The following is a 110376-nucleotide window of genomic DNA, read 5'->3' on the forward strand; positions in this document are numbered from 1 at the left end:
TGCCTAATGTTGACCTGGGACCTCGTCATCCCCAGCTCAGCATTGTTTTTGTGGGGGGTTGGTTGTGGTTTCCCAGGCAGGCGAGGTCAGGTTGTCTGCTCCCTGGGGGGACAGTGTCAGACTTGACACCTGAGCAGCTGAGAATCAGAAGGTTCTCGCTCCAAAGAAATTCTTCAAAACAAGAAACTGTGCAGATTCCATTCAATGGTGAATATAACAAGCGGAGGTCTGTTGATTTCTAAACGTACAGAGTCCGGTTAGTGCCTCAGTGATGACTGGAGCGGCAGCTGCTGGAGTCTGTGCTGCAGGACTCTGGTAATTGGAGTTTCAGACGCTGCAGCTGCTGCTCGGTTTCTCTGGGAAAAGAACGTGTCTGAAACTCACACACAGTTTGAGGTTAGACTGGAGGCTGGACCGCTCGGTCAGTGCAGTCCGTCTGTGTGCAGGGCACAGTTCGGTCAATAGTGTAGTTAGCCTAGCTTAGCACAAAGACTGGAAGGGGAGGGAAACTGTTAGCCTGATCAAACATTTACAGCCTGAACAGGTTCTGGCCACAGCCCTGGTCTGACCTAACTGCAGATAATCCCTCAGTACATTTTTGCTCAGACGACTGTGGGTTCTGTGTGAAAGTGTGTTAGGAACAGATCTGGCAACCTGAGCCAGTTTCAGTGCTGATATGGGCACCAGGCTGTTTTTACACACAACAGCTGTGAGTTTGTCCTTAAGGTCCAGCTGCAGCACTGACACCAGGACAGTGTGACGACACAAACCCAGAGTGTCGCTTCACACACCTGAAGTGACTGACAAGGTGTGTAGCAGGTCAGTGTGTGTGTGTTGAGGTGTGAAGCTGCAGGAGGACAGTGTGAGAACGTCAAGCCAGTCCTGCTCCTCATCAGTGGGGGAGTCAGAAGTCACACAGCCTCGTTTTCATTTGTCACCTTCTTTAATCAACGCACACACACACATTATATCTGCAGGCTGCATACACACACACACACACACACACACACACAGAGCAGTTTAGAGCAGATGCAGCTTCAGGCTGAGCTCATGTTGAACAAGAAGACACTGATTCCTGGACCCTGATGTTTTATCTCCAGGGTGTAAAGTCCACAGCAGCTGGTTCTTAATGTGGATGTGGGTCCAGACTGTTCCCGCTGCTGCTGCTGCCGGGGCCTCGGTCAAGCTGCTGCACTTGCCTCCTGCTGTGACATCCTGCAGAGCCCTGACCCCCAACTCCCACCAGCAGCATCAGGCTTCCTCCTGCTCCACACTCTGGGATGGTGCTCTGCAGGGCAGAGGTCAAGTTGTTGACCAGACAGTCTTGATGATGCATGTTCGACTTGATTTCTTGAACAAACCTCAGAAACCAACAGTTTTATCTGAACTCGAATTCTTCACATTGTCCTTGTAGTCACATGGAGAAAACCAGCTGGTTGCTTTTCTCCATGTTGTTGGTCTTGAATCTCAGGGTCCACATTAGGCCCGTTCACTTTGAAAACACATATTTGTGTTTCAGCTGCTGTCCAGAAAAAAGTTAAGCTGCAGTTCAATGCACCACACAGAAAATATTTAGTTTGTGGCATAGCAGAGTGTGCAACACATTTGGTTAATGCCTGAGATAACAGCCTGATATGAGTCCAGGACAAACAGACTCAGGAATGATCCAAACACTGAGCAGAGAGGGCAGGAATCTGTTTTTCTGATGAACTTCAGGGGAAACTGAAATTCCCCTCAGACGTCTGCAGGCTGAATTCATTTCCTGACAGTCAGAACCGCTCCCTCGCTTCGCCATCCACACTGACTCCAGCCCTCCCCTCCCTGTTGATTCCTCCTGGGCGGTGGTGTGATTCCCGCTCACAGAGCAGGAAAACTTCCTCCACAACAGGGTCAGGACAGAAGAGGACGAGAGGGGGTCAAAGTCCTGAAAAAATGATAAAGGAGGGAGGGAAAACATATTTTTGGTTTTTCCACAGACCCTTTTTTAAGTGCAAACAGAAATTGTGCATAAAAACATGTAGGAGTTCCAGATGAGCTGAGAGCAACAAGAAGAAAGAGGAGAAGAAGCGAGGAAGAAGAGGAGGCTCAGTTTGAGCAGGTACCACATTCCTGACATATTCAGGATTCCACGTCCCTCAGGCCCATCCCTCGCACTTCACCTGAGAATCCTGCAGCTCAGGCTTCACTCCTATAACAAACAAAACTGGAACCTCTGCATGGACAGTTAGACTCCTCCTCCTCTGTGCCTGCTCACACCTGAACAACAGCCAGTTTTACCTGTGTGCTCCCAGACCTGCTGCAGATCTGACCCACAGAATCAAGAATTTCCCTCATGGTTAGACTTTAAATAAAGGTCGAAGTCCTGAAACCTGCTGTGACTTGAATCTGGATCTGAATCTGGATCTCTCAGAAACAGGACTCATGGCCTCAGCTCAACTGACCTGATTTGCATATTGAGATCCAGGGAACCTGTCCAGGTGAAGGTGAATGCCAGGTTCAAATCTTGATTGTGTCACAGTTCATGACTCTTTACTGCACCGCTCACCTGATTTTCCAGATCCACCTGCTCACCTGTTCTTCGTTCCTGGTCACGCACCTTCCCCACATACCTGCCCTTTCCACTAGTTCCTCCGTGTACGGTGGCACTGAGCTCTGTTCGCTGTCTGTTCATTGAGGTCTCTTGCAGCTGGAGCAGCTTCCAGTCGTTCCTTCCCACAGGTGGGGTTGCGTCTGTGGAGCAAAGCTACATTCCTGTCTGACGGCTCGTCTGCTGGCTGCAGCCCTGCAGACGCTTCAGAGCCAGAAGGATCTGTAGAAAACCACAGACTGGCTCCTGAGCTTCTGTGTCTGAGCAGAGACTCGTATGGTTGAGCTGCACAGGCGCTGCCCAGAAACAGCTCAAAGTCTGCAGACACTTTTTTCTGCTGAAATTTAATGCTGCTCAGCAACACACACTGTGTGTAATTCCAGCCTGACCAACCAGCATTGTCTAAAAGCTTCTCAACCTATTTTCGTTTTACTTAAAGGAAGTGGGCATTAGCAGTAAGATGTATTTGAAGAACACCTCCCTGACACCTGTCACAGTCCCAGTCCTGGTCCGGCCTCGCCTCTGTGTTTCCCACCAGTCACTGGGATCTACCTGTAGTTAAATATGCCCCACAGTATGTTTCAGCTCTAACAGCCACCTGGCAGCCAATCATAGAGCAGGATTTCGGTCCAAGTGGGTGGCCCTGAGCCGGCCAAGCAGGGAGACTGAACTGTCTCTCCAGCCGGTCACTCCAACGACCCCCCACACCGACTCCATGGTGTCTATCCAAACACAGCAGAGACAAAGCCCCTTTCCAGGCCTATGAGCAGCAGCTTCGAGTCCTTACATGGACACACTGAGGACCTGGATCCACATCAGGACGAAAACATCACATCTGGATCACCTGACAAGTTTTAGTGCAGATGTGTCATAACAAGCCTGTAAATGAAAGTCACAGTCCAACATGACTGTAGTTTAGTTTTTTGACCATAAAAGTTGTGATGACCTACAAACAAAGGGCTGATCATCCTTCATGCACTCAGACCAGCACTGATGTGAGATCTGTCTGATGGCACTCAGAGGATTCTGGCTGCAGGACCTCAGACCTCCTCGCTCAGATCTATTTTTAGCTCCTGGCTTGTTAGAAATGTAAGGAATTTCCTTGAGTTGTGAGGGAGGGTCAGCTGCATCCATCTTTCCTGTTCTCTGCTTCACGTGCATTTGTTTTCTGAACTGAGATGAAACGTGCACGACAAACAAGCACCAGGTTTGGAGAGACAAACAACTGGGCTCAAAAACAAAAGCCAAAACAGGCAACATTATATTTTGTATTTCAAAACAAACATGCGACTTTGAGCGTTATGATTTGTCTTCTGCTCTCTGCTTCCTAACTTTAACTTTATTACTTTATCGATCCACAGAAGAAAACAATGTGTTTTTTACATAAAAACAAAGTGTAAATTAAAACAATCATTTCTTTTTGATATAATTCATCTGCCATGTTCACTTTCAAGCAGGATCTTGTGTCAAAGCTACGACATTTCAACTGGAGAAAACAGGTAATTACTGACATGCATCACATTCCTTTGTGGCATTTCTTCTGCCGGTGGACTGTGCCCAGTTTCCTGTTCAGGTTTACAGCAGGTTTTAAAGGGTGAAGCCTTTGTTTGTGTGTGATGTGTTGATGAGCAGCTCTTCCCACACAAACATCAACATGCTGACTAAACGCTGCAGTAATCTGAGCTGCTAAAAGCTGCAGCCACAGATCAGACTCAGTAAATCAGAGGAATGGAGGGGGCTGCTGAGAGAAGGACTGCAGGACCACAGATTCATGCCTGAGCTGGTCCAGTCGTACAACTCCCTGAATTTATTTCATACCAGTATAAAGGAAAAACCGACGGCTGAGCCAGTCAGTAATTCAGTCCCCCTGTTGGTGGTGGCAGGTTCATGTCTGCAGTACATGTCACTGCAGACTCTGCGTCCTATTAGCTGGAAACATGCAGGTGTGTAAGGAGTCCATAAGGCTGTGCTGTGTGAAGGCCCAGTGCCATCAGCACAACAAACAGATGTTTAAGGTGTTCACGACACACACCCACATAGAAAAACCCTAGTTCATCACATGAAGTGGGGCGTTGTCTCAACCACAGTATAAAACACAGCCAGAGGGTCATGTTTTTCTCCCATGATGCACTACAACACCACCACCATTGTCATCATCATCGCCATCATTATTCTCCTCATCATCTTCACCCTTCCCTCCTCGGGCTGCTGACTCAGTTTGCTGTCACTCTGCACAGGTCACACTCACGCTGTGTGTGTGGAGGCTTCACACCGCACACGCCTCGTTTACTCACACACACCGCACATCGATTCACACACTCAGAGGAGGAGTGTGTGGGAGTAGCAGCGTTTCAGCAGAGAGGAGGAGGAGGATCCGCCGAGAGCACGACAACATGGTGATGGTCCCTCGTTACTGTCTCATGGGGGCCTTGTGGTCTGACTCCAGCAGAGTCTGATCGTGGTGACACTGATCAAAACTGTGGACAAGCACTAACCCAATCAAACCAGACAAATTAAAATGACCTGAATGTGTCAAACTCACATCCGGTTCTGTGTCTTTTATCTGAATCCAAGAAATACAGGCCCAAAGTACTGACGTGTCCACATATTTATGGCCATGAGTGATGTTAGAAGCAGCTGCACCAACACGGTTAAAACGCTCACATCAGTTGTGAAGTGTCAGGACGTCATGGAGTCGAAGCGACGCAGCTGAAGGTTCCTCTGACTTCAAGTTCCCACAGACGCAGAAGCAGCAGGCGGGTTTCCCCTCTGAAGGCGGGGTGAGACCTGCCGCTGCTGCTGGTTTTCTGGTTTTAACCACAGTTCACACACTGAAAAGTCTGGAGTCTTTAGTTGTCACCCCACAGAGAACGTCTCAGCCCTTCGTCCTGCGCGCTCTCACAGAGCTGGTTTCATGAGAAACCAGCTGTTCCCAGAGTTTTCTCTGTGCTGGAGGTTACGTCTGGAAGAGGAGAGTCCGCAGCTCGTTAACAGCATGTGTGGTTCTGCCACAGCAGCAGGTGAACACTGGTCAAAAAACTGTTTGAAAACTGTTTCAATCCCAACATTTCAATGTGAAGTCCAGTCACAACGAGCTCCTGGTGCTCTTTCACTCCAGTCCAGAGCCACAGACCTGGATTTCAAAGTGGATCTCAGAGACTGGAAACATGGCACCAACATATCAGCCTGTGTGAGAATCAGCATGAGAACAGAAACATTAAAGCCATCGGGGGAGACAGACCCTGGATGCACCAGGATATTCAGCAGAAATTGGATGTTTGGGTGATCTCTTCTTTCTGTGAACTAGTTCCTGGACATTGTTCTGGATTGTCCCTGGACTCTGTCCCCAGACTTTGTCACCAGACTCCACTTCTTGGATCAGTACAGACAGTATACGACATGCTTTTCCCTTATGTCTTTGTCAAATCGTCCTGTGAGCCCCCACAGCCATGTGGATTAACGGACCTGCTTTCTCTGATTCTCCAGATTTTCTTTATTTCTTTGTGTTTTTGCCTCTTATTTTATTACTGACTTTGTGTCACCGACATCTGGACTCTGGCTCTGGTTTTCCCCTGTTCATCTTTGTCTGACTTTCCTTCTTTGACCTAACCTGCCAGCCTCTCTGCACAGGACAGGGGTCACCAGCTCATGTTCCTGGATGGCCAACTATCCCTGCCCTGCCCACAGCTGATTACCTGGATCAGGTGTGTTCAGCCAACCAGAAGCTGATACCAATTGACTCCCCCACTCCACTCCCCAGGAAATGGGAGTCTCACATCAACATGTGTCTGATGGTGGTGAGTAATGTTCACAGTTAGCAGGTAAACTGACAAACCAGTTGCAGAAAGAAACTTTGCAACAGTATCAGTCAGAATCGATTCAACCCTTTGTTTTGACTGAACAGCCTCACAAATAAGGCTAATAAGGCAAATTAGTCCAATAAGAGAAAATCCTTTCTATTGTTAAAACACATTTTCCCTGCTGCTGGAAAACCTCCCTGGCAAGTTCCATTCAGCAGGAACTTCCTGTGGCAGATTCTAAATTTAGACCCTGGTTCTTGTAACTGAAACACAGGTCAGGCTCAGTGAGTTCCTGAAAAGGTTCCTGGAAACTTCCTGCAGCTCAGTCACCTGGATTCCTGCAACCACTGCATTTAGCACATGAGTCGTTGTTGTTGTTGTTGTTGTTTTTGCTGTTGTTGTTGCTGCTGCTTCTGTTGTTGCTGTTGCTTCTATTTTTGCTGTTGTTGCTGTTGCTGCTTCTGTTGTTGCTGTTGCGGCTGTTCTTTCTGTTGTTGTTGTTGTTGCTGCTGCTTCTGTTGTTGCTGTTGCTGCTTTTGTTGTTGCTGTTGCTGCTTCGGTTGTTGCTGTTGTTGCTGTTGCTGCTGTTGCTGCTTCTGTTGTTGCTGTTGCTTCTATTTTTGCTGCTGTTCTTGCTGTTGTTGTTGTTGCTGTTGCTGTTGCTGCTTTTGTTGTTGCTGTTGCTGCTTCTGTTGTTGCTGTTGCTTCTATTTTTGTTGTTGCTGTTGCTTCCATTTTTGCTGTTTTTGCTGCTGTTGCTTCTATTTTTGCTGCTGTTCTTGCTGTTGTTGTTGTTGCTGTTGCTATTGCTGTTGCTGCTTTTGTTGTTGCTGTTGCTGCTTCTGTTGTTGCTGTTGCTTCCATTTTCGCTGTTGTTGTTGCTGTTGCTGCTTCTGTTGTTGCTGTTGCTTCTGTTTTTGCTGTTGTTGTTGCTGTTGCTGCTTCTGTTGTTGCTGTTGCTTCTATTTTACTGTTGTTGTTGCTGTTGCGGCTGTTTTTGCTGCTGTTGCTTCTATTTTTGCTGCTGTTCTTGCTATTGCGGCTGTTGTTGAGTTGTAGAGAACGTGCTGTTCTCTCCTCTGTGCAGAGCAGGAACTAGAGCAGCACCAGTGTTTACCTGTCATGATAAAACTGGACTCTGATCAGATCTGAGATCAGTCCAACGATCCCTAACGAGAAACAGCAGCAGAGAAAAACAGACAAAGCTGTTGCAACAACAAATGTGAGAGCTCACAGGAACTTTGCTGCCATGCAGGAATGTGTTGGCTGTAAAAACTCACCATGTGTATTTATAAAAACCTTAGAGCACAAGTTCTCTTGTTCAAACAAGTCAGATTAATATCTAGTACAACCTGGTCTGATAGTTCCCTCATGGGCACACGATTTGATCATTATTAGCTTTAAATCTTGTTCACACAAGCTAAGATCCTGGTCACCCAGTTATCTTGCTCACAGACGTAAAGTGTTTTTACAAGTTCTTTTGTTCCTCAGTATGTTAAATTATTATTATTATTATTCATGAGACATTATCTTGTTAATGTTGTCATTTGAACATTTTTCTGTTGCTATGTGATTTTTCCAGCAGATTTTTGTTGAGCATTGGGAATTTTGTGCTGATGGTAGCACTCGCGTTCAGCAGGAGATCCATCCTCTGGAACCATGAATACATGTCCTGTAGATCTGTGCAGCAATCTGACACAGAGGAACAGACCCCACCGTCCTGCCTGCTGCCAACAGGCAGAAAGCAGCTGGTAAAATAATGATTTCATAAATAATGAGTGTGCAGAAACAGCAGCAGCAGAATGTGCTGAGATGAAGAAACAAGTGGAAGAAGAAGAGATGACAAGATGCAAAAAGCAGAAAATGTGATAGAAGTTGATCATAACAGACTGATTCCAGTAAGAAAAAGCCAACGAAGGAGAGAGCAGGTCAACAACATGAGTCAGACGAACACGGTCACGTTGGAGCACAGGAGAAAACTGATGCTCTTCACTTTTGTGCAATAGGGACAATAGAGCAGAGCCTGTAAATCAGGCAGTAAGGCCAGTCTGCACACAGCCCCTGCTTTCGGTAGTAACACTTTACAGACTGATAACAATCAATAATCAATAATCAATAATCAGAACATTAGAATATCAGATGAGGGAAATAAAAACTATACTTTGAAAACAATTTGAAATCAGCCCCAGTTTAGATGAAACATCAGGAGTCGTGTTTCTGTCTGTTACTCACTGTTTCTTTCTGACTTACTGTCTGTTTCAGGTTGTTTATGACTGTCTCTGGCTGCCTGTGACTCATGTTGCCGCCTGGTTTCTTCATAACAAGCAGCAGGTAATGAATCAGCTGATCTGCGATGTCACGGCGCCCCCTGGTGTTCATGTGACACTGCAGCAGGTTTGAATGAAGGAAGTGTTTATTACATGGTTGTTTATGGATGTAAATAAATATGTAAATATAGTTCAGGGTCACAGTTACAGACAGAAACCTGGAAACAGCCTGTAAAACTGTCACACACTGATCAATTCCTACAGACGAGGCGGAGACGAGGCCTCACAACACAAACTTAGAGCAAAGCCTTTTGTGAAATAATTTATCTCAGCTCTTCTTCGTCTGTTTCTGATTCATAGTTTAAAAAACATCCATTAAATCCAAAAACAGGCAGAAAACTGGATTTACAGTAAACTGCAACCTGCAGGGTGAACAGGTGACTCAGCACCTGAGAGAGAAAGATGAGTCAGGAAGCTGCAGGAACACACACACACACACACACACACTCAAACACACACACAGACACACACACATACACACACACACACACACACTCAAACTCACACACAGAGACACGCACATAATCACTACACACACTCAAACTCACACTCAGACACACACATAATCACCCACACACACACACACACACACACACATACAGACATACACTTCCCGGAAACAGCAGCTGGGGGGGGGGGGGATGAAGAGGAGGTGATGCTTGTCTCCTCCCGGCTCTTCCCGGCAGTCGGTCAGACCCCTCATGAGATGCAGCACGCCACCACCTCAGAGCGAGCTGATTGGCTGCTGTAGAGTCGGCCTAGGGGCCAATCAGAGAGCAGCAATGTCGGCCACTGGGATGCAGGGAAAGGCCAGAGGGAGAATTCCCGTCATCGATGTGAGGGAGGAGGACGGAGCGTGCCCTGCCGAGGTGTGTGTGCTCAGATCAAACACAAACACAACTCATGACCCTTTTAGCTGCACAATAATAAACATCCATTTTGAAACAAATCAGATGGGAACAGAACATTTTTCCACACATCATAATGTTTTTATCTGTCTTTCCAAACTGGTTCAGTTTGTTTACACTGTAAACTGTTTGCAGTTTGGCAGAAAAAAGAATGTGTGTGTTTTTATACATACACACATAATTCGTTTGAAATAACAATGCAAAACGTCAGAAAGAAGACAGAGACTGAAATTTAACTTATAACTACTGATTATATGAAATCTAAATTTTATGGTTGCATGTGTGTGTGTGTGTGTGTGTGTCTGCTCATCAGTCTGGACAGCAGAAGATCAAACAGCTCTTATCACACAAACACACACACACATTCAGATGTTGCCTGGTTCAAAAACACAAACAGCTGTTTGCTAAATCTAAATCTAAGCTAAGCTAAAGCTAAAGCTAACCTTAACCTTGACCTGACCTTGGGACAATCATGGCCTAATGGATAGGGAGTTGGACTTGTAACCTGAAAGTTGTGGCTTTGAGACTGGCAGGAATTGTCGGTGGGTTGGAGTGAATAGCCAGTGCTCTGTCCACTTTCACTAAACCAAGTCTGCTCTCTACAGGTTCACACTAGTCAAGTCCCCATAACATGAGGACACACACTAAACAAACAATGTTTTTAGGGTCTGAACCCAGGTGGACCCGGGGTCTTTCTGTGTGGAGTCTGCATGTTGTCCCTGTGTCTGTGTGGGTTTTCTCCTCCCACAGTCCAAACTCATGCAGGTCAGGATTAGGGTCTGAACCCAGGTGGACCCGGGGTCTTTCTGTGTGGAGTCTGCATGTTGTCCCTGTGTCTGTGTGGGTTTTCTCCTCCCACAGTCCAAACTCATGCAGGTCAGGATTAGGGTCTGAACCCAGGTGGACCCGGGGCCTTTCTGTCTGGAGTCTGCATGTTGTCCCTGTGTCTGTGTGGGTTTTCTCCTCCCACAGTCCAAACACATGCAGGTCAGGATTAGGGTCTGAACCCAGGTGGACCCGGGGCCTTTCTGTCTGGAGTCTGCATGTTGTCCCTGTGTCTGTGTGGGTTTTCTCCTCCCACAGTCCAAACTCATGCAGGTCAGGATTAGGGTCTGAACCCAGGTGGACCCGGGGCCTTTCTGTGTGGAGTCTGCATGTTGTCCCTGTGTCTGTGTGGGTTTTCTCCTCCCACAGTCCAAACACATGCAGGTCAGGATTAGGGTCTGAGCCCAGGTGGACCCGGGGCCTTTCTGTGTGGAGTCTGCATGTTGTCCCTGTGTCTGTGTGGGTTTTCTCCTCCCACAGTCCAAACACATGCAGGTCAGGATTAGGGTCTGAACCCAGGTGGACCCGGGGCCTTTCTGTGTGGAGTCTGCATGTTGTCCCTGTGTGGGTTTTCTCCTCCCACAGTCCAAACACATGCAGGTCAGGATTAGGGTCTGAACCCAGGTGGACCCGGGGCCTTTCTGTGTGGAGTCTGCATGTTGTCCCTGTGTCTGTGTGGGTTTTCTCCTCCCACAGTCCAAACACATGCAGGTCAGGATTAGGGTCTGAACCCAGGTGGACCCGGGGCCTTTCTGTCTGGAGTCTGCATGTTGTCCCTGTGTCTGTGTGGGTTTTCTCCTCCCACAGTCCAAACTCATGCAGGTCAGGATTAGGGTCTGAACCCAGGTGGACCCGGGGCCTTTCTGTGTGGAGTCTGCATGTTGTCCCTGTGTCTGTGTGGGTTTTCTCCTCCCACAGTCCAAACACATGCAGGTCAGGATTAGGGTCTGAACCCAGGTGGACCTGGGGCCTTTCTGTGTGGAGTCTGCATGTTGTCCCTGTGTCTGTGTGGGTTTTCTCCTCCCACAGTCCAAACTCATGCAGGTCAGGATTAGGGTCTGAACCCAGGTGGACCAGGGGCCTTTCTGTGTGGAGTCTGCATGTTGTCCCTGTGTGTGTGTGGGTTTTCTCCTCCCACAGTCCAAACACATGCAGGTTAGGATTAGGGTCTGAACCCAGGTGGACCCGGGGCCTTTCTGTGTGGAGTCTGCATGTTGTCCCTGTGTCTGTGTGGGTTTTCTCCTCCCACAGTCCAAACTCATGCAGGTCAGGATTAGGGTCTGAACCCAGGTGGACCCGGGGCCTTTCTGTGTGGAGTCTGCATGTTGTCCCTGTGTCTGTGTGGGTTTTCTCCTCCCACAGTCCAAACACATGCAGGTTCGGTTGGTTGGTGACTGTAACTGGCAGAAACAGGAGGTACAGGTGACAGATGGAAATGTGATCACTAATAAACCATGTCACAGTAAAGTCTTTGTGTTTATTGTCATTTATTGTTCTCCAACCAGGACAGCAGAAACCCTGAGTGATGTTTGGCCTCATCCGTGTTTGAGCTGCTGTCACTCTGAACTCAAACAAACTCAAACAAACTCAGACAAACAAAGAAAAGCACTGAGTTACGCCACAGTTGTTGTCTGTGGTGAAAGTCAGGACAGTCTGCTGTCAGTGATCTGCACAGATGTTGTCACCTCTGCAGAACATCATCACCGTCGGCTGTTTGGATGAAGGCTTTTCCAGTTAGAGGTGCAGGTGATGGAGGAACAGGGTGACATTGACCCTGAGTTTTAGACTTTTATTCTGAAACTCACACCACATGCTCAGCGACCGTTCAAACATGATCTTCATTAGCTGACAGAAACAGAAACACAAAATATGACTAAAGTGTTATTATTCACAGAGTGAGGATGCAAACAAATGAACATTAAATAGAAGCAATAACAAGATTTCAGACACTGGTTTTGGGAGAACAGGAGCAAAGTCCCTTATTCATCACAAAATAATAAACTCACAAACTAAAAAACGTGTCCGGATGAAAAGCAGCAGCAGTAACTATACAGACTGAAAACGGGTTCAGATAAATGCAGAACTTGTTGGTGTGGGAATGGAGCTGCAAAGGAAACATCTCATATCCAGAACCTAAGAACCAGGTGCTGATATTACAGGTGACAACGTGGTCCTTCAACTTTGGTTTGTAGTCTGCTCCTAAAATCAACAAAGAAGAACTTTTTAAAATTTTCTGTAGTGCGTCCAGTTACCTGTTCACCTGTTCACCTGTCTGTGTGGGATTTACCTGTGCTTGGACTCCACCTTCTCTCCTGGTCGGGCTTCCTGCTCAGGTGAGTTCTTATACCTGCCTGTTGGTTTTTGTTGTGTTTAGGACTCGTACCTGGATCTGTTCTGGACAGACCCAGGAAATAAATAGTCTGAATATTTGTGGATCATCTGGTTCAACGAACAGCAGCAGGACAAGCTCAGAAACCACTGGCCCTTCCGTGTCGTTGGCTGAGCTGACAGGAACCAAAGTGTGACGTGCAGAAAGTGAAGGAGTCTGTGTCCCTGCAGGTGGAACTGACTGAGCTGATGAGCAGTGAAGTAACTGTCAGTGTGTTTGAGACGAGGACACACGGGGGACTGAACTGGGGAGAGTGAGTCATTTAGAGACACAGCTGCTGTTTGAACACTGAACCTTGTTGTTGGAAAGGTTTTGGGTTGTGGAGAGGAAACTCTGGAGAGGGAGTGTGATCGTTTCCAGCTGTGGAAGAAGCTGCTCACACTTTTGTTCCTGGTGCTGATTCTTCATGCAGCGATGGCAGCAACACTAAACGTGACAGCAGAGGTTTCCTGCACATCCTGAATGTTTGGGTGGTGGAAACACTGTAGTGAAGCTGGACTCTCAGCGGGTTCACATGAGTCCTGCCTTTCAGGGCAGCTTCAGTTCATGTCCCACTCCAACACAGCTTTGAGTGTGTCACGTTCAGGCACCTGGACGTTGGCTGGACCAGGTGTCTCACTTACATGGAGGAAACTCAGAGGGTAAAACCAGCCGGACGTTACACAGGGAGGCGTCTGGTGTTTTAAAGAAGCAGGAGGTGATGAAGAAACACAACTACAGCAGGAAACCTGAGGGGTTTTCACACTAAATATCTGCTGCTCAGCTGAAACACGTCGTGTGCTGACTGTGCTCAGTGTGGCTCACTGCTGTTTTTACAGGATCTGGACAAAAGAGCTGAAACGCCTGTGTTTTGTTTTCTTGTGCAAACTTTCCACCTGTAAAAGCTCCATCCCCACAACACGAGTGACACCAGCACACACACGTTTCTCAAATCTCAGCGGAGCAGCTGTTTGGAAACTGCTGGGCTGCACGTGGCCTGACGGAGCGGAGGTTTCCAGTCCCGTTGCAGATTGATCAGAGGAAACTCAGCAGTTTGGAGATTTCCAGCTCTCACACTGACTCATCTTCCACAACTCAGCCGTCGCCATGGAGCAGCTCGGAAAAGACAGAAACTGCTGTTTCTGACTGTCGCTGGTTCCTGCTCAGATACTGGACCCTTTCTGACCCTGCACAGGTCACAGCCCCATTGTGGGGGGGCCCTCAGAAGCCTGGATGACAAGTTCATTTTTATTTTTATTTTTTTAAAAAGGTTTTAACTTCCTACATGTTTAGAAAGAAGCAGAAGTCCTCTGGATTTTTGGATCAGTGTAAATCTGATGGGTCAGAACTGGTCGGATTTTTTAGCATGTCTGGTGCACATGTTCTTGAATGTTCTATGATGCACCAGAAACTTGTTGTTTGAGAACGACAGCAGCTGTTGTGTTTGGCAGTAGTTTCTTTAGAGTCCTTTGTGTTGGTGCAGGGCTCCACCAGCAGGAGGCAGCACAGCCGTTTCCTTCAGTCTCTCCAGCTTCAACCGGATTCAGAGAAGGTTTAGGAGTAAAGAACCAGGAGCAGAGTCCAGACCAGACTTCAGGCTGAAAATGATGTTTTTAGTTTGTGAATTTACATATGAATGACGTCATGTTTGTTTGTTTTCTGGCATTTTTCTGTTTTTGAAGCTCTTGGCCTCCTGAGCTGCGGGGACTTAGTTTTAGTTGAAGGACTGCAGCTTCCTGAAAATGTGTTGAATTCAAGACTGTTTTACAGAATCATGCGTTTTATCACAAAGGTTTTTTAATGCTAATTAGTCAAATTAGTTCTAGAGAGGATTTTTAAAAAATGACATTAAGATTTTTAATCACATTAACATTATCTGTCACTGTTGTAGGCAGTTAATCCTGCCTGTCTCTGAATATGGTCCAATCAGCGTCAAGGCTTGTTCCGTGGATGCTGCTCCCGCCCCATTTGGGCCGATTTCAGTCCGGGTGAAAATCGCCCAGATAATTCTCATAAGACTCATATTAATTTGTTTTCCAACGTTAGACGCTGCAATGTATTCTGTATGGATTCCGGAAGGGCTTGCACTAACGTGCTTTCGTCATACGTAACCCGGTGTTACAATTCGCGGGAGTAGCAAGCTAGCGGGATTCACGGTCAACATAGCTAACATTACCTCATCTCAGAGCAACACGATCAAATCGTTAAGAGAAATACCATTCAGTCGTTGTAGTAATCGGGATAAATTGGCAACTAAAGAATCTGGACCACCCGACCAAATTTAAACCCAAAACAAGTATCTATAAAGGGGGGAAATGTATAATCGGGGTTTTTCGCGGAGCTGGTATGAGCGGAAAACATGGCGGGCTGTGAAGTAGCTAACGCTTTGTTTTGTTACCCCTGCATTCTGCTCCATCCCGATGGAGGCACCGGCACGGACACCACATGGACAACGACAGGTGTGTGTTGTTTTTACATCCAAACATGTCTCTGAGGGTGAACCAATAAATGGCAACCCACTGCAGATGATCACTGGTATGTTCATTCATTGTAGAGCCGAATTATTATTCAACACATCGACAATGAACTCCAGGATGTAGCTGTCCACAAAATACTGTAGACTGTGTAGCTGATGGAGAAAATTTGGGGTTGATTCCATCTGGCGGTTATTCTGGTTGTATTCATATATGCAGGGATCAGAAAAAACAAATTGTTCAGTGCAGTGTGTCAATGTGTAGCTTGCTAGCTGTTCATTTACCCATTTAATGGGTCACCCTAGCCATCATGGCAACCTGAGAGATTTGTCAGGAGCCGCCACTGTCACTTGGTGTTTTTGCAGAACTTGTCAGGAATCAGAGGTTTGTTGTTGAGCTGCTCTTTCCTGTACATCAGCACCGCTTTCATTCTGTTTCTCCACATGAGAAAAGTTTCCAGCCTGTTTAAAACCACGTGAAGAATAAAAAGCTTCCATTAAATATTCAAATGTTAAATGTTCTAAATGTTTTCCTGGATTTGTTTTAAAGCTAATTAACTAAGAAATAATTAGTATTCTCCCATTCAATTTATTTTTTAAAAATGATTTCTGCCCTTTTCAGTCACCTGACCTGCTCCCCCCTGCACACCTGTCACCTGTCATTAGGACTCAACAGTTTAGAAACCAGCTCAGAAAGGTTCTGTCCCATCCCAGGTCCTGCTGTTCCCATCAGACCTGCTGTTTGACTCATGTGTGTCAGGGACATGGACCAGGTGTGAACACCCTGAGCTCCTAAACTGCCACCATGCACAGACTGAACTGAAACATCATTTGTGCACAGTTTCCTCCAAAGCTGCTGGTTTTGATATGAAGCACTGAAACATCAGTGTGTGTGTGTGTGGAGCTCTTTCAGCCAGCTCTAATTCTTCTCTAGTGTTTTAATGAGTGGAGACAATTCAAGTCACATTGGTCTGACATATAAGTGTGTGACCCTCCTGCAGCCCCAGTGCTCCTCACATAGAAAGTCCAGCTGTGGTGACGTTTCAGAGACAAAACATGTTTCAAAGCTTTTTACAGTGAAGTAAAACCCAAAAGTGCATTAATGTGATGGACGAGTTTGAGGATCATCATGTGCTTATCAGATCTCTGCCTTTAGTGTTTGTGCTTCCAAAGTTTTAAGCTCACTTGTGTTCACATAATATACAAAACTGTCCAGTCCAGTGGTAGGAAAGTTCACATACACAACTGCTCAGCAATGCACAGACCTCTGTCCTGCTCGTTAAAGGGACAGTCCAACTTTGGTGGATCCTTCTGCTCCAGATGTTTGAGATGAATCTCAGTGCAGAGGTGCAGCCCAGAACTCTTTAGCCGAGCTCAGCATTCTGGTATGTTTCGCCTCATGTATGACCATAAACTGGCTCTGTGCTAACTCCACGCTCCCGACATCTGACGTCCACAAAACAACATGAGGTGGGTTGTTTGATTCTTAGAATAACCCTTTAAACAGAAGTGAAGACCAAAAGCAGCCACCTGTCTAATGTTTAAAGCCCTAAGTGGCCTGGACCCCCCTTACCTGAGGTCCTCCAACCAGTTTTTATTAGAAATTCCCAGGTTGAGATATGAATTGTGGCTTTCACCACAGTCGCCCCAAAGCTCTGGATGATCCTCTGTGATCAGAACTACAACAGAACTGTGTTTTTAAAAGCCGCCCTAAAACATATTTATTTCCATGAGCATGTAAAACATTACGATGTCTGTTTTGGATTTTAATGACTCAATGATGATTAAGTTTGATTGATAAAATTGATCATACACATGAAACTCATAATATTTTCACTTGTTTTCAATTAAGGTAAAAACTCCATAGAACTACAACAGCAGTTGCCACTAATCCTACTGTTCTAATGTTAATGCAGCTCAACGCTGCTTCACTGACCCAACAAGTGGATTTGTTGTTTGAATGTACGCTAACAGTTTCTCCCTGCTGCCAGTCTTTGTGCTAAGCTAGGCTAAACCTCTCTGAGATCAAACCCATATCCACCTGCAGCATCTGGCTCTGGAGGCTAACCAGAGGATTTCCACTACGTTGGCCTGCTCCTGTAAATGATCCACAGTCCCCACAGTTGCATGTTGATGCTAACAGATGTTTTATCCAGCGAGTCTGAGAGATGGGGAGAGGCCGACTTGTGCTTGTGGAGATCATGGAAGCCTTCTAAAGGTTCCTGAGATGTTGACATGAGAACGTCTGCTGTTTCCACTGCAGCTCATCAGGCGTAGGCGTTTGCCTCATGACTCTGAAAAGGTCTGACTCTGATTAATGTCATGACCAGCAGTCAGGAAAATGTTTAGTGTCTGGATAAAGGAATACTTGACTGATTTCCAGCCTTTTCTGTTGGTTGGTGGTTGCATTTATGCAGTGGCACAGGTTGGGTTTGCAAGTATGAAGAACATCAGCCCCTAGAGGGCAGCAGCCACAGGGGGCTGTGGTGGAGCTAAAGTGCTTCATAGGTGTCATGTTCATAACGTGCTGCGTTTGTGGTGATTTCTGTCTCCTCCGGTCTTTGCTCCTTCGTGTTTGTACTCATGTCCTGGCTCACTGGACCTACACTGAGCCCATGTGCTCACATGGAGCTGCAGGGATGTATAAACAGATTATATACACACAGCTGGGAGTCAGGTTTTTAATCACTTTTCCAAACTCTTAAATTATAAAATACAGACTGAGCAGTGGGTTTATCTGCTAATGTTGTTTGTCATGTGTGGCTAACTAGCTAACTACCCATCCATCCATCATCTGTACCCCCTTAGTCCTAACCAGGGTCTCAGGGATCTGCTGGAGCCTATCCCAGCTCTCTTTGGGTGAAAGGCAGGGGTCCACCCTGGACAGGTCCCCAGTCCATCACAGGGCCACATAGAGACCAACAACCTCACACACTCACACTCACTCCTATGGGCAATTTAGAGTCACCAATCAACCTGACATACATGTTTTTGGACTGTGGGAGGAAACCAGAGTACCTGGAGAAAACCCACACAAGCACAGGGAGAACATGCAGACTCCACACAGAAAGGCCCCTGATGGGTTTCAGACCAGGAACCTTCTTGATGTGAGGCAACAGTGCTAACCACTAACCCACTGTACTGCCCTACTAGCTAACTATATAGTGTTAATTCCAATGCCAAGAGTTAGCATGTCATGTCAGGACCGGACTGGACTGCTGCTCCTGCGGTTGAATAAATTCACACTAAACACTAACGAAGGTCGTCATCTCTGCCAGCAACAATCCCTAGAAATTAGAACCCAATGTTTGAAAAACATCTTCTGTTGCACCTGTTCCCCAGCAGAACCTGAAAGATCCTGAGTTTTTATTGTATGTGACGTATTCAGGTTTGGGTATTCTGTAATTGTTATGAACCCACTGCTGTATCTCAGCCCTGTGAGCTAAAAGTCGATGAAATAAAGTAAAACTATAGTTTTCAGCTGGAGGCTGGAACTGGAATTTGCCAGTACGAGTCAGGTGGGGTCTTAAAAATGCAGGTGTGGGGAAAATTGTGTGTAGCTGATGTGTGAGTAAAGGTTAGATTCAGTGAAGCATTCCTTTATGTTCTGTCGGTGTGAATGTTAATGGTGGCAGAAGTTATCTGGGTGAATTTGTCTTTTGTGGCCACAGACTCATCAGGACCACAAGGATCAGTTTCCATTATCAGTTGCATTATTTTGTTCCTCTGGGCTTCAGTGTTCACACAGACGGAGGAGGGGTGCCACTAAGGAAGAAGTCCAGTCCTCTGTGGTTGAGAGTCAGGCTGAGTCTCTGTGGGAGTCAATAGCAGACTCTCCGCCCCTCCTCCTCCTGTGTCTCCACATCCTACAGTGAGTCCTCTCCCGCCGCTCGCCCTACATGACGCTGCACTTCCCCTTCAGCTTGTCGGCTCGTTTCTGTTTTCCCGATCGTTTGCCGTCGATGCTCAGGCTCATGTCCCGCTTCTTCTCCAGCGCCAGCAGCTCCTGGAACAGCTCCTTCACGTTGGTGTTCGTTTTGGCCGACGTCTCCATGAAGGCACACTTCCAGGCCGCGGCCTGAGCCTCGCCCTCCTTCGTCTCCACCTCACGCTGGGCCGTCTCATCGCTCTTGTTGCCCACGAGCATGATGGGAATGGACTCTACACTTCCTTTGATGGCCAGAACCTGGAGGGACACGTGTCGGTCAGTCAGGACTGTAGTTGTTCTGTGTGTTACTATTTTACTCCACTAAAGACCTTTCTAAGATCCAGTGTGTCACATGTGCCTGTTCTACAACAGAACCCTGACAGGACCAGCAGCTTATTGTTGCGACCCTTTTGACTTTCAGTAACTTAGTGTCTTGTGTTTTGTTTTAAAGTGTAAACGTGTAAAACATTATCAAAGCTGTTCCTGTGAACCACCTCCCCTGCTCTGTGCTTTATAAACCTTTGAGCTGCAGTACTTAGGGCAGACTGAAGTCAGACCTGTTGGTAGATGGGTTTGAGCTCCTCCAGTGACTGGCGGCTGGTGATGGAGAAGACCAGGATGAAGGCGTGGCCTTTGGAAATGGACAGTCGCTGCATGGCGGGAAACTGGTGACTACCTGTTGTGTCTGTGATCTGCAGCGTGCAGACGCTCTTATCGCAGCTGATCACCTGCAGGAAACAGAACACAACCAAACAATTCAGTCCCAGAGTTTTAAAGAGATTCAAATGTTCAGATGAGCTGAGAAGGTGAAAGAGCAGAGAGTCTTTAACCAAACAATAAGGGACTTGAGAGGGTCAGGTTCCCTCAATCTACAGAAGGTCTGATGACCCAAACCAACTCCCATAGCTGAGAGCCACCTGGCTCTGGTTACCTGCAGGGACCACAATGGGTGCAACACCTGAGTTCATGCAGCTTTAACCCACTGAGCCTACCTGTCTGTAGGTGTCCTCCACAGTGGGGATGTAGGTGTCTCTGAAAGTGCCTTTAACGAATCGAAGGACCAACGAGCTCTTCCCCACTCCGCCGGCTCCAAACACCACCACCCGGTAGTCGTTACTCTGCTCAGGCATCCTGGGAGTTGGAGTCCACTGTTACTCTGAATAAATGACCTGTACACTGAAGAAAAGACAGAAGAGGAAAAAACTAAGTGGAGAAAGAAATGTGTAAATGTAAAATTCAGTTATTGTTCTACATTATTTCAAAACAATAAAATACATTTGGTATCAAAAGAACTTTACAAAACTTAAAAAACGCGGTCTGAGAACGTCTGGTTTGGTCTGTTCACACTGAGGGAACATCAGGTCTTGGAGGGAAAACAGCAGCTGTGATGACGACGGAGCCGGACTCTGTGGACTCCACACCTGTCGCCCAGAACTGCACAGACATTTCTGACATGAGGTGACACGTCCTGAGCTGCTTTAGATGTTTCCCATGATGATACAGAAACACTGAATGCCTGTGTAACCACAGATCGGCTGCTCAGGACCCAACGTCTCCGTCAGAGCAGCTTCTCCTGCCGTCACTGCTCCATTTCTCAACCACAGAATTAGACCAGTGACTAATCAGCAGCTCGTTAATCAATCTGTACAACACACACACACACACACCTGGCTCCTGATAGCATCCATTTCACGTTACCATGGAAACACCTGAATGTACAACGTGTGTGGGTTGTCATGTTGCCGTAGCAACAGAGACAGACAGCAGGCATTTATACACTCGCAGAGAGGGTGCAAACATGTCATCATCGGTAGGGCCGTTGTCAAGGTTACCAGCCCACCCACATCACCTGACATCACTTCCTGTGCGGAGGCAGGCAGCAGGGAAAACACCAGACACAGCAGCAGGAATAAAGCTGCTCCCATCACAGACACACAGCAACATCCAGGTCATAGAGACCCTTCTGTTGTTGTTGTCGTTGTTAATGTGGCAGCACAGACCATGTAAGATTAAGACAATTTTTAGTTTTGCCTCAATTTCCAAGTAACAGACTTTTCAGCCCAAGTAGTTTTTCTGTGTCTGTGCCGCACTCAGCTTTGCTCTTTCTTTCCTACAAACAGCAGCTGTTCCTGTCTATACTACTGAACGATTATGGACTGGGCTCGGCTCTGTTCCCACTGCTCCGCCACCTTCTCTCTGCTCACAGCAACGTCTGGAGTCTGTACGAGAAACAGAAAATCACTGGCCTGATGCTTTACGTTTGTGCAGACCCAGTGAAAGCCATGATGCAGGCAGCAGTCCAGTGTTTTGGTCTGGTAAAGACTAAAGCCCAGTGGAGCTGCAGCCTCCCAGCAGAGTCGTTTATTCCAACAACAGCTCACTGCACTTTCACACCTTCACACTTCAGCTCTTCACATTATTGTCACTCACACTTTCTGCTTTTCTCTTCACTTTAATTTTCTCCTCTTCCTCTTCTGAGTTTCTTTACCCTCTCAGGGATTTCTGCATGTTCCACATTACACCATCACACACAGACGTGTTTAACTGGCTGCTGTTTTAAAACCATTAACTGGCAGAATTTTAATTGATTATTTATGTTATTCATGTTTTAATATGGCAACATGGCAGCATGGCGGCGTGGTTGATTGGTGACTCTAAATTGCCCATAGGAGTGAGTGTGAGTGTGTGAGGTTGTTTGTCTCTATGTGGCCCTGTGATGGACTGGGGACCTGTCCAGGGTGGACCCCTGCCTTTCACCCAGAGAGAGCTGGGATAGGCTCCAGCAGGTCCCTGGGACCCTGGTTAGGACTAAGGGGGTCTAGATGATGGATGGATGTTTTGATTGATTAAGTTTTCAAATGAGTCTGTTTTGAAAATCTTAAGTCATGGTTGTGTCAGTGCTCCTGGTATACGCTGTATCCCGTACTACTGTACTACTGGTTGTAGTAGGAGTCGTAGTAAACTTACAGTGACAGCAGCAGGAATTATAATAATTAGTGGACTCAGACCTGGAATCAGTCAGAGAGCTGCAGTCTGTTGTTTAAAGGTCTAATGAGTCCAGACAAACTAATGTGACCCAAAGCATTAACGTTACCCAAAGCTCCAGTTCCTCCCAAATTCACATCAGATCCATTCAATCCAAAGGTCCAGTCAGGACCACGCTAGGTGGCTAATGCAACCAGAACCAACAGGTTAGCTTTAGATGCTAACACATCCAGAAGGAAGAAGGCCCCATGTGGATCCAATGTGAGTCCTTTGGCTGCTTTGAATGCTCTCCATGTGAAAAAGCCAAAGCCATGTTAACCCTGGTTGTTGGTCTTTCTTTGTCCCACTCTCTCTGTGCTAAAGAACGCCGCCTCTTGGCTCTGGCAGCCACTGGTTCCCACTTTGAGCTGCAGAGACTCCTCCATGGCTGCTGTTGGAAACCACTACTGGCTTCTTCTGACCTTGGCCAGGTGGCAGGGGGGGCTTGTTGACGGAGCGGACTTTGACAACACAGGGTGGAGAAGCTGGAATAACAACAGAAGGGCTGTAGGTAGCAGAGAGTCCTGGGGGGTAGTATAGCTGAGAGACACCAGGGCCTGGATCTGGGTACCTGCAGGTACCAGACTGTGAGGAACACAGAAACCACCAGTCCTCCCTCAAAACATTAAAATCGTGTCAGAATTCACCAAAATAAAAGTTTATCTAAGAAAAGACAGAAATACTGTGGAAAACTGAGACTGTGCTAAGTAACTTCAGAGTATTTTTTATATTTTACTGCAGTATTACTATGATCTCATTGTGATATATCTGGTTTATTTTACTGCAGTATTACTATGATCTCATTGTGATATTTCTGGTTTATTTTACTGCAGTATTACTATGATCTCATTGTGATATTTCTGGTTTATTTTACTGCAGTATTACTATGATCTCATTGTGATATTTCTGGTTTATTTTACTGCAGTATTACTATGATATCATTGTGATATTTCTGGTTTATTTTACTGCAGTATTACTATGATCTCATTGTGATATTTCTGGTTTATTTTACTCCAGTATTACTATGATCTCTGTGATATTTCTAGTTTATTTTACTGCAGTATTACTATGATCTGTGATATTTCTGGTTTATTTTACTGCAGTATTACTATGATCTCTGTGATATTTCTAGTTTATTTTACTGCAGTATTACTATGATCCCTGTGATATTTCTAGTTTATTTTACTGCAGTATTACTATGATCTCTATGATATTTCTGGTTTATTTTACTGCAGTATTACTATGATCTCTGTGATATTTCTGGTTTATTTTACTGCAGTATTACTATGATCTCTGTGATATTTCTAGTTTATTTTACTGCAGTATTACTATGATCTGTGATATTTCTGGTTTATTTTACTGCAGTATTACTATGATCTCTGTGATATTTCTAGTTTATTTTACTGCAGTATTACTATGATCCCTGTGATATTTCTAGTTTATTTTACTGCAGTATTACTATGATCTCTATGATATTTCTGGTTTATTTTACTGCAGTATTACTATGATCTCTGTGATATTTCTGGTTTATTTTACTGCAGTATTACTATGATCTCTGTGATATTTCTAGTTTATTTTACTGCAGTTATTAATTTTCTCATAATATTGACTCATGTACTTTAATACGAAGTAGAATTAACTGAATTATTCTAATTATTCTCTTATCCTCTGACGTTTTAACACTGTCGTGCACGTTCGTGTCACGACACAATCCTCAGCTCTACAACACGCGCACGGGCACGCGCACGCCACCGACCCGCCGCTTTGTTCTGTGCTGCAGCTTCAGGCTCGTTACCTCCTCGCATCATGTTAAGCAACAGCCTGGACGCGCGCTCACGGGCACGCGCGCCTCAATAGCATGAATGAACATGTACAATCACACGCACGCGGTGACGAGACCAAGAGCCGGTCGGTGAAACCGGACCGAGTGTGGAGCTCTGCCGCCGGGCTGCTGCTGGCGCGGCCCCCGCTCCCGGTGTGCGATTGTCGGGGAGAGTGTCGTGATGGAGTCGGTGTGAAGCGTGCGGGACTCACCGTGTCTCCGTGGATCCTCGGGCTGTGTGCGGGGTTCGTCTACTCCGGAGCGGCTGTGAGCATCCCGGACCCTCCGCTCTCTGACTCACATCATCATCACCATCATCATCATCACCACCATCATCATCATCACCACCATCATCATCACCATCAGACCTGCTGCTGATCAGCGCACATCAGCCCTCCCCCTTCTCCCCCTCCCATCGCCACCCCTCCTTCCTCCGCTCCGGAAACAAGAACCAACACTTCCGCGTTTTTGAGTTTCACAATAAAAGGTTCACTTTTATAAACCTACAGAACTCCATCCATCACCTAGACCCCCTTATCCCTAATCAGGATCCCAGGGATCTGCTGGAGCCTATCCCAGCTCTCTTTGGGTGAAAGGCAGGGGTCCACCCTGGACAGGTCCCCAGTCCATCACAGGGCCACATAGAGACCAACAACCTCACACACTCACACTCACTCCTATGGGCAATTTAGAGTCACTAATCAACCTGACATACATGTTTTTGGACTGTGGGAGGAAACCAGAGTACCTGGAGAAAACCCACACAAGCACAGGGAGAACATGCAGACTCTACACAGAAAGGCCCCTGCTGGGTTTCAGACCAGGAACCTTCTTGATGTGAGGCAACAGTGCTAACCACTAAACGACCATGCTGCTCTTTACATACCGTAATAATTCTCCGCAAAAAATAAACAGTGTAAAAAGTCTCCACTGATAATCAAAAATAAGACAAATGTAGAATAAAAGCCCAAATTCAAGACACTGCACTAAAATAGATTTTTAAAAGATTTTATTTTAAAGGCTAAGCGGAAGTGTTATTCTCAGCCTCCTCCTCCAACGTAAGAATACATGTTCCCTCCTCACCTTCACATCCATCAGCGTCACTCAGGTGCGTCACCAGCAGGAAAAAGAGAACAAGGTGTAAACATATGATAATATATAAACATATAATAACATCTAATCATATATAACCTAGAAACATATGATGATATAACATGATATAATATATATTTGTAACACTGCCTACACTTTAGAAGAGGCTGTTCTTTGTTCTATTCTGGGTTAAAACTTTTTCTGAAGGATGTCTGGCCGATATAAAACAGGTTTGACTGTCGCCACATTAATGGTCAGAGTCAACTCTGACATTAGCATCACGCTCCATTTCCTCTCTTCTCACAACAAACCTGACATGTTGGTGAAATATCTGCAAAAAACACTTGTTAAATTTAAATTTCCATGCTCAGTGTCTCAAGTACTTTCCCCTGAAACATTAGACTGGGACCAGTAACGAGACTAAATAAGCAGGTAAACATCCAAGTGCCCAATAGAAAAGTCTGCAGAGCACATACTGTGTTTGAGAGGCATTCTCAGTCATGGAGCAGGGACTAACAACAGCTTAGTAATGTTCCTGTGAGAGTCAAAATAAGTTAATATCATTATTATTATTAGTGTTTGGTTTGGTTTTGTCTTGTGAGAGTGGTTTAGGGGGACATCGATTACTCTGGGAGAAGGAGGAGAAGATAAAGAAGAGAAAGAATATGCAGGGTTTAATGTGGACCATGTCTGTGCTGTAGAAAACGAGGGATAACATATATCAAAATCACAAAAAATTCACTCCAAGCTCCTTCTGAGGCTCAGATGAAGCTCCGTCTGTCCCACTGAGCTAATTGGATTCAGTATCTATCATGGTTACGATCTGTTTAAGGCACATTTCCCTGATTTTGTCTCCCAGGGTGGTAGCTCCATGCTGAGCTGTGGCAGAGGGCCCATTAGCCTGGGCCAAAGCTGATCAGATAAAATTAGTTTTTGTTTTTTTCTGGTTTGTCTAAAAGCAGCAGGAAACAAGCTAAATCTCGTGGCTCCCTCTGGTGGAGAGGTGGAGTATGACATCGAGGAAACACCCTAAAAGAGCAAAAATGGCCTGGAGATCTTTTTTTTTTCATTTTTTAAATACATTTTTAACTAATGCACATTAGATGGTTTAAGGAATCACACAGGAGGACATTAGTCTATATCTCAGACTGCAGATTCACTGGAGGGGATGCAGTGTGATGTAAGATGACAGCTGGTTTTTGGAAAAAGACGGTCCTCCCCTTGTTGGTGAGGAAGAACCATGTGAGCCCAGTAGCCCATTCCTGCCCCAGTAGATGCTGAGAATGCACCAGTAAACACTGATCAGTGTGGTGGATTGTGGGTTCAGACCCACAACCTGCTGCTGGGAGGAGACAGTGCGACTCCACTGTTGTGATTCAGTGACGTGATATGATTTCCATACTGGGCCCTATTCCACGTATGTGGGCTCAGGCATTTTGCCATGAGGTGACCTCTAGTGGCCGTGGTAATTATGACATAAGGAAGGAGGAAGTCAGGTGACACTTTATATAGGGCACAGTTTTTTATCCATAAAAAATGGCCTAAACCTGGTTTTATTGTTTAAACCGTGGCGCTGAAGGTCTGATCCGTAAAGGAAGTAGTCTTTTTAACCCAAACCACAATCTTTTCCTAAACCAAACCAAGTACATGTTTATTATTGTAACAACAACCACAGGCATGATAACAGCCCGTTGAGCCGCAGGTGTGATCCTGATCAGATGTGATAACAAGCCACTGAATGGAATGACAACAACTGAACCAGGTGCAGACGTTCTGTGGCGGCTCATCCACATAAACCAGCAGAGCCTGGTAATGGTGTTTATTCCCGTTCGGCACCAGTCCAATGTGGACACACCTCAGTCTCCAGCTGTTCAAATCAAAGCAGAAACAAACCTGTGCAGGTGAAAACTGTCCAGGTCTCAGTAAATGTGATGTGAATGTTGGATCCTCCAGCAGCCTCACACCCTGTGGCTGAATCCAACATTGTTGGGACAGGCAGCTCTGTTGTTGTTGCACCTGTGGGTGTCTTTGCCTCTTCACCTGGACAGTCTGGAGACTGAGCTGCTACACTCACTTTCTGCTTTTCCCTCTGACACTTCACCACTTTGCTCTGGACCAGTTCAGCTTCAGGCCTGGACCAGAGCTCTTGATTCCAGACTTTTGAGTGGCAGCTTGTAATGTTTTCAGTGTCAGTGTTAAGTATAAAGTCAAACTCATATCACCGACACGATATTTGTTTGTACATTGTCTATGACGCTGCGTTTCAGCGCGCACTTTAATGATCCATATGACCTGATGAATGACAGTGAATCAGGTTTGTGCCTTTGCTGTGGCAGTTTTCAGCCCTAATCCATCCACAGTGGGTGAACCCTGGTGCTGCTGCAACAGTAGAGAGAGTGTGTGTGTGTGTGTGTGTGTGTGTGTGTGTGTGTTTGCTGCAGCAGGTAAATGTCTTATTGGATGTGCAGCGATTACGCGCCTCACCGCCTCAGTTATGAGTCATACGAAGACCACGACTGCCGCTGCGCGTCTGCAGATCTGCGTGTGATAGGGCGGAGGAGCAAACAGCCTGGAGAAAAAATAAAAGCTGTTCATTCACAGAAGCTGCTGGGCGCTATTTTTAGGCAGAGGAGGCGACAGGCTGCAGACGCCTTTGCAAATATTCCCATCGCTTCGCTCCACCTTGAATTAACGCAGGATGTCAGCGTAAAGCCGTGCGTGAAGAGGCTGCGTGCGGAACCGCCGGGACGTTTTACAGGCAGTTTGCTCTCATTCCTGGAGGAACATTTCCAGTCTGCTCGCTGCAAACGACGCAGCCGTGTTCCTGGTTCCTGACCAAACGGCCGCCGGACCCGAGCAGAAGCGTTATCGCTGCTGTTGAAGACTAATTGGGGGTTTCATATTTTTCAGGAGCTGACTCCATCAGGTGCAGAGCAGGGAGAGCGCATCAGATCCGCCCAGCAGAGGTAAGACAGACAGACAGACGGTGACAACATGAACACGTACACACCTTGTCTCATATGGATCCAGAACCGTCGATCACACCTGAGCCGGTGCGACAGCGGTGCAGGCTACATATATATATATATACATATACATATATTTATATATAGGCTATATATATATATATATTCATATGTGCCACATAATATTCCAGCTGCAGTATTGATCCTGATCTACAGGCCAAATGATTGGTTGTCCGTTTTCACCGCCACATTCTCTCTTGACACATTTGTCATATTCAGATTTTTGCTTCCTGCCTGGTATTTTGATCCTAAAAGCCAATAAATGAAATAATGCTCCAATAATATCCCATAATAATTCCACAGATGCAGCCTGTCTGTGGCCTCATGATTCATTTCAGTCCCTGCAGGAATGTGTAGTGTTCCCATGGTGCAGGCTGTTGCAGCATTTGTGTCTGTAATTATGAAACCCAGTGAATCTTAGAGGGTCAAAGAGTCTTTGACACATGATGCTTTAGGTCATTAATACCTGCAGCTTTGTACAGTCACCTTCATCATGTGTCCCTGTGGTGTCTGAGGTGTGTCAGTACACCAGTGAAATATTCAGGCCTCCCCGGTGCTGTGGACTGTCACACTGTGTATCTGTCCTTATTTCAGCTTTTAGGCCTGCTCAGGTTTTCCTGTTTTTCTGTCATATCTCAGTAGCTGCGTGCAGGAGTTTAAAGCTTTTTAGTGTTGGTGATTATTCAAGATCATTTAAAGCTAAAACCTGAATAATAAGACTCAGTTTCTCTGGATAATAAGATTTAAATTCTCTGCACATTCAGTTTCTGTGCAAAATAAAGATTGTGAGCAGCGCTAATTAAAGAATGCTGACATTAGGCTAAATGCTAACATTAGCATGCTAAGATTAATTGCTAACTTGGTTAGCAGGAAGGTATAATTAACCATTTTCAGCATCTTAGTGTTAGCGTGCTAACGTTTGCTAATTAGCACTAATCAGCTGAGGATGATGGGAATGCTGTTAGCTTATCTGTTGTGCAACAAACTTTGGGAAGTTGTGTTTTTCCCTCTAAGGTCACATTTGTTTTGTGTTTATCAGTTTTTATTCTGCACAGTGAGCTAACTCTGAGCTCAGCTGTGCAAACCTCACATTTGCACTACAGTCTGACTTTCTATCCCTAATTACTAATTCATTCTGTCCTTAGCCAAAGGTGTGTCTGCCTGCTGTTTGATGATGAATAAAAAACTTTGACATTGCACAGTGTCGTTTCTGTAAAACTTTAATTTACTGTCAGTTTTTCACTCAAAGTGATTTTGTTCAGTGAGCTGTCCTTTTCTCTGTTGTTCCTCATCGTGAACGCTGTACAAAATCCACACATGGACGAGATTAGTGCAGAGGCTGTCTGTCTCATAAACAATAGATGACATGACATGTCTTGAATAGAAAGCAGTGACAGCTCTGCAGCACAGACCGACTGCACCGAATCTGTAGCAAACATCTCCAACATCACACTTGACATGCAGCAGAAAGTCTGTTATTTTCCACCAGCTGGTCTGCAGTGAGTCACGTTTAACGGCACATTAGAACCAGAGATTAGCAGTGTCAGTGCGTCGCTCCCACAGCCAGGATGACCAGGTCTGATGAATCGTGTAGTTGTTTCTGCCTCCCCCACCCCTGACAGCGCAGATGAGTCTCCACTGACACGGATCGTTCAGCTGTGACTCATCTGCTGCTCACATTCATTCAGCCCTCACACCTGCACCTGCCTGCACCACAGGTGTCTGTGAAGAGTCTCAGTTGTCCAGGTGAAGTTACCTGGATCCTAACGAGCCTCACCTGAGCTCACATCTGTTGTTTACCTGTTTATGAGCCTATGGGACGAGGTGTGAAGTGAAACCAACCTGAAGGATAAATGTGAGTTTCCATAACAGCTTCTCTCAGACTGATGAAGCTAATTGGATGAGTAGTGAAACGTTTTGACCTAAAACTAAAAGCCCAGTTGCCAAAACTCAACCTCTAGATTTGTGCTGAATCGTTGCAGCCCAGTAAAAACTTTAAAAACGTCGGCTCTCCAGGAAAACACAGGAGCAGGTTTTGTTTGGAATGTTTTCTCTGAAGAACATCCTAAATAAAACCTGTTAAACTGTGAAATGCCTTTGACAGGAAAGTCCCTAAAAACCCACGTTTGAGTTCAAAGCAAAGCTTCTATCAGTCAGTTTATTTTAACAGCTGAAAAATATTTTCTCTGCTGTCACCTGTCGGAAAGTGTGTGTATGAAAATACAGGGTTTTTTATCATTTAATTATTTACTTCATGTGCAAGGAGACAAATGTCATTGTTTTCTGTTAAATGGGAAACAGGAGTAAAGAGCCAGGAATGTTCTCTTTTGTAGTCAGTGTGTGTAGTTGTTCTCTTCAGAGTCCAGACCCAAAGCCAAAGAAGTACTAGAGCAGCTCAACCTGTGGGCACATAGTAGGAGCTGAAGGGAACCTAGATCTGACCTAGAGATTAGTCACCTCTGAATTATTTCACCGCTGAAATGGTTTATTGCCAAATTCATGTTCCCCAGAGGATTGACCCTAATGACACTTAGGATCATCTGTTTTTTTTTTATCTACTGCAACCAGCAGGTTGGCGTTAGCTGCTTTTACAGAAACAACTATTGGCTGATTGTGATGAAATGTTCTGTACTGACTTTTCGTCCAGGCTGGCTTTGTATTTATCCAGTACTTGGATTTATGACCAACATCTGCAAAAACTACTGACTTTCCCATCAGCCTCAGCTGTACTTTGATCTTAGCATTAATTAGCAACCGTTAGCATGTTAACGTGGCTAAAAGCATTTAGCTGTGTCCGAGTTCAGCCTCTCTGTGTCAGAGGACACAGTTAAAAAAGTGACGACTCAAATCTCATATGGTAACGCTGATGGTTGCTCTTCTTCATCAAACCAAACTTTCAGATGGCGAAGGCAGACCAGCGTTTTGGCCAACGGGACGGCTCCGACCAGAACTTTGACTACATGTTCAAGCTGCTGATCATCGGCAACAGCAGCGTCGGGAAAACCTCCTTCCTGTTCCGCTACGCTGACGACTCCTTCAGCAACTCCTTTGTCAGCACCGTGGGCATCGACTTCAAGGTGAAGACGGTCTATCGCAACGATAAGAGGATCAAGCTGCAGATCTGGGTGAGGATGGTGGAGTTCTGATTGTCTCATTGTAATAATAATAGTAGAAATAATACTTTATAAAAGCCTCCAAATTCCAGTTGCTCGTCACTACAGAGAGTGTTTATAATTTCAGAGAGACAATTTGTGGTGTTAGCAAACAGCTAATGGAAACCAACCATTGATAGTACGACTGGTGCAGTATACTGGGTCCCAGTGGCTGCCGGGGGCCCATGTGGTAGCAGCAGACTGTTGGATTAGCGTAGATAAAACTGCTGGTGAGGCGGTGTCACTGGTGTCAGTCCGAAATAGGAATAGGAAATGCATGGTGAGACCCTTCCTGGTCTCATAGCTATTGTTTGTTTGTGCTTGTCTGGTGTGTGTGTGTGTGTGTGTGTGTGTGTGTGTGTTTGCTACACTGTGTGGACTGAAACCTGTTTATACAGTAATTTGGGGACTCGGCTTCCTCGTGGGGACCAAATCCAGATCCAGGTCACAATATAAATCAGGACTTTAAAGAGATGGCTTGGTTTAAAGTTTGGGTTATGGTTAAGGTTGGGGTAAATGAATATAAGTCAATGTAATGTCCCCATAAGGAATGGAAACAAAAACAAAGCATATTTGTACTGTACACACATACATACATACAAAAATATATAATTATTACAAAAAGATATTTCCCTCTATATATATACATATAAATATATATTTTTGTATGTGTATATATATATATATGTATACACATATATACTGTATGTACATATATATGTATTATATCTAAAATATAATATCTATCGTATTGTGACATGTAGTAACATTGTCTGTAGTGTAGTATAAGGTCACACATGGCAGCATATTATTCCATAAGACATTAACACACATCTCCATAATGTGTACAGTAACATGTGAGTGTGATGCAGCATAACATGATGTTCCACTCTCCATCTGCTACACACACACACACACACACACACACACACACTTCAGCTTGGTTCATCAGTGATGTTGTTGCCATGGCAGCAGCTCTTAACGCACACTCACTCTCTCGCCGACACACATGCACACACACTAACAAGCCTGCCTTCAGTGGCAATTAGAGACCTCCTAAGGTGAAGGGGTTGATACCTGGCAGAGGAGATGGGGGGGGTTGTGTGTGTGTGTGTGTGTGTGTGTGTGTGTGTGGGGGGGGGGGGCACAGTGATCGGTAAAAATAGAAACAACACACAGACGTAAACACTGACAGTGTGTAACAGCAGATTAAAACAGGCTCTGTGTTTTCTAAGCTAAATGCAAATGTTAGCCTTTAGCTTAGCCATAGGCCTGTTGGGAGTTGTAGTTGCTGAAACCTATGTTTCAGCTTTTTAACAGGCTGTTAGAGCAGCACACTATTGAACCGGTTCAGCTGTCCACATACATTTGGCCATGTTGCTGTAGAAATCAAACCTATTTCTCTCTGTTTTCAACTAAACAGAAAGGAAGTGGTTTCTCACCATGTGATGCTTTTCTCTGTGTCACACACACACAAACATAGAATCATGCTGCTCATCAAATCAGATTAAATGTGAACAGGCTTTTATCTTCCCAGATAAAGGCGAGAGAAAAGCGGGGATTGTTGAATGTGTGCAGAGGAAGCAAAGCAGGGATGTGCTAAATTTAGAAGAATGACCAGACCAGCTGTAGGGGCTTGAGGATGAAAGGGTGCGGGCTGGCGGCCGAGCGATGTGGGGGGTCGTGAAAGTCACATTGAGGCTCAGCTGGTTTGTTGCAGTCAGGTGGTGATCTGCTCTGGTGGCTGCAGATCGATAGGAGCTCAGATAAGACGGATCAGAGTCTTAAGCGGAGATGAGGCTGGAACGACTGTTTGGCCCCTGTGACATTAAACAGGGAGATATGATGTCAGCAGAAGTTCATCCCATCGGCCTTTTCTTTCTGAGCGTCGCTCAGCGGCAACACAGTCCAGCTGATCTGAGTCTTCACGACCAGTGCTGTGTTTGATAGAAACCTGGATCTTACTGGAAACATGGAATGTCTGTGTCTGTTTTTGGTGATGTCTGGACTGTGAGTGTGGCAGAAGGTGCACGGTGTGTCAGGCACATGTGATGTATATGATGTGTGTGTGTGTGTGTGTGTGTGTGTGATATCTGACACACACTCTGAGCAACATGTTTTGTTCCTGATCAAACAAAGAAATACATTTTTTGTTGAGGTTCAGTATTTTTCATCTCCCAGGATACAGCTGGTCAGGAGCGTTACCGCACCATCACCACGGCCTACTACCGCGGCGCCATGGGCTTCATCCTCATGTATGACATCACCAATGAGGAGTCCTTCAACGCCGTCCAGGACTGGTATGTGATTGGCTGGGAGCTTGTGTTTAACCTGCTGGTGGAAACAGAATATTCATATAATATTCATCTGATGATTGATGTTGCTGTGTGTGTGTGTGTGTGTGTGTGTGTGTGTGTGTATTTTAGGGCCACTCAGATTAAGACGTACTCATGGGATAACGCCCAGGTGATCATGGTGGGCAACAAGTGCGACATGGACGAGGAGAGAGTCGTACCTCCAGAGAAAGGAAAGCACCTCGCCGACCAGTTAGGTAGGACGGATTCCCTCGGCTTCAGGTGGCAAATGTTACAGAAAGGCTTTTAGGTGGCGAGTGCCGTAAATCTGTACTTGGTGGTGATGGTGTCAGACTGTCTGGTCCATATTCAGCTGCACTATGAGAAAAAACAGCTGAACTCAAACGGCTTCGGCTCCGGGGGAAAGTGACTTCACTGCTGGCTGCCTGAACCGAGGACCAGCCAAGTACTAAGTGTGTTGCCTTTTGCCCCCGGCCGGTGTTTTAATTCTGAACACACAGTGCTGGTTTTAGTGGCACTGCTGGGAGCTGTTTATTCACCGCTACAACAATGTACACGCTGCAGGATCCACCGAGTTTGTTCTGGCAGGAATTCTTCCACCGTTCAGGGAGACCAGTTTGTTTCATGAGGAGACGTCTTATTGTTGACAAAGTGAGTGAAGTATTGCCAGATTCTGGCATCATCATCCAGCCTGGGACACTGTTGTACACACTCTCTCACCCCATAGTCAAACATGGGCTCTTGCATGAGGAGTCTGTCCAAGGCTTTAGATGTTTGTGAAGTGGGAGGAAGACTCTGGAGACAGCAAACACACCTTGAGATGCTGAAATAAATGAAACCACACCTGTAAGTCAAGAAGCAGTTAGTGACAGCCTGAAGACGGAGCTGGGAAAGTGTTTTCTCTTTACACACAGAAACATCTGTGGTTTTTTACTGCTGAGTTAATGGGTCAGAAAATGAACTAAAAACATGAAAGTTTTAAATTAAGGGACCATGACTGTAAATGTTGGGCCTGTATGTGACACAAGGTGCCACAGAATCTCCTGTAGCCATTTTGTAGTTTGGACTAAGGTCCATTATGATACAGTGATGTAGCTGGGACCTCATTCACACTTAAATGATAAGGCCCCTCATTTTCTGTGTGTGTGTCCCTGAGTCCAGATCCCATCCAGAGACTGACAGCACCAATGAATGTGGTGTCCTCAGCGTAACTGTGTGAATCCAGAACCTGGTTCAGCTTATCGGTCTGTGCTGTAGACCTCCACTGATGTGCTGTTAAAAACACAGCAGCTGCTGGAGCTGGTTTTTGGAAACAGATGGAGACTATTTTCTGCTTTTGGCAGTTTCTGAGTCCAGATGGACCCCGGTCTCAGGGGCACATAGACATTTCTGATGTTTAGCTTTAATAGTGCAGTGATGTAGAGTTTGAGATACAGCCATGACTTTTTTAACTAGTGAAATAAATTAGTTACTAGAATTAAAATCCAGCCTTTGTTTTGACTCAGTGTTCACAAAGATCCTCGTACTGTTGCTTCCCTCAGGCTTCGAGTACTACGAGGCGAGCGCCAAGGAGAACATCAACGTGCGGCAGGTCTTCGAGCGCCTGGTGGACATCATCTGTGTGAAGATGTCGGAGCGCGTGGACGTCGAGGTGCCGGCGGCTCCTGGCGCCAAGACCACCAGACTGACCGATAAGCCCGCCCAGCTACCTCAGAAGTGCTGCTGATCATCCATCTCCCGCCACCCGTCTTCTGTCGACTCGTCCACTTCCCCCACGCTCCTGAGAAAAAGAAAAAACAGATTCACTATTGTGACATTCCTCCACACTCCATCTGCTTCCGTCCATGTTTGTGAGCAGTCAATAGTCACCGCGTTACTGCCGTTTCTGCTAACTAACATTTGTATAGCCAGTTCCATCCCCTTCCTGCCCCCAAGGGTCTGAGGTGAGGAGTTGGGGCAGCAGTGTGCTCCGAACAAAACTGACTTTGGTGTGTTTGAAATACAGAGCTGAGAAATGGAAGCACCATTATCCCTTAGTCCTATTAGGGGTCACAGAGATCTGCTGAAACTACAGGCCACCTTACTCAGTGATGGCCATGTTGGTTAGACGAGCTTATGAGAAGGAGGTGGGGCAGGGAAACGGGTTTAATCACGCCTGAAACCAGTAAGGACAATCCAGGATGCTAGAATAGGAGGACATAGATCAGATGCAGGATGATTAGCAAACCGCCACAGCTAAAGAATAAACCTCCAACATACTAAATCTAAAACCTGAGCACTAGTCGGTGCAGTTCCCTGATCTGCTGGTTTGAGAAAGGCCAAATTTAAAGTTTTGGAGCAGTTTGTATTCGGGCAGAGGAGGGTTGTAAAATCCAGCATTAACATCCACGTTGCCGTTATGGGAAAATTACATTTTTGCTCTAATATAAGTATGAAAGTCCATGTGAAAGTTTTTAAAGTAATTTTACATTTAACATACATTTCATCATTTTTAATGCTCACAGTCAGATGTGCAGTAACTCCTGCAGTGATAAGTAGAACTGACAGCTGCCAGTAACATCATCACCTGTTACATGGACTGAAAAGTGCACGAAAGGCTCTAGATCCTTGTTCTGCCTGGAAACGTGTGGAAACGTGTGGTACAGGAGATTCTGAATTCATTTGGTTTACCTTTGGGACAAATTCATGTGTCAGTGTTCAACAGCTCTACATGACAAATTTTATGATTTTACGTTTAATCCATGATTTCAGTGCGACCAGGCCTTAAAGCTTCTGTGGGGACATGCACAGTAAATGACTAAGTGGATAAGGGTCTCGTGGTCCGGTGCAGCAAACAGGTTACCTGATTCAAGTCAGCACAGACAGAATTAGACAAAGTGTAAAAGAAAGCAGCCACAGGACGGTGTGAATGCTTCAGTGCCACACACATCAGAGGGACAATGAGGCGTCGTCTCATTTGACCTCCAACACACGTATCGGATGTGAAAGTTGCACAGATAACAAAAAAGCCATAATGCAATGAACCAATAGAAAGGATTATGTCATGGAGATTTATCGTGACATCTTCCACAAAGAAAAACAAGAAATAATCAGTAACATTACAAATCTGAATTCATCTGTGAAGCAAAAACTCATCAATGAGCTGACGAGCCTGGTGCTTCAGCTGCATCTGCACGTTGCAGGTGGATAAAACCAAACGGTACATCAGTCAGTCTGGCTTCAGGTGCATAGCCTTTGTTTATCAAACACACCAAAAGGAGGATTTGTTGGAGCGTACTGCCACCGGAGGCTGGAAGCAGGGTCCACAGCAAAGCACAGCACTGCCTCTCCTCGAAGTGTAGCACAAGAAACTTGCACCACCACAGCTGCTCATGTCCACAGGTTTACAAGTCGCAGTCGTTCGCCGAGTCACCTGCCAAACACCAGATAGGCTGCTTCTCAGATAGCTAGTAATAGTTGGGTCCACCCTAATACAATATGCCTATATCTCATTAACTGTTACTGGCCTTACTTAGTGCTGTTTTTGGCTTGAAAGACGCTTTAGGGCTACACCACCAACGCACAACTCCCAGGCAGGGCTGCAGCCGAAATCATCTGAGTCAAAGACTGACCAGGACCAGGTTGAGTCCAAAAACCAGTCCCACACCTAAATCTAAAGCTGGTCCTATGTGTGAAGTGAAACCGAGAGTGCCTCGCGGCGTTTTAACAGGGTCCATTTGGAATATCAACAATAACTGCACGTGTTGCACTGACATGATGCTGAGACCTGGGCCTCCAGGGGGCTTTGACCCAATCAGTTACAGCTGCGTAAATTAATGAGTTTTAATGCACATGAACCACAAAAGTCCACATGAGTGTATGAGTGTGCTGCAGTCACCAAAGGAAAAAAGAGGTTTTCTAGTAGTGATTTGTGCATTTGCAGACTCAGTACTTTACGAGAGTACGAGAAAACTTTTTCATAGTTAGTCATATTTCAGAATTACAGGATCAACTTCAGTTGATTTGGAGACATAATGAGATATGGAGCTCATAAAGATGAGTTGTCATAATTAGGCAAAAATGCCTCCTTGTTTATCAGTGTAATGCACATCATGTAAATCAGACTGGCAGAAAATAGTTTTAATCCACGAGGCATGCTCTGTCCTGGCCAAACCTCATCGTGGGTGTTGAGAAAGAAAAGACTCAGTGAAGTCTGAGGTTCCCACATCAGGAATCTTCCTAATGACAAACCAAGTCTGCAGAATCCTTGTTTCCTGGGGCCTGTGTTCAGATCAGATTCTCACACTTTCCTCCATCATTTCTATCACATTCTGTGTTTTGAGGAGCAGGTTCTGATCTGTAACTGGCAGATGAGCTCATCTGCTTCCCTGCTCACATGTAAATTACGCAGGACAGGCTGCGTGAGGTTATGCAGACGGAAGGAGCTTATGTGATGCTGCTTAACTTTTAGCTCCTGTTGTACGATCAGTTGTTCGGCTTCCAGACGCAGCTTCTTGCTGTTTCAGCTTATGCTTCAGTGCTTTTACCTGAGAGGAAGCACCAAATTATCTGCTGTTTACCAGCTGCTGGGAGTATTTCCCATCATATTTGTTTCTGTATTGTGGGTTTGGAGCAGAGCAGAGATAAGCAGCACTTCCCCAGGCAGGTTCATGTAAATGTGCAGTGAGAAAAACAAGGACTGACCTTTGTCGAAAGACTCTGAGCAAAGAGAATCTCTTCTTTGCTGTGGGAACAATGTGCTGGGAGATAATGACCTTTATGTACCATTAACGTTTGATACCGAGCCCCAGGACAAAGCCCTGAGGCCTTTTATGACACTGAGGCTTCAGGGTCCCTGTGTAAAAACTAGGTAGTGGACCTTAATTATATAAGCTGATACTATCAGCCATGGTGAATATTCATACATATTGTAGAACTCAGCTGGAGTTACTTTATCTCCACTGGGTTTGGCAACTTGTTTAAGTCATCTCTCTGGCCCTGGGTCAAAGTCATTTTAAGGCATTTGCTTATATTGTCTTCATGTGGAGCATATTTGTAAATAAAGTTGTGTTTAATTAAATTACCATAAACAAACATACAAAATGTTGTCTGAGCACAGGAGGCATATTTGCACACGACTTAGTGGGAATTTAAAAGCTAAAATTAGTTTTTTGCCATTAATAAACATATAAAGTTCCATATAAGGTTTTCTGGCACTTTTCAAGAGTAAAAGACCAACATCTGAAAAACTGGACCTAAAACAAAAATAATCAAATAATCAGGTCCAAGTCCCAGATCAGAGTCTGCAGACTGCCAGAGACCTGAGCCCAGACTGCCGCTGAGCGCTGCAGCCCTGCTTCATGGTGGCTTATAGCTTTTGCACTGGCTGACACAATCCGACGCCATACTGAAGGTGTTTTATACTCACACATGTGAGCAGAGTATGTGGTTCTGTCCTCCCCCTTTAGCAGGTGTAGTCATGTAGCCGTCACGTTCGCAGTGTTTCCTACATGAATGTCTGTGTGTGAGTGAGATGTTACAGCCAACATGATCTATCGTTGCATATGGTTATCATGATATTTATTGCGTGTTCAGCTGTAAGGGTTTTTGTGTTTGTGTACAGTATCTTTGACGGAAGTGTGATATTTTGATAATGTCATGTCAGCTGAGATACAAGTATGTGTGTATAAGAACGACTTTAAGAAAAGGGAAGATGTGGAGAAAAACATTTGTGCATTTATTATTAAATATTATGAAGATAGATACAATAATATCCTGCCAAATTGTTATATAGCTACCACAGCGCACGTTTTTGTGTGTGACTCCCCTCCATTTGTCTTCATATTGATAAAAACATAGAATGATATTGCCATTGTCTTCATATGATTATTTTCTAAGTGAATTTGTAAATGATAGAATTAGAAATTATAATGGTGTTAAGTATGAATTTATTTTTATGCTGTGTATACCATGGACAAATTCTATAGAGAGTTTATGTAAACTTGTTGTCTTACAGTTCACTCCTATACAGGGGAGAAGCACAAAGTGATTGTACAAATTATTGTGAATGTTTGTATATTATAGATGCAATTTAGTACAATAAAAATCACAATCTTTAATCAAAACAACTGATTTAAAAAATGTTATTGACCCAGGATAGAATATAGCAGACAAGAGACACATTAAACATTAAAATAAATTACCACACAAGCCAGTAACAGTAAGTGAACAAAAAATTTAATTTCACGATAAACAAATACACAATATTATAATATTTAATATTATAAAACTAAAATAAATTAATAAATAAATTATACATATATCATTTAATTATAATACATACCTAATAAATATAATATATAAATTAAAAACACGTTTGTATAAAATACTCACAAACATCCGGAGCTGCAGCACAAAGTGAACAAGTCAACCAAACTATACGTCATAGTCACAGACTCGGCCAATCAGATGGCCCGTTAGCTTTTGATTGATTTGGCTTTCAGCGAATCACAGGCTTTGTTTTGGCTAACGACGCATGCTAAACTGCTCCGCTAACGTCACGCTACCAGAGACGGAGGTGAGCGTCTTCCTCGCACAAATATTATTATTAAATTATAACAAGCTGCTCTTTCACTGTCAGACTCGACGTTTAGCTTAATAATAAGTCAAACTTATTAGAAAGAAATAAAACGAGTCGTATTTTAGCCATTGGTGCTGACAATTAGCTGCTTAATTTGACCACCGGGATGAGTGGAAGCTAATTAACGTACAGCTAACTAACCTAGCTGCTAGCTAGTTAACTAACTCACCAGACGGTTAAACGGTGTAACCTAAGATAACCTCATGTCTTTATTTATGTCTTTATGTGGAGGAGCATTCTTTGTTGTTAGCCTACCGCGTTAGCTTGTGGCAGCTACGTTAACTGTTAAATTGACTGAATATCAGCGGAGGTTCCGTTCGGGGAACTTTCGCACTAACGTCCTTTGTATTTCTCGCACGACGAGACCGTGTCACCAAACTATATTCAAAAAATGTGCAGTTTTCATTTTTCCATCTCTAATGAGTAAAATCATCCGCGATAAATACGAGTCCATGTTGCGTCTAAATCAGTAGATGAATTCGTTGTAACGGGCCGAATCTTAGTCTGTTGTGTTTTTGTCCTCTCTATTTACAGACATAAGGGGTCAAAATATTAGGAACACATCAGAATTTAGCACAGTCCAGTACAACACCACTTTTTACCTGTGCCCTCAACACTAAACCTATACATAGTTACATAGTACAGTTCAGACAATTTCACCAAAGGCCGTAACATCATGACCTGCATAAAGACAAATGTTGATTAAAGCTGCATTCAGTTCTAAAGAGTTCCTAATAATGAAATTTATTCATGCATCTGTTTCTTTGGTGCTGCTACTCCACAGGACTCTGTCAGGATGCCTCAGACCAACAAGTCGGGGAGCAGTGGCTGTGTGCCGGGACAGGTGTCTGCTCCAGACCAGGGTGAGCCTCCACCGGCCTCAGGTGATGTTAAGGCTCAGGTGGCAGCTGGAGACGAAGGTGGAGCAGTGACAGCAGAAGACAAGGGGGACTCAGAGATCATCAAATCACCCAGTGACCCAAAAAAATACAGGTGGGAGACAAAAGTTTCAGTGTCAGTCACACATCAGGGCCGTGAAAGATGATCATTTTATTCACAGTTAATCTAGAATCTAATTTTAATGAACTGGAAATTGTTTCAGGTCAGAGAACAGACCTAAATGACTTGCTTTTTCCAACCAACTATCCAAAATCACAAAATCCTTATCTTCTAACCAGAGACGAGCAGCAAATCCTGACACGTGGAAACCTGGAACCACAGAGTTTTTAGCGTGTTCATGTGATGAATTGATAATCACAGTTGTGAGTTTGAGTCTCCCGGAGGTAAAGGGATAATATCGATCACGGTCGTCTGTTCTCTCTGCAGATACATCGAGCTGATGAACGGCCTCCGTGCACTAATCATCTCTGACTTCAGCGGGATGGACGGGAAGTTAGGCAGCGAGAACGGAGAGGACAATGGGGAGACAGAGGACGGAGCAGCAGAGGAGGAAGGAGAGGAAGACGGGGATTCTGGAGAGGGGTCAGAGGAGGAGGTGGAGGAAGAAGAGGAGGAAGATCAGGACAGCGACTTTGACGAACTGGACGAGGATGGAGCGGGGAAGAAGAAGAGTCGATGCTCTGAGAAGCAGGTGCACAATTTCTTTACAGAAGCATTTTTAAATGTGTTTTTTGTGCCAGATGAAAAAAAGTATTTTCTTATCAGGAAGAGTCACGTGCCAAAGCTCTTTGACAGCTTCAAGCCTCTGAAACTTCTTACCTTCTTCTTTTAGTCTGTTTGAATCTGTTTTGCTTTACTTACACTGGATGATTTCAGACTATGGGTTTTCTGTCTGTAATGCTCAGCGCTTTGGTCAACATTTGTTGTGGGAACCTGCTTTATAAGTAACCTTTGCTTGGTCGCTCGCTCGCTCTGAACAGCGTCACGGCCTGATTCGTCCTCCACCCTGTCCAGAAACTGTAAAACCCTACATCCTGTTGCCACGAACACACACTACAGACCAAACGTGGATTCATCTGCTGCTGAAAATAGTCCCCAACAAATGCCTCCTGTTTGCGTGATAGAAACTCCAGTGGGCACATCACGCTTTAGTGCGATGCTTTAAGAGGCTAATACCCCATGAATATGTTTCCTATGAATAACTGCAGTTATTGAAATATTCCTGTAATAATGACCTGTGAAGGTGTGTGTGTGCCCATGTGTGTGTCCAGGCAGCAGCAGCTCTGTGCATCAGTGTGGGCAGCTTCAGTGACCCGGACGACCTTCCCGGCCTCGCCCACTTCCTGGAACACAGTGAGTTAAGCCTGAAAAGAATCTGAACGTCTTCATCCTCAGGCCCTACAGCTGTGTCAGAGCAGAGTTTATGGGGTTACCACAGAGTGAGACATCTTCTCTCTAGAGGATCTCTCCACTTCACATTCTCCAGTTAAACTGTCGTTCACCTCAGATCAATCATTTCAGTTGATCATGTTATCTGACTAAGAAGAGTCGTGCAGTGGCTCAAGCAGCTCGTGGTAAACACACTGTGTCATATGAACTACAGCTGTGATTTCACTGTCACATACACAGTGACCAAAGTAATATTTAGTCAAGAAGTACTGTACTTAGTCCTGTTCAGAGGTATTAGTACTTTACCTGAGTATTTCCATGTTGTGCTACTTCATCCCTGGACTTCACTACATGTCAGAGCCAAACCTTGTACTTTTTACTGCAGTAACATTGGAATGCAGGACTTTTACTTGGCACTGAGGATTTTTATACTGTGGTGTTTCTATTGCTACTGCAGTAAATGCCCTAGGTACTTCTTCCAGTACTTCATCTGCACCGTTTCTGATGTAGAACTAAGTCAACACAGAAGCAGATACAGGCAGTAAAGAACATGTCCCAGTCAGTGCAGCTCCTCTGTGCTGGAACACACAGTTAAAGCTCCAGTTGCTGATGTCAGGACGTAAAAACGAGAAGTTCTTTCTTTCTACCTTCCAATCGCCTCCTCCCATTTCTTCATCTTATTTCCCCTCCTCGATGTTCAGTGGTGTTTATGGGCAGTGAGAAGTATCCGGCAGAGAACGGTTTCGATGCCTTCCTAAAGAAGCATGGTGGAAGCGACAACGCCTCTACTGACTGTGAAAGAACCATCTTCCAGTTTGACGTGCAGAGGAAGTATTTCAGAGAGGCGCTGGACAGGTGAGGCGGTTTCAGATCCAGAAGCCATAAAACTCCTTTCAAAAGCCTGTAAATAATGTGGGGAAGGGACAAAAGACACACACACAGAGTTGGAAAGGGCTGAGCAGTTTTAACATGATCAAGAAGTAAACATCACTGTACCTGTGTGTGTGATTCAGGTGGGCTCAGTTCTTCATTTGTCCTCTGATGATTGAGGACGCCATCGACAGAGAGGTGGAGGCTGTGGACAGCGGTGAGTCGACCCACACGCCTTCCCCTTTAAACATTGTTTCCTGCTCAGCTGTGGTCACTTCCTGTCTTTGCCTGCATTTTGTTGCTCTCTTGTCATATCCTGTCTCTGGATGCTCAGAGTACCAGCTGGCGAGGCCGTCTGACTCGCACCGTAAGGAGATGCTGTTTGGGAGCCTGGCCAAACCTGGACACCCGATGGGCAAGTTCTGCTGGGGTAAGACCACCGAGCCATGTTTTCATTTACTGAGGACTCATCATGGCACCGCTGTTATTATGTATTTCACGCATTCCTGTTTAGACAGAAAATATGGGAACAGGGAGTGGAGATCTGAACAGGTGAACACCTGTGGACAGATTATCTGTGATATTTATTAGATGTGTTGTCGTTCCCTTCAGGTAACGCTCAGACATTAAAACACGAGCCCAGAGAGAAAAAGATCAACACGTACCAGCGGCTCAGAGACTTCTGGAAGAGATATTACTCTGCTCATTACATGACGCTCACCGTTCAGTCCAAAGGTACAAACTCACCAGGGTGAATCACAGGGTGTCTCTTACCCACGTTCTGCTCTGGAGCTCGGATGGTGTTAATGTGACGCTGAAACAGTCTGAGGTCGTAATGCTGATTTACACTCTGAACAAAAAACCTTCGGATACTGGAAAAACAGTTTCTTGCATCTTAAAAGAAAAGATCTGTGAGTTTATGTCCCAAACACAGGAAATCTCTCTACTCAGAAACTAGTTTGTCCTGTTACCTAAATGAGCCCACTCACTGAAGTGTTTCTCAGCCGTACAGTACAGCTCTGATTTTATCACAGAAAATGAACCTGCAGCATTTGGAGTAAATGTTTGATTCCAGCATCTCAGATTTGAGCTGTTGAAGAATGTAAACAAACAGCTGACTGTGTTTTATTGTGCAGAGAGTCTGGACACTCTGGAGCAGTGGGTGAGAGAGATCTTCATCAAAGTTCCCAACAAGTGAGACAGTCAAACACACACACACACAGATGTTTACACGCTGTGTCAGTGTGATCATGGTGGATCTGATTGTGTTTACAGTCTAGAAAACAGTGAAGACAACTGGCTGCTCAGTGTTTGCTGTTTCACTTTGTTTTATTGATGTTTGTTTATAGTGTGGTGTAGTGTGTGTGTGTGTGTGTGTGTATATAACACTTTATAATGGGAACCTGTGTATTCTGTATCATTGTGAAGTTGTTGAGATATTGCACAAAATCAATAACTAAAATCAACTGACTATCAGGCATTGTCCTCTTGTTTATCTTGTTTTATTGTTCCTTGTTTTAAGTGATTGTGCAGCGACCGAGTGCTGAGACCTATCTTAGCTAGACAAACAAAGTCCAGACAAATAAAATGTATATTTATTATTATTATTGTGTCTCAGTGGGGAACCTCGGCCCGACTTCTCTCACCTCCAGCAGCCGTTTGACACCCCAGCCTTCAACAAGCTCTACAGAGGTCAGACTGTCCTTACTGCCTCCATCTTTTCTGTCTATAGTTACCATGGTTACAGCTCCATCCTTGGTGTTACCATAGTCACAGCCGTCTTTGCTGTGCACAGTGGCCACTGACATTTCCTAAAATAAAATAGTCATGAAGTTTATGTTGGTTCCTAGTGATATCTGGTCATTTACACCAGTGTAACCCCTGCCTGCACTAAATATGTGTGTGTGTGTGTGTGTGTGTGTGTGTAGTGGTTCCTGTGAGGAAGGTTCATGCTCTGACCATCAGCTGGGCCTTACCCCCCCAGGGAAGATACTACAGGTGAGGCACAGTCGGTTCATTTTCTATTGTGACACATGGCAAGAAACTGAATCTTGTCGACCCAGTTGTTGTAAATAAACTTGTTGAAAATATTAATATGTGATTTTTGTCTTTTTCCCAGACTTTGTTCTCCAGTGTTATTTTTATTTATTTTTTTGTATGTATCACCGTGTTGATTCGTGTTTGTATTTTCTGTCAGAGTGAAGCCTCTTCACTACATCTCCTGGCTGATTGGACACGAAGGAACCGGCAGCATCTTGTCCCTGCTCAGGAAGAAGTAAGAGCCAGAAATTACAGGGTGGCAGGAACCAAGTGCAGGGACCCCTGGTGTAAACTGTGTGTGTGTGTGTGTGTGTGTGTGTGTAGGTGCTGGGCTCTGGCTCTGTTCGGAGGAAACAGTGAGACAGGTTTCGACCAGAACACCACCTACTCCATCTTCTCCATCTCCATCACCCTCACTGACCAGGGCTACCAGAACTTCTACCAGGTTAACACACACACACACACACACACCACAGACAGTTGTTTCTCACTATAGTTGTGAGTTCACTCAGTGATAGAAGGTTTCGGTTAAACCTTAACCTGAACTAATTCTAACCCTTGTCCATGAAAATCCTAATCTAACTCAAAAAAAAAAAAACATTTGAAGTATGAGCACCAGCCAAAACGTCCTCACAAGAATAGCATCGGAGTAAAATGTGTCCACGAGCCATAGAAAGACATGCACAGACACACACACACACACACACATTTTCCAGCGGTAACGTTTATGTTAAAATGTATTATGGTAGAAATTTGTCTCTTGTATCCTGGGAATGAGTTTCGGTAACTGTTTAACTGTTTATGAGGTCGCTCCTCAGACTTCTGTAATATTGTGACTTTAATTCCTAGAGGTGGAAGTAAAACTGGCAGAGCACTGGTGGATTATAGTTTCTGTTTTTCTGGTATTTACCAAAGGATCATTTCTGTTTGGACTCACTAAAAGAAGCAGCACGTGCAGGAGAAGAATCAGCCGAGTGGTTTGAAATATCACAGCATCTTATCCAGATGGTCTAAGCCATTTTATTCCAAGTTAAAACGCAGTGAGACGCAATAAACGAGGCTGCTCAGTAAACAGGAAGTCAGAGTTTTCTGCTTAGGCTCCTCTGTCACAGCAAAAGTTCAGTGTCTCTAATCTGACTCAGGACTTTCCTCTGCAGGTGGTTCACCTTGTGTTCCAGTACCTGAAGATGCTACAGAGTATGGGCCCCCAGCAAAGGTCAGTCTCTACCCCGACACATCTGTCCAGTTGTTCTGCAGCACATGCAGATGTTTTACAAAAAGAAATCTGTCTCTTTATAAACGAAACATTAATTTTTAGTGGAAGTTTAAATGTGTTGGACTTAATTAGTCTGATCAATATGGGTTTATGTGTTAATGTCAGCAGCAGGGTCCTGTTGTCTCACTGCAGCTGGTTTGTCCAATGTCAGTTTCTCAGTGTCCTGGTTGATGGACATGTTTCCTCCTCCCAACAAACAGACCAATACGTTTTATCCTTTAAATATAATCATCACAAAACAGTCACCGTACGACGTGTGTGTGAACGCTCCCTGTCTGAATCCTGTTCCTCTGTAAAACCTTCTGGTTCAGCAAACTTCTTCTTTTTCAGGGTCTATGAGGAAATTCAGAAGATAGAAGCCAACGAGTTCCACTATCAGGAGCAGGTCATTATACAATAATGTCAACCTGATTATCTGTTTAATCCGCTTTAATCATCTTTATTCTTCTTATTGATTATTGGCTCCAGCCTCAGCAGCTTATTTGTCCTCGTGCACGGCTCTCCACCATAAAGAGCAAACAGTTAAACCATAAACAGATAAGACTGAGAACCAGGCACTGTAAAGGGAATGTGAGGGAATCAAACCTGTGACCCTGGCACTGTTAGGACCTTGTTCCGCCTGTAACATGTTTTCTTCCGGCAGACCGACCCCATCGAGTTTGTAGAGAACATCTGTGAGAACATGCAGCTGTTTCCCAAAGAGGACTTCCTGACCGGAGACCAGCTGATGTTTGAGTATGAGCCACAGGTAAGATCTGATCCAGGAGCAGCCTAAGAGCACACTGTGTCCACATTAGAATGAGATAAATTAGATCAACTTTTAAATCCCCACAGAGGAGTAGAGTCTTTGGAAGTAAACCAGACCCACCGGTTATTTGCTGTTTAACGTCAGTTTATGTGAGAAATGAATTAGCTTCATCTGACGATTACGTTCGTAGCCTCGCTGCTCGTCAACAGATTCCAGCACTTTATGTCGGTACCTTTCACGGGTAGTGACTGATTTTTAACCTTGGGCCCAGTCGTCTGTAAACATCTGGCTTTTCCCTGAAACCTCAGTGTTTCCTCAATCAGGCCACAACTTCTCCACAGCAGGTCGTCTGTGTTTCCGATGAAGTTTTACCTCGTCTAACGTGAAAGGGAACTTGGAGAATACTCATCTAGTCGTATGTGTAATTAGTTATCAGTGATTGAGCCTTCGTATAAAAAGTTCAGCCAGGTTTTTCTGAGGAGCTGTGAGTTTGGTCCCACCCAGACATGAGCACAGACATGGCCCAAAGGTTTGTACTGTGTGTGTGTGTGTGTGTGTGTGTCCAGGTGATTAACGCTGCTCTGGCCCTGCTGACGCCCGACAGAGCGAACCTGCTGCTGCTGTCTCCAGAAAACGAGGGCGGCTGTCCGCTCAGAGAGAAGTGGTTCGGTACCTGCCACAGCGTGGAGGGTACGGAACACAGGGAGGAGAACCGTTTCATTTATACATGTTCTCCTCATTCTGCTGGTCCTAACAGTCTTTAACTTGATCAAAGCTTTTCTGAGAACAGACAATAGGTGACTGCTGGTAAAGTTGGGCGTGTTTGTTTTGTGTCTGCAGACATCCCAGAGGAGTGGGCTCAGCGCTGGGCAGCAGACTTTGAACTTAACCCAGACCTCCACCTTCCTGCTGAGAACAAGTTCATCGGTCAGTGCTGCTCAGTGTCTGCAGGGCTGTACCAGCAGAACAGACGCACCGACACTTTACGCTCAGTGTTTGCAGACGTGTTGAATGACGAACCTTTTGTTTGTCTTCAGCCACGGACTTCGCCCTGAAAACGTCCGACTGTCCGGACACAGAGTTTCCAGTGAGGATCGTGAACCACGAGCGAGGCTGTCTCTGGTACAAGAAGGACAACAAGTTCAAGATCCCCAAAGGTGAGTGCAGGTTACCTGCCCACAGTCGCTGCCTGAGCATCAAATATTGATAATGTGACTTTTATGAACTAATGTCAGGTCTTTTTCTGTCTCACAGCTTATATCCGTTTTAACCTGATCTCCCCGCTGATTCAGAAGAGTCCAGAGAAGTAAGAGACACATGAGCCTGACTTTATTAGGAACATATACACAGGAAGTCCATTGCACTGATGCTACACGTCCAAATGAAGCTCGAATTTGTTTCAACAGCATAAACCATGACTGAACTGTCTGTGCAGTGTAAAACAACAGCAGGTGACAGAGCCAACTGTCGAGTGAGTCCCTGCAAAAATCTGACCTTCTTGTTTCAGTCTCGTTCTGTTCGACCTCTTCGTCAACATCCTGGCTCACAACCTGGCGGAGCCGGCGTACGAGGCCGACGTGGCTCAGCTGGAGTACAAACTGGTGGCTGGAGAACATGGACTGGTGATCCGGCTCAAGGGCTTCAACCACAAGCTGCCGGTGAGGACACACACACATGAATATACACAGACACAGTGGAAGCATCCTGAGCCCTTTGCTGAAACCACAGTGACCTGCTTCCCTCTTCCAGCTGCTGCTGAAGCTGATCGTGGATCACCTGGCCGACTTCAGCGCTGAGCTGGGCGTCTTCGCCATGTTCTCAGAGCAGCTGAAGAAATCCTACTTCAACATCCTCATCAAACCCGACAGGCTGGGAAAGTACGGCCGCACAGACTCTGATTAACTGTCACTGAAATCGGGTTTAAACTGCTGCTCTACCAACAAAATCCTCTCTCGCTCTTCAGGGACGTGCGTCTGCTGGTCCTGGAGCACTGCCGCTGGTCGGTCATTCAGAAGTACCAGGCCGTCATGAAGGGTCTGAGCGTGGACGACCTCATGACCTTTGTTGCTGGGCTGAAGGCGGAGCTGTACGCCGAGGGGCTGGTGCAGGGAAACTTCAGCAGCACGGTGAGACCCTGAAACAAACACCAGATTCTTACTCTCCTCAGTTTGTGAGCTGATGCTGAAATAATGTCATTTTAGTTCATGCACATTGTTTTCTCCCCGACAGGAGTCCAAGGACTTTCTGCAGTACTTCGTTGAGTGAGTATCCTGCTCCTGAGTGAAATTTACCCAGTAAAAACAAAGACAGAGATTTTAGAGAACTTTTTCCACCTGTTTTTAATGTGCAGTGAAAGACTGTCAAGAGCTACAGGCCCAGAAACCTGAGCTGTCCTCAACCACACTGGTTTCCAGTTCAGACTGGTCAGTAAATGTGATAACCAGTCCGTTGTCTGTGCAGGAAGCTGCAGTTCCAGCCTCTGTCTGCAGAGGTCCCCGTGTTGTTCCGGGTGGTGGAGCTGCCCCTGAAACACCACCTGTGTAAAGTCAAGTCTCTGAACAAGGGAGACGCCAACTCAGAGGTCACGGTCTACTACCAGGTGGGGAGAACGTCACACATTGTCCACATGCAGGCGGGGACACGCTGGACTGAGCTGAGCCGACTGATCAGACCCAGCGTCCAGATGTTGAGGTGGTCTGAGTGCAGCCTGTCCAGTCCCTGTAGGGCTCAGCTGGTCAACGAGTCCCCGCCTGTATGAGGGTTCTCAGGATTGTAGCCGCAGTGAGGGCTCAGCTCCTGTTTCAGCTGTTGTGTTGTGTGTGTTGCAGTCGGGGCTGAAGAACCTCAGAGAGCACGCCCTGATGGAGCTGATGGTGGTGAGTGTTGACCTGTTTACTACACTGAACTAGTTCTGCTCCAACTCTATTGGCTACCAGTATAAACTAAACCAGGAGTGTGTGGTTATTCTGCACAAATCCCAGTGTGTTGTACTCAGCCTGATGTGTTCAAAGACGGGCCTCCCCTTGTTGGAGAGGAAGAACCATGTGAGCCAGGTCAGCGGTGTGGCTCCCTGCTGGGTTTTAATAGTTTTTGGACAACAATGGAGGTCTACGGCTCAGACCCATAAGATGAACCAGGTTCTAGACTCACACACATTAGGCTGTGGACACCACATTCATTGGTACCATCAGTCTCTGGATGGGATCTGGACTGAAGATCCATCCAGTCACACAGTGTCTGTTGTAAATATGTGAAGTGATTTACAGGATGATTCTTAACGTGTCAGATCATAGTAAAGAAAATGCTGCTGTAGCTTTTATACAGGATTTAAGACAGTGAGGGCAGGAGATCTGACATGAGTCCATTTAATATTTTAAAAACAGGAACATCTTAGTTTGTGTTCGTACTGTATCTGAAACTAGATCCATGTTGTCACGTCTGTGTGCTGCTGCCTGAAACACTGATGTTCTGTCTTCACAGATGCACATGGAGGAGCCCTGCTTCGACTTCCTCAGGACCAAGGAGACGCTGGGGTGAGTTATGAGACACGCAGGCCTGAGCAGGTGTGGCCTTCGACCACCAGGAAGACGCACAACAAGAGTTTGTTTCCCCCAGTGAAGTCTCAGAGCTGTGGTCACAAACACTGGATGTAACATTCCTGTCTCTGACCTCCAGGTACCAGGTGTACCCCACCTGCAGGAACACCTCAGGCGTGCTGGGCTTCTCCGTCACCGTGGAAACACAGGCCACCAAGTTCAGGTGAGAGCTGGACCTGGTGAATGTGTGCGTCGTGCAGACGGCCGAGCTTTTGAACACGCCTTCTTTCCCTCGCAGCACGGATTTCGTGGAGGCGAAGATCGAGGAGTTCCTGGTCAGTTTCGGCGAGCGCCTGTCGGGCCTGAGCGAGGACGCCTTTAGGACGCAGGTGACGGCGCTCATCAAGCTGAAGGAGTGCGAGGACGCTCATCTGGGGGAGGAAGTGGACCGCAACTGGTTCGAGGTCGTCACGCAGCAGTACGTGTTCGACCGCCTCAACAAGGAGGTGAGACGCTGTCAAAGCCTTTGACTCCATCTGGTCTGAACTCTGTTTAATCGGTATAATTCAAACCATCATGGACCCATCAGCTGGTCAGGGATCAGGTACCAGGGTCAGGCCTCTCAAAAGTCACCACAGCTGTGGGTTTAAATACAGATGGATTCAGATCAGTGGGCCCCAGAGGCCACGGACGTGTCGGGCGATCGACTAATCAGATCAATTGATTTTCTGTGTACGTCTTTAAAATGGTTCTACTCACCTGCCATGTTCTCACTGTCATGAGGGAAAGGTTCCACTTTCCAAACATCTTTATCAAACTGTGACTGAATCCAGGTTCTGCACAACAGAGGGACAGACAAACACTTGTAACCACGGTAACCGTACACAACAAACAAGGTGACAGCTGTAACCAATGAAAAAATTCAAAAATGTGTTGAGTTTGTTAAAGTGACAGGAATCAATGAGCTGCTGACACTCACAGGTACTGGGGCGACTTACAGACCAGCTGCTCTGACCCGGACATGGTAAAACTGGGACGTACTAAGCGAGTGTCCACCGAGATCCTCTGCAGACACTGTTGCATTATGGGTAGTCACTTGTTAGCCTGTAGTCAGGATGGGACGTGTTAGCCCAGTTTACCCTGCAGGAGGGTCTGAGGGCTCAGAGCGTCTCCAGCACCTTCACCACTTCAGTCTGTCTACACGCCTTAAAAACAAACTGACTCACTGTAAACACTCAGCAGCCCAGTGACAACCCACAATGCAACACTTCAAACACTTACACTCATAAGGGCGACGTGTATGAACCAGCAGCTGATCCTCAAATAGGCAGACCTGGTCCTGGGCCACATCCCTCACATCTTTTCCTGGTGGTCCTGGTCCGTAACCCACTGTGGTCTGTGTTGCAGATCGAGGCCCTGAAGCGTTTCAGCCGGGAGGAGCTGGTCTGCTGGTTCCTGCAGCACAGAGACAGCAGCAACAGGAAGCTGAGTGTACATGTAAGTCCGGCTCCAGGTGTAACCACATTGTGTTGATCATGTTTTGTACTTACGGCTCTGAGCTACGGCCAGAACTGTCCAGGAGACACACCTGTAACACCTGTGATGTGTTTTCTTCGTGTCGCTCAGGTGGTCGGCTTCGGGGTGGAGGAGAACGACCCAGCAGATCAGAGCACCGTCTGCAGCCCGGACAGCCCCGAAACCCCCCCCTCCTCCGCCTACGGTGAGGTCAGTGAGCTGAACTTCCTGTCGGCCTCGGCGCCGTCGCTCCAGGACGCCACGCTCATCACCGACATCAGAGCGCTCACCTCCTCCCTTCCCCTTCATCCCTACCACAAGATCCTCAGCTAGTCTCCATTGCTCTTCCTGTAATAAAGTAACCATGGCAACAGTGAGGACCCATATCTGATCAGTGTGGACACAAACTGACTTTTACTGTGTTTGTAATAAAGCTGCATTCACTTCCCGTGGGAAAACGGCAAACGTGAGCTTTGAACTAGTGAACAGCTCAGGTTGGAGGTGGAACATGGGAATTAGAGTTTGTGACAAAGTGAGAAATAAAATAGTGAGAGAGAAATAATCCGCTCACAGACCTGAAGACAGGTTGAGTTTCCTCTACAAATCTGATCAGGAGCAATAATCTACACAAAACCACATTCATGGTGTCCACGTGGGTTTAAAGGACTTTGTCCTCTTTGCTTTAACTGTGAAAATGCGATAATTCCAAGGTGAAGTGAATGCAGCAGAAACTCAGGGCTCTGGTTTCACATTAAAAGCGTTTTAGGAACGAAGACAAAAACTGCGGCTGTGGTTCAGTCCGTCTTCATACTGCAAGAGTCTGTGAACGGATGATGTTTATGCAGGAACAACCTGCAGTTAACTGGCACTGAGTGATAAAAAACTGAATGTACAATTACATTTTTAATTAGTACAATTAAAATAATCATTTGTCTCTAAACAATAAAACATTTAAAACGGTTTGTAGCGTCTCCTGTTTCACTGTTTTTAGTTTTGTCCACATTTTACAGCCCAATAAACAGGGAGGGGACTCGAGACCCTGTTCCAGTTCAGAACCGGTTTCACATTGTGTGACTCATGACTGAACCACATGCAGGGAAACGTAGTTCAGTCATGGATCATATCGACAGGTGAAGAATTTTAATTTTATCTTTAAAAAAGTCTGAAGAGTCAAATGAAGCTCATGGAATCAGCTGATGGAAATGATTGATCAATTACCAAAACAATTGATCAGCTCTGGCCTTATTATCCCTTCAGAATTCAGCAGCTGGTAGTTGGACAGTTTTCCTTTGAGAACCTTCACAGACATTTCAGCACATTTTGGGAGGAAAACCCTAGAGCTGGTGCAGGAGCATGAAAGGACAGAAACCACGTCAACCTCAGACCCAAACAGCATCACCCACACTAGTCTACACCTGAGGTCCACAATCAAGACCCACAGAGCCAACAAGATCCTGCAGAAGCCACCACAGCAGCCTTTGAATGAACGGGTACGACAGATTCGCTTTAACACAAACCACCTTCAACAAGAACTTTCCTCGACTCTGCCCAGACCTGTTTGTGATGCATCTGTCCAGCAGACCTTTGGCTCAACACCACAAAGACAGAGAGAGCAAGAAGTCTGACGTCCCCCTCTTCCACAGGGACACAGGAAATGAAGTCACTGGGCAGACAAATGAAACTGTAACGGCCACAGAGGTCACACAGGACAAATGGGCTAAGAACCTTTCAGACAGTTCTAGCCAAAGGACTTTACAGTCACGCCCAAACACGTTCCTGTTGTGGACTTTATTACAGCACAGCAATGGTCTATCTAATACAGAAGGACCCTCCGGCTAAAAGTCACTGCGGCTCTCTCTGGTTCTAAACCACCACTATCCAACCTCACCGGCCAGGAGAGCAGGGCCCTGTCCCCCCTGTCCAAGGACCAGACTATCACCATCCTGCCTGCAGACAAAGGGAGATGCACATTGGTCCTAAACACAGCAGACTACCATGGAAAGTAACCTGTCTCTTGGAAGACCAACAGACCTACAAAAAGCTAAGAAGGGACCTCACCAGCACCTACAAGAAAAAGGTGATGGGTGTTTAAAACACCTGGAAAAGGACAAAGCCATTGACAGGACCACCTACTACAGACTGTATCCAGGGGAGACCACCCCCTGTCTGTATGGGCTCCCTAAGATCCACAAAGAAGGAGCCCCCATCAGGTCAGCAGCATAAACGCAGTGACATAACCTTGCCACCATCTTAGCTCCACTGGTAGGTCACATAGACCACCACATCTGGAATTCAGAGGAATCTGCCTCCAGAGTCCGACATCTGAACCCGGATAGAGATGAAACTATGGTGTCCTCTGATGTGACATCCCCACCACCGAGGCTTTAACATCTGTTAGGAGGAGACTAAAAGAGTCCACCACCCTCTCTACCAGGAGCAGCCTCAACCCAGACCAAATCTGCTACTGGACCTGTGTCTGAACATCCTTCTCATACAGAGCTGACTTTTACAGACAGAAACAGGGGTGTGCCATGGTCTCCCCTGTGTCACCCATCGTGGCCGACCTGTACATGGAGGAAGTGGAGAAGAAAGCTCTCAACTCCTTCACAGGAACAGCACCGACCCACTGGTTCAGATATGTGGACGACACCTGGGTCAAACTCAAGACCCAGGAAGTCCAAGCCTTCACAGATCACATCAATGCTGTAGACGCAAACATCAAATTCACCAGAGAGGACACCAAAGAGAACAGACTGTACTTTTTGGACTGTGAGGTCGTCATCGGGTCTGATGGGAACCTAGAGATAGAAGTCTACAGGAAACCCACACACACAGACCAGTACCTTATTTTTGACTCCCATCAGCTGCTGCATCACAAACTGGGAGTCATCAGCACTTTACGCCACAGAGCAAACAACATCCCTACATCCATGGAGGCCAAGAGAAAGGAGGACACACGTCTAAAGACAGCCCTCAAACCTGTGGCTGCCCTGTGTGGACCTTCAACAAGGAAACATCCACATCAGGCAGAAAAACAAGAGACACAGCTGAGCCTCAAGATCCACAGAGGAAGAACCTGGTCATTCCCTGTGTTTCAGAGGCTTAAATGGATGTTTGGGAAACATCAGATACCAGTCCACTTCAAACCCACCAACACACTGAGACAGAGACTGGTTCACCCTAAAGACATGACACCAAAACAAAAGAGGACATGACCTTTTCCAATCTGCCCTCTCACCTGTTCCCAGGAAGTTAAGGAACACATCAAATGTCTTCCAGGACACACCCTGCAGTGGTGGTGATTCTGAGGGGTCACATGAGTCCACCATTAGATCCTAACGACTGTTAACGTTTCCTGCTCTTGGGCAGCTGTGGCTTTTACTGTCAACACTCCAGACAGTCCAAGTTCCACTGCCGCCTTAAGTGGTCCGGCACGGGCAGGCATGAGCAGCTCTGGCAACAACCCGCACGGTGGCGCACTGGTCCCACATCCTGCTCCTGTGACAGGACCTCACCGGAGCCACCTGTTGTTCACCTAACGAGCCTACTCAGCCCAGGTGTGAAGTGAAACCAACCGGAAAGGTAAATGTGCGTTTCAGGCTGAAGAAACTATTCGGATTAGTGGTGAAACGTTTCGCCCTAAAAACCACAATTCCAGTGTCCCTGACTCAACCTCTGCACTTTGGTTCCAGCTGAGAAACACGCAAACACAAAGAGCTGCTGCGGACTCACCTGTCCTCTCCTCCGCAGGTGTGCAGCTCCGTGACGTCCCGCCCGGACCACCTGTGCGCGATGTAATCCCGAGCGTCTCTGCCGAACCTTCAGCCGCGAACCCCCGGGTCCAAAGTTTGGTTCCAGAACGAAAACGTGTCCACCAGTCGCGCAGCCACGCACAACTTCCTTCTCCTTTACCTGCGGCTCACAGAGCAGAAACAGCACAGGGCGCCCCCTGCTGTGCCGGAGCGCGCACAACACGGACTGGAAATAAAACCTGCACAAAGTCTAGAGAAAATACCGACAGACCCAGCCAGTTTGTGTCAAACACCAATTTATGAAATAAAAACCATCCGGATGTAAATGAAGAAGCGCGTCTGTCTTGTTTACTATCATTGTTGTTGTTTACCGCGAGTGACGTCATCGCCGCGTGGTTCTGATGCTTCGCAGCAAAGGAAGTTTCCCCCGAACCGAACAGTGGCCGGATGTTGGACCCGCTTCTACCTGGGAGAGGCAGAAGTTGGTGCATCCAAAGAGGAATCTCTCAAACCAAAACCCTGTTTTAAAGAAACAAACATGTTGCAGCTTCACTTTTCATATCACGTTTTATCACCAAAGTCTCAGCCCGGAAACAAGCACAGGCACAGACCAGTTTCTGGACGGAAACAATCCCAATGAGGGACAAACACACGGTCTGAATTATCAAGAGACGAAACCCGTGTTGATTTGATCCTGGACCCAGACCGTCCCAGACTTCGACCAGCAGGGGTCTGTCTCCAAATGAGGCCTCGGGGAAAAACGAACCAATTGGCTTCATGAAGCTTCATCTTGCCATCACTAACTAAAGGGTCTGAGTCCGACCCCGGACCCTCTGGTCTTTCTAGTGGTGTTTTCTGATTAGATGGGACTCCGGGGTGCGTTTGGTTGTAAAACTGGCGTCATAGGAAGTGATGCGGGCGGGGCTTGTCGGGACATAAAGTGCGGGGCAGATTTCCGTGAACAGATGAGAGGACTGTGTAGTCCAGCTCCTGTTTGGAGGACCATCAGCCTGTTCCAGGGGTCCAGCAGCTGCAGACCCGGACCGAGGTGAGAAATTCGCAGTGAGTTTTCAGCAAAAGGCGCAGCTGCGGAAAGTAAAAGTGTTTGCGGAAAATCAGTGGGGGGTCCAGAGAAGAGAGTTTCGGTTCTTCGGCCTCGTCGGTGTTTACGCAGGAAAACGGGGCCGCTCGGTTTCGTTTCCACAGAAAAATATATATATATATATAGTCCATATATTAATATATATATATAAATACAAATATAATATAAATATATATTAATATATATTGTATGATATATATCAATATATATTTATATAATATATATATTAATATTTATTATACAATATATATTATATTATATAAATATATATTGTAAAATATATATTATATATATTTATATGATATATATTGTATAATATATATTATATATATTTATATAATATATATTGTATAATATATACATATATTGTCAGTTGTCTTAAAGAGACACCATTGAGGACGCGATGACACACACGAGTCACCTGAGTCTCACCTGTTCGGGCTGCGGCTCCACCCACGAAACTGTTTCCCTGCAGCAAACATTCCACATCTGCAGGTCTCAGTATTTGTTTATGCAAAGCTGGTGTTTGGTGTCTGGGACAACTTTCCAATGTGTGTAATAAACCATAACATCAACTCAGCCACGTTATCAGGTGTTTTGGACCCTTTACAATGTGGGTCACTTCTGATACCGGCTGGAATAAGAGTCTTGTCTTTGGCAGGTAACCAAACCTGAGCTTTAGGATCAGACTGAGACAGACAGACTCATTTTCACTGCACAAGCCCAGAACCAGCTTTAAATCCACTCAGTCTGCAGAACGTCATGTCTGCTGCGTCAAAAACGTCAAAAAACCGCCTCCCCCAACAAAACTGACTAGTGTTACAGGTGACGTATAAGAACAAAGGCCGTCTGCTGAAGGAACCTGTGATCTGACCTCAGATCAATATTTTTTGAAACTGTCACATCGTCTCTGAGACCAAACACTTTCTCACTGATCTTCGTCTGATCCTTTACGTCTGTTTCGTTTGCAGTTGATCCAAAATGAGGCGCTCGGCGACAAAGCCGCCGCCTCAGATCGACACATGGACCATGGAAGACGTGCGGCGGTGGCTGGTGACAGAGCTCAAAGTTCACGAGACTTGTGCAGACACTTTCTTTGAAGCAGAAGTGTCGGGAGACATTTTGCTTCTTTTTGACAAGAAAGAAATACTGGACCTGGGAATAAAACATGGTCCCACCATCAAAATCACGGCTCACCTGGAGAGTCTGAAGAAAGGGTCCCAACATGAGTCCCCATGCCCAGCATACGTGGAGAACTGGTCCAAGGAGCAGGTGAACCAGTGGTTAGTGCAGCATGTGAAGGTTTACTGCAAATACGCAGAGCGGCTCCAAGAGGAAGACGTGTCAGGGGACTGTCTTGTTTGCTGCAACAAGCAGGATTTATTGGATTTGGGAGTGAAAAGCGGCCCTGCCGTAAAGATTCTGGCAGCGCTGCGTGAGTTGAACAACAAACCAGAACCAACGTTGCAACCCATCCTTCCCAACAGCACACAACACACAGAAACTCCACAGTCCAGTCAACCTGACCTGGGTCTGGCCCAGGCCCAAACCCCCACACAAGCAGAACATCGTAAAACTGGCTCAAAGACCCATGAGGTGGAAGAAAGTGAATCTGGAAAGGCTCAAGTGGCATCAAGGAAAGCTTCAGAACCGAATCAGCCAAAAGCCCAGAACATGGGGGCGAGGAAAGAAACCGTTGTGGTAAAGTTTTCAGTCGTCTATAAAATACAGTATTGTGTGCATGTTGTTCGATACTGTGGTTACAGTCACACTAAATCTTGACTTCTGTTTCTTCCTGCAGACCACAGTCCCACCACACACATCTAAGAACACTGTGGAGATCCAGAAAACTCTAGATGACCTTAAAAAAGATGATTTTAAACTTTTTCAGTTCCACTTACATGAATACAAAGAATCCAAACATAAACCGATTCCCCGAGGAAAACTGGAGGACAAGGACACGATGGACACGGCCGTGCTGCTGACCAACCACTATGGGAACGACAAGGCTTTACAGGTCACGATCTACGTTCTAAAAGAAATCAACCAGAGGGAACTTGCCTGTCAGCTGGAAAAGAACATGGGTAAGACTATTAATGATCAGGTCAGTTGTACCTAAACAAAATGTTCTACGCTACATTGTGAAGTCGTATAAATGACAGCACTTATTTAAAGTAACTACACAAAGTGTGACGACAATATTTTTATTATTGTCAACAAGTTAAAAACCAAAACCACAGAGAAGAGAATGACTAACGAGCACGGTCTGTATCTTTAACACACTAGTTTATTGACTCACACCTACAAACACCATCCTGATGCCACTAATACACGCTACAGACCAAACGTGGATCCATCCACCACTGACAGTAGTCCCCCAAAAACACAAGATGTAAAATTTACTTAAAACTGCAGTGACTGAGCCTTTTTTAGAAAAAAGGGGATTTGAGAAAGTTCTGAGACAAACACACTGTTGGTTTGAGGCGTTTACGTCGGGGAAGGAAAAACCAGATCACCTGCCTTAAAGCTCAACAACAAGGGGTCGTGTTTGTTAACTGTGCACTTATTTTCTGTTCACACAGGTCGACTGAAGCAGCTGTGTCTTTCTGAAGACGGTTTGAGGAGAGAAGTTAACCAGGGTGACAAACTGAAGAATTTGTTAACCTGTGGTGGGAACTCGCTGGACAACTATGCTAGGTTTATTGTTGTTGTAAACAAGAGCAGTCCAGACCAGGCGCAGTACCTCCAGTTTCTCAATAAGCTGAAACTCTTCTGTGTGTTGGACTTTGACCCCGACTCTGCAGCCCCTGGTGGAGTGTGTCATTCATACAGAGAGTCAAGAGTAGCCAATCTGCATGTCCCATCACAATATCAGGGACCGACGGACTCCGTCATAAAGAACCTTAACCTCTACAAACAGACCAGCTGGGTCTTCTGCAATGGGAGACACGACCTCGACAGTGGCTCAAACAAGCAGTTAGATTATAAGATGTGGCTCAGGAAGTCATGCAGAGATGTAGAGCAGTTGCTTTCGTTCATTTGCAACCCTGAAGTTCTTCTCCACGGTAGAAGTCTCATCGTATTCCTGCTGCTTTCACCTGTGGAGTCCGAAAAAGATCCAGTCTTTGACACCTACAGGTCTTTCTTGAAACACATGGAGGAAGAAAACATCATTACTATTTGTGAATCTCAGAGCACATATAAGAAGTGGAGGAAGCTCATCCAAGAGAAGTGTGACTTTGACATTGACCCCCTATCTATATACATGCTGACCCTCAGCGAGGTCAATGGAACCGTCATGGCGCTGGGACCATTCAGTCAGTCACGTGACAGGCTGCTTCCCTCGTCCGACTCTAGTTCTGTTGTGTTAAAGCAGAAGGATGAAGACCTGCTGACGGCTCTGGACATCCTGTGTCTGAATCAGTGTGAAAACACTTTTGATGAAAACAGTCCAGATTTCCAAGACTTCAGGGTCAAAATTGAGGAGAACTTCTATAGAGGAGGCAAAGTCACATGGTGGAGCTTCTACTTCTGTGACAAAGACAAAGCGAAGCCATTCATTAAGAGAGACAAGTATGAAGAAGTGAAGAGGATAATTAAAACAGAATTAAGGAAATCATCCAAAAATCCATGTGTCCTGATCAACCTCTTCCACCACCCAGGCTGCGGAGGTACCACCTTGGCCATGCACGTGATGTGGGACCTTCGTAAAACCTTCAGATGTGCCGTACTCAAAGACAACACGCTGCCTAAAGATGAAATTGCCATTCAAGTTATAAAACTCATGAAGCTTGAAAGTGACAAACCATCTCCAGTTTTGCTGTTAGTCGACGACTCAAAGGAGACACAGAATCCTTATAATGTCGTCAACTGCATCCATCAAGCTGTAGAGAATTTCTCCAACGCAAATGTGGATGATCCACAAAACTGCAAAGTCCTCATCCTGAACTGTGTTCGTTCCCATAGTCCAAAAGAACAATACAAGCAGCACAACCAAGAACCCTGTCAATACATTACTGCTTCACTGAGTAAAGAAGAGCAGAATAACTTTAAGAAAAAACTTGAAGAGCTTAAAGAAACTCATGAAGAGCCTGAAAACTTTTACAGCTTCATGATCATGAAGAGTAACTTTGAGAAAAAATATGTTGAAGATCTTGCTTCTAACACACTGAAGAACTTTGACTTCAGCTTAGACGAGGCCCAGCTCTTTGCCTTCCTAGCATTACTGAACACCTACGTGGAAGAGTCTGAAATCTCTCTCTCTCTCTGTGAGGACTTTTTGAAGATGAAAATGATTCGTTGGAGGGAAGACAGTCTACTGGACAGAATGAAGCCCTATTCAAACTTCCTCATCATAGACAAAGTTGAAGAATGGGGAGGATACAAAGGAATCCGAATCCTACATCACTCCATAGCATCTGCCTGCCTGGAAGAGCTGGAGAAGAAGTATGGCTTGAAAATAAGCAGCATTGTTATGCAGTTGCTTCATTATGATCTGTTCTTCAGTGTTGGAGTTCTAAAACACAAACTCACAATCAGGCAAATGCTGATTGAAAGACAGCGCAAGAAAGATTCAGATGAGAGAGAGCCCTTCTCTCCGCTCATATACAAAATCCACAGCCAGGAAGGGAGGCAGGTTGTCCAAGAAATCTTTGTGAAGGCATCGACCAGGTTTGAAACAAGTGCATCTATTCCTCAGGCGCTGGCGAGGTACCTGTACATCAACCAGCGTGACTTCGAAGAAGCTCTGATATGGGCACAGAAGGCCAAGAACATTTCAGAGAACTCGTTCACATGTGACACGATCGCACAGGTGTACAAAAACAACCTGAAGTTCAACATCGAGAGAGAACGTCAGGAGCCGTCACTTGAACCAGAGCACTTGAATACAAACATCAAATTAGCAATGAACGCAATGAAAGCTTTCAAAAGGGCTCAGGAGCTAGCCGAGAACGCAATTCAGACGGAAGCAGCTGATGACAAGTCAGAGGACTATCCGAGACAGTCCTACACTGTCTATGGATATGTAGGTGTGCTGGATATCGCCTTCCTAGTGTTCGAAGTGCTGGGCAGACTGCCATTCTTTCAGGAAGAAGATCCCATGAAGAAAAAGTACTTTCAGAGTTTTCTGAAACAAAAGCTGTCAATAACGTCGGTGTACAAAGACAACAGTGAGATCAACAACAGCTTTGTCAAGGTCATCGCAGAACATGAGCAGTTTCTTGTGAATCTGAAGCACGAAGTCAAGGAAACCTTTGACATCCTCAACAGTTACTCTACGTATCTGAAACAAAACACTGAGTTTGATTCGAAGAATCACAAGACGGTTTGTGACCATTTCAAAAAGTATGTGGATCTGTTTTTAACAGCACCAGAGGAAAAACACGACGAACTAAAAAGCCATCCCAGCCTCAGACTGACTATGGAAATTGAAATAAACAGATTGTTTCTTGAGGAGAAGCAAGCAGACACATTTGTAGGGCTGCTCCAACATGTGGACAGACCTGCTGAAGAGATCGAGAAGATCACAGAATGTTATTCATTCTTACATCAACAGAAAAGCAGCATCCAAAAACAAAGGACAAAAGAAACAATCAACTACATCCTGACAAACGTAATTCTTCATCTTCTGAAACCAAATTCTAAATATGTCAAAAGTCAAAAACACCTCTCCTCTCTCCTTCTGGAAACTCTGCAGGTTGTTGGACTTGGATATCCCTTCCCAGACCCGTACTATCTGGCTTTGCTGTTATATTGGCCAAGTCCAAAGGAAGAAAACAAAGAAATTGGGACGTATGTGACAGCGATTCAAAACTCCTCCCGCAAACGTTTTTCCAAATTGTTTCAAAAGAGGAGCACCATTGCCCACTTCTACTTAGGAAAAGGAGAGGGACTTAAGAGACTTGTTTCTAAGCCCAAACTGGATAAGAGTTTTCTATCTAAGATGCATCGTGAGACCTTGGCACAACTGTGGCGGAATGGAGACATATTTAAGGACAGGGGAATCACAGACTGTCTTCATCGGGTCACCGGCATCACTGAGGAGGAGAAAGTGTTTGCGGTTTTTGGGAAAATGAAAATCCCTGTGCGTCCTGCTCTTATCGGCGTGATACGAGGTGGCTTCAGCACAGAAAAGGTTTCCTTCTACCTTGGCTTTGCGATTAATGGGCTCCTTGCATATGATATCCAGTATGAAAACTAAGGTAGTCGATTGTGTTGTGAGACAGAGACAACTGGACTGAAGGGAAGTGTTGCAGCTGCAGATTCAAGACAAAGACATTTAAAACATGCATCACAAGAACACATCAGTGAATACGTGCATATGTGTATATATATATATATATATATATATTTATTTACTATACTTTTATATTTTTTATGCTTATGTTTTCTAATAACACATTTTTTCACCTTTACATTCGTTATGGCCTGTTGCAGATACGTCAATATGACAACTATTTTTATTATTGTAAAAGACAAAGTGGGTCTGTTCTTATAATGTGACAGATGTTTTAAATGCATTCCATACGACATAAAAGTAAAACATACAAGAAAAGATCAGCTGGTATTTGTAGTTCATTTCTCAGCTAACCGAGCTAATTAACATATCTGACTAGCTAAGCTGGTGGAAGTTTAAGATGAATTCAGTTCTGCTCAATCTGGGACTGAAAAGAAAATGTCCAGTGAAGTAAATTAAACACAGATCAGGCTTTAACATGGGTGTAATACGGAAAGTGGTCAAATCCAAATGTTTAATTTTTGCTGAGGAACAAAATGTGGACATAAAAACACAATTAAAAAGCGTAAACAGGCAGATCTGGATACTAACTTAGTCTTATTTAAAGTGGTGTTCTGATTTAGCTCATGTTAACTAAACACTTAGTCTTGGAATGAAGTTGACACATGTTATAGCTAAGAACTCTAATTAAAAATGACAGGCCTATTGTCTTACTCAGCAGAACAAAAGTGGTTCCTTGGTGGTTCCTTGCAGAGAAGTGGAGCAGCTCTTGTTCAGTACAGACTCATAAATATCAGGTTTATACAGGTGCATCTTTAACCAGGGACTGACCTTTTACTACTGGAGCCGTCAGGAATACCTGTGGTGGCCTTCTGCCCTCTGCAGCTACTTCAGGCTCTTTTCACGAAGGTAGGAAAGGACAAATGTGCAGCAGTCTGTATAATGACTATTATAACGTGAATATACAGAGCAGCGTCACTGTGTAACATTCATTATGACGTGAGCTCAGCGTTCAGTCAGTCCCCGTGAGCCCGGAACGAACAGATGAACTTGTGTTGGGTTTTTTTAGTGCAGCTTGTGCGGCTCCAGAGTCTTGTGTGCTCAACCAGCACACAGTGTCCAGCCGTGGCAGGCTCAAAGGGATCCAGCCACGCCCCCCTCAGCAGGGGCGTGCTAATGATCCGTCTGCCAGTCCACGTCCACTGGGCCAGAGCCCCAGGCTGACCTAAGGAACAAGTCAATGAGTTGAGTCATTAGCCTCTGCAGAGGATTTGTGCTAAATTATTCTATTACAAAACAACAATCACTGACCCTTTAAAAACCTGAGGTGATGATGGAGTTAAAAACAAACTATTTTACAATGAAGTGCAGCAGAAACAGACTGAGAATGAGGATCAGACTGATACATAACATTTTTAATTCATAAACCCCTGAACTTCAGTGTTAAAATCACTTATTTCTACACTGATATAAAAACACTCACAGCTGAGACTTGACTCTTGTCTGTTCTTCTATTTCTCACCCAGCAGAACATATTTACAGCTGGACCTTATTTTATTTAGCTTAATGAAACAGCAGATTATTTCAGAAGAAGTTACTAAGACATCAGGTCGGATCATTTTAGTTTTCTCTGTGCAGGGAGATGAGAAAACTGGTGAACACTCACTGATCCAAAACGGCTCATGTCCTGCAAAATCCCACAGCCAGTTCACGTCTCTTCTGAGGACCATGCTGGTCAGGCTGCTGTTGAACCTGACGCCGTGTTAGAGAAGACAAACCGAGTCAAACACACATCTAGACTGAAATGCAGCAGGCACCTAAATCAGCCTCACACACACACACACACGTGTGGATTCACACACGTTAGTACACCACACTCATTGTTGCTGTAGCGCACACACACACACACACACACACAGAATCTGCAGCTGCTCCCTTCAAGTTTAAGGATGAAACCCAAATAAGAACATGCTGTGGTGGTTCTTACAGCTGCGAGCAGCTTTGCTTGGCACTGGCCCAGGTGGCCACAGATGAGCCAAGGATGTAACAGTGGCCGCTGTAGAGAGTCCAGCCGTCAGGACACGACCAGCTGATGGACTGAGGAGAAGACAGTCTGAGTTAGACCAGAAAGAGACAACAGCCCTGTTACCAACTCAGTCAGTCAGTCACAGATGATATTCAGCATCACATGAGGCCAAGGAGCCTGCTCCTCTCTCAGTTAAGGATGTCGTGGACGTCTAGTTTGTCTGATGGACTTTTCTCTGGTCACATTTTGATCTGAGTGAGACTTTGTAACAGGTGTGAAAGGTGGAATCAGTCCAGTGTTTTCAGATGTGTATCCACTCTGCAGAGTTTTTTAAAGACCTGTTTCTGGGTCTCTGTGTTTAGTTTGGACCGGACACCAAAGTGGAGGAAAAGGACGCTTCAGTCAGTTTAGTGTAGACACAGTCTGAGTGGAGCAGCCCATTAGAGGTTAGAGGAGGAAATAAACATTAAAGCCTAATAACGTCAGCGTCTGAATGATCCTTGTAGCATCCCAGACTAGATGAGGTTTGATAGACTTCTGCTTCACTACGGGCACAAAAACAGGTGGGAGGAGTAAAATCAATTCTCACACTGAAATAAAATAAAACTCAGTGTGTGTGAATATTTGTACCTTACGCTGACGTAGCTTCAGGCGGTGTCTGGTTGAGGGCTGATCCATCTGAGCAGCGTCTCCGACTTGGAGGAGACCGTGAGGTGACCAGGTCCAGCCGGCGTCGCCCGGCTTCAGCTCCTCCAGACGAAGAGGAGTCAGACTGTGGAACTGATGGAGGAGAACCAGGCAGACATCAACACTGTTTTTATTTAGAGGGTGCAGCCAGTGATTTCTCTGTTTGTGTCATAAAACCAGCTCCAGTTGTCGCTGAGACCAGATGGTTGGTGAACCAGTGGAACCAGAGACCAGTTGACTCTTTGTTCCTTCAGAGCTGTAAACAGTGTCGGCCGTTCTCAACATCTGGAGCTGGTTTTTGGAAACAGACAGGCCTCCCATTGTTGGTGAGGAAGAACCATGTGAGTCAGGTCAGCGGTGTGGCTCCCTGCTGGGTTTTTAATAGTTTTTGGACAGCAATGGAGGTCTACAGCACAGACCCATAAGCAGGTTCTGGATTCACACACATTCACTGGTGCTGTCGGCCTCTGGATGGGATCTGGACTCACTGACACACAGAATAATCACCGGCTGCTCCTTTAACTCTGGATAAACTGACCAGGCGTCTTACCGTCCAGACCTTCTCCTCAGACCGCCTCTCTCCTGACAGACCCACCTGCAGATCAGCACAAAGTTCAGACACTCAGGAAACAAACACAAAAACATATACAGGAGAAAAAAAACACAGTTTAAAGGGACAGACAACTGTTGTCCAGCCTGGAAATGGTTTATAAGACATAGAGACTGTGAAACCCTAAATATTTAATATACCAGTGTAATACATACTTTCTGTTCTTATAGGAAGAGACATTTTTATTTGGCTTCATTTATCTATAAATAAACTATTTTATCTATTTCAGTTCAATTCAGTGTTGGTGTCTGTCGGAAGATGAAGCAACATGAGCAAACTATGAAAACAAGTTAAAATTAACCACAAACTTCCTTTAGTGGGTGGGGAGAGACGTTTGTAGCAACCGAAACTAGAAGAATCACCCACCGTTGGTTCTTCATGTCTGACCCTGCTCCCAGTGCTCCCACTGCTCTCAGCACTGGTCCCTGGCAGCTGCCTGATGTGGTAGTGGGTGTGGCTGTAGCTGGAGCCCCCCTGGTCCTGTGGTTGCGCTTCTCCATAGTCCAGGTAGGGCTGACGGTTCGGGACGTCTCCTCTGGGGGGGTGGGGCTGGTTCTCCCACAGCAGCTCCGCTTCGATGTCTGTGACAGGGTCCTCCTCCGGCATCGGGGGGTCTGGGAGGCCAGGAGGAGGTGCAGGGGGTGACTTCTTGTCCTCCTCCACCCTCAGGTCGTCTGGGTCACATCTTCCTGATTGATAGAGAACTTTTTTGTTTTTTTGTACAGTATACAGAGGTGTCGGTTTATTAGGAACCCCTGTGTCGGACCGAGCCGGTTCATTAGGTCGGTCCATTGTTGGACTGGACTCAGTTACACTGACTGATGGTTCTGTTTTAGCCTCAAAGAATGAGAAAACACAATCAAGTTTGATGGAAACACATTTTTCTGGTTCTGTTTCTTTTCTTTTCTTGTTATTAAACGGCTCTACAGTCCTCTCCCAGCTGACTGATCAATATTATTAGTTTTCTTTTTACCTCCTCTGGGGTCAATAATCTCAACACTAGCAGAGGTTCTCTGTCCCAGGATGGCGTTTTTTGGATTTTTCAGGGTGACAGTGAAGGTCTCGTGGTTTTCCTCCAGTCCGTCATCTATCAGGTAAATGTTCCAGGCTTTCACGCCGACTCCTACAACAGGAGACAGAGACAGGAGGACAACAATCAGAGCTTTTTGGTAATATGGTTTTCACATTACAAAAAGACCTCGGCACCAAAGCTGATCCAAAAATATTCAACCAAATAATAAAGCAAAGTAGATGTGAACAGAACAGAGTCCAGAGTCAGACCTGGGTCAAACTGGACCAGACTAGCCGTGCTGTGAGTGAAATCTCTGCCAGGTTTGGCCGATCCTTCCTCCACCTGCACAAACAAAATGATTACAGGCACTTTTCAAAACCGAATGTTTCACAGACGGTCTTTCTGCTCAGTGAACTGAGTCCTACCTGGATGGCAACATAGGCCGGATCGATGCTCCTCCCGTGGCGTTGGATCTGGATCTGAAGCGTTCCAGCTGTTTCACAGGTTCTGTAGCAGGTTGCTGACAGCTCCACCCGAGACCAGGACAGCTCCAGTCTGCAGGAGACGCTCACTGAGTCCTTCATAAAAACTGCTATATGAAGTTTGGTTCTGTTTCTACGGTGGAAAGCTTTGCACAAAGTTCCTCAGACTCACAGTTCAGTCAAATCTGAACACACCAACCTGATATTTGTAGATTCAGTGTGACTTCCAGTTCATGGGGACACTACTGCATTATTTCCCATAATGAATCAAAGGAAAATCATAAATCTTTGTTCCCTGCAGAACCTCAGAACCTGCTGCTTTCCAGTGACAGCTGTCTGTACATCAGTCCACTGCAAACAGCAGCTGACAGTCAATTCTGACTCAGATTAGAGTAGTAAAGGCTAAAAATACAACCTGCTGCCCTGAATTTACTAAGTGACAAGTGAAGGACGGTTCTTCTCTACTGGTAAAACTGGACAAAAACCACAAACTGTCTGCAGCTTTGGGCCTTCGTTTCATGTTGTTGCCCGTCTCTCCCTTTGCTCCGTATCATCTCTCTCCTGTTGACTGGACATAAAATCCTTCCCTAAGCGAATGTTTTCATTATGACAAAAGGTTAAAGCTGTATCGAGCTACATAAACATCGAAATGACACCTACTGATTCAGCTGGTGAAGAACAGTTTCAGGCCGACCTCTGCGTCAGTATATGAACCTACGTTTCAGGCAGCATGGCGTTTCCTGCCGGGTCGGTGAGGCGGAACTGGAAGCTGTCGGCCGTCACCTCCATGTCGGCCGGGAGGACGAACACCACAGCGCGCTGGTCCACGTCCCGCTGGGTGAAACGACCTTTGATGTAGGCCCCTGGCAGGGTGGGAGGGCAGAGTCTCAGACCTACTGAACCCTGACATCCTCTGACTTAGTGTAGGCCTGGACTAAATGAACCAGTGCTGATGATTTAAGGACAACTGATGTCACAAAGAAAGACCGACTTTAAAAGTCCTCCAGGGTCCATCATCCCGTTGGTGTGTTGTTTCTAGCACCTGATGAACCTAAGTCAAGTATGTAATGGAGCATTTTTACATTTTCATACTGGAACTTCTACTTTAGTAATGGATTTGATCAGATCTTCCACCAGTGGAAAAAGTCCATTTTAGATTAACGATTTAAGAACACAGAACAGAACAAAAATCATTTAAGACAGAAAAGATCAATTATTTTCAACCATCAAACATAAAAATAAAAACAAGCTACACGTTCAGTTGGAGAACGGCACAGCACAATAAAACATGGTCATACATCTGACCTGAGGTAACAGCAGGTACAGCCTGTAAGTGTCAGCCCACCTGTGTGAGCGTTCTCCAGGTATCCAAAGTGTGGAGGCCTGATGATGGAGAACTCCAGCTCCTCTGTGGGACTGTCGGGGTCGAAACCCTGCAGGTGCTTGTTGGTGATGAAGAGGCCGTAACGTTCACCACCCAGATCCACCACTGTGCTGGGACTCCGTCTGGTGGTCAGACTGGGAGGAGTCCTGTCCACCTGGTCCACCTGAACACAGCAGGAGATGTCTGTCAGGTCAGTATGTGGCTGCTGCACCTGTACCTGATCACCGAAGAGGCCTCTGTATTCAGGGGCCCCTGGACCACAGCCTGTGTGTAGTAACTGTTGACATTCAGCTGTTGGAACGACAATGAAAAGTAGAAGCACAAAACACCCACAGACACATAAAGGACTAGAAAAATGAATGAAATGAACAACAGACGCTAAACGATCAAAGACACAGACACAAAGAGACAAAATCATCACAGGACTTCCTGCAGGACTGTTACTACACTGACTAATACTGTGTTTATGAACAGAGAAAGCCAGAGTGCAGTTCAGTCTTCCAGCCACCGGAGGTCGCTCGTGTCATGTGTAATAATCATGTTCAGCTGTTCACACAGTCACAAATATCTTTTTCTATGAGGAGGTTTTAACAGGCTGCTGTAGTGTTGGTTTTCCCATGTTCGTCCTAATTTTTTGATATTTTATTTCTTCATATGAGCCTTTTTACCCAACTCCAGCTCCGTTTTCAGTCTTTTGATTCATGGTTTGTTCATTTTGTGCTGAATCAACTGATAAAATGAAATTGTTAAACGCTCTTTGATCTCAGTGGCAGGCTGCTTGTTTGTTGGTCGTCAGCTCAATACATACAATACATTTATTTTTTTTTACCTTAAAACCAACTTCCCAATGATCAAATCTAAATTTCACACTCACACTCTGGTTTATTTACTGGACCTTTATTTCCTCTGTTGCATTTGGGGCAATAAGGTTTAACTGTACTTATGATTTATTACTAGTTTTATCTATTTGTACTATTTTTACTATTATGTGTTTTTTAAAACCTCACTTTATTCTGCTTTATATTACTTTCTGTTTTTGAAGTACCTGTGTCAAGAATTTGATAAAATCACCTCTGAGTTTGACACTTTACTGACTAAACTATCAAATGATTGATAATGAAAATAATCAATACATCTTAAATATCTGACCGGGGCACAAATGACGTTGTTGTTCTTCACATTTCAGGTCAATTTTTTCATGGTGGCAGTTTAGGAGCTCAGGGCGTTCACACCGGAGCCTGTTACATGTCCCTGACACACAACAAACACACAAACAGCAGATCTGATGGGAACAGCAGGACATTAAGTTCTGGGATGTGGACTCGGCCTGAATCTGCAGCTACAGCTCTCAGGCCTTTTACGTGATCTGGACCATGAAACCTGATCCACAGGTCTTTGCATTTACACCTGGCATTATTAAGTGCACATAGTTAGGTCCACCCTGATATGTGAATGTGTAGCTACACAACATTCATTTCTTGAGTGTGTCACCTGAAACATCTCAATGTGACCCAAGCGTCAGTTGTAGCTAGAGGGCGCTACAGCACAAAACAAGAAAAACTGACTGTGGTTTGGGTCGTTTCCACTCAAACGCTCCTGCACTGTGTCAACTCTTTGTTCGGGCAGGAATTCTCCATCCTTCCTCTGGTTCAAAGGTCAGACATCTTCTATCTTTTGCGAAAAGGTTTTCTACTCAGTCACATGACGTGTGTTGTGTGCAGCTCACCTGTATGTTAAACACAGCAGGCTCTTCTCTCAGCTGTCCAAACTCCAGGTATCCTCTGTTGTTCCCATCAGTGGGCAGGAAGTAGAACCTGTCGATCTCTGCCGGGCTGCCCGGGTTGTGACGGTAAGCCAGCTTCAGCTCGTCCACGTCCGTCTGGGTGAACCTCAACGGTGGTCTCAGTGGGACTGCTCTAAGCAGCAGTTTACCGTAGCGCGGCGGCTGTGTGACGATGTAGGTCAGGTTGGTGGTGGCGGTGTCGGGGTCAGTCAGTTGAATGTGGCTGGAGGTGATGGTCTCCGTGGAGCCGGCCTGCAGCCGGAGGCCGGTGTTGTGGTTGAGGGTAGGCGGGATGCGGTCGCCGTGCTCGATGGTGAAGTGGAGGGTGCCGCTGCGGGACGAGTCGCCGTTGGTGACGACGAAACTGTGAATACAAACCTAAATGTGGTGAGAAACTAAATTCTGTTTCGACATTGGGAGAGTTGAACAGTCACCACACATAAATAGGAGGAGATTTTTCTCCTGAGATTATTTATCACTAAACACGCCAGAGAAATAAAAGTTCTAGCTTCAAAAACACAGAACGTAGGTTTTGGAGAGTCAGGTGACTTATGCTTATTCTATCACAGTTTGTAGGTCCATCTGAACATCTCTCTCAGAAATAAAGAAAATAAACATACCAGAAAACTGTTACTTTAAACGCTGGAGCTCCAAAAGAGTAAATATCATTAAAGGTGCATGGACTGATATTTACACTCTGTCCATTAAATCAAGGATGTGCTTTGGCTTCTTCACATGGAGAGCGTTCAAAGCAGCCAAAGGACTCACATTGGATCCACATGGGGCCTTCTTCCTTCTGGATGTGTTAGCATCTAAAGCTAACCTGTTGGTTTTGGTAGCATTAGCCACCTAGCACAATCCTGATTGGACCTTTGGATTGGATGGATCTGATGTTAGTTTGGGAGGAACTGGAGCTTTGGGTCACATTAGCAGGAACCAGAGCGTCTACTGGACTGACTCATTTACTCCTTAGTCAGCTAACGCTAGCTTTCAGGAAACAGGACGGAATGGGAGGGGCAAAGAGCGAGAAGGAGGGGCTTATGGTGGGAGTTGGTTTGAGTCATTAGACCCTCTGGCGGTTGAGGAGACTTCAGAGCGGCTTTGTCATATGAAGAAATCTCTGCTAATTTTAAGAATAAGAAGCAGGGAGTCTGGAGCACCAAGAACTATACACCGTTCCAGGTGTAGTTTATCTATAAAATATTTACAATTAATTGCATGACTTTCCTGAGTAACAGTGAGAAATGCTTCAGTCATTAATCAAAGACTTGTTTAGTGCTGCTAAACTTAGTGCAGTATTTTACCGGATTTTTAACATGCTCAGCCCGACCTCTAACCCTAAGCCTAAAACCAGGTCTGAACTCTGAAACAGCGACTGAAGTCAGAAATAAAACATCATCAAAGCGCCTTTTAAACAAAAAATTGTCCAGACAACCACACAAAGACGCACACACACAATTTGACAGTGCACTGGACCTGAAAATGAATGTGTATGTGTGTGTTTTGTCCTCCTCTCAGTCCTCTGCCAACACAATCTGCCTCTCAGCCCTGCAGCCCTGCAGCTGACAAACTGCCCCGGGCCTCTGCACATTTGCCACCACATAATTCAGAGGCAGGTCCTGGTGTAACATCTGGCTGCAGTGTCGGCCATATTTGCCCAGGGACGCCTGTCTGTGGCCAGGCGATCCGGCCGCCACCGTGCCAACACTGTTGTTATTCTCCTAATAATGTCCATTCATCATCTGCTGTCACAACACACAGCAGATGTGCTTCTGCCTTTGTGAGGACACTCACTGACATACGAATACCCAAGCCTCTTACCCTAAACCTGGTTCTAACCTGAAACCAAAAACCAGGTCTATATCCACAAACACTCCTTTGAAGGTGTGAGGCCCAGACAACATGTCCTCACGTCCTCACAAGGCAGAAAAGTCTTCACATGACACAGGGCGTCTCCAGGCCGAGGATGTCGTGGTGCCACAGGGACTTTCAGGGGTCTTGTAGATGCTTCAGGAGCTTGCTGTCGTATTGATGGCACACTGAATACAAAGAGCGCTTCAGGCAGGTCATCCAAATGTTCTGGCTGTAAATTTCCCCAAGATCCAAACTAACATCCACCAAAAACACTTCATTTATAATTTATATTGTGATGTGAGTGGAAAAAGCAAATAATCAGAAAAACATGGATGAGATGGTGGACGGACGGATCCGAACGACGACATAATGTACGGCTTTGTTTTATATTTGTCTTCGTCTTAATTCTGCCCGTGTGATTGGCTGATGCCTCTTCCTCGCTGTCTGTCAATCTTCAGTCTGTCCCAGTGTTTCGGTCTTGGCTGTGATCTGGCCGTTCTTCTGGAGCCAGGCATGCAGCCGGTCAGGGCAGCAGAGGTCTGGGTGACAAACCCAGGGTTTGCACACCAAGCCCCCCTCCCAAACCAAAAAAAAAAAAGCTTGCCGCTGCCAAATTGGCTGGAAAAGCAGAAACACAAACTGCAGCTGAGGAGCATTGGGTCTCCTGACGCTTCTTCCTTTCTCGTCTCAGTGCCCAGTTTTCTTTCATCGGCCAAAGTTTTTTTCTGGGAGCGGCAGAAATATCCTCCTCTCACAATATGTAAGCAGATAATTTTCCATTTATTCTCCTGATGTGTGCAGAGCTTCACGCTGTGCAGCTAAAGAGCTTCATTAAGCCGAGAGGGCCGAGGTCAAACCAGGCGGCTGCTCAGCATCGGTTCTGAGATCTCTTTGTTTATTATTTTTAATTACTTCTGTTGGAACCAGGATTGATCCAGGAGATTTGAAGAGAGGACTAGTGAAAAATATTTGTTAAATTTATCTTTTGTATCTCCCCCTCCTTTTTTTTTTAAAGTCCTTTTCTTATTTATTCAGGAAGAAAATCCTAAAGTTTGATTTGATTACAGACAGTGTGCTAAACAAAAAGGTTAAAAAGAAAAGATGGGAAACAGAATAAAAACTGAATAAGGCGTAGAACCATTTGTCACAGGAACAATAACATTAAAGACATTTAAACATTTTATATTAGTTAAATATTAAAAGTTAAAATTGGCAAAGCAGTGGAGAAACAGGAAGAACCATGTGAGCCAGGTCAGCGGTGTGGCTCCCTGCTGGGTTTTTAATAGTTTTTGGACAACAATGGAGGTCTACGGCTCAGACCCATAAGCTGAACCAGGTTCTGGATTCACGCACATTAGGCTGTGTCGGTGTGTGCATGTTACCTGAAGGAGTCGGCCTCTGTGTCGTGGCTGTTGTCGTGGGTGTAACACACTCGGTGTGCCGCCACGTCCAGCTGTGTGAAGCTGATCAGAGCGACTCCGGGGCGCTGGACGGCATGGACGAGGCCGTGTCGAGGCGGGACTGACACCATGAAGACCAGCTCCTCTGGATGCCCCGCAGAGTCCGAAGCCAGCAGGATGTCAGTGTTCAGGACCACCCGCTGCCCCTCCCTCAGATGCACTGCCTTACTATGCAGCTCTATGTCACCTAGAGGCAGCCAGAGGGCAAAGGTCATGAGAGGAATGTGGGGGATGAACATACACTGCAAAGCTTCTGTTTTTAGGTTTCAGTGTAAATGTGGAAATCTGCTGCTGTTTACTCTGATAGATAAAACATGTTTTGACATGAATGTGAGTTTTTGTGGCTTTATGAAACTTTATAAGAATCGAATTATTGATCAGCAATCATGGAAATGAGCTGGTGTGAGGACGGGGCACATTTGGAACGTGTTTGAGCTCAGACCTGTGGTTCCACTGAGCTGCAGCTTCCTCACGCAGCGTTACAGTGAAACACAAACAGGACTGTTAGGGCGCAAAAACAAAAAGACCACAGCGTCTCAGTATTTTTGGAGTGCTGCTGGAGGAGGAAGAGCACCCAGAGGAGACAAGGCAACGCCCCTCCACAGCTGCTCCACCTCCCCTCCGTTAATTATTCACCAGCTGAGGACGGTTGGTTATTTCTCACCTGGGCTCCTACAGGATCAGAGGGCCCGGAGCCAGAAGGGCTGAGGCCTCGCGGCACCGTGTTCATCCAACTGGCAAAGCCAGGGAGGGGGGCGACTTAATAATGTATGAACCTGACCGACACCCAGGACCACAGAGGGCCGAGGTGTGTGACGGTGCGTGCGTGTGTGTGTGTGTGTGTGTGTCTGCGTTTGCACCGGGACATTTACTTGTGTGTGAAGAACTCTGGTGTGAGGCTCCAGGATTTTCATTTTCTAAACCTGGTCCATGTGCTTATAACCACACTGACACTGATCATTTTTGTTGCTCTGGTTTTTCCCAGACCAACCTGCTGATCCACAAGTCTGTTCACCCTGAGTTTGAGCTCTGGGTTTGGTCTCCACCACCTCCTGAGGGAAATCTCTGGCTCTTTAGCTGCTAAATGCTCCACTATGTTCACCAGCTGCTGTTTGCTGCAGACCAGGAAGAGGACAGTGGCTTTTTATAGCTGCTAGAACACTGAGGCCCAGAACCAGGGAACCAGAACAAAGTCAGTTGTGAACTGTGAACTCTGACCTTTATGCACAGTGTGGACGGCGATGAAGAAGCTCTGTGCAGGTGTGTCATTGTCTAGGTCGCTGAGGGTGAAGCGGAAGCTGTCATGACCTTTGAACCCTGGGGTACCGGCAGCAGCGACGTGTCTGTACCACAGACGGTTCATCTCTACGTCGTCCTGAGTGAAGTTCTGACCGGCCGTCAGCTCCTGCCAACCCGACTCTGACTGCAGACGAGTAACGTTACAACACAGTACAACTTTATACGGGTTCTCACAATCTGAGGAAAACACTGAAGCTATACCACGTTTTATTTCCAACATGTTTAAATACGTTAAAAGACAAACAGCATAAAATAAAATCCTGGAATCCAAAATGACGTCATCACCTTGTTCCATTTAAAGTCCTGAGCTGACTTTTGTAAGCTTGTCTGGTTTTTAGCAGCTGGATGGCATCAGTGAAATAAACCTGATTTACTGTGACTGCAGCTGTGTTTGCAGTTCAACAGAGCAAAGACAACAGAGAAATGATCAGCTAATCAATAAATCAAGTTTTACTTTTTCAGCATCTGAAAATCTGAGTTTCGATAAACTGAATGAATCAGTGAATCAGCAGCTCCGACATTTGGATCAAGTCCAGATTTTATGTCACAACAATCAATATCAATCAATAACCAGCGTTTTAACTTTAACCCTCCTCACTTTGCAAAGCGTCTTCAACATCGGGTCAGAAGCTCAGAGAGGTCCCTGCAGAGAAAAACCTACACACTTGGACACGTCAGCGTCGTTTCCTCACCTTGAGCTGCAGTTTGCCGAAGCGTGGTGCAGCGTTCACGAAGTAGTAAACCTGGTTTGCAGGCGTGTCCAGGTCCTCGGCCTCTAGCACCACACTGGAAATCACCCTGTGATCACCGGAGTCCACGTCCAGCCCAGCATTCCTGACACACCAACAAAGAAAAAAATGTTAATGTTTATTCAGATGAGGTTTCGATTTGTTTTAGTCCCTTTTCTGCACTTTGTGTTTTCAGGCCACAACAATAAGATAAGAGCTTCATGTTCTGCTGAACTTCTGCCACTGATGGAGTCAGAAAACCCGAAGAGTCCCAGCCAGAACATCAACAGGTCCAGGATGTAAATATATTTTAACACTTTGTATAGTTTGCACAGTTAAATAACATATATGTGTGTTACAGCTGGAGCAATTAGCCGATTAATACAATTAACTGATTAGTCAAATGAAAATATTTTGACATTCAAATATTCAGATAATTAACTCTTCGTTGACGTAATCAAAATAACCTGCTGTATTTTTACTGTGATACAACACAAAGAAGTTGAAGGTTAGCGTGAGAGCAGGTTTTTCCAGTGGGACCATGGAGATCTGGGGGTGGAGGTGGTGTTGGGTGGGGGGAACATCACAAACCGTCTGGCTGCTTCCTCACTCGGAATTAAAATCCACGCAGGAGCGAAGCTGCCATGTCCATCCTGCAGGAACGCAAAAACACGGAGGCCGGCATCTGCCAAGTCTCGGCGTTACTTCTGCCTCAGTGGCCTTTACAGTACCAGCTCGGCCTGTGCCATCGCACCGACTACTGATCTGGGGACGGTGCAGGGGCTGGGGGAGTGAGTGGGACAGCATGGGGACCATTCAAGGATGCAAATTCCCAATCACTCGTTCACACAGAAACACGGCTGTCGGTGGAGGAGGGGGTCACAGATTTCATGTGTATCCACCCACTCAAGCAAAGCAACCACCCAACACGCACGCACACACACACACACACACACACACACACACACACACACACACACACACACACAGCGGCAGACGGGTTGGCTAATTACTCTTAATCACTCCTGTCAGTGAATCCACATAAAACAACTAAATATGATTCTATTTGAAGATCATTTATCGTTTTTTGGCAAAATAAACAAAACGTTAAATATTTGTGGATGTGTCAATCCATGGAACTCAACATTCGTGTTCTCCTCATGATGAATCTGAACTTTTCTGATCCTCAGACCAGGCCTCATCACGTCAGCATTTCACCATTAGAAAGTGTTAGTGTTAGCTTGTTTCAGCGTTTAACTCAGTTTCACTGAGCTGCTGCAGACACTTAGTCCTGGTTTACTGTGCAGACCAGTGTCTTAAGGCCAACACACACCAGGAGCAGCGTGAATCCACTGCAGTCCTGCCAACGTACAAGAACTTCAGTACCTCAGCCCTGCTGAGTTTTGACAAACAGAGCTGATGGATTTTTCAACACAAAATGATCATTGGAGCAGTGAGATAAAGTCAACTATCTGTTAATCATTAAATATACACTGAGCCATCTACCTGCTCTATGTTTGAAAACCATGAAACCATTAAAAAAGTCACCCTAACTGACAGAACAGACTGAAGATGGTCCCCGTACGGTGGCCTGGATAAGTCAGTCTGGGAACTCGTGCGTCCCTACACAGTAACGAGCTGTGTCACTGAGCCGTAACAGGGTGATTGTTGAACCTGTATTTATCATTCGTCTTTAAATCTGTATTAATATCGAACAGGGCAGATATTACCATCTAAAATCTTTTCTGTATGAAATGGACATCAGGGCTTTCAAGAAAACTCCTCTGACGCTGAGCTGAAACTTCACACAGTCACATATTGTCAGAAATGTCACATTAGCAAGCTCTAAACACTAAATCATTGTGTGTGTGTGTGTGTGTGTGTGTGTGTGTGTGTGTGTGTGTGTGCGTGTACCTGAGCAGTCGGGGTTTCTCGTCATTGACCGGCAGCACAGTGACCTGAGCCGTCCCCTGGACTGTGTGGACGCCATCTGTCAGCCGCAGAGCCACGGTGTCCTCCAGGGTTTCTGTGTCATCGTGCATGTACACGATCTTCATGCCTGCAGACGGAGGACGAAGAGGGAGGACGAGGAGGGAGGAAGATGAGGGAAGACGAGGGAAGACGGGGAGGACGACGAGGAGGGAGGACGATGAGGGAGGACGAGGAGGGAGGAAGATGAGGGAAGACACGGAGGGAAGACGGGGAGGACGACGAGGAGGGAGGGACAGGAGGGAGGACGATGAGGGAGGATGAGGAGGGAAGACAAGGAGGGAGGAAGTTGATATTTAGCAGAGGGGTGGAGGAAAAGGAGCAGGAAGTCAAAATACAGCACAGTACCAGATAAAGAGTATATTGTACACAGACCATACACAAGCACAGTTACAGCTGCTAATGCACAAAGACATTTCCAGGTAAGTCCTATGTTTATTCCACTTTTCCTGTTTTTATTTGATATTCGCTCTAAAATCTCCAGAAAACTCAAAAACCTTGTACATCTGCAGCATCTGTGCACTCATTCCCTCCTTTACTGCATCTGCTGTTGTCTCTTCACAAACAAACAGCCTGTGGTGTTCAATCAATAATCAGGTGTTTAAGAGTCAGATACTTTTATTCCTGTGGGTTTGGATATTTCTCAGCATGTTCCTTAAATAAGTTTCAGAAACATCTGGCAGGTCTTTTTCTTAGATGACTGAGCCCAAGTTGCACTGAGAGTCTCTGTCAGGCAGAACATCTGCAGCTCGTGTCCCGGGGCCTGAATACCGTGTGCTGATTGGCTAAATGGACTTTTTGGGTTGCACAGTGCTGATGTTTGCGATTTAGCATCAGATTTCAGATGTAGGAGTCAGGACATATCACATCCTGTGAAAAACATTGTGCCCCACGGTGACCTGCTGGTGCGTCGCTCACCTTGTTGGAGCTCCTGCAGGGTGAAGGAGGTGACGGGGAGACTCCTCTGCAGGAGGTCTGCCCCCATCTCCTTGTAGCGGCTCATCTCTGTGCCGTAGATGCCGTTGATCAGGACGCCATGCGCCGGCGGCTGCACCACCGTGAAGGTGAGGATGTCTGGAGGGGCATCCAGGTCCAAACCGTCCAGTATGGATGGAGTCAGCTCCCTCATCCCGCCCTCCTTCACCTGCAGGAGGAGGAAAAACTATGCTGGCAGCTCCATGCATCCATAAAGGCCAGTACACAGCAGAAAACTAAAGCACTGGATGGAGGAACAATGACTTTGATTTCTGAGTGTCAGTTTCATCTCCAGGTGTACGTACGGTGAAGTTGGCGAGCAGCAGAGAAGGCAGCTCGTCATTGGTGGGATTGATGATGATGTAGAAGGGGACAGGGGCGGAGCGATGCAGTCCATCACTCACACTGATCGACAGCTGGTCGACAGTTGGCTCCGCCCATTTGTGCTCTGATTGGACATAGTTGATGAAACCAGAGGTCAGGTGGATGAGACGAAAGGATTCTGGGGTAAAAAACAGAGTACAAGGTTCAGACACACGTTTGTCTTTCAGTCTTTGTGAGGACACTCTCTGATACAATGCATCCTCCAGCCTCTAACATTCACCGCAGCAACTAAATGTGTGACCCCAACCCTGACCTAAACCTGGTTATAACCTGAACCCTAAACCAGGACTGAACCCTCAAACAGCTGAGAAAACGAGGGGACCAAAGTCCTCACAACGTTTCCTAACTAAACTATATCCACACAAACACAGCAGGACACACACTGACCCACTCGGACTCCTGCGTTGCTCTTCTCAGATCCAGGTGTCGGCAGCGTGTTTTCCAGGAAGCCATGTAGAGGCGGAGACTCCAGGTGGAAGATCAGCTGGTCGGGGGGACTGTCCGGGTCAGAGGCAGCAAGGACCCCCGCACACAGACAGGCTGAGGATCCCTCATCCACCACCAACATGGACTCACCTGGATCAAGATACAGGGGAGGGATACAGTAAGAGGTTGGGAAACTGCTTGAACTTCATTACCCAGAAATCCACTGCCATAGTTACAGGTATAAAATCACCTTATGATGATGATGAGATTTTCAGCACAGCCCTAAAATATATCAGTGTGGTTATGATGTTCTCCACCCACCATCCAAGTTCCTGTTTACACCAACATTAGTCTGTCAGACCCCACTGGCTATGGTTCGTCTTTGAGACTAAGTGGACAATTTACCTATTGTCCAATAATGACATAATTTACACCTGCACAGCTGTTTCTGGTGCTCAGAATATTGAACTGACAATATTCATAGATCAGATGTTAAATTAGAGAGACCTGATATATAAAACGAGGAGCGTATTCTGTTTTTGCCGGGTGGTAAATGAGTGACCGAGAATTTAAAAGAGAAGACCAGTGAATGTGGTTGTGTTGTTTTTGTTTCCATACATGCATCTGGTAATGAATGCATCATGTCATTTTTCATGACAGCCCTCCTAATTAACAAACACAAACCTGGATCCACCCTGGCAGCATGCATGTATCAGTGCATGTGTGAATGTGTGAGCATTGATGACGGACAGTCCTGGATCTCGCTGATAAACCAGCGTCCTGCTAAAATAAGAAACAAGGTAAAGCCGGATTCCCCTCTTGTTTCACTGGGCTAAAGCTCTTACTCTGCGTCTTTATTCGCTGCTAATTAATTAGACCAAAAACACCACATACACCCCCCCTCAGCCCCCCACCCAAAGCCCCGCAGTGCTTGGCGGTGTTGAATGAATAGTGAGATATGCTGGCAGGATTATGGAGTTATCCTGCTGCTGGTAGCGCTGCAGTAATCCAGCTACCGAGACGGTTAGTACACCCCGGCTATTGTGAGGGAGGGATGCACTTCTTTCTGCTTTTGTTTTGTAAAGACATTTATTGTCCGCTGTCTCTCACACACACACACACACACACACACACACACACACACACAGGAGGATGATCATCTGTGTGTACATGTAAGACCAGCAGACAATAGACAGATTTCACTTTAAACATGTCAGGCCAGGCCGACACGCTAACAGCAAACACACAGAAATGCCAAAAATCACCCACAATGCAATGTGCAAACAATGGGACTTCAGACGTGGATAAACCTGCAGATACACAAACACACAACAAACGCACTGCAAAGCCACCGTCCTTAATTAACATTAACTCCACATACATTTACTTTGGTCTTTGATTGAACATTTAAGCCCGACTTGAAAATAGATTATGGTTTGTCTTAAAATGAGAAATAAGCCCAATCACTTGTTCGAAGACATTTCTATAAATGAGCCTCAATTCAACTTTAGAGAAACTAAAAGGGAAAATTCAACCAGTGCTTTAGTTCAGTATTTTCATTTTACAGCCAGATCTTGCTCTTCTTACTCCACTACTGTTTTATTAATTATATTAATGACTTTTATGATTAATAAGCAAAAGTAGATTAATTCATTTTCACAGGAAATTATGATGAAATCATAAACAAAATGACTTTGCATAGAGTTAACATAAACCTCTTTATCTCACACACACACCTTCCAGTCATCCCAGTGTGTGTCCCAGTGGTCACTGGTCTCCACTGATAAACACAGAGCTCCTCCAATCCCTCTTCTTGGCTCGACCCAGCGAGAAGCTTCACCCCCCAGGAGACAGAGTATGTGTGACATGTTGCAGACTGTGTGCTGGTGTCGAGGTCTGTCAGCAGTGAAGACAGGAGGTGTTCAACAACACACACACACACACGCACGCACGCACGCACTGGAGAGCTGCTTCCTTGAGCCCTGAACCTGAACCCAAAAACCAGAACTGAGGCCCCACCGGCTCAGAGCTGCTCTTCTTCCTCTGGTCACTGGTCCATTCAGAACTACTGCAGTGAGTGTGTGATGTGGGTGAGTTGAATACCGAGTCACGACTTATTTTGTATTGTATAAATTATGAGGATTCTCATTCGGAAAAATGGCTGAAAAAAAAAAACAAACAAACAAATATTCTGGTGAACAGTCAATCAAAGAGTGGAATGAATGTCTAGGCTCATGTTTATCTGGAAACCAGCAGTATACCTGACATTACCGACAGCAGGAGTATACCTGACATTACCGGCAGCAGGAGTATACCTGACATTACCGGCAGCAGGAGTATACCTGACATTACCGACAGCAGGAGTATACCTGACATTACAGACAGCAGGAGTATACCTGACATTACCGACAGCAGGAGTATACCTGACATTACCGGCAGCAGGAGTATACCTGACATTACCGGCAGCAGGAGTATACCTGACATTACCGACAGCAGGAGTATACCTGACATTACCGACAGCAGGAGTATACCTGACATTACCGGCAGCAGGAGTATACCTGACATTACAGACAGCAGGAGTATACCTGACATTACCGACAGCAGGAGTATACCTGACATTACAGACAGCAGGAGTATACCTGACATTACCGGCAGCAGGAGTATACCTGACATTACCGACAGCAGGAGTATACCTGACATTACCGGCAGCAGGAGTATACCTGACATTACAGACAGCAGGAGTATACCTGACATTACCGACAGCAGGAGTATACCTGACATTACCGGCAGCAGGAGTATACCTGACATTACCGACAGCAGGAGTATACCTGACATTACCGACAGCAGGAGTATACCTGACATTACAGACAACAGGAGTATACCTGACATTACCGACAGCAGGAGTATACCTGACATTACCGACAGCAGGAGTATACCTGACATTACCGACAACAGGAGTATACCTGACATTACAGACAGCAGGAGTATACCTGACATTACAGGCAGCAGGAGTATACCTGACATTACAGGCAGCAGGAGTATACCTGACATTACCGACAGCAGGAGTATACCTGACATTACAGACAGCAGGAGTATACCTGACATTACAGACAGCAGGAGTATACCTGACATTACCGGCAGCAGGAGTATACCTGACATTACAGGCAGCAGGAGTATACCTGACATTACAGACAGCAGGAGTATACCTGACATTACCGGCAGCAGGAGTATACCTGACATTACCGACAGCAGGAGTATACCTGACATTACAGGCAGCAGGAGTATACCTGACATTACCGGCAGCAGGAGTATACCTGACATTACAGGCAGCAGGAGTATACCTGACATTACCGGCAGCAGGAGTATACCTGACATTACCGACAGCAGGAGTATACCTGACATTACAGACAGCAGGAGTATACCTGACATTACAGACAGCAGGAGTATACCTGACATTACAGGCAGCAGGAGTATACCTGACATTACAGGCAGCAGGAGTATACCTGACATTACAGGCAGCAGGAGTATACCTGACATTACCGACAGCAGGAGTATACCTGACATTACCGACAGCAGGAGTATACCTGACATTACCGGCAGCAGGAGTATACCTGACATTTCTGACAGTAGTAGACACTTCAGCTATTTTCCTGGAAACCGGACATTTTCTGCTGCAGCCAAGGGAAACTCTTACCCAGAGTGACGGTGGGGACTTTGTTGTTGACGGGAATGATGGTGATGTTCAGGTCATAAACAGGAAGTGTGCCATGGAGTGGGACGGGCGGAGGGGGAGCGTCTCCATGGCAACAGCTGTCTGTGCTGCCAGCTTCACCGTCAGAGATGATGAGGGTGACGGTGTCAAACACCGGCTCAGGTCCGATCTCTCCTCCTAAAAAACACAGAAACAAAACACGGAGATCTTAAAATCTGCTGCGTTCATTTCTGTGTCAAGAACAAGACGTCCGGTGAAAAATACTAACTACTGTATAAAACAACTGCAGCAGCAGGCAGGTCACTGTTGGACCAGGTACAATGTATTAGGGGGCACTATGCATGTATGACACACTACGGCCTCTAGTGTCATCAGAACTAGTGCAAAGGCTGCAGTAATAGCTCTGACAATATAAATATGTGTGTTCCCAGCATGCATGATTATAGTTGGTCTGTGGCAGTGCCCCCTCACCTGTGTGGACATAGTAGATATGTCCCTGCAGCAGGTCCTGCTGGGAGAACTTGTCCACAGTCAGTCCGGTTTTCTGCAGCTCCCCTCTGCTTGGACTCCGCGCCAGCATGTAGGTCAGCCTGGAGTCGTCACTGTCCCGGTCCGTGGCCGACAAATAGTCCACCGTCACCTGGACCCGCCCTCCCTCCTCACAGCTCAGCTCCCCCCGCAGACCTGCCCCCAGCTGTGGGGGCTCGTCATTCATGGGCAGGACCTGAGGAGGCAGGAGAGCATCTTCACACTGGTCCCCAGTTTGTTTTAGGATCGAGTTTACTATTTTACATATAATTATGTGGTGTGAATATGAGAATATGTTTGTAAACATGAAGCTACAATAACAAAGGCTTTGTCTTGCTGACTGATGATGCACCGTCTGCTTTGGCAGCTCACCTGTATCAGCAGAACCACATCAGCAGAATTCAGACCGTCCGTCACCTTCAGACCAACTTCATCCTCGCTGGTCTCAGAGTCGTCATGAATGTACCTGCAACACACATTCAATCAAACTTTATTTGTAAAGCAACTTTAACACAACTCAAAGTTCTGTTTTGATGTCTGACAGGACATGAATGATGAAGATGTAATAAAAACAATAACTTGAAAAAAAATAATCATCAAAACTAGGGCTGTCAACGTTAACGCGTTAAGGCACATGATTAATCAAAACATTTTAACACGTTAATGTTTTTTTACGCAAATTAATCGTTTCATTAGGTTTGACCCCAACTTCTTTCCATCGTCGCAGTGCGGATGGATATCTATCATTGTGTGATAAGTTATCGTGAACGCTATGCTACGTAATGTGATGGTAGAAGACACGACGCCTGGTCTGCTCAACAGCAAGTTTGCATGCATTTCTTCATTTCAGCACATTTACAGGTAAATCCTAGTATTTTAAATTTGCGATTATTTATAAAAGAAAATGTTGATTTCGATTGACAGCACTAATCAAAACACATAACAAATGTAATAAAGTATTTAATGACCATAAAAAAAGACTTTAAAGGTGCAATGTGTAAAATGTGAAAGATTTAGCAGCATCTAGTGGTGAGACTGCAGAATGCAGCCGTCTGAGCTCCCCGACCCGCCTGTTTCCAGGAGCGAGGAGTTTACGTTGGCCTCCACCTCTGTAGAGGGGCCCAACTGGGCCAAAATATTGTCGTGAGGCTGTAGGTCAATTCTAAAGCATCTGTGGATCAACAAAGGAAAAGAGAACTAAAGTCTCCACACAGGGACCGAACAGTGATTTAACTCCCCACTTGTTAACCGCAGGCCTGATCAACTGACTGTTTCCTCCAAATGTTTAAGATTACGTTGGTGTGGGAAGGACAGTGGCTCTGTAAACAAAACATCCGATCAAAGGAGGTGCAGACTAACAGCTGAGAGGAAACGCTTCATGTGGGTTCACGTTTACATGTCTGCAGTGTGTAATCATGTAACCAGCTCATTGGGGTTAGTTCTGTATAATAATCCCACAGCTTTGATCACGGTTGGTCTCCATGTAACTACAGCTGATTCACATCACTGCTTCATGCACAGAGCTCCCACTGCTACTGTTAAAACCTGGGTGATGTCAAGTAACAAACATACCAAACACTTATGGAAAAGTAAACTAAACCACTGACTATTAACCCCACACACACACGCACACAGTTCCTGTCAGACCTTAGGCGGAGTCCTCTCAGGTCCTGCAGGCTGAACTTGTCTCCCTGCAGCAGAGTCTGACCCTGCAGCTCCAGCCGGCCATGACGAGCAGTCCTCTGAACCTGCACCCTCAATCCCTCCTCATGGGTGTCCCGATCCTGGACCAGGAGGTGCTCCTCTGTCACATAAGCAGCTCCACCCTCCTCTACCCGCAGCAGGTTGGTGAAGGCCTGGGAACCGCATAGAGGGCCCACCAACAGGGATTTAAAACCTGCATCATTATTGTCATTGGACCGCACCCCACAGTAATAAGAAGCTCGGTCTGTATTTGACCTCTGACCTCTGGTGCCTGGTCATCCACAGGAGTGACGGTGATGTTGAAGAGGAGGCCAGAGACGGTGCCGCCGTGCTGGTCGCTGACGGAGAAGCCAAACTGGACGAACAGCGGCTCTGGGCCAACGTCCTCTACAGGAGGCATGAAGGCCACTTTCCTGTGTTTCACTGCGTGCTGCAGGGACGAGGAAATAACAAGTCATTTACTCATTCACACTGCCCCCTGCTGACTGAGCTCCCTCACTCTCATCTGCTCTACAGTGCTGCGAGGCAGGAAGTCTCAGTCCAAACCTGTGTGAAGGACTTTAACACCGGAACCATGTGGTCTTTCTTCATGGCGTTGATGCTGTCTGTGTAAAAGAGACGTCCCGCATCCATCAACCTGAAAATTCAAGAAATAAAAAGGTTTCATTTCTTGTCGGCATCAGCACATATCAAAGAGCTGCGGTTTTTAGAAGGAGCATTTTTGTGGCCTCTTCATGGAGGCTAAGCTAGCAGGTTTCCCTGTTTCCAGTCTTCGTGCTAAGCTAGGCTATCCATGTCCAAGCCATTGTGGCTGAGCAGAGAGAAGCTGGTGGAGCAGTGGAAACAGAGCAGAGACCAGTCGACTCTTTCTCCCTCCACAGACTGTAAAAAGTGTCAGCCGGTTTCAGCTGCTGGAACTGGTTTTGGTGGAAAATAACAAAAACACAAAAAACCCAGCAGCCCTCTCTTTCACAGACAGCCGCAGTCAGGCCCCGTCCTTACCCAGGATGCAGTGGGCTGAAGCAGTGCTGGGTGATGACGTAGGTCAGGTCGCTGTCTGGATGTTCTCTGTCTGTGAAGTGGAGGTGAGCCTGAGTGATATACACCACCTCGGTCTCCTTCACCCTCAGAGAGCGAACGCTGCCTGAAACTTCCACCGGGAGCTGGTCTTTCACTGGGAACACATGGACCACCACGGTCTGGAAACACAGGGAGCAGAGGTGTTAGCGGGACGGGAGATGACGAGAGGAGGCTCTCTGTGGTTTATTACATGCACCTGTGTTGGACTCACATATGTTTGGGAGAGGTTAGGCGGCTGGTGGCTGTCAGACAGCGTGACGTCGAAGGAGTCTTCAAACTGCTCCTCTCCTGAGTGCTGGTAGTAGATCAGACCCTGGATCAGATCTCTCTGCAGGAAACTGTCCACCGGTGCTCCTGCATAAGGAGCAGCACAGCAAGTGCAATGACATGAGCATAACATGATTATTGTATCCTCCTGTTAGAGTAACATGACTAATGTGTAAAACATGACAACATGATAAGTCAAGACAGATGAAAACAAACGCTGGAATAAAAATTTGGCTTCTCTTGAGGACGGAGGATTTATTAAAGCTGAGAGCACAGAGAGACTCTGACCTGAGAACAGGTCATTTGAAAGTGTAAAACTCACTTATGTTTATTAAGTTTTTCAACTTGATGTGGAAAACAGAAGTAAATAAAGTAATAAATCAGACAAAAAATGCAGCTTAAAATTAAAACATTTTATTTTTTGATGGCCTGATGTTTACACTCCTCCTAACTACAGAAAAATTAATATCTCATGTTTTTGTGAATTTTTTATTTCTCCAGTCAAACCAACTCGGAGCCGCCCTCACCTGTCTCATGGGTGGAGGTCTTCCTGACCAGCTGTCCGGCCCGGGGGGTGGAGACTATCTGGTAGAGGATGTAGTCGTCGCTGGAGTCCAGGTCGGAGGCTAACAACAGGTACTCCTCCAGCCGCACGGCCCCGCCCTCCTGCACCTCCACCGCCACGTTGTTGATGAGGAAGGGCGGAGAGTCGTCTTTGGGCAGGATGTTGATGGGGAACTTGTGGCGGATGCTGTGACGGCCGTCACTGATGCGGAAGACGATGTGGTCGCGGGTGGTGTCGCTGTCAGAGTGATGGTAGACGACCACGCCCTCCCTCAGGTCCCGCACGCGGAACATAAATGCCTTCCCACCTAGAAAATAACAGAAGTTAGAGAAAATACATCTAAACCCTCATATTTCTCAGCTGAACACTGAACTGGAAGTTATTGTCGAACATTAGAAAAAAATCATCAATGATCTAATAAAATGAATTAAAGTAAAATTAAAAGTTTAATTTTTGACTTAACTGCAGGGCTGGATAATAACTTAGTTTTATTTATTTAGCGTTTTGCTTTTCAGTGAAACTGCTCTAGTCACAAAACAGTTTTTGGATACACTGTGCACACAGTGACAGCCAACACAGCCATTGTCACTATTTTATGTGACTTAGCAAACTTGAGTTAAATGTCCTTACAACTCAACTAAAAAAGATCATAACATGTTTGCAGTTTATATCTATTTGCCCAAATATTTCTAAAACAATTAGCAAATCCATCAGCAGATTTTGCATCTGTGCTTTCAGAGAATATTCATGTTTTGTTTTTATTTTTGCATTTTTGTGTGAGCTGCTAATTTTCTGTGGAGCCTGAACTTGTTGATGTTTGATGAAGGTGAAGAGTTGGAGCGAACATGAAAACTTCTCTGTCCTACATTAAGGAAATGTAGGCCATGTCCATCTGGCAGCTCTCTGCTGCTGGCTGGCCTTCCTCGTAGTCTACATCATGCTAACGCTAATGGCGGGGCGTCACATGACTGGCGGCCTACTGGCGGACATGTGTTGTTGTCAGCGGACGACTCAGTTACCAGCCAAAGCTTCACACTTTGATTCAATTACCGTCTCCAACACATGCACTGCTTTTTTCTCCCATTGTCACTTGGAAATAACAAGTTTCTCTTAGCGCCTGAAGGCACCACGAGGCGCTGGCTGGGGTTTACGCTGTGAACACTGGTGGGGTAAAACATGGCGTCTTTCCCGGTGGCCGCTCGGTTGCCAGGATGGGGGCTTCCTGTCTCCCTGCGTGTGCCAGAGAGACAGAAGGGCAAGGTCAGCAGACAGATTGAGAGAAGAGCGAGCCCGAACCTCATTAGCAACTTTACCGAGGGGAACCGGCTACTGGTCCAAGTGATGGAAGCAACTTGGTAATTGGGCCCAAAGGTGGCGTTGGGCAGCAGGCCCATAAAGGGAAAAAAATGGGCTGGGAGGACTCTGTGCGTGTTTGCTACAGGGAGGAGTGTGGCGGGACAGGCAGCCATCCATTTGGCTGAAGGCATTGGATGGAGCCTGCAATGACTGTCCCCACGCTGCAGCGGCGTCGCCCCATCAAGGGTCAGCAGCATCCTCCTCCTCCTCAGAGACCAAGTTCCACCAGGATCCACTCTCCGCTTCTTAACAAGAAGCCGAGGAGAGAAATGATGCTGCAGCAGGTGCTGCTGTCCAACATGGAGGGAGGTGGAAACCTGCCCAATGGGACTAAAGTTTCAACAAGCACCCAACCAACATACTGCTCTGCTCTGGGTCTTTGATTGTCACATGTGCTGGAGGCCTAAAATAGTGACTGGCAGTAGAACTGTTGTATTAACTGAAGTATTTTAATTTACAGAATGTTTTCCTGTTTACTTTCTTAATTGTTTGGTCTCTAGCAAAGAAAACAGGAGAAAATAAACACGGTTCCACAAGAACCATCGTTTAACTCACTAACTCACTCAAACACATTTAAATTACTGTCACCTCAGTTTCTGTAATTAATAAAGTTCATCTGGTAATAGACAAGAAACTACAAAGAACCAGTCAGTTTACTAGGAACCTGTGTCACACCCGGTCGGTTCATTAGGAACCCCTGAAAAAGAGAGGGAAAATTTAACTGACACGATTTCAGAGGTCACCAGCAAAGAAGCTTAAACTCTACAGGGCACATGTACACAGATCACCTTTAGCGTATCTAAACACAGATCACCTTTAGCACATCTAAACACAGATCCCCTTTAGCACATCTAAACACAGATCACCTTTAGTACATCTAAACACAGATCACCTTTAGCACATCTAAACACAGATCACCTTTAGCACATCTAAACACAGATCACCTTTAGCGTATCTAAACACAGATCACCTTTAGCGTATCTAAACACAGATCACCTTTAGCGTATCTAAACACAGATCACCTTTAGCGTATCTAAACACAGATCACCTTTAGTACATCTAAACACAGATCACCTTTAGCGTATCTAAACACAGATCACCTTTAGCACATCTAAACACAGATCACCTTTAGCACATCTAAACACAGATCACCTTTAGCACATCTAAACACAGATCACCTTTAGCACATCTAAACACAGATCACCTTTAGCGTATCTAAACACAGATCACCTTTAGTACATCTAAACACAGATCACCTTTAGCACATCTAAACACAGATCACCTTTAGCACATCTAAACACAGATCACCTTTAGCACATCTAAACACAGATCACCTTTAGCACATCTAAACACAGATCACCTTTAGCACATCTAAACACAGATCACCTTTAGCACATCTAAACACAGATCACCTTTAGTACATCTAAACACAGATCACCTTTAGCACATCTAAACACAGATCACCTTTAGCGTATCTAAACACAGATCACCTTTAGTACATCTAAACACAGATCACCTTTAGCACATCTAAACACAGATCACCTTTAGTACATCTAAACACAGATCACCTTTAGCACATCTAAACACAGATCACCTTTAGCGTATCTAAACACAGATCACCTTTAGCGTATCTAAACACAGATCACCTTTAGCACATCTAAACACAGATCACCTTTAGCACATCTAAACACAGATCACCTTTAGCACATCTAAACACAGATCACCTTAGTGAAAGCCCCTGTGTGAGAAGCCTCTGCAGGCCATGACTGAACTCATTTGTGAATGTGTGTGAATCAGAGTGAAATATCCACACGTTAGTTGACTTCCCTCTGCTTCTATACGTCTAAAGCAGCCATGAAAGGTTAACTTGCTGCCTGGTTCCCTCAGGGTCCCCACACTCCTGCCACCTCAGCCCCCCCTCCTCCTAGCTGGTAGCTTGAAAACCCATTTGGGGACAGTGCATCTGCTCCCTGTGCACAGCGGCATGAAACGGCATAAGTCCCTCCAATCTGCTCGGTCCCGCTCCCCGTCTGAGACAAAGAGGCCGTCTCCCTACGCGCTGGGCTGGAAGGGACAGACGTGGACGGAGAGGGAGGCGGCAGCAGCAGCCTCGGAGCTGCCACGGCCCCTGGCGACGCGGCCGCGGCCCCATTTTACACCTGATTAGGAAACACATGCAGGGCCACTAGACATATGCTTCCCCAGTCACACCACAGTCCCTGATGGACGGGCAACACATGGAGGAAAAAGGGCGGAAAAGGCCAGAAGACTTCTCTGGGAATTCCCAGGGCACCGTGTGTAGAAATACCAGCACAGGATCAAAGGACTAACATATAACTGCCGAACCCAGTCCCTTTGTGCAGGCTGCGGGTCTTCTCGAATAGTGGGACTGTAACTCCATCACCAGTCCACATCCATCCTTTTACAATTTCTTCTCAGAGGCTTTGATTACACAATGACGCTGCATGTAAGTATTATTATTTTGAATTAGCTGCTTTTTGTCATGTCTGACTGTGAAAGGAACATTATGGTGGTTTGGACTGTTTGATGAGTTAAATATGAAGAATCATCCTCCAACTGGGCTGTGGGAAATTATAGCGCTCAGCTTCCATCTACTTTATGACATTTAGACAAATCAGTTAATCAAGAAAATCGTAACTAAATTAACCAATAGTGAAAATAATCAATAGCCCAAACATTGTGTAAGTGAAGAGAAAACTGGAATTGAAACGGACAAGAAATATTCAAAATTTAAAATTATTCAAGGAGCATGAACTCAGGTGTTCCCCACCTGCAAGGTGCCCAGATCCAGGCCCTGATGTCTCTCAGATATACTACCCCCCCAGGACTCTCTGCTACCTACAGCCCTTCTGTTGTTATTCCAGCTCCTCTACCCTGTGTTGGCAAAGTCCACTCCGTCAATGAGCCCCCCCTGCCACCTGGCCAAGGTCAGAAGAAGCCAGTAGTGGTTTCCAACAGCCAGCCAAAGTGACCCAGTAACCTCTGACCCCTCACCTCTGACACTGAGACTCCCATGCAGAGGTCCATCCACGGCCACCAGGTAGACGGCGTTAATGTTGTCGTTGTCGACTATCTGCAGCTCCTCCCAGGTGATTGGTCTGGACTGACCCTCCAACAGGTCGAGGCCTGAACAGAGAAAAGACGATTCATGTGAAGGCAAAAACACTTTAACAGTGAAAACTGTGGAGAGGAAATTATTACATTTACTGAAGTATCACACAAAGTATTGGCTGCTGTAGCAGATTATATTATCTGTTATTTAACCCTCTGGGGTCGACGCACCCGCCGGCACGTTTTGACGCATCTTTTTCTGATAAGGGCGAAACAAACTTAAATTACTCCGTCAATTCTGATCGTACAGATAAAAGAAGTATATCATTCAAATCTGTAAAGGGTCTAGTTTTAGTGGTATACCATCATAATAACAACAAAACGTTGTGCTTTTTTTAAATAAAGAAAGCCGACAGGGTGCGCTCTCGGACTTTTCTGTCTCTGCCATTTCTCTTCACAGACGCGGAAATAAAACAACCAGAATCTCAGCGAATACTTGGCTCATAAAAATAAGAATTATATGGCTAGAAAGCTTGAAATGTTTTCTTTTGAGTGAAACAATTCAAGTCAAAAACAAATCATCACTTTTTATTTAATCCGTATGAACGTAAGGAGAAGTCCGTTTTTTCCTGTCTCACCTCATTACAGGTAATGCGGTCCCGCCTTGTACACTGTCCACTGTTCACATGTAAATAATCTCAGGTGAACCAGGTAAATATGTGCACGCCCCCGAGAAATGACACAAAATATCAAACTTCATCATAGAATTTACTCACTTTTTCGACGCGTTTGGATGATGGCGCGTTACGCACGTGAAGCGGCGCTCCTTACATTCCACACAGAGACAAATAGTTTAGCTTGTCCTCAGAGTAAAAACACTGATTTTAACTCAAATGAGGATCGTTTGCTCCTCATTGTGTTGTATTGTACAGCACTAATCCGTCCCATCTACATTGACTGAAAGGCTCATTATGCGCGGCTTTGTCTGGACGTTCAGTGCGTCTTTTGTGTTCTCAGGTAAATCACATGACTATTCATCCTCAGACACACCCTCTTGCATATGGCCTTTCTGGACAAAAAGTGTCTTAGAAAATTTAAATCAGTGTATTGTTTACTGTGAATGTGTGAACAAGATGACATTCACAGCACTCTGAAGTAAACACTTTAGCCTACAACATGCTGGTCTCCAAAGTCTTGTGAACCAATGTTCTGTTTGTGTTTTATGGTCTTATTTCAGTGAGTAAAAAATTGTAGTTTTTCACTAACCATGCATAAACACTTTTTTCTCAAAAACACAATAATGTATAAACTTGCTGCTCACATATTATTGTAGCCAATTTTGTGCTGATTACAGTGTTATTAGACTTTAGACATTAATATGTTTAAAAAACACTGAAAAAAGCACAAATGTCAGGACATGTCAAAATTTGTCCAGGCCCCAAAAACCCCCTCAGACCCCAGAGGGTTAATTATTATTATAAAATGTTATTTAATTATTATTATATTATCTGCTATTTAATTATTTTTATAATATCTGTTATTTAATTATTATTATAAAATCTGTTATTTAATTTATTATTATTACAATATCTGTTGTTTTCTAAAAATATTTCTGTTATGATTCTGCCTGAGAATCTGAGAACAGAAGACAATAATCGTTAGTTGCTGTCCTGGACAAACAATTTCAAACTTAGCTCAATCAAGTGCAGCACTAATTAACGCAGAGCTCATCATAATCTAATAATCAATACTTGTGTTTAAACATTTCTTACATACCCATGTTCCAGGACACTCGGGGTGCGTTTGTTTCAGCTGCCCTGATGGAGATGTGGACCGTGATGGGTGGGCTGGTCATATAGGAACCGTCTATAGCTTGGAACTCCACCTTACACAAGATATATTCGATTACATTGGAGGCTGTAGAAGCCTCAGGTTTTTTGTGATATTAAGGTACTTTCTGACCGTACATTGATAAATCTTATAAAAAGGATTTGAGTTAACACAAAACTGCTTGGTTCACGTGGCTCCAAGTCATTCCCCTCACTGCTTCTGTCCAAGTCTATAAAGTTTATATTATGGACCTACACACAAAATAGGTCCAGCAGGTTTTTTTAGCTGTCATTTGTCATGGGCGATCAAAATGCTTCACAGTGGACAATTTAGCGCTAAGTGGCTAAGGCAGCTGATCATTTCCAGCATGTTACTTTATTGGTTTAATAAATATACAAACCGTTTTTATTTTCACCTGGTGATCTGAAGAAACTCCACCAATCGTAAGAAATCTAATTCAACACTTTAATTATGAAACGTTCCTCCCTGTTGCTTTTTATGTCACACCTGCAATAAGCTGTTCTTCCATTATACAGCAGACAACTGTTTGGTTTAGCAGTTAAATCACTGGGTTCCAGCTAGTTAAAAGTTTTGTTTACCAGCGTCGGGTTGAGGTTAGTTTGGGTTTGATTACACTGAGCTGAGCTGTTCATAAATGCTGCATTAGCTCCTGTTCACAGCTGAAACAGTTCAGGTTGGCTGCTGTTCTGTTCATCAGGCAGCAGGTAACTGTCAGTCGACACTGGTTTAGTCATCTCACGTGAAGCTGCGTTTGGTAACAAATCTCTTTCTCACCTCATATTAAAATGTTTCATAATTAGTAAAACCTCCAGTACCTCGTAGTTCCTGCGGTGGGCTTGGCCGCTGTTGGGGGGCTGGTAGGCCACCTTCATGTCGTGAAGGTCCAGCCAGGTGAAGGACGTGACAGGCTTGGTGTGGTCGTCCAGGTGGGTGACGTAGCCCTCGGCAGGCTGAACAGTGATGTTGAAGACCAGCCTTTCCTGTGGTGTTTCGTGGTCTTTGGCGTCCAGGGCGGCAGTGGTGAATGGGGTGAGGATGAACTGGTCCACCTCCAGGATGAAGGAGGCCATGAAGGCAGCCTGTGGAGGTTGGTTCTGCATCGCACCATGGATCAGAACTGGCAGCCATACCGCCTCAGACTGGGAGTTGGTAACAGGACAGAAAAGTCCAGATTAAGGGTAAAGCTGGTTGTTTTTCCAAAGAGCACCAACTACATTTGTATTCCTTTTTCTTTCTTTCTTTCTACAGCTTTTACTAAGTCAATTGAGGACATGTAAGTACATTTGAGACCGCTCTGACAACTAATCACCAATTTTACATCTATACCCGCACAAAGTGTGAAGGATGTGCAGAAAGTCCACAGCAGCTGGTTCTTAATGTGGCTGTGAATCCAGACTGTTCCCGTCTGGCTCCCCATGTTAATGCACAGCAACAGAGTTGGATGGAGGCGTTTGTGTTGTTCCTTCTCTTTAGAACCAAAGTGTTTCCCTGCACTTTACTACATACAAGTAACTTAAATGAATCAGCTTCTACCTGCTCATCTTAAGACCAGTTTTAAGTTTTAAGACTTTTTAAGGCTGAAAATTCAAGATGATTGGATTTTAGACTTTTGAAGATGGACAGAAAGCCAAACTCCAAATTTTCTACATCTTTTTTGGAACATACATGTACATTTGAACAACATAGAGCACGCAGAAATCAACAGATGCTGTCATGACTTTTGCTGTTATATGTAGTGTTGAAAAGTAAGCAAGTGATTCTTCAGAACAGACAATCAGATGTGTTAAAAACAACAGGTCTTAGCAAGAAAGACAGTTTATGTGCTAACAAGGACAAGAAAAAATACTTTGGATATTTAGGATTTCTGAAGCCCTTCTGAAGCAGAACCTCCTGCTCCACATCCTTCCACATCCACAGAGCTGAGAAAAGTACATGAGAGTGTGATGGCACCTTCGATCTGCCAAAAACCCCTCAGCTGAGATGCTAATCTTGTCTGGATAACATCCACATCCAATTTGGATATGGATATTAACTTTGTTCATTTAAAGCCCTTTTTATTAGTTACACACCTTCTCTGAAACTTGTTTCCTTCAACACATTGTTTTCTACACCTTCGTCTAAGAGGTGCAGAAGCTGGATGGGGATAATATCAGCGGTTTTACTTTATCCACGTTAACTTCTAAATGTTTCCCGTACCTCCAGCAGGACCCTGGTGGCCTGCTCCCTCAGCTCCACCCTGATGGGGATGTAGTCAATTTGTGGTGATGGAGGGCTGAGATGCTGGTACTTCAGACCAGAGTTCAGGAAGTCCTGGCAGCTGGTTTTGAGGAAACGAACCTCCTTGGTGTCGTGAGGACAAGGTTTGTTCCCAGGACAGAGGGCTGCTGTCTGTCTGCCTGAAGGACGACAAACAAACAGAAGCGTTGGAGACAGAGTGTGATTCAGTGTGTATGAGCCCAGATCCAGAGACTGACAGCACCAATGAATGTGTGTGATTCCAGAACCTGGTTCAGCTTATGGGTCTGTGCCGTAGACCTCCATTGTTGTCCAAAAACTATTAAAAGCCCAGCAGGGAGCCACACCGCTGACCTGGCTCACATGGTTCTTCCTCTCCAAACCTACAGTTTATCTCTTCCAATCTGTTTTAACCCAGTGCAACGTCTCCGCAAGAGCCTGTATTTATCTTGATGTGAGGTGTGTTTGTTTTCTGTGGCTGTGGAGCAGGACTGTGCCGTACCCTTTCTCTGTGTGGAGTCCTCCTCCGTCACCAGCTGACCCACAGCGGGGACGTTGGTGTCGGTGCTGATCAGTCGGACGGTGCAGACCAGGTCGACTCTGGTCCTGATGTGCAGAATGGAGCTGTCGATGGCGTTGGACAGGCCATAGAACTGAGAAACCACCAGAGGAGCGCTGCCTAACTCCACCACCCCAGACATTGAGTCCACCACCCTCACCGGCAGAACCACCGTCTCCACCTGCGTGTCTGAAGACGTGAACCTGAAGAGCAAATTGTTTATGATTCATAAATGACTTTGAGCATCTTTGGTGTATTTAAAGGTCGATCCACCAGCTGTTTAAAGCTGAACTAGTACAGTAACAGATGCATCAATTGTGGATTGTGTTACTATAGGGAAAATAAATAAATAACTTTATGTTTAAATAGGGCAAATACTGAAAAACCTTTTCATAGTGGTTTTTCCCTGAATCCTCAAGAATTTAGTCACAATCAAATAATCATAATCAAATCAGGACTTTGGGTTAAAACCAGGATGGCACTGCGCCCACCACAGGACGGTTGTTTACTAAGAACTAGCACTAATGCTGTTCTACTGCCGTTCCCTTCACTAACTGACCTGTAGACTCTCAGCATCACTGTGTCCTCGTCCAGCAGAGGGCTGCCGCTGTGGGTGTATTTCACCTCGTCCTGCAGGAAGCTGCAGTCAAACACCTGTAAACACAGAACAGAGTAAGGCTGCTGCACCGCCTCCGTTTAACCCTGTGATGGACATGAAACTCTCCTGGATGACTTTGAACTAGAGCGGCGTGTCCTCACCTGTGGAGTCAGCTTCCCCACCCTCTGAGTGACGGGCTCGTTCATCACCACTTCCACCTTACAGTCGGCGGTTGGCTCCACATTGATTTTCAGCTCCTTCTCTGTGATGAATACAGAGCGACCCCTGCCGACCTCCACGCCCGAGTTCACCACAACCAAACCTGCACTGCAGACGGCCGTCAGCACCAGCGACAAAACCGCCCTGACTGCAGCCATTCTGGATCAGCGGGATCCGCTTGTTTCACAGGTCAGGTGAGGAAAGGTGTTCTGAAGCCACGTTGTGGACCAGAGCTGATGGAGAACGGCAGTCTCAGTGTTCTGTGGGCTTCCCATTCAGTCTGTCCCTTCCCACTTTTGTCCAATGTCCCTAAGAGCTGCAGGAGAGAAGTTCCAATTAAGGTGATTAGGAAAAACAAATGCAGCCTTCAGAGTACATCCACTAACAAGGTGTTTGTTTCGTACGTGTGGAGTCAAACTTATTTTCATAAGTCTGTGGATGGACTACAGAGCCTGTGTCTGTCTGTGTGTTGACGTATGGTCACGAATGCTCAGCAGCAACAGGTTTGTGTAGACAGAGTCGGAACAGAGAAAAAAGTTGCAGTCACTAATTTAAACACTCTGGTGTGGGTGTGAGTCTGTAACTGCATATGTTGTTAGACGTTAAAACTGAGATCTTACTGCTGGACTTTCTGTCATCAGCTCTGCTCAAACCACACACAAAGTAAAGAGCATTACTGTGGTTTGTCCTGGTTCCCATTCAGCTGACTAGGCAGCTTATTAACCACAGTGCTGAGACAACATCATAGCTTCTTGCCAAAGTATTAAGGAAAAGCTGTTTTCACATCCAGCAAACATGCAGTAAAATGATCATCTCACTGAAGTGGAGTTTGTGATCCCCTGATCAATCTAAGTCCAATATTTTAGCTCAGTTTTTGGTTCCGACCAGTGTCTTGGTACCTGCTCGATGCTCCACTGTGATCAGCAAAGTTAAAACACAAAGAATAATTCTAATGCAGGTCAAACCTGACCGTGACCTTTGAGTCTGATCAGGTCAAAAACACTTACAACAAAAAACAGCTCCAGACCAGCTCTAAATCCCTTCAACAGCCAACAGCAGAACTCCTCTAAATGCTCCAAAACATGAAAAAACTCCCAGCATGCAGCTGGCTGGTTCATCTTCTTCCCCCGCTGCTCCACACTCCCAGCTGTAAAGTACTTTCACCCTCCACTTCCCTTCAAACTAAAGCCCCATGCAGGAAACAAAGGGTTAATCTGCATGACCCCACAGAAGTGCTGTATGGGATGGGTGGTGCGCGGGGTGGGGGGGGGGGGGGGGGGGGGGGGGGGGTTCAGGATCAAAGCAGGGCACCAACTGGAGTCGACCTGTCACCTCCCGTCCACCCAGACGAGCGCTGGTTAGTTAGTTGGAGGTTTCAGGTGGATGTGTGTTAACAGACCAGCCACAAAAACAAAACGTCTTGCCAACACAGGTTAGCACACTGGAAAGGTCTTTGTAGAACATCGTCTTACCCAAATGTCATAAGAACAGAGAGGAGCCAAGTGAATCATGGTCCAGTGATCGGTGCCTGTTCTCTGCAGAAACACTGAATGTTGGACAGGACGCCTGTTAAATGATCCACCAGCTGCTGTAGCGGCTGGACGTGACTCACGGCTGCTGAATGGGAACCAAATGCTGCAGCTCAGAGCTGAACGTACCTGCTTCTGAACGAAACGTGATCATTAGCGTCAGATCTGGCCACAGGCAGACCCACTCAGGCCTTTGAACCCTGGCACTGAGAGCTTCAGCACTGCAGCTGGTAACTGTGCCCATGTTTAAAACCTTCAAATGGGATTATTCTCATTCCTGACACACCAAGTATTTAGTGTTTCCTTCACATTTCCATGTTCTAAATGATGAAGCAGCAGGAGCAAAAGGAAGGAAACACTACTGTTCCTCCTGCTACTGTTTCTGCTGCTTTAACAGAAGCTACAGACACAATTTAAAAAAGAGGAGCAGCTTCAGCTTCAGGTTTTATCTGCTGACTGGAACTAAACATCTTATATTAAGAGCTAAAAGTGCTACATGTTGTCACGTGTCATTTAATGTGTCCCTACAGTGACTCAGTGTGTTAGTATGTGACTGTATCTGCCCACAGCTACGTCTTTCTTCAGTGTGGTCAGATGCAGCAGCTCTGAGTTGTCATGCAATAATGTTTAACTACTCATGCAGGAGTTTACTGGTCCATACTCAAGTTAAATTGTTTATTTGTGCATAAGTGAGTACACACAGTGGGTTCAGACGCAGACCTGCAGGAGACAGAAGTCTCCACTGAACGCCTGTTGCTCTAATCACATCCTCAGCCTGTAAACCTGAAGGGAAGCACTTTCACAAGCATCAGTGTTTCAGATTAGAAACATGGCCAAAGCACAGAAGAATGAAGGGATAAAGAGAAGGAAATCCCCTCATTCTCCTCCGAGCTGCTTCAACTCAGTCTGAGGCCTGGAGGAGGTGTGTGTCTGCACGAGTGTGTGCGTTAAAGTGTGTGAAGTCGGTTGCCACTTACCTCCAGTTGTTGCAGCTTCTGTGTTCGTCTCCGTCTTCTTCACACACTCAGAGGAAGAGGAATGCTGTCACACACACACATTCACACACACTTCTCACTCCCTGTTTGCCGCCACCACCACCCCCATTCAACAGCTCACCGTCACCCCGAGACGTCTGGCATCCAACAACACAGCGCGAGAGAGAGGCAGCGAGGGGGGAGCTGCGAGGCAGGGAGAACAAAGGGCGAGCGAGTTCCTGGACTGGTGGAGTCTGTCCTAAAGCCAAAACCAGAGAGGGAGAGCAGACAGGAAATGTGCTGCGAGGGTTTATTTTTACAGCCCCACGTCTCTCTGCCTCTAACTCTTCATTTCTCTCTGTGACGCAGACAAATGTAAAGCCCACCTTTCGCTCTCATTATGGGCCTTGGGTCCACAGCACACACCTACACCCACTGGACTAGAATAACCTGAGGGCCTCGAGCAATTTAGACATTTGTGCTTTATACTCCAAGTCAAACTGCTGGATTTTGTAATTAGCTGTTATGAAATGTTAAAAAAGTGACAATAAAACTGAGTGAAAAGGAAATTCAGGTACGACAACCTGGACGTTTCATGTCACATTTTCTAAAACACCTTGGCCATTATTTCTACAATATATCTCTAATATCTATAACATGGAAGCATCCAGTTACGGCATGTAGGTCAGAGAGAGGTCATAGGTGCAGTTCATACACAGCCTGAACATGTAGAGAAGACAGGACCTGCAAACTTTGACAATGAATTTTAGATGTTCCAGCTTTAAATGAGTGCAGTTATAATGGTATATATTTATATAAGATAATATATATAAGCATTTAAACCTTTATCACTTTCTCATCCATACAGGTGCGTTTAGTTTAGCACAAATAAGACCAGGGGACAGTTCCAGTGCAGTTCCATCCACTAAATACACCTTCCCCCAAAGGTTTAATGAGGGACTTCAACAGGAGGCTTGTGCTGGTCTGCTGGTCTGAAAAGGTCCTCACAGTCTGCTGCTCTCATTAATTCTCTGGTCAACACAAACACGGACCTTTCCCCACAGAGCTGCTGCTTACAACTGATGAGAGAAGCAGAGGAAAGATGGCCTGCTCCCGTCTTCACACAGAACACTGGATTGTTTCTGCAGGTGAAAAAGAAATCCAGCGTAATGGGAGAACCAGCAGCAGAAGACACTGGTCCCAATCCTTTATATTGACCATCCATAACAACGGTACAGGAAACTGCTGAATAAAGTCACAGCTACAGTTGGATGGGATTATTATCTGAAGACAATGAATATGCAAGTTTCACTGCAATTTTGATTCTGGACCATGTTAGACAGGACTAATTTATCAGACCTGTTTAGATTCTTTCTTCTCTGTGGTGTCTGTGCACAAACTAATCACTATTTGAAAGATGACCCATGGCAAAAACTATATATATAAAAATTTCCCTTCTCACCCCTACAGGTGGTATGTGTGTGTCTTCCTCAATCTCAGGTCCTCTACCATATATACGACGTGAACTACGGATGCCTGGTTGAGACAGAGTGTCCAGTCCAAAGCTAGCGTTAGCTGACTGAGGAGTAAATGTGTCAGTCCAGTAGACGCTCTGGTTCCTGCTAATGTGACCCAAAGCTCCACTTCCTCCCAAATCCACATCAGATCCATTCAATCCAAAGGTCCAGTCAGGACCATGCTAGGTGGCTAATGCAACCAGAACCAACAGGTTAGCTTTAGATGCTAACACATCCAGAAGGAAGAAGGCCCCATGTGGATCCAATGTGAGTCCTTTGGCTGCTTTGAATGCTCTCCATGTGAAAAAGCCAAAGCCATGTTGACCCTGGTTGTTGGTCTTTCTTTGTCCCACTCTCTCTGGGCTAAAGAACGCCGCCTCTTGGCTCTGGCAGCCACTGGTTCCCACTTTGAGCTGCAGAGACTCCTCCATGGCTGCTGTTGGAAACCACTACTGGCTTCTTCTGCCAGGGGGGGCTCGTTGACGGAGCAGACTTTGCCAACACAGGGTAGAGAAGCTGGAATAACAACAGAAGGGCTGTAGGTAGCAGAGAGTCCTGGGGGGGTAGTATAGCTGAGAGACACCAGGGCCTGGATCTGGGTACCTGCAGGTCCCAGACTGTAGGGAACACCTGAGTCCATGCTCCTGTAGCAGAAGTGGGACCAAAAATGGAAAATGAAAGAAGTTACTTGTCTGGTGCTCACAGTGTTACGTAGCTGATGATATTTAATTGACATGAAAAGCAGAGGAACCATGAATGAACAGAAATCAAAAGCAAATCTCCAGTTAATTAAAATGAAACAGTTTTAGTGCAATTTGCTCAAGTGACGTCCGCCTCTGTAGCTGAGTGCGTATGGTTTTATTGTCTGTTCCTGTCTGAGCAGTTAGTCTGTGGAGGGTCTGACCACTGGGAAACTCATCTGCACAATGACACAAGACGACAAATGGACCTGTAATATTAATATTAAGGGAACAAAGCTGACTGGTCCAGCTGTCAGTCTTCATCGGACACATGTTGAACTTGTTTTCAGCTGTGGTCGTCTCGGATCTCGACTAAGTCGACACAGAAGAATTATTCATGTAAAATCAGTGACATTTCCCTTTAAATTAACCCTCCATTTGTCTCCTGCAGCCCCACGCTGATCCACACCATGTCATGGTTTCAAACAGTCTGTGCCTGAACCCTTGAAGCTGATCCCAAATCATCCCGAGGTGCTTTTCAGTCTGGGGCGATCACTCAGTTTGAAATGTTTTCCTCGTTTTAAGAGTCGACTATTTAACCAGTATTTTAGAGGGTTCCTGCTCTGGAAGCAGGGATCATAGTTCAGTGTTGGACTGCAGAAGGGTTTTGGTGTGTACTGGCTGTGTGTGTTAGTTCTGCATAGACTCATAATCAAACACTTGTTTTTATATTTGAAATTTTGACCCTTTTTATGCTTCTGAGTTTAAACTCAGACAAATGTTTTTCCGTTGCCCCAAATCTCTTCTATATTTTTGTATTTAAAATCATTAAAATCACAACAACAAACTTCCTTGTGGCCTCAGCAGTGAGAGGTCAGATGGAGAAAGTTGTGCAGAAGTTGAAGCGTGTCTGTCAGACTGATTTAGGTTTATTCGGAGGCCTCGGTGCCAGAAACGTCGCTGCAGCTCTGACTGACTTCCAGTCGAGCATCTGGCGCTCTCTGATCACTTCTGACTGCTACCCTTTGCGTGGTGACTTTAGACTGTGCCACGGCGTTTGGCCTCTTGCCCACCTCCTCAGCCCCGGGGCCCCTGTCATCCTGACGCCGTGACTCCTCCTCTGCCTGAAATTAATTTCCCTTCCTCACTGACCCATAATTAAGTCCTGGAACAGTCTGTGCTGATGAGCGGAGGCAGGAGAAGAAGAATTTTGTTTTCGACTGAGTTACTTTGTTGGCCACGAACAGGCTGCACAATTTGTCCTCGTGTTGGAGGGAAGGTGGATTCTCCGGGTGTTGAATGTGCCGAGGTGACTAAATTGGAGGAAACGGGACTGCAGGCCTTCCACTTCCACAGCCCCTTTGGCGGGGAAGTGAGGGTGGGTCCATGCTGCTTTGAAACAGTTTTCTGGTATTCAGTAATTATCAGGTAAGCAGCCGACTCCCCTCCAGTCGGAGCCGGGGGTGGCTGCACAGCCACAAATAAAGTGAGAGATTAAAGCAGCCTCTCGGTGCGTGTTGGCAGCAGAATCAGAGCGGCGAGCCCTGCCAGCCTCGTGGCACCGGCCCACAAACCTCCAGAGCCGCATCCACAGGCATCGTCCTCCTTCCCAGTGAGAGGCGTAGAGACGAGGACGTCTTCATTAAGACATTCACAGTGAATTTTCCTGTTGCTGCACATATCAGAGCTGAAACAAGAGCAGCATTTCACTCCTCACATCATTATCACACATGCAAAGTGCAGCCTTTCACTTCCTGCCATAGAAAAACACATTTCTTCACATCCTTCTTTAAAGATAAGGTGTGATTGTACCTGACTGCATCATAACCTGTCAACAGCAAACAGACGGCCCCCTGTGGCTCGGCACCCGGATGGTCCCTGGAGATAAAACTCACTCACTGTTGGCACTGAACAGGTGATGGAACTCAAGTCAGACAGGATGCAGTCGATCTTTGCATAAAATAAATAAAACTTTAGACATTTCTTCCTGAACCACCTCTAATAATTATTCTATGTTTGCTTCAAGTCGCTAATGCAGCTAATGGTTAAACTGTTTGTGTTCCCAACTTTCTGATGATTGTCGTCTTCTTTTTTTGTTTTTCTGCGTTTTAGGGAAAATTCGTGGAATCGCCTGCAGTGACAACATGTTAAAACCAGAAGGTGCAGCCTGCCCTGCTGAAGCATAATTAAAGATAACAACTGACAACAGCCAATTAATGGAGTTAACCCCCTGACCAGACACCAGCTCCAAAATATGTCCCCAGAATAAAAGATGCTCCTGGTCTCACCCTGGTCTCTGCTCAAAGGTGACTCTACTTTTCACAAACAAAAGTCCAAATGAGCAGCAGAGAAACTGAACCAGCGTCACAGAGACACAAACATGATACAGATGGAAGTTGTTTTTGGTTTTGTGGCAGAATCCAGAGAAAATCAGGCCACAAGCCTGAACCGGTTCCGGGTGAGAACCCAGTTCTGGGTGAGAGTTGTTCTTAATGGCTCTAACAGTGTTTAGGTGGCAAATTGATTTTTTTTTTTTTGATTGATACTTTTTTTTTTTTTTTTTTAAATCAAGACACAAACTGCAACACCTCCTGTTAGTACACGGTGTGTGTGTGTGTGTGTGTGTGTGTGTGTGTGTGTAAAGACGTGTGTGTGTGTAAAGACAAGGGGACTGTGCTGTTTGTCTTAGTGGAGCATGATCTTCTCTCAGGCCCATTACTCCCATTAAGGAGTCATACTGGAGACCAGTGGAGGCTGAGAGTCACAATGGGAACCTGTCAGCTTTAATACATCAGAACCACTGACTGACTGACACCAGCCACCTCCCTCAGGAGAGGAAGGAGTGATGTGTGTGTGTGTGTGTGTGTGTGTGTGTGTGTGTGTGTGTGGTGGGGGGGGGGGGGGGGGGGGGGTATTACCTGAGGAAGATGGGGCAGGGGCTTAGGCTGGGGGGGTGACCTTCCCAGGCAGTGATGAGGTGGGAGGAGCTCATCCACAGATTATGCAAATGAGGCGTCGTCTTGATGCAAAACAAGCCGGACTGGCTGCTAATGTTTCTCCAGTCGTGAAAGGGCGAGACTCCCTGGGAGAAATACCAAGAAAGAGAGAGAGAGAGAGAGACAGAGGGTGAGAGAGGGAGAAGGAAGGAGAAGGGGAGTCTGGGTAATGACTGGGGCTTTGCAGGCGACTCCCCCAGCAATATACATTATCATATTTCCACATAATTAGTTGGTTTTTCCACATGAAATGAGGAAACGGCTTGACGGTGCGTTCACTGCTGCGAGGACTGCCGGCCTCTCCTCTGTCTCTTCTTCTGTTACTAAGCGATGAACTTTGACCTTTACTTTCACATGATGACCCACCAACACCATCCACACACACAAACACACACACCCCTCATCAGCCTGCCAACGACAGCACTGATTAATAAATGAACAGGGGCCGTTAGTGGGAGATTACAGGAGCCTCCAGGGGCCTTTGGCAGCCTGTTTTCAGTATCACCAACATGCTCAGGACACACTGTGGGACAACCACCCACAAACACGATGTTACAGTGGTTTGTTGTAGCTACTGAAGGCAAATGTAGGATCCTGACATTCTCAATGAACAGAACTACACCTGAACGCATCATTCCCATCACTGGCATGTTTCCAAACGTTACAGGTCAGTTTCAAAGACAATTATAGGGACAGTGTGATTACAGAGCCTAACCCGGTTAATTGAGTCTAATTAGCTGCCAGTGCAACACACCACAGGTTAGACAAACAACCTCAGGGAAACCTTCAATTCAACATTTACACAGAACAATAAGTCAATCATGCATTAATATTGTTTGCATTTTTAGTTATTTTAGGAGAAACAGAAACGGACACTTTGGCGTCTTCTAATTAGAGTTGGGCTGTAAATCAGAGACACCCTTAAATACTGGAGGTCATATAGTTTTGTCAGCAGTTACAAAGGAATGTCTTGAAAACATCACTTACTGCTGAGTACTTTGCTGCCTCCCATCAGTGTTTGGCGTTTCTTCAACTCAGAAATAATCCCAGTCCACTTTGATGCTGCCATGTCTTTCTGCTTAGCGTCTCTGGAAAACTCTTCCTGCTGGTGCATTCAGGGACAATCTGACAGATTAAAGTTGTACGTCTGCTCGTGAGCCACTTGACTGGTCACCTCGGTCATCAGAAAATCAAGCTAAACAACAAACAAAAAGACAAAGTTGACAAATTTGGTCATTTCATGCAATACAAAGATGTCTGTCAACTCTGAAATCTCCTTCAGACTTTTTTAAAACAGACGGGCCTCCCATTGTTGGTGAGGAAGAACCATGTGAGCCAGGTCAGCGGTGTGGCTCCCTGCTGGGTTTTTAATAGTTTTTGGACAACAATGGAGGTCTACGGAGACAGATAGGTTCTGGATTCACACACAGGATGGGATTTGGACTCAGTAACACACAGAATCAGCTGCTGCCTTTAACCAATAGCTGCTGTCTCAGTGATTTCTTTCCCTCTGAAATATTTATTCAAATATCCTGTTGGTATCAGCACTGTTTCACCACAAACTCCTTTAAACTGTTCTGACATGACATCTCCATGCTCTCCATCCAGCCCCAGGGGTCCTGCTGAAACCATGCCATCGTGCATGTTGAAGGTGGCATGAGCTCAGGCTAACCCAGCCCGAACGGATGGATGGATGGATGGATGGACCAGAGGCTACGGGCCCGGCGAGATGGAGCAGTGGCAGCCTGCGTGGTGTGTGTCCCATCGAGCGCGCTCAGTGAAGCAGCAGGCGAGCAGTAGCTTCAGATTAGCCCAGCGAGGCTGGAAACGAGTTGGCTGCAGTCCGGACTTCATGCATCATCAGCCAGAGTCTTGTCCTGTCCTGCCGGGAATGTGTGTTTTCTATCTTTGGCGCTCGGCTGCAATCGTTCCCTCTCCAAATGCCTGAAATCTGACTTTTAATAAACCAATCAAGTGTCGTTGACCTCCGACCTCACTGAGACGACTGATCATGTATTGACTGAATATGAAGCTAAAGATATGTTTAGATGTGAACTAAGGATAATTCCAGTCTATCACAGCTTATTGTGTATTAACACAGAACAGGTTTGCATCAATTTGGTTAGAAGCTTTAGTTGCAACAGAAACATACAATCTGTTTAAATGCACCTGCGGTAAATCACTTGATTACCTGGGCTGTTAGCATAGCTTAGCCACCTTAGCTGATGTTAGCACCAAGTCAGAGTACAAAGTGCATTAGCATCATATGGTGCAGCAGCTGCTAATCAGATACCTGATGGTGTGTCTGGTTTCTACACCAGTTGAAGTTAAATTTACTGTCGTCAAACGCAACTGTGTCCACATTTAGCGAGCAGCTGAAACTGGATATGTGCAATTCCACAGCAGCATCAATGTCGAGGTTCTGGTTCCAGATCAGTTTTGTAGGACCCTAAAACCACCAGGAGCTGCAGTGACAGAAGACCAGAACAGGGAGAATGCATGTTCGGATTTAGTTAGTGTGGATGTGGTGGATTGTTTATGCAGCAGGTGCAGCTAAACAGCACCAGGCTGAGGAAAAGCAACACCAGTTTCTGACTCCTCCACTCACCCAAATGTTTTCATAAAGATGCATTTCTGGGTGTTAAATATGCTGGCTCAGAGTGAACAGGTTAGGCCAAAGAAGGGGGAGGGAAATTGCATTTTCAGATGCAGCCAGTTGAGTGTAGGACGTGGAGGAGGAAGGGGAGAAGGCGGAGGATGCTGGCTGGTGGAGGAGCAGGACGGGGCAGCATGGCGAGGCTCCAGTCTGCTGGCCGGAGACCAGTTGGTGCTTAATCACAGCGAGCGGTCAGCCTCCTCCTTTCACAGCCAGCTGACAACAGGACACTCAGAGTGTGTGAGAGTGTGTGTGTGTGTGTGTTGGGACGGGGGGTGTTGAGGGAATTGGGGCATCCCTACCCCCATCACTTCCCATCCAGCATGTAGGTGTGTAATCTGCAGCCAGGAGGAGGAGGTGGTAGAGGATTATACGGGGCTGCTGCTGTACATGAGTGTGTGTGTTGGGGTGTGATGTTGGGTGGGTGAGGGGTTCAGTGTGACCTGCCAACACCGTGAGTGCATGCAGAAGGCTGGGGTGAGCCGAGCCAAGGCTGGAACCGAGCTGCCAACAGTGCTGGGTGACCCGTCCGTCCACCGCTTGTCCCCAGACGCTCTGCAGCCGCGAACAGCGTGTGCGAGTGTGTGTGAGTGTAAGAGAGAGAGAGCAAACATGGCGTCACATTCACATCACCAGTGCTGTTAAGTCATCATGTGGCTCCATGTTCAGCACATTCAGGCTGAACATCAAACTGTGCAGACGAAACATAAATCTGAGTCGTGCCAAATTTAAATTTGCACCTGAAACCAGACTTTGGAGTCAAAGACTTTTAAAGCAGCAGAAAAACAAATGAACATTCGTGAAAACTTAAACACCTGAGGGTTTACGACGGTCACCCTCAGTGAAATCTGAAAACACAGATATGACATTTTTATTCCCTGTGACTTGACTAGTCAGGATGTTGTCTGACATCCACTGAGAATAAACATCCATAAAGCTGTATCATGTTTTTTGTATTTCATGTTTGTGTTTATAGATATGCTGATCTGATATGAAAATACGCTACAGGTCGTCAGGCTGAACAGGCTGAATAAGCCCTGAATGTCAAACAGGAGGCGACGGAGCCGTGATCATGGTTTTAATCGGAGCTGCAGCGTTTTGAGGTCGAACATGAGCGCGCAGGACTAAAAGCAACCCCCCCACTGTTTACTACACATGCATTATGCAGTGATGTCCACTGTGGACACCAGAGGTTAAAGGAAACATTATCAGGATGTTTTCAGGTCATATTCAAGTCAGGCTGCTTCTTATTGTGGAGAGACTCATGCAGTTAAAAACAGGAACTATCAGAGGACACTCTGGCACAAACACAGGATTTTCCTCTAACAAGCAGCACAGGATTTTATTATTAAGGTCATATATATTCTAACTGATTTAATTAGTTCTTTAAATTTCGCCTATGCAGGAAGTTGGACATACAGCAGCAGTCCAACCATGCAACACACAAAAAAAAAAAGCAAAGTATGAAAACCACGTGAATTGACATGTCGATATAACAGCTAATAATTAAGGAGGAAGGTTTTAATTTTTTATTTTAACATTTATTT

General features: G+C 45.7%; 5 protein-coding genes and 2 long non-coding RNA genes across 8 annotated transcripts; 3 read left to right on the forward strand and 4 right to left on the reverse strand.

Moving 5' to 3' along the window:
- Positions 1 to 18437: 18437 nt before the first annotated feature.
- On the reverse strand, positions 18438 to 24428 carry LOC113139896 (GTP-binding protein Di-Ras1). The gene is made up of 4 exons (XM_026323523.1): positions 24275 to 24428; positions 20209 to 20392; positions 19774 to 19944; positions 18438 to 19474 (listed from the first exon to the last, which is right to left on the reverse strand). The coding sequence occupies exons 2-4, from the start codon at positions 20344 to 20346 to the stop codon at positions 19184 to 19186; spliced, it is 600 nt and encodes a 199-aa protein (XP_026179308.1). The 5' UTR covers positions 20347 to 20392; positions 24275 to 24428; the 3' UTR covers positions 18438 to 19183.
- A 3431-nt stretch (positions 24429 to 27859) lies between these two features.
- rab3b (RAB3B, member RAS oncogene family) lies at positions 27860 to 39762 on the forward strand. The gene is made up of 5 exons (XM_026323737.1): positions 27860 to 28120; positions 31081 to 31305; positions 33514 to 33632; positions 33759 to 33883; positions 35189 to 39762. The coding sequence occupies exons 2-5, from the start codon at positions 31081 to 31083 to the stop codon at positions 35371 to 35373; spliced, it is 654 nt and encodes a 217-aa protein (XP_026179522.1). The 5' UTR covers positions 27860 to 28120; the 3' UTR covers positions 35374 to 39762.
- A 382-nt stretch (positions 39763 to 40144) lies between these two features.
- nrd1b (nardilysin b (N-arginine dibasic convertase)) lies at positions 40145 to 53502 on the forward strand. The gene is made up of 31 exons (XM_026323506.1): positions 40145 to 40203; positions 41051 to 41259; positions 41593 to 41857; positions 42438 to 42519; positions 43257 to 43410; positions 43569 to 43642; positions 43760 to 43855; positions 44038 to 44160; positions 44562 to 44619; positions 45044 to 45117; positions 45354 to 45423; positions 45623 to 45700; positions 45790 to 45910; positions 46623 to 46681; positions 47072 to 47126; positions 47385 to 47489; positions 48056 to 48179; positions 48330 to 48416; positions 48527 to 48646; positions 48744 to 48795; positions 48997 to 49147; positions 49239 to 49366; positions 49453 to 49615; positions 49719 to 49750; positions 49950 to 50088; positions 50318 to 50365; positions 50970 to 51022; positions 51165 to 51248; positions 51324 to 51531; positions 52433 to 52522; positions 52652 to 53502. The coding sequence occupies exons 1-31, from the start codon at positions 40162 to 40164 to the stop codon at positions 52871 to 52873; spliced, it is 3366 nt and encodes a 1121-aa protein (XP_026179291.1). The 5' UTR covers positions 40145 to 40161; the 3' UTR covers positions 52874 to 53502.
- Positions 49810 to 57337, reverse strand: LOC113139887 (uncharacterized). The gene is made up of 5 exons (XR_003296602.2): positions 56273 to 57337; positions 52576 to 52888; positions 52307 to 52480; positions 51785 to 51861; positions 49810 to 51663 (listed from the first exon to the last, which is right to left on the reverse strand). It is a non-coding gene; the product is annotated as an uncharacterized LOC113139887 (long non-coding RNA).
- On the forward strand, positions 57239 to 63952 carry LOC113139885 (sterile alpha motif domain-containing protein 9-like). Of its 2 annotated transcripts, none has more exons than XM_026323503.2 (4): positions 57239 to 57340; positions 58366 to 59095; positions 59196 to 59478; positions 59977 to 63952. In XM_026323503.2, exons 2-4 carry the CDS (start codon positions 58376 to 58378, stop codon positions 63594 to 63596), a joined length of 4623 nt encoding a protein of 1540 aa, XP_026179288.1. In that variant the 5' UTR covers positions 57239 to 57340; positions 58366 to 58375; the 3' UTR covers positions 63597 to 63952. The 2 variants fall into 2 exon arrangements, with proteins under 2 accessions (XP_026179288.1, XP_026179289.1); XM_026323504.2 differs by having other exon boundaries at positions 57253 to 57354.
- A 143-nt stretch (positions 63953 to 64095) lies between these two features.
- Positions 64096 to 101267, reverse strand: frem1b (Fras1 related extracellular matrix 1b). The gene is made up of 36 exons (XM_026323502.2): positions 100984 to 101267; positions 98420 to 98793; positions 98220 to 98314; positions 97604 to 97863; positions 97063 to 97262; positions 95682 to 96005; positions 94792 to 94900; positions 92959 to 93090; positions 88550 to 88894; positions 87967 to 88109; positions 87678 to 87874; positions 87222 to 87312; positions 86938 to 87105; positions 86619 to 86827; positions 85344 to 85437; positions 84915 to 85167; positions 84426 to 84620; positions 80693 to 80881; positions 80227 to 80423; positions 79865 to 80090; positions 78872 to 79016; positions 76922 to 77063; positions 76149 to 76353; positions 74853 to 75117; positions 71560 to 71980; positions 69795 to 69996; positions 69168 to 69312; positions 68393 to 68522; positions 68237 to 68309; positions 67929 to 68078; positions 67322 to 67644; positions 66896 to 66940; positions 66289 to 66438; positions 65620 to 65729; positions 65299 to 65384; positions 64096 to 64857 (listed from the first exon to the last, which is right to left on the reverse strand). Exons 2-36 carry the CDS (start codon positions 98633 to 98635, stop codon positions 64649 to 64651), a joined length of 6444 nt encoding a protein of 2147 aa, XP_026179287.1. The 5' UTR covers positions 98636 to 98793; positions 100984 to 101267; the 3' UTR covers positions 64096 to 64648.
- A 1707-nt stretch (positions 101268 to 102974) lies between these two features.
- LOC113140029 (uncharacterized) lies at positions 102975 to 107218 on the reverse strand. The gene is made up of 3 exons (XR_003296614.1): positions 107161 to 107218; positions 106096 to 106259; positions 102975 to 103141 (listed from the first exon to the last, which is right to left on the reverse strand). It is a non-coding gene; the product is annotated as an uncharacterized LOC113140029 (long non-coding RNA).
- Positions 107219 to 110376: the final 3158 nt, after the last annotated feature.

Source organism: Mastacembelus armatus, chromosome 4 (assembly GCF_900324485.2).
Source record: "Mastacembelus armatus chromosome 4, fMasArm1.2, whole genome shotgun sequence".
Classification (NCBI taxonomy): Eukaryota; Metazoa; Chordata; class Actinopteri; order Synbranchiformes; family Mastacembelidae; genus Mastacembelus; species Mastacembelus armatus.

Excerpts from the sequence above, each read along its gene's own strand:
- LOC113139896 (XM_026323523.1), bottom strand. The coding sequence starts at position 20,346 with ATGCCTGAGCAGAGTAACGACTACCGGGTGGTGGTGTTTGGAGCCGGC. Across the intron at positions 19,945-20,208 it reads TGGAGGACACCTACAGACAG|GTGATCAGCTGCGATAAGAG; the intron begins GTAGGCTCAGTG and ends TGTTTCCTGCAG. Across the intron at positions 19,475-19,773 it reads TCAAACCCATCTACCAACAG|GTTCTGGCCATCAAAGGAAG; the intron begins GTCTGACTTCAG and ends GTGTCCCTCCAG.
- rab3b (XM_026323737.1), top strand. The coding sequence starts at position 31,081 with ATGGCGAAGGCAGACCAGCGTTTTGGCCAACGGGACGGCTCCGACCAG. Across the intron at positions 31,306-33,513 it reads GGATCAAGCTGCAGATCTGG|GATACAGCTGGTCAGGAGCG; the intron begins GTGAGGATGGTG and ends TTCATCTCCCAG. Across the intron at positions 33,884-35,188 it reads GCACCTCGCCGACCAGTTAG|GCTTCGAGTACTACGAGGCG; the intron begins GTAGGACGGATT and ends TGCTTCCCTCAG.
- nrd1b (XM_026323506.1), top strand. The coding sequence starts at position 40,162 with ATGCTAAACTGCTCCGCTAACGTCACGCTACCAGAGACGGAG. Across the intron at positions 50,089-50,317 it reads AGGTCACGGTCTACTACCAG|TCGGGGCTGAAGAACCTCAG; the intron begins GTGGGGAGAACG and ends TGTGTGTTGCAG. Across the intron at positions 50,366-50,969 it reads CCCTGATGGAGCTGATGGTG|ATGCACATGGAGGAGCCCTG; the intron begins GTGAGTGTTGAC and ends CTGTCTTCACAG.
- LOC113139885 (XM_026323503.2), top strand. The coding sequence starts at position 58,376 with ATGAGGCGCTCGGCGACAAAGCCGCCGCCTCAGATCGACACATGGACC. Across the intron at positions 59,096-59,195 it reads CGAGGAAAGAAACCGTTGTG|ACCACAGTCCCACCACACAC; the intron begins GTAAAGTTTTCA and ends TTCTTCCTGCAG. Across the intron at positions 59,479-59,976 it reads TCAGCTGGAAAAGAACATGG|GTCGACTGAAGCAGCTGTGT; the intron begins GTAAGACTATTA and ends CTGTTCACACAG.
- frem1b (XM_026323502.2), bottom strand. The coding sequence starts at position 98,635 with ATGGCTGCAGTCAGGGCGGTTTTGTCGCTGGTGCTGACGGCCGTCTGC. Across the intron at positions 88,895-92,958 it reads TGGGAGTCTCAGTGTCAGAG|GTGGGAAGGCATTTATGTTC; the intron begins GTGAGGGGTCAG and ends GTTATTTTCTAG. Across the intron at positions 69,313-69,794 it reads CCTGGAGAACGCTCACACAG|GGGCCTACATCAAAGGTCGT; the intron begins GTGGGCTGACAC and ends CCACCCTGCCAG.